This window comes from Gordionus sp. m RMFG-2023, chromosome 5 (genome assembly GCF_954871325.1).
Source record: "Gordionus sp. m RMFG-2023 chromosome 5, tfGorSpeb1-WG-v2, whole genome shotgun sequence".
In the NCBI taxonomy this organism is placed as follows: Eukaryota; Metazoa; Nematomorpha; class Gordioida; order Chordodea; family Parachordodidae; genus Gordionus; species Gordionus sp. m RMFG-2023.
In genome coordinates this window covers 22,859,904-23,004,082 of record NC_088779.1, presented here as the reverse complement: position 1 = coordinate 23,004,082, position 144,179 = coordinate 22,859,904, and the positions used below count along the sequence as shown (strand labels likewise).

Here is a 144,179-nt window from a genome sequence, read left to right as displayed (position 1 = left end):
TTCTACTATTAAAATTTAACATTTATTATAATAATTTAATGATATATTTTGTTTACTACAGTGACTATTTATCATTTTATATATTTTGTTCACTACGATGATTATTTATCATTTAATTAAATATTTTATTTACTACAATGATTATTTTGATTTTATACTTCTTTTTTTTTTATATGATAATCATTTTTATTTAAAATTATTATGTTGTTTAATTATATTAAAAAATATATTAGTTATATTATCATACTACATCTCTTCTTTTGAAAATTTGCCAAGAGAGAATTTCTCATTCATATGAATACCTATAGAGCTTTTAAGGAGCATGATGCTTTAGGAATATTTAAGGTGAGGTTTAAACGAAATATTTTTAAAATAAATTTTTTAAGTATTTTAATCAATGATAATAATCCAACCAAACTAGTAATTATTTTTTGCAGAATATTATTAAAACAATAATTCACCGGATTTATTTTATATAATTTGAAATTATGAAATACCGCTTATTCCGAGCCCGATAAAAAACTTTACTGATTTCCCAGCCGGTCCGATAATATCTTACAAAATGTCAGTTCCAGCCTTAATTCTTTATAAAAATTACGGCACGGTGTGTCAAATATTTTTGTCTGCCATTAATGTCTATCACGGCTTATATCTCTATGGTTATCTATTTCTATAACATCTTAAAATACAAAGAAATATGAATGTTATAATTTATTTTAAAATAGTATATTAATCAAAATATTTTATCTTTAGGTTATTTCTTGCGTTTCCCAGTAATTATATTACTTACTTAATTGCCTTATCTGATTGCTCTGGAATATAAACAGATACTCTTCTTACATATCCGAGAAATCATTATCCAAAATCTTTAACATAAAAATTTTCAAATATCACCCATGTTTTAATCTATAAAACCAAATCTTTTAGTAAATAATCTTATAAAAGCAAATTTTTAAGATATTTCTAAATCAAAAAGGTACCGATTAAATTTAAATATTTCATAATGCATAATATTCATTATTATAACTTTTAAAATTATTTATAAAATGTGAAATAAATAGATAAAATATACACTATTTATAAGAAGTCGTGATGGCATAGTGGTGGCTAAACGGATACTACAAATGTTCAAATATTGTACTTCGTTGCATGTTGCACAATTTCACAAAACGTGACAATTTTTCTGGATTATATATTTATCTTTTACTTATTAAATTTTTTTGGCAAAGATTATTGGTGTAATAGAAACAATTGGATTGCAATTTAAATTCTCATCTACTTATGAAACAAAGAAAATGACTTTGAACAGGATTTTAATAAATAAATTTATTCTTTAATACATTTATCTAAAAAAATGAATAATAGCGATTCCTGTTAATTAATTTATAAAATTTTAATTAATTCATAAAATGTACAGGGCCATTGCAAACACAACTTTTTTTTCAAAGGGAGAAAAAAAATACAGCCTAATAGATGGTCTTTCCACAACATTTTTTTATTATATGCGATTTTTTTTAATAGATGTGAGTATATGATAAAAATATTTTAAAATCTTTATCAGAATCTTATAATCTATGATTAATAATGTTTCTTGAAAACAAAAATATATCATTTTTAAGTTTATATTCATTTTATTTAATGACCGCCACATACATAGAAAATATTTTTTTTTTATTCAAATTATTAATATAGCTTTCATAATAAATGAATGTTTAGAATGAAAGCAGGCAAAAAAGGATAAGATATGATTTACAAATATAATGGAAAGTATAAAAATATTAGGGAAAACCGGAATAAAGCGATTGACGGGCTAGCAATGTAACGCAATAATTTTAACTGAGCCTATCCATAAATTTAGTGTGTAGATGTATTTTTATATCTAATTTCTTATATAAGTTCATCTTTTAAAAATTCATTTTATATAATTTGTCAAAATATTTCTTTTAGCAAAATATATTTTTTCTAATAACCTAGAGCGGGCTACCCCACCTCCTCCCCGATCTAGCCCTGTTAAAAAAATTTGAAATGGTATTCAATTCTGCACAAATTTAAGACATTTAAAATTGTGGTCATCCATATTATAACTCAATTTTTTTAAAAAATTATATTGGAAGGATTTAAGTTCAATTTTTGCAGACTTTTGGCCTGATTATATTTTTCCTAAAAATATTTCTAATTAGATAACCCCTTTTTAATTGCTATTTTTCCCTAAAACATTTCATTCATTGTCATAGTTTTAAAAAATTGCGAACTTGTATAGGGGAGAATTGTTAAAAAATTAATCAAAGATGTATGTATTATTTGTAAACAGGATTATAAAAATTTCCATAATTTTGAAGATTGGTTTCAATGTAGAGTATGTAAAGGTTGGGCGCAAGGATCCTGTGCCAAAAAAGATTGTTATTTTATTTGTTATAATTGTAAATAGAACATTATATAAATAAAGAATTATAGTTATATATTAAAATCTGAAAAAATTTTTTTTTGTCTCATAGGAAGCCTAATAAACCCCTTGATTCGACTAGCCCCATCGATGAACCACTAACCACGGGTTTGGGGCTACTAGGTTCAAAAAATTACTTTTACTAAAACTTTTTTAGAGAAAAAAATATTAGATATTTAAAAAATATAACAGCATATATTTATAGATAGATGTTTAAGGTATCGATTGGTATTTTGTAAGATTCTATATGATAATTATTTTCGGAGCTATGATGATTTTGACAAAAATTGCGCCGACTAGCCCTGGTCTCCCCTCCAAGTTTTTTTCGTTTACGATAAAATTTTAATTTTTTATTTTAGAGGATAAAACTAATTGTATCAATTATGTATAGCCACCTCATTGACCTAAAAATAACTAGGGATTTCGTAGTGATCTTTTACAATTTACCGGCGACCATGGATAAAATGGCAAGATCCTTGAGATATTATGGCAATAATAAAATCTAACCTATAAAACACAATATTGGACATATGATATATTTAAAAAGAATTATTCCTCACAATAAGAATGCACAGCATAATGGATCATTTCTGGCACAACTCAAATGTGCCCATTCGGGACATTTGGTACACTTTATTCAGTCTTCGCCTTTTTTTTATTGTAATTAATTTTGCCATACATTACACAATTTTACTTTTTCTTATTTATTTTTATCGTTTTTAGATTTTAATAATTTTTTCCAATGCAATTTAATCCTCTTTTATTTGTCATGTTACCCTTTGACTTTTAGGCTCGGGGATAGAGAATTCGCCTAAATAGCTATAAAAACCATTCTAGATAACCTAGAAATTTTCTACGTATTGGTAAATGTGGCATATAAGTTTTATAAAATTAGAAATAGTATTTATACTTCTAGAGGCAAATAAATACTTTTAAAAAAGGTTGTTGAAAAAGGGCTAAAAAGAATTTTGATCGATATTTTATGAATAAGAAGCCCCCATTACTAAATAAACTAGTAGCATGTAAAGAAATATACCTTTTGACTAAATTTGAAATTAGTCTTAAAAATGAAAAACAGATCGTTTGCCATGTTACCCAAACGGCCGGATAGCCCTGGTCTCACCTACTCATTTTTTTAAAATTTATTGTTTATAGATTGATAGATAACGGAAAGAGTTTAGTAGGATACTTTCCAAAATTGGGGGTCCCCCATGCACATCAGATTACTGTGCTAAGAATCCAAATTAGTAATGATCTAAAAAACGTGGTTTTGATCTATAAATAAAATATTATATCTCAATGTTATCATTAATCAAATCTTTTTTTACAACTTTTAATGAATTAAAAAAAGTTGATTCCTTTCTAATACATTTTTATTAAATTTTACATTATATTTAAAGATGCAAGAATCTTCGGACAAAAGAGAAACCACATACATCAAATGAAGATTCCGACTGGTAGCTGGCGACGGTGGAATCTGGTTGCGGAGATGGTGGAAGATTACTGCTACTTAGCCGTCGGAACCTTGATCGTCCTCTGGAGAAAAGATCTGGCGCCTCAATTCTCTTATATATGCATTTATCGTTTTTAACCAGCCTGGGAAGTGAGCAGTTCTCTCTTCCGGTTTGGTGGTCCATGCGCCGAGGCTTGAATATCTCCATTACTCAAGGTAAGAAGCCTTGAAGAGGGCTGTTGGGTTATAGTTGGCTCTGAAAAAGGTCTTTAAGTATTGGTAGCAATTTTTATATAAATATATAATATACATTATTTTTACTTCTTTCTGTAATTTGTTTTATACATTATTTCGCCATTTTATTATTTTCACCTTTTTTTGATTCATATTATATCAAATTTTTCAGTTTATCAATTACTAATAAATCATCGAGTTCATAACCCATAATGACCAATAGAGAACTGCACGGGCTGTCCGTAGCCCGACCCGACCCGGCCCGACCCGACCTGAAAATAAATAATAATATTAATATCTTAAATAGTCAGTATAATTTATAATATTAATTATAAAATCATATTATTTAATATTTATCACATTTTAGGATTAAAATGTCAATCATATTAACATGTCATGTCATTATTAATTATTATTTTATAAACCTAACAACCGGATACCAAACTATTTTATCACTAAATTGTGTGTTTCCCGTGAATTACAAGATAAGACATATTTTATGTGCTAAAGATAAATTTTATTCATTATTTATTATTTATCTAGCCTATACATTGTCTTTTTTAACATTTGTTTTAAAAAATTTCCATATAAAATTTAAGATTGGGATTTGATTGAACTTATTTCTATAATTTAAATTTCACTACCATAAATGTTAATCATCCTAGAAATTAAAAAATATTATATAAAATTGGTAATGATATTCTAAGTTACATTTATATATAAAATATAATCTTTACTTATTTCGTTTTGGTATTATTATTTTTTTATCTATCTACCTTAATATGAGTTGTAAATTTTCCAGCTAATTTTGGTTGTCAATATTTTAAAATATGGCAGAAAAACAAGATTCTCAAAGAAAATAAGATGTATACTGTGATATGTAAAATTTAAAACATGAATATTAAAAAGAATCTGTATCTGTATCTTTTGTCAAGAAAATGAAAAAGATACAAGATTCTTTTCAGAATTAAGGATCTTAGATACAGATATTAGTATCTTATTAAAAATGTCAAAATATACTGAGTACAAGATATAAAGGGATCTTGTATCATGTATCTTAGATACAAGTATTCGCAGTACTGCCCAACTCTGTTTATTTTAATCTAATTGATTAAAGTCATTTTAAATATTTTTTTTAGATTTTAGACACAGCCATATTAAAAAAATTATCTCAATGGATACAAAATTTAAAAGAATTGGTGAAAAGATTAAGACAAAAGAGTATGAAGTAAGGGAGAATCTTAATGGAAAATCCGATGTATGGAAGAAATTTTAATTTATATATAAAATAAAGAAAAGCTTAATTATGTCATTTGTATTATATGCAAATTTATTTATGTATATAATTCAATAACAACAGATTAGATATTTATACATAAAATATGATCTTATTAAATTATTTTAGGTACAAATCAACTTAAAAGACATAAATGTGTATATACAAATACAAGTACAACAGCAGAGAGTAAAAAGGCACAATTAACAATTGATAGTCTTTTTGGTACTGATCCGAAAAAACTCAAAAGTTGTACAAAATTGAAAAAAGAGTGCCCAAAGGTGCTTACTATTTGTGGACGTGATTTGAGATCATTCGATACAATTCATGGGGAAGGCTTTGTTGATATCGTTTTATAATATTTTTTACAAATTTAATAAAATGCAACTTAATATATATCTTGAATAGATTATGGCGGTCAAATAATCTTTTATTTAAGGTGGCTGAACTGAATAAATACACATAAATTTTTTTTTGATTATTATAATATTAAAACTTAAATTGCAAAATTTTATTCGGGTCGGGCTCGGGTCGGGTTGGACTAAAAAATGTGTGCTCGGGCTCGGGTCGGGCTCGGGTTGCGAAAAAATTACTTTGCAGTTCTCTAATGACCAATGCACCCGGCTAAATTTTGTCATGTACATTTAAAACCTACAAAATTTAGTTGCATAGCATTTTACAAAATATTATAAAATCCCTATTTCGTTATATCATAATATATATATATAATTTAAATAATAGAATGTAAGCTGAAATATGAAAATGTATTTTTATATTGTTAATTTATTAACAAGTAAAGGTGACAAACGCAATATATAATTAGTATAGAACTGATACATGAGGAATATCGTAAAAATAATTATTACAAATATTTTTATGACTGATTTATATAATGTAAATATCATAATATGTATATCTAATTTATAAATGTGTTTAATTTTGGAGAAATATAGAATTACTAGTTAATAATATATATTAGCAAATTCTCTAATTTAAAATATTGGAATGAAATTTATAGTTAAATAAATCTTAATTTCTATTGCAAGTCTTTTTACAAATTTTCAAGGAAGTGAAATTATTTGAGTTCCCTTTGCAACCCCCGTAGATAAATTCTAAACACTTTCTCTTCATAGAGTTGTAATACCACCTTTTAAAAGCAGCTTTACATGGTCCAACATCCTTTGGCAATAGACATATGTCTGTAATTAACAATTTTAAATATAATATAAATAATAAAATCAACAATTTTATATATAATATACATAATATGTAAAACTATATTTTAACACTTCATTTCTTGCTTAGCAAACTTAAATTCCAGGGCTCACAGTGTTGAAGCGTCAAGTTTACTACTAGGGAATCAATCAAAATTTTTTTATTTATTTTTATTTAATCAAACCATAAAAATAATTAAAATATATAAATAAATAGAATTCGTCTTTGTTTTTGAGTAGAATGATCAATTACTGAATTATAGTTATAGCTAGATTTTAATATTAAGTTTTTTTTCAATCAAAATCAAAAATTGATTTACAATTTAAAAAAAATTTTTTTTAATTAAATTTATAATATATTCATTAAAAATGAGTGGAATATCTATAAAATTATGTTATAAATTTCTAAATAAATTTATTCGCTTAAAATAATTTTGTGTATCATATTTATAATTAATGGGCGTCATGGCTAAGCAAGGATTTATAAATTCCTTTGCATGCTAAAAATATTCAATCTTAAACTGATTTCTCTAGATATAAATTGGAAAAAAAATATTATTATATATTTTTTTTTTATTATATTAGTTAATAATTGATAATATATTTATTTATTTATATGCTCATACATACGAGATATTTACAATATTTTTATTTCATAGATAAAAAAGCTTTAAATAAAAGTATATCAAAATGAGTCTTTCCAAAAACATATACAGATACCTCTGAAATAGCATAAAGATATAGATACTTTTTATACAACTCTGATAATCTTAATAAATTTTAAATAATATAATTTTATTAAACATTAATTATTGCTTTTAAAAAAGAAAACATTTTTTATTTTAAAAAAAAGGTATATTAAAAAAATAAGCATTTTTTTTTTATTTACTACCCCAATGCTTATTTTTTAAACGTACAATTACACAATACATTTAAGAATTTTATAGGAAAAATTTCAAGGAAAGCAATACTTCCTTTGCTTCTATGGAAGCTTCGTCACCGCTTCATTGTCATTATATTAATATTTTGTTTAAAACGCCTTCCATATTTTTTTATGCAAGCATTCTAAAATTAGAATAATATTATTAGGCTAATAACCATAAAATCTTACTCTATTAATCGCGAGATTTTTATATTAAAAAATAAAATTAAAAAGGAGGCTAAATAAACTCTTAAGGCTTTCCAAACCACTTAATCTCATTTTAAAATTAAATACACAAGAATATTTAAGTTTTGTCATAAATATAACTTTATTATGCACATCTAAACAAAAAATGTTTTGATATAATTTACTATTAATAAAAATTTATAATAAGAAATAAAATTTTGATGTTAAATTCAAATTGTTTGACAGAATTTTAATTTTTCTTAAAATGCATAAAATTTATACATAAATTAAGTTTTAACTCCTTTTATAAGTAATGTGGTTAAACGGCTCATTTTGAGTCGATTTTTAAAAACGGCTAACTCAATATTTTTATAGGAAAATTATTATGCAAGCCTTAAGATTTGGCTCATGGATGGCACAAATTTTGAACATCTATTAACGAAATCTCGAGGCTTAGACAACATTTTTCTGGATAAAATGCTGAGTTAGCAGTTTCTAAAAATCGGCTCAAATCGAGCCGTTTAACAACACTATTTATAAGTTGAGAAAGTTTTATAAGTAAGAGGGCTAAATATTATTTTGATCATGATGAAAAGAATTAAAAGGGTTAGCTAAATTATATGTTTTTTAAAAAAAATATAATCTAATATTAAATAAATTCCAAATCCCAAACTATAATATAAACAAGGGAAGGAAATTATGGCCCTGCTGATCATTATCACACAAAATATAATATAAATGAAACAATATTATTTTTGATTATGAAAATACAAAAACAATTTATCTTGCAGAGTTGTTATATAGCCGCTACTTTTTTAAAATTATTTAATTTTTTAGCGCGCTACTTTTTTTAAAAGTAGCTAAGTAGCGCGCTACTTCGCTACTTTTAAAAATATAATGAATGTAAGTATAAACATGAAAATTTAAATATAATATCATAATTAATTATAATTTTTATAATTTATTATTTAATTTTGAAATTTAAATATGTTTTCAATTTTTAATTTATATTTTCAATCTGTGTTAATAATCTAAAATGGCATCGTCCATGGATATCCAAATCCTTGAAAGTGATTCAGATATGGAAGATTCAATGGAAGAAAATGTACTTAATAGCTCTAATAACGTTTTTCCATTCCCTAAATTTGAAAAATTTTTTAAAATAAATATTAAAACAAAATCTGGATTCAAATTCATGTGCTTAAAATGTAAAAAAAATATATCATCAAATAAATCGAGTAGCTATAACCTGAAGAAACACCTAAAGGTAAATTGTTATTTTTACATTATAATATTATTTATTTTATTAGACTGTTCACGCCAATTGCTATAAGGAAATAGAGAAACATATAAAAAATTTTGGTATAGGAGAATCTTCATTCAAAAAGACAAATACTATCCAAACCAAATTAACTGATAATAAACATGCCAATATTTCACAAAAATTGGCTGATAAAGTTATTGTTGATTTTATTATTGACACAGTTCAGCCAGTGTCTTTGGTTGATAATCCATCATTTACTCTGATGATTAAAACTTTATCCCCTGGCACAACAGTTTTATGTCGCCAGACACTTATGAATAAAATAGCCGACAACTTCAAAGTGATGAAAGATGCTCTAATAATAGAGTTATCAGATATATCTTATGTATGTACCACGGCAGATAGTTGAACACATAACAGAAGGTAAAAACTTATTTATATTTATAAATTGATCTGATTAAATATTTTTAGAGCTTATTTGGGAATCACAGGCCATTGGTTAGACCCTAGGACTTTAAAAAGAAGATCTGTAGCCTTAGCCCTTAAAAGGATTATAGGATGCCAGACATATGACGTACTTGCAAATAAAATTGACATCCACAAGTCTTTTAGGATTCATAATAAAGTTTGCAAGATGGTTACTGATAATGGGTCTAACTACCTGAAGGCATTTAGGTTATATCACAAATTTATTTATAATATTTATTTTAAGTTATGATTTTTATCAGAATGGAATGGTTATTATTTAATCTATAAAATATTTCGTATTTTAATATTTCACATTATTTACAGAATTTTTATTAACTAAATACACACATATTTTAGTAATATTATGATTATCATAATTTATATCAAATTATAAATAAAATTAGTGAAATTAATTAATAAAATATAAAACAGAGGTGGATTATTTCATTAATTTTTATTGTAAAGTGTCATTTAGCTAATCTAACATTTAATAAGATATGGTGACAGAGTTGGGTAGGTCCTCCAGAAAAAGAATCTAGATACAGATACAGATTCTTTTAAAAAAAATGAATCTTAGATACGATACTAGTATCTTTTTCAAATAATCAAAAAGACAAGATAAAAGATTCTTGTATCTTTTACTAAATTAGAGTAACTTAAATACAAGATACTTTTAAATTATCATTACCAATTAAATTAGAATAGTTTATAAAATACAGTTTTTATTATTTATTTGTGAAGAACATAGCATACACATATAAGAATGAATATTTGCAATAATTAATAAAATATTTATTGATGAATTAATCATAATAACCAGGGATTAATAATACTAATTTTTGCCCTTTAATAGCTTAAACAGGGAAGGGAGAGTAGTATATTTAATTGAAGTTAAAAATGTGCAAATAAGAAAAAAAATTAAATCAAATGATTTATTAGAATTTGCAGGTTATTTTCTGTGTTGTTTTAAATATAGCTTATATTAGGAGTATATGGAAAACATCAACGCGATAGGCTAATGGCTAAGGCTAAGCTGAATAATCTTACTCCAACAAATATAGATTGCCGAGTATCTACCACGAAGACATCCTCAAATAATTTTTTTGAAATTAAAGATGATTTAATAGAAAATCCAATTGATCTTTTTTTTCAATCAAAAAATATTGAAATGAATATTTTTGATAATTTTTAATATATTAAAAATTTATATATAAAATTTAATACCCCCTTGCCCTCAAGTGCTAGTGTCGAGAGATTATTTAGTAAAGCAAAGCTTATACTTTCTGATCGTCGTTCTAGACTTGGGGATGATAATATTGAAATGATATTATTATTAAAATGCAACAAATTAAAATAAATATTTATTTATAATGCTTATTTTTTTATAATCTAAACTAACTATATTTTTATATTTATAAATGTTGATTTTTATATATTATTTATTATACATTTACATTATAAGCAAAAAAAAATAAAAAAAATTTATTTCATTTGTTTCTAAATTTTTTTTTATAAAAAGTAGCTTAAAAGTAGCTAAAGCTACTTTTGAAAAAAGTAGCTAATAGCGCTCTACTTTTTTTCACAAATAGCGAAAGCGGTAGCGCGCTACTTTTTTTGACAAATAGCTATTACGGTAGCGCGCTACTTTTAAAATAGCGTTTAACAACTCTGTTATCTTGGCATTAATACAAAGGTTCAACTTTGCATATCGAACACTGTTTTTAAATTTCATTTATTTTAGTTCTAGGATAGTGGCACAAATAAAAATAATATCATTTAATGATTTAGGCTATGACATGGTATAAAATAAGAACTGTTTCTTTATAGTGGTCAAAAAATCCAACACTCATACCAAATTGATATAGAATAAAAAATAGTTATAGGAATAATGTGAAATCGAATATGGGACCCATTGAATCAGCTAATATTCTAAGCTATTTATGCGTGATTGGTAGACTAGAAAATATTTATTCTGGAACTACAATTTCTTAAATCTCCAATAAAATTTAAAATATTTAATATATAAAGATATTTACTTTTAAAAAAAGAGATATTCTAAGGTTCAATTAAAATAAAGTTGTGATTTAACAAAAAAAAACACCAGATGAGATATAATTACTAGAGGAAGAAAAACCATCAACTATATAAAAAAAATGAATTTACCTTCAACAGGAGGAGATGCCGAACTGCACGCTATCGAGGATACTGAGAAATAGTTATAACCTAAATTTTTATAATATATTTATTTTTAAATATTCTATTATACATATTACCTCCTAGTATAATCAGACAAGCAATAAAATATGTCACAAACTTCATGTTTGATTTTTATTTTAAATAAAAATATATAAAAAATTTTAATCTTTAATTTAATGTTTATATATGATGATTTTAATTATATCTTACTGAATTTTTGGCAAGAATTTTTTTATTACCTTTTTTTAGATCCGGAGTTTTTAAATATATAGGATGTTTTATTTAATACTAACGGCAATATTAAATACATATTTTTTTAAAAAATTTAAAAAAATTGGACACAACTCAATCATTTATAATAAGAGAATCACTTAAAGAGAACAAATTTCTTCTATAATTAATGTAAAAATTTGGCTTCTAAATAATAATAACAATATGAAATCAATAGAAAGGACAGAAAAATTATTCGAGCTATTATAAAATTTATCTATATTTGGTAATTATTATCCCAATCTAAACTAACTAATATCTCAAAAGATAATCGTTTTTTTTTTAAAAAAATAATTTTTTATTACTTATTAATAATATTAGTCAGAAAATATAATTAAATATTCAGAAGAATGCTCTGTCAATTTAAAAATGTTAATTTAAATTTTTAAAATTGCTCAATAGCTTATTATGGATAATCATAAAATAAAATGAAAAGCTAGAATAAGTTATAAAGTTTTCAGATTATTAGATAAAATATAGCCTAAAAAATTCGTACTTTTTTTCTAAAATAAAAGAACATATAAAATCTTATAAATATCGTTCAGCAGGTAGTTACAGTTTTTGAAAGATAATGACAAAAGCAAGTAGTTAATTTTCAAACTATTTTTTAAATTAAGTTGAATTATTTTATATATTTTGGTCATTATCATTATATGAAGATTTTCCAAATTTAAAATTACTAATATAATGTCTCATTTACACTAATCCTGCATGTTTAACGTTTGTTTAGTCTAGAAAGCTTATTTTTGATGAAAAATACCTTTTAGCCATGAAATATATTATTTCTACACAATATTTCTTCGCTTATAAGTCAAATTTTATTTTTATAAGTACGAGAACTTATACCCTTTTGCTCGATTTAATTTGGTGCAAAAATTGGTTCAATTAATTATTGATAGCTTTTGCATTATAAAATTATAGTTGGAATTAGGTTAGCATATTGTAAATTAATATATGTAAAAATTTTTAATGATTTATACATTAGAAAGATGAATATATTTTTAGTTTTAATAAAATGGGAAAGACGGGAAAATTTATTGGAGTTAATGAAAGAATATGATATGATGGTGGAAGATGCAGTAATGTTCATGGTGAAAGTATTTGAAAGGTGTATATTAAAAATTTAATAAATTAATAATATCTATTTTAAAAGGCATTTATTTTCAACCAAGAGAAAGCTTGTTAAAACGAACCTAATTTTTATTTGTGCAATATCATAATATGCCAAGCTACTTTCTTTAATCTAATCATATGATCTTTCTATACTTTCTCTATATCCGTAGATGTTAGATAGTTAATCGTTACATCTCTCCCCCACCTCCTTTGCCCAATCCAAAACATCCTCGTGCAATCGCAAACCTTGAATGGACTCAAATGGCATTAAACGTTGACCGGTCCTCGAGGATCTTTATATTTCTTTGACAGACACACGATTATCATACCCATTCTACACCTATTTGGCACCAATACATGTGGACAGTCCAAGAGACAAAAAACGCTGAATGTTCTAGAACAATCCGCTATCGCTTCAACTAACATGGGGTCAATGTAATCACCACCAATTTACTTTGATCCTAAATACTCCTCCTTATTATCATTAACTGAGTAGTCATCATCACGTGTCCATATCGATGGGCATCATCGATAGACTTTCCTCTTTTTAATTTGAATCTGCTGGACACCTACCTTAGAGTATTTTTAATGGCATCGAATCTAATTTTTATACTAGTAGCCCAATCTTTAATCTAGGCAACTATCCTAGGACATCTTTGATGGACCACATCGAATCCAATTTTTCTCATTGAGAGTGGTAACATTATGGTCTAACCCATAGCTCTACTCATCCTCTAATACCTAAATCTTACCATGGTGATTATGGTTTCTAGCCCAAAGCCTCATCGTAATTATATTTATTTTTTTCTCTTTAGCTTTCACCTTTTTTGGTGGTAAGCTACTTCAACATCTCTCTCCACTTTATGTTATTCATACAATCTCTTTTATCTAATTTATACTTATTCATATTGGCTCTAACTTTATGGCCCCATTGAAGTTTTGGCCTTCCTCTTTTACGTTTGCCCATCACTTCCAAACTCTCAACCTTATTTCCTATGTAGTTCATAGGCCTTCTCATTGTGTGCCCATACCACCTAAGTCTGTTTACCATTAACTTAGTCTTAATGGGCATTACCTTTAAACTACTTAGTATTCTTGTACTGTGCACTTTATCCTTTCTTGTTACCGCAGAATCATCCTCAGCATTCTCATCTCCATAGTTTGTGGACTTCTCTCGTCTGATTCTTTGGTTGGCCATGTTTCCGAACTATATAGAATAGTTGATTGTACTATGGAACTGTAAATTTTTCCCTTTAATTTGTGTGGGATTCTTTTGTCAAATAGCACTCCAGATAAAGTTCTCCACTTTAACCACCCTTGATTAATTTTACTCTTTATCTCTTTTTCTATTGTGCCGTTTGTTTGTATAGTAGAGCCCAAATATTTGCAGCTTTCAATTGCCGATATCTGCCATTCATTTATATCAATACTCTTTGTTTCATCTCCTCCCATCACCATATACTCCGTCTTTTCTCTAATTACTTTTAGTCCGTGCTTTTCTAGAATATTTATTCAACTCACTAATCTTTCTTCCATTTCATCCTTGGATTTGGCAAGTATCACAATATCATCTGCAAATATCATATTCCACGGGACTGTTTAAAGTATAAACTGTGCTAATACATCTATTACTGTAGTGAAGAGAAGTGGGATGAGAGCCGACCCTTGATGAACTCCTTCAGCTATTGAAGTACCTTGTGCTACGTACCATTGTTGTATGGCCCATATACATATCCTGTATTATTCTTATATATTTTTCAGGAATCCTTTTGTGGCATAGCACCCACCAGATAAGTTTTCTTGGGATTCTACTGAAGGCTTTTTCTAGATCGAGAAAGATCATGTGTAGCTTTTTGTTCTTTTCCCTGTATTTTTCACTCATTTGCCTAATTGCGTGGACAGCATCAGTTGTTGATCTTCCAGGCATAAAGCCAAACTGAGTCTCTCCTATTTGAATTATGTCTCTTAATCTTTTTTCTATTATTTTTTAGTATAGTTTTAGACAGTGTGACATTAGTTTTATGCCACTGTAATTTTGAAAATTGTGTGGATCCCCTTTATTTTTGAAGATAGGAACTAAATAGCTCTGCCTCCATTTTTGGGTAACCTTTTCATTTCCAAGTATTTTATTGTACAGATTTGTGAGGAGATGTATTCCACCATCTCCTCCTAGTGCTTTAGCTTTCTATTGGAATATCGTCTGGACCCCTAGCATTGTTGTTTTTCATATATGAGGAATCTATTGTTTCAATGTTTGCATTGATTGCAAAGGCATCTGTCATTGTTTTTAATTTGCCCCATTTGATGCATGGTTCCAGTTTTATCTTGTTTTGAATGGATTTATTTGAGATGTGTAAATCCATGACTAGTAGCTTGTGTTGCGCGATGATATCTTCTCCTGGGATGACTTTGCAGTCTATTACATCTTTTAATCTTCTGCGAGAGATTAGCATGTAATCTATCTGTGTTTTCCTTGTATCACTTTCATATGTTATTAGATGACTGTCTTTTTTCCTATAGTAGGTGTTGGTTAAGGCAAGGTAGAAGGCTTGCGCAATTTTCAGTACATGCTCTCCTTCATCATTTCTTACTCCATATCCAAAACCACCATGATGCCTTTTATAGCTATCTCTTGCTTTCCCCACATGCGCATTTAAGTCACCACCAATTATGACTAGTCCTTAGGGAGTTCCATTACAGCTTCATCAAGCATAGCTCTAAAGTCATCTTTCTCTTCTTCCTTGAACCCGTTTGAGGAGCATATACTGAAAGGATGTGTAGTATTGATTGACCAATGCAGAGTTTTATCTTCATTAGTCTATCAGAGATCCTGTTGACTTCTACTACTGAGGAGGTTAGATCTTGACTGAGGATGATGCCGACACCGTTCCTATTGCTAACAATTCCATTATAGTACAATTTATACCCATATCCAATCATCAAAGTCTTCTGTCCCTTCCATTTCGTTTCTTGTATGCACGCTATATCAACTTTTATCTTGTTCAACATTGATGCCAATACTCTCGTCTTACCTTTAAGCGTCCCAATATTCAAACTTGCAAATCTTGTCTTCTTTGCTTTGACCTTTACTTTACTTTTCACAGGATGGAGGTCTACACCCTGCGCGTCACTTGGAGGGAACGCCCTAGCTTTCATATTCATGTTTCCATTTGTTTCCTTCATTTTGTTTATTGGACAGGTATCCTTAGCACCCGGCTGTTCAGACCTGTCGGTGACCGGGGTGTCATCTCTAAGCTCCGAAATTTATCTTACCATATGTCTTTACACATCAGTCATCGAAGAAAAACTTGAAAGTTTTTATGCTCCTTACCAGGATTGAACCTGCGTCCTTCTTCGCCTTCTGTTTTTAAGCATACATCTAACCCATTAGGCCACCCCAGCGATCCTCATCGTAATTATATAATTATGTCTAAATTAGCCAGGTTCTTTTATCAGCATCCATTTTGACAATATCTTTTTTATTTACCATCGATCATTAATCATATTACATAAACCAATCTCCATGTAATTGTGATTCTAAATATAGCAGAATGTTAGCTAAAAATGTATTTTTATTTTGCTAATATGTGAATATTAAGAAATAATGAGTGCAATACAGATATTTGTATTTTTTTTATAATTAGTCTGGTAATGTAATTGTAATAATCATATTTCATTTAATATATGAGTTTACATTAAGGAAAAATAACTAATTATATATTAATAATAAAACTGCATATATCAAGTGAATGGTGCAACATTGATAGCAGCCATTTACAAGATAGAACACATATACTAAGATGTTTACGTAAAAAAATTATGCCATAGATTGCAATAAAAATGATTAATCACATTGAGAAACAAATCAAGATAATATTGAATACTGCATATTATCTTGCAAAATCAAATCTTTGGTGACCAGTATTCTTATTTAATATGATTTATATCATCTCAAGGAAATTCTCATGATTTAAATTATCAATTTCAAAATTGATAAGTTCATTGTAATCTGATCCTCTGTAGGGTTGCAACTGTATTCTCTTAAATATTATTGCATTTATTATTTTAAAGTTAATTGAATTTTATTTAAATAATAAATTATAAAATAAATTTTTTAGCTTTCAGAAAGTATTAAAAAAATATACTTCAGAATTTCGAAAATGTCTAAGATATGGTTATCTGGTCAAATATCTATCACATTGAAAGTAATACTAAAAAGAAAGAATTTGTATTAGCGTGAGCATTTAAATCTAGATTATGATGCCTAATAGAAATGGATCATTTTTTGAATTTTTTCTCTATTATATTTGATTTTTTATTTTAGTCTATAAATTTTCAAGAAATCTTACATCCACGATACAAATAGGTTGATTTACACACTTAGCTCCATTATATTAAACTTTGGATATAATCGGAGTCAGCGTGCCCCTCCCCACAATTTGGCAAGTCAAAATATTTAAAATATTTTTGACCCGGCACAATTTTTGAACATTGTCGTCATCCATTTAGGTCAGATTTTTGCAGGTCTTTGGTTGGAATATATTTTTCTTAAATATAATTTTGATTATATATATTTCTTTTCAAATTCTTTTATTTAGAAAAATTTTCTAACTTATAAACTCTTCATATTTTTTAAATTAATTGTTTATAATGAGGTGAGATGGTTTAAAGAGTGTAGTATAGTGTAGTTAAGTGGCTCCATTTCTTCAATTTTAATTAAGATTTTTGCTAAAATATTATTATACAAGCCTAGATGTTTCCTTAATATATGTCCCATCCTTTTTGTCATCTACGAGAAAATTTTTCACTCTTGCGTAATATTTTTTAACAAAGATATTGAGTTATCCGTTTTTAAAAATAGAGTCGTTTAACAACACTAGTGTAGTAGTCTAATTCTTAAAATTAGGGAATTTCCCTCCCCCTTAGTTTTGCTTTAAATAAATCAAATTACTGTGCTTAACTATAAGTATCCTAAATATTTATGTTGTAAAAAAACGAGGTCTTACCTAAAGTAAATAAAATATAGACCTCATGTTAATCGGCTCGATTTGAGCCAATTTTTAAAAATGGTAGGTTAAAAAATATGTCCTAAGACTCGAGATTTCGCTAATAGATGTCGACATCAATGTGCCTTCTTGAGAAAAATCTTCAGGTTTGTGAAATATTTTTCTGGGTAAGATGTTGAGTTAACTGTTTTTAAAATGCCTTTTAACAACACACTAACTGATGGTTTTGCCGGCAAACCAAGATGAATTAATTGATAATCAAATCTCTTTTTATTAATTTTTAAATGAATAAAAAACAAGCTGCCCCTTTCCATATAAATTTTTTTAATGCAAATGTATTTTAAGTAAAAATGATTCCAGCAATAACTAATAATTATTTTAAAAAATATTGTACCATTTTTATTTTGTTATATCATAATATAGATACTTTAAAAGTCTAAATATACTAGATTGTTAGCACAAAATTTGAAATGTATTTTTTAAAAAAATTGTTTATTTATTATCAAGTAAGTTAGTTGATTAAGTTTAACACATGACACAATCTCTCAGAGGCTTAACTTAAAAGAAAAAAATTTTCAGAAAATTCCTTAAAAATTTTTTTTGAGAAGTATTTTTAAAATTCTTTTAATTATGTATTTTCTAAAAAAAAAAAAACTTCAGAGGTCTCTTCAAATTTTTCAGGGAGTTTTAGCTCCTGCAATCCCCCCCCACCCTAGTGTTCTACTGGAACTTTAAAAAAATGACTGCAAATATTTGTATTTATTTTTAACTGATTTAAATGATGTAAATATAATAATTGTATATCATATAAATAAACTTCATTTTGGAGAAATATAGAATTATTAGTTAATAATATAATATAGAATTATTTGTTGATAAAGAATTATTAGTTAATAATATAAAATAGATTATTAAATTTTGCAATATAAGTATAATATAGTTAATTAAATTTTTAGTTAGAGATTAAAGCTTTAATTTTCTTGCACAAAACTTTTGACAACTTTTTATGGAGCCGAAATTATTTAAATTTCCCTTGCAACCCCCATAGGTAAAACCCAAACATTTTCTTTTTTTAGGGTTGTAATACCAACTTTTAATAGCAGCCCTGCATGGTCCAACAACCTTTGGTAAATGACATATTTCTGTTATAAAATAATATAATTAATTAACAATTTAAATATTATATTTTATATATAAATTTATCTTGTAAAACTATTTTTAACTAAATCTAGCATTTCTCGTTTACCGAAATTCAAATTATATGTCTGCAATGAGCAAGTATTTAAGCCGAATGTCCGCCCATAATGATGCAAAATCGTTCCATTTTAGTCGATTTTTAAAAATAACTCAATATTTTTGCCAATAATATATTGCCACTCGAGATTTCCCTAAAAGATGTCTAAACCTTTGTGCCACCTGAGAGCATAGGCGCGTAATATTTTTTGGAATAAAATACCGAGTCAGCCATTTTTAAAAATCCACTCAAATGAACGATTCATCACTACGCCCAGTGTATAAAAATTTATTTTTGGTTAGCAACCCGATTAAGATTTTAGCCAAAATAATATTATGTAACTGGAGATTTTTTTCATAGGTACCAAAAAAGTTTGAACCTTTATTTGCCAAATCTCGAGGCTCATCTAATATTATTTTGGCTAAAATCTTTAGAGACTTTTTTAAAAAATCGACACAAATCTCTCCGTTTAACAACACTAGTTTGATTTATTTCATTTTATTTTAATGTATTTTTACTTATACAAATAAAATATGCAATATTGAAATAAATTTTTTTTAAAAAAATAAACATAAGTTCGCTTTGATCGTTCTGCCCCAAAATATTTTAAATTCCCCTGCCCATTGTTTTTAGAAATCTTTCCAACCTGCACAATCACTAAACTAAAGTTAAAAAAATTTTAACTATAGTATATCTCTACTTTAAATTCTGGTTTCCTTATCATTATATTAAAAGATGATCATTTTTAAAATAAAATATAAGCGAAATTAGTCACTATAAAATAAAATTTATCTGGGATTCATGAATATCATAATTTTATTTTATTTGTTTTTACCTATGTAAAACCCTAATATATAAAGTTCAAAAAAAATTAATTTAAGATTGGGCTTGCTTATTTGGGTCGTATTCTATATTTTTATACAAGCATTAAATTATATTACATTTTTGAAAAAGCTTCTAGTAATCGCCTATAAAATTAAAATGTTAAGGGGAGACAGGGGATATGTAAATCCTAGTGTGCCAAACAACTTAGTCTTATTTTAAAATTATATTCGCTAGAATTTAGTCTTAATATAGCTTTTATTAATATGCATACTCCTCTCCAATTTATAATTTTTTCCTTAGAACACAAACAAATTTACATAATGTGTCCACCCCATACCTCTTTCTCATCCCTAATTATTTTAAAATAATTTTGCTTTTTTATTCAAAATTGATTATTTTGTAAATGATAAAAATAATAAAATTTAATGAAAAATTATAAAAATTCAAGCCAAAATCTTGAAGTTTAAAAATGAATAAAAGTTATAGCTCTAAAAGCATAACCATCCATGGCCTAAGGCAGATATTTTTGTTTGGATTTTTAAAATTGTTTATATTTATTAAAAAATATGTTTTAAAGACACATAAATTCAAGAAAAGCAATATTTCAATAATTAGAATCTGTCAGCGAAATAATTGGAGACACCACACCTAAATATACCACCCAATCATTCTTTTTAATCTTTACTAGGAGTCTATTACTACCTACAACCTGTAAAATATCTTGAGGCAAATGGCAGCACCCCTCCCCCAGGCCATGGAAACAGTGCAATCTGAATAATTGAGAAATACATTTAATAAGGTTTATTGATAAAAGATAAAATACACGATTTTCAATGATGTTAAGAGCGAAGCAGTGACACAATACCAGAGGGAACGCAAAGTAATATTTATATGATTTTAACTTTATTTAAGTTATAAAGTGTTTATGTTGCATTAGGTCTGCGTCTGATTAAATTATTTGACACTGCGCTTAAAAGCTTGTAATGTTAATTTAAACAAACCCAAGCCTTAGATTAGGTAGCCATGCAACTATCAGAACCTTTAAGTGTTATGACTCAAATATAATGTTTTATTTGTTTGCTAATATATGTCAAAACCTCTGTGCCATCTTTGAACAAAATCTTTAGACTAGCGTGATATTTTTTGTCATACAAATATTGAACCAGCCGTTTTTAAACAATCGGCTCAAATCGAGTCGTTTAACAACCCTAATATCGATATTAGAATAATTTTTGTTTAAATATCAGTTCAAGCCTTAGAATATCAGCTTAACAACGGATATACAATATGAAGAAGAATATAAAAAAATCCGCAACTATAAAAATATTGAATTTACTTTTAACGGAAAGGGTGGCTGCATTGTAAAATAACGGGGATACTGAGAAATAATCGTAGCCTAAATTTTTATATTTTTTTTACAGTATCTATTATTTATATTATACCTAGAATAATCAGGCAAGCAATAAAATATGTTAAAAACTTCATAGATTTTAATGTTTAAGATATAAAAATTATAATTATAATAGTGATTTTTTTTGGCAAGGATTTCTACTAATACTTTTTTTTAAATAGCAACATTTCAAACCGTATATTTTTAAAATAATAAAGGATGACTAATTTAATGCTTTTATGGCAATATTAATTTTTATTTTAATATTAAAAAAAATTGGACCCAACGATCAAAACTATAATATATAATATTTAAAAAAATGCGTAATTGGCAAAGAGAACAAATGTCTTGGTTATATTTAAGTAAAAATATTGGCCGCTATTAAATTACTAGCAATATACAACTCTAAGACAATGATGGAAAGAAATCACGCGATTGTAAAAATTAACACTTTTGGTATTTTATTATCTCTCTATCCCAGCTAACTGATTATATTTCAAATGATATTGCTGCTTTTTTAAAAAAATATATATATATTTGTTGTTTCTTATTTAATCGTTCAGTGAGAAGAGTAATTAAATATTCAGAAGAATTAATCAATGCTCACAGTCAAAATAAAAATGTTATTTTAAAGTGAAAAATGGCTCAAGATTTAATTATATAATATAAACACAAATAAAAGAGTTTCAAATTTTTTAATAGCTGATAAATGGTAATTCATATATTTATTTTAACATAAATACATGCTATCGGGAATACTTAGAATTAATCATAACTAAACTAATGTTTAATTATGATAATTTAATTATATCTTGTTGATTTTTCGGTATAAAGATTTTTACTTTTTTTAGTTAACAATATTTTAAACCGGATTTATTTTAATATTTATAAATGATAATTAATTTCATAATTTTTTGGCAATATCGAATATTTTTCTAATACTAAAAAATTGGACAAAATTCTCAAATATAACTCATAAAAACGCATATTTGGCAAAAAAAACAATTTCTTTGTTTAAGTTAGGTGAAAAAATTGACATCTACTAAATTATTAACAATAATAAAACTTAATAAAAATGACGGAAAAATCTCGTGATTATGAGTTAACATTTTTATAAAATGATATTTGTTTTTTTAAAAAGATGAATTTTTCGTTGTTTTTTATATAATTGTTTAATTCAGGAAAATATTTAAATATGAGGAAGAATTAATAAATGCTCAGTCAAGATAAAAATGTTAATTTAAATTTTTAAAAATGACTGAAGGTTTGAATGTAGAATAAACCATATAAAAATAAATAAATAAAAAACTGAAATAAGTTATAAATAACCCATATTAAATAAAATATCCTAAAGAATTCCCTTCTAAAATCCATTTTATTATTTTTTATGAATGGACACGTGAAATTTATTATAAAATATAGGGTGCATTGCCTGCTAAAAGAATTAGGAGAGCGAAAGATTCTCCTCCATACCTATCTATAGTGGGAGAATTGGGAGTTAAGGGTTTAAGTAATGATAGGGTAATTTACTGGTGAGTTGCATAACAACGATGCTGTAAATGGAGGCCCTTGACTACTATTGGCATCTTTGATTTTGATGGAGCGCCAGGGTTGTAATGCACCTTAATAGATTGGCTTATTAAAATCAGCGTCATATCCGCCACCAGGCGCGTAACCAATGGAGGGAAAGGGGGAAATTCCCCCCCCATCACAAATTCAACTGTTTTCTTAAATATCATTTTAAGCTAATAAAAATTTTACCCTCCACCCCTCCCCCCCCCCAATCAAAATTTTACAAATATTTGAATAACAATTTTCCAACATAAATCTTATTTTTTATAAATACATTTTATTAAAATTTCCTTTCCTTGTGAGTACATTAACATTATTCAAAAATATTAATAAAATGGAAAAATTTTAAGTCAAAGAGATTGAAATCAAATGGTAATTTAGTTTATTATTATATATAATTATTTTATTAAATTCAAAATTATTAGTAAGTTAGAATTAATAAGTATTTTTAATATTAATTATTAATAAATATCTATAATTTTTTAAATATTTTATTTTTATTTCGATTTTGTAGAACAGAAGAAATAGAAATACAAAAGTTAAATAAGGCTGAGCATGAAAAAATGTAATGTGTCGTCAGAAGCGATATCATTATTGAATTCAATTGATCAATCAGAGTTTATCATTGCTGCTAGTTGCATCAATAAATTATTTTCCTATAGCTCACTACTTTGTAGAAATTTACAAAAACCAAATTTAGATTTGGTTCAGGTTATTGATTTGGGGGAAAATATATATGAACAGGTTGATACAATAAGAATGAATGTAAATGAATATTTTCATAATATTTATATAGACGTTGAATCGAAGGCTAAATTTTATGATATAACACTAATTAAACCTCGTCTAGCACCTGGGCAATTATTGAGATGTAAAATAAATATTGGCTCAACTGAAGAATATTATAAAATATCTACTTTCATCCCATTCTTAGATACTTTTTGCAAATAAAAGTACGGTTTTTAGATAAAAAACAAGTCTTTAGCAATCTTCAAGTTTTAATACCCAAAGATCCATCTTGGTTTTCTAATGCCACTATTGGTAAAATTAAATATTTAGCAAAATTTTATTCCTATGATATTGATACTGAAATAAATTTAATTAGTGAATTCGAATTGTGGTATAAATATTTACTACGTTTAGCTATTTTACCTGAGCATGCTATTGATGCGCTCAATCGGTGTAGAGAAACCTTGGCTCAAATTCCTAATATTTTGAAGTTGTTTTATATTCTACCATGTTTGCCTATTATAACAGGTACGAATGTAAGGACTTTCCAACTTAAGAAGGTTGAAAACATATTTATGAAGTACTACTTCCGAATCTCGGCTAAATGGGTTAACTCTGTTAAATATCCACAGAGATTTGGTTCCAACGACAAACAAAATTCTTGATGGATTGGCAACATTCTCACGAAAATTAAAAATCACATTATAATTATAGTATTTAATAGAAAACTTTGTATAATACTGTATTTGATAAGAAGTTTAAAAAAACTTGTTTTTTTAATTATTTTCTAGTCAATATTTTATAGTTTTGTTAAACGCCTCGTTTTGAACCGATTTTTAAAAACGGCTAACTCAATTATTTATCCAGGAAAATATTATGCAAGCCTGAAAATTTTGCTCATAGAAGAAGCAAAGGTCTAGACATATAGTATAGAAATTTCGAGGCTTAGTTAATATTTTTCTGACGAAAATATTGAGTTAGCCGTTTTTAAAAATCGGCTCAAAACGAGCCGTTTAACAACATTAATATTTTATACACACTACTATTAATATTTTCAATAAAAAAATTATATTATACTAATATTGTATGAGAATTTAAGTTAAGGGTAGCTTTAAAGCAAATTTTATAAAAAAAATGACATTAAAATTTATTTCAACTTTACATTTAAAATACTTTATTAAATATAATATACCTAACTAAAAATAATAAAAAAAATAGGCTTGTAATATCCATTAGCACGAATTAGTAAATAATAGTTACAAATATAAATATAATTATTATTAAATTATGAATAATTTAATGGAATAGCTAAAACATAAGACCCGGCCGAAGGCTGGGGAAAGCTGGCCGAAGGCCAGATAAAGGGGTTTTGGGGACGAAGCCCCCAAAAAAATTTTCCCACCCCATAAGAAAATCCTGGATACGCCACTGTCCGCCACAATAACATAAATTATTTTAAATATTTTATTATTGGAGGGAAATATTGTAAAAATATTGGAACTCATTATGGGCTTGGGGTAGACTTTGTATTTTTTTTAAATATTAATAGACTGGTCCTAGACTTAAAAATTGTTTTACTGCTAGCCTGGGCCAAACTTGATCAAAAATTTAATGCACGTGAAGGTCTCTAGTTTAGATACACAATTTAGATATATTTTGATAGTAATTTACATTTTTTTAAATTATAGCAAAATATTTAAAAATAATCCTACCTCACTTTTATATTTATATTTTTATATAAAATTTTACTAAATTATTGTTTAATTTTAATCCATTTATATTTTTTATAATACAAAAAAATATTTAACTTTATGAGCAATTATATAAATTTAACTATTAATTTATTTTTTAAATTGCTGTAAACATTATTTTAAGATTAATAATACAAATAGTAATTGTTATGAATATTATCAAAATATACATCATCTTTCTTTCTTTTGAGAAAACTATTAATACAAAATTGAATACGATTAGAGGATGAATATTTGATAAATTAAGTAAATAGGAAATGGCTGATTTAAAATCCTGCACTTTACAAATAATTCTTGAAAAATATTGCGTAGGTTTAATTATTTTTAAAAACAGGACTCGAACAAACCTCAGAACCTTGCAAATTCAATTATTTTTTTGAAAAGTCCTTCAAACTAATTTGCATGCCACGGGTTTTTAAAATATTAAAAGAAAATATCTTAGTCTTTATATTGAAATAATTAATAAATGAAACTTAGACATAAAATAAACATTGATAATGACAGGTTAGGCTAGGCTTAAAAAAAAATTTGGGCGAGATTGAATAAAGAGTTAGTTTGAAGGGCTCTGCTGAATATATGAAATATTAAAAATAAATAATTTGAATGGAAAATTGAATAGAAAATTGAAAGGATAATTTATGAATGAGAAAGTTTTGCATACAATCGTTTCTAGCTTAATATATTATATAAATATTATTATATTACAATTAAAACCTATCATTATATTGATCATCTATATTATTGTTATGCGGAAATACTAAATAAACATCTTTAAAAAAAATATTTATAAATATTTTTATATTTTTAATAAGGCTACCTAAAAATCTAATAAAATAATCAAATTTTGCACAGTAATATACTTTAAGTAAAAATTATGATACTTATATCCATTATTTAATTAGTAAAATTTTTCTCAAACAATTTGTAAAGCTAGAATAAATAACTCACACATTAACCATTAAAAATTCAAGTTTACTGTATTTATAATAACTAAAAGACATTCATTTTAATAGTTCTTGAATTCTTTCAAATAAGAAATTTTTGAATTCAAGCTATAGTATAATAATATCTTAAGAAAGATATTTAAGAACATCTTATAAATTGTATTCAAATATGTATACAGTACATTGGCATAGCCAAGGAATGAGGGTGCTAATTTTGGTTCTCATAAATATTATTTTAGGCTAATAAAAAAATTCCCCTTACACCCCCATCCCCCAACTCTTATCTTCCAAAAAAATATATACAATCACCATAAAGAAGAATTTGAAAGAAAAATTAGTAAAAGTAAATAACTTTTAAAAATAACGAATAAGGAAAAATAAGCGATAACCCAAGATTTTATAAAAATCTAGCATTCCTAAGGCCCACAATGAGTAAATCTAAAAGTTGCATTAAAATTTATGGGGCGGGGGGGGGGGGCACCTGATAGTGTTCTCCCCCTCTCACAAAATTAAGGCAGGCTTATAGTATATAGCAAGTTATGATAAGATCTCGCAGAGGGAGGGAATATTTGTATTTGATAAGCATGCAGAATAACTCCTATTAGATTTGAATGATTAACTAAATGAAAAGAATTAAATAAGTTTCAAACTTCACTTATTTTAAGAATGAACATTTTAAAGAGAGCAAAGTAAAAGTATCAAGAATTATTTATCTTAATATAAGAAAATAATGCTTTAGAAATTAATAACAATTAGTGTTAAGTGATGACCGATAATTAATCCGGGTCCGATGTATTTTATATATTTTAAAATGATATATTAAATTTAAAGAACATAAACATAGCAAAGAGAATTTATTTAATTGGGGCGGGGAGGGGGGACACCTGATAGTGTTCTCCCCCTCTCACAAAATTAAGGCAGGCTTATAGTATATAGCAAGTTATGATAAGATCTCGCAGAGGGAGGGAATATTTGTATTTGATAAGCATGCAGAATAACTCCTATTAGATTTGAATGATTAACTAAATGAAAAGAATTAAATAAGTTTCTTCACTTATTTTAAGAATGAACATTTTAAAGAGAGCAAAGTAAAAGTATCAAGAATTATTGATCTTAATATAAGAAAATAATGCTTTAGAAATTAATAACAATTAGTGTTAAGTGATGACCGATAATTAATCCGGGTCCGATGTATTTTATATATTTTAAAATGATATATTAAATTTAAAGAACATAAACATAGCAAAGAGAATTTATTTAATATTATGATCAAATGCCAATCTCCTGACATGCTAAATGTTATACCAGTAACTGCCTTAAAAAATGCTTCTAATTTTAATAGAGCGAAATGTGGAAGGATCATTTTAAATAAGATAATTGCGCGAATTTGACTTTAACAAATTTTATATTACAAATATTATAGTATTAATGTTTAAGTCATTTATTTAAAAAAATTTATAAATGTATTTTTTTATAAAAGCGTCTGCTCTCTTTATTAGCACATTGGGCGTCTGCTATAATAATCATAAATGGTTTGTTCATTAATATTCATTCATTTAATTAAGCATGCAACAAATTTTAGAATTTTTATTTTGTATATCTATCTTGCTTCCAAATTTTACTCTACAGCAACAATGTTATTCAGAAAAATTTAGAAAGAAGTTTTATAAAAAAAAATTTTAATATTTTAAATTGAATTTGAAGCAAAGGAAAGATAAAATTTTTACTGTATGATGTTAATTTAAATGAGGGATTTAATTTAAGGTGTGATGTTTTTATAAGACTTGCACAGTTAATTAAAATATTAAATACATATGAAGACACCTGGTTTCTTATATTAACACCCTGGAACAAGTTGTATCACTGGAAATCATACAATTATGAGGCATTAAATTGGGAAACATTTTTTAATATGGTTCAAATTAAATCTGAGACACCTGTAATTGAACTTGAGTATTTTATTAGAGGTAATTTTTTTACATAAAACTTAAATGGATATTGTTATATTTAAAAAAGTTATTAATTGCTATTGCTTATCTTTATACAAAAATTTACTTAATTTAGACAAAAAAACTAAAAAATTTATTTAAAACTTCTTAAAATAAATATGAATTTTTTTTTATATCTCTTATAAATTTTTAACAGATTTTGGAAACCATGTTGACAATATTTTATATTTACAATATGATTATACTAAAATGGGACATCAAAATTTGGATTATATTAAAGAGGAAAAATGTCTTATTAATACCCCTTTTCTAAAGAGTTTCAAAGATTTACAGAATTTTTATTTGGGTATTATTTGAAACTTAATAATAACCGTGTCAATTTATATTTACATAAAAAAATTATTAACAAATTTAATTTTCAAAAATATATTTTTTTACTATCAGTGGAAACAGGAAGATCTAGTCAAAAATTGTATGCCAAGAATTTATCTTGTATCTCGATATTAGCAACTGCTAGCTCTGTAGCTAAATATCTCATAAGTTCTTACAAAGAAAAAAGGTAAATTATTAAATATACACAAATATATTTTTTTAGAGTGTTAATGTTGGCTAAAGCTGAACATATTTTACATGAAAATTATGGAGATAAGATCTTTTGGAAGGTTTAATTAATATGTAATAAATACATATATAATTTGGGCTGTGATAATGTTAAATAACTGATAAGATATAAGCTGATCCATACCATTTTCAAGTAAGATCACACAGGGCTGATATGTACAAAAAACCTTGATCCTATCCAATACTATCTATCTTTGCTTATTCGCAGAAAATGCACCAATACTTTGGTGTTGGCTGATACTCACATCTTTGGCATGTCTAGAATTTTATTTCCAAAGAATAGGGAGAGGAAACAGAATTCATACAAAATAAAATCATTCTCAGCATTTTTTTAAATTTAGTTTTATAGTTCTTATAACATATTTAATCATCGATCATATTATAAATAAAAATCCCCCCCCTATCTGCTAAGAGTATAAGAAGTGTAATGGGGGTGGGGGAAGGGGGTCTTAAATATCACTTTAAACTAATAAAACTCCCCCCCCCCCACACGCCTCCATCCCCCTATCTCCCAAAAATATATACAATATATCAAAGAATTTGGAAGCAAAATTTAATAAATTTTTATTACTATAATTTATTAGAAAAATACCGTTTTTTAAAAATAATATAGCCAAAGGTAGGGTTGTTATAAAGCCCGTTTTGTGTCGATTTTTTAAAAGGATCCGATTAAGATTGTAGCCAGAATAATATTAAGTAAGCCTGGAGATTTTGCTAAAGAACGATTTGTTGCCAAATCTCTAGGTTTGCATAATATTATTTTGGCTAAAATCTTAATCCGGTCGTTTTTAAAGATCGACACGAATCTGGCTTTTCAACAACCGTGGCCAAAGGCCTAAAATAAGTGGATCTAAAGACTTCTAATAAATTTAAAATAGAAAAACCTGCCTAATAATTGCCCCCCCCCTCTTATAATAAAATTCTGGATATGCCTATGCACTATCAACAATCAATATATTAATGAATTTTCATAAATATGATAATGGATCCTCATAAATATTAGCCTGACATTAATTCAGGAATTGTAGAAAAATATAATTCATCTACAAATTTTAAAACACATGGGAAATAAGGCTTTGTAATTTTTTTTCTATTTATTTTTACCAATTTAAATTTATTACTAATAAATTATTAAACATACCATAAAATAAATTATGATTACAAGTTTCACTAATATATTGAAAGAAGGATTCCAGAACAATGGCATTTCTTCATTCCTGTTCTGTTATCGTTTCAGCCAAAAAAATATTTGGTTCCATTCAATATTTTTTAACTTTTAGGAATGTATTACTTAAAAAATTTCTAATTTTATTAATATATCGTTTTATTTTATTACAAAGTTTTAATTAAGAAATTCTATAAAGGATTACTATTTGTATTTGCATATTGGCCTTAATATAGATTCTAGCTTAGTAACAAATTTTCCCAATTTAAAACTTAATAATTTTTTAAAATTTGATTTATTTTATAATCCAAGATTACATCATTAAATTTAAATAATGAGTATAAACATAAATATGGTTTTATGCAAATTAAATAGTGCTGTAAACATTTTCTCATTGAGAAAAATCTAATGCGTTCGCATTCATTTACTTTCAAAAATATAACGCGTTCACATTCGTTCAAAATTATAAGATAAATTTTTAAAAACATTTAATACAATAATGTAAAATGTATTTATACACACACAATATGTTTAGCCATGTTATAAATTAATAGTTTTATTTTAATAAATTTACAATATTAATATTATTTGTAAAACATTTCCATATATTTCTAACAACTTTCTTAAAAAAATATTAACTTGCTATTTTTAAAAAAAAAATGTTATTAATATGTTATCTTTGCAATAATTATAGCAAGCCAAACAATTTTATATGAAAGTTGTTGCAAAATATTTTTATTTTAAAAAATTACTATTAATTTTTAATATATAAAAACTTTTACACATATAAAAATTAATTATTTATAAATTTATATTATTGTAAATTGTGTTCAAGTTCAACAGTAAAACCCTTGATAAAACTTAAAAATAATAGCGATTGGATTAAATTATAATTTCAAAGAATACTAAAAATAAATAAATTCTATTAACTATTTATATATTAATATAAAACATTTAATGATTTTTACTCAATGTATCTATTATAATAATTTAATAACCCTATAAAATACAACAATCTAAAATAAATGTTTAATAGTTATATTATATAATTAATATTACAAATCAAATGGCTTTTTAAATTAGGACTTGGAGATTTTGAAAACGGACAATATACTTCTGGACACATTACAGCATTAGAATTAAAGAGAAAAAAACTAATATTTATTGTAAATATTATATTTATGATTAGGTAATAAGATCGTTCCTGTCCGTTCGTATTTCATTATTTTCCTCAATTTCTGGTCCATGTACTTGATTGAAAGTCATTTTATAAACATGTCCAAAACATAATTTTTAGAAAATTTTATAAATTTCAAAAATTTAAAATGCGATTTTAAATAAAAATTTTCGTATAACTTTACCAATTTTCTTTTAAATGGTTTTGGACATAGCCTAAAAGAAAAACGCACGAAAAATATTATCTAACTTTTTTTATTTGTAATATATATAAATAAAAGATTAGAAAGAGCATGCAATTCGCCTCGAAATTATTAGACTTGAGTCATAATTTTATCAAGCAGAATTTATACTCTCAAGAAATGGATTATGATACATTAAAAGTAAACAAATAAAAAAAATTTCTTTTATTTATATTTGATCTTTAGTCTAGAGAGGTAGGTTTATTTTGTCATGGGATGGGATTTCAGGGGAAAAAAAATTCGGGGCCTGTATCTTAAGAAATTAAATTTTTTAATTTTTCTCGGCATACCATCAGTTAATCACACCCAAAAATTGTAATCACTTACAAATATTTAGTTTAACTAGTGTTGTTAAAGGGCCCGATTAAGTAGCCAAAATATTATGCAAGCACAGAGATTTTGCTCATTGATGGCAGAAAGGTTTGGATTTTAGACGTCTATTTGTCAAATCGATGCTTTAATATTATTTTTAAAATCTTAATCGGATCGTTTTTAAAAATGGACCCAAAACCACGCTAGATTTAACCATTATAGACAATATATACAAATCTCAGGTTGAGTATTGTAATGTTCTATATCCATTAAAAATCTTGTACAGGATAGCGTCTGAAAAAAGTGTTTCTTGTATTTTAAATAGTATATCTTATACAAATAAAGCATAACCCTAATATATATATTTTAACATTTTTATTGTGGATATATATAAAAACTGAAGTTGCGGGGCTTCAATTACTGGTAAAATAGAAGGTGGCACCTCGCCATGTGATCTAGTATGTGTCATTTTAGATTATTAAAAGAAAATACAACACTTGTATTTTGAATTAATTAATTATAATAACCAAAATTATTGTAAGTAAAAAAAAATATATTTTCAAAAATAATATTTTTCAAAAAATAAGTATGTCTCAAAATATAAAAATTAGTCCCTTTTATAGAGAAAATAAAACGCGCAATTATAATTTAAAATAAAATTGACGCAAAAAGAAAAAAAAAATAACGTTTTTGCGAAAAGGAGTTGTTAGTTTTAACTTACATAATTGGAGATAAAACCTACCCCCTATACATTTCGGAACTCTAATTTTACCTCTGGATGCAGGGTAACCTTTATATTTAACTTATATTTGCTGCACACCTCACGATAAGAAAAACCCCTGTAAAAAAAACACAAAAACCATATGTTTTAATTTTACAATGTACTTAACTAAAAACAAAAGAGAGACCTTAAAAAAAACTTTATTTAATTTTTATGTACTAACAAAACAAAAGAGGGGTAAATAAAACTATTTTTAAATGGCTAAACAAAATAGGGATAACCAAAAATGAAATATGGAATACAATATTTAACAAAAACATAATATTGAAGAATTCATTTATCGAAAAAACACAAATTCTGCAAAAAAGAGTGGATATAGAATATTATAATACTCAGTCTACGAAATTCAAGAAATCTCAGCTTAGAATAGAATTCGTTTACAATTTAAAATGAGGTGCAGAAAAAAATATAGCTCTTTGATTTTTTTAAGAAAATATTATGTCTTATCTTTCTATCATGATCATTTTTATCTTTCAGATTTGTCAAGTTATTATTAAAATTTTGATCAAAAACCATTTCTGAATAAGTTAAATAATGGGATTTTTTATATTTAAATTTGTATTGATATTTTATATAACTTTAATTAGTATTATTTGAAAATATAACCTTACTTAATATGTTGATGAAAACTTACGATTATTTAAGCATGTAACCTTTCTTTTGTTTAAAATATTTTTGTAATATATTTTGATACTTTTTATTTTTGTTTAATCAAATTTGTATTTAATATGAAAGATATATATATATCTTATTTTTTGATAATAGTTTTTAGTTTTTTTAGATTAATGTAATAATATAATAAACGCAATTTCTTACTTTTCTTTTGTTAACTTTCGGCACCATATTAACAGAATATATCTTAACTCTGACGCATATCCAAACCAGACGCGTAAACAAAGGGGGAATTCCACCCCCCCCCCTTTCCCACAATGCAATAATAACTTTTAAAATATCGACTATAATTCAAAATTTTTATTTTAAAAAAAGTGAAAACCTAAAATTATTTTTATAAAAATCTGATATAGCCAAAAAAAATACCTCCAATAAAATTTATAGAGAAGGCCCACCTAATAGTGTCACCACCCCCTTAGTAAAATCCTGGAAAACGCCTATGCCCAAAACCTTTAATTAACCCATATATATAAATAATCCTACTCTTTAATTCAGATACTTGTTTAATTATAAATATATTTTATCCAATCAAAAAATTTCCTTTAATTGAACATTCTTTGAGTTGAGTTAATATCTACATTTTTATTTGTAAGTCAACCATGTTTTTCGAATAAGATGTTTTCGATTTCATTCTGCAACAAAAAGATTATTTAAACAAGCTAATTATCCATTTTTAGTAAATTAGTGTTAATTAAAGTCCGAACAGACATTTTTTAGGAACTTTTATCTGACCGGACCTTGATTTTCAGCTTCTATTCGAATTAGAACTCGGACCACGACAAAATTATTAAATTATTTTTCTAGAGCATTTATATATAAATCTTCTTTCCAAATAGAACGCGATTTTTTTTAAAAAAAAAATTTCCTCAATGACATGTCTTTTGAGCCCAAAGTGATTTTTTTGCGGTCCGGGCTCGTAAAAAATTTTATGTCCGAGTTTGGCCCTAACCCAAATACACTGTTCCAGCCCGATTTAAAAAAATGGAATTTAGTTTAATTGTTTAAATATTAAGAAATGTTAAAAATGATTTGTATTTATTCACATATTGCCAACTTAAATAAAAAGTATATTTTTACTCCTATAAATAAACTATTATCAATGCTCATCTAAAGTTGCAAAACCTAGTATGACATTTTATTTAACCTGATAGAATATGATGTAAGTAATCGTTTTCTATCATATTCACCGGAAATTATTAATATGGGAAATGGTAATTACGTAAATGATTCTAATATTTAATTTCCCGGAAAAAGTCTTTAGGGCCGGGCTTCGGGCGGCTCATCAGATGCTCTACATACTTTACTCAGGGGATCCGAACCTAAAACAAATATCAGTTCGGTTCAGACAAAAATGACGATTTCAGGTTCGGTTCCAAAAAAATATTAGCTAAGTTTGAACCTTTTTTTGCAAACAAACATTAGAATGATGTAAGGAGAATTATTAGTCATACTATAGGTATCAAATAATAATCGAATTTAGCTGTTAGAAATCGTTTCTTTGAAAATTATTAAATTTAACCTTTTGTTTTCGTATTTTAAATTAAGGTAAAGAATATAAAAATGATTGGAAGAGATTATATGGGAGTTCATTGGCGCAGAATGGATTTTATAACTGGGAAAGATCCCTCAAAGGTTATTAGCATCGAAAAGGCAACCTCGCAGATAATTGACATTATGACACAGTTAAATATTCGAACACTATTCTTAGCGACCGATACGGTTGAAAAAGGTTATACCATTTTTTTAAAAAAATAAAATATATAATAAAAAACATTATCCCTACCTTTTGAAATTTGCTGATAAATATATCAACTTTCTACTTGTATTGCGAAAGGCAAAATAGTATAAAGAAGGCGACATTTATGTTTGTTTATTATATTTTCATAATATAAAATATTTGAAATGCGAATTATTTGAATAATTTTTTTTGGAAACATTGTAAAATTCGTTCTAAAATATTGTAAATTTTTTTATTTTAAATTGAATTAAAACTCACAACGTCCTTTATAATATCTTTCAGATCGAAAAATAGAATATTCGCATTCAACTAATAACGAGTAAAATATAATATCGGTATTTATTTACAGGAATATTTAAAAATTCCTATCTACTTATTTATGAGGTTAGAAGGCAATAATAAATGGTCATAATTTAAGGGCATCTTATTATAATTTAAATAGCGCATAATTAAACCACCCATTTTGGGGATAAAGCAAGTCCCGAAGTTAAAATGTTACTTATTAAATAATTTTATTCTATAGTATGTTATGTATATTAGAGTATAATTTTATTTAAAATAAACGTTTGCTGTTGTTTTCGAATAGAAACTCATATTATGAGAGCATAAAATACGTAAACAAATTTTTTTTAAAAATTTTTTTATTATTCAATTCGAACATCATAGAAAAAAAAAATCTTTAAAAAAATGTCATACCTAACATTCTTTTAAACAAATTCTCAAACGAGCATCTAATTATGATATTTTACACTAAACTTATCATTTATTCAATAAAAATCAGATGAGTATCTATAAAATTGGTTTAGAAAATTATTAAATTAATATATTTGCTTTAAATAATTTTGTACATCAATAATATTGAATAAAAATATTATAAAATAATCTATTTTTTTAATAAAAAACTTATTTTTTAATTAAAAAAAGGTTGTGATTTATAGAAAAGAATACTTATATCCTAATTTTTAGGAGGAAAATTTTGCCTTATAAGATTGAAGAGTAATAAGAATCAAATTCTTCTTTTCTAAAAAGACCATCTTATCATCTTGAAAACACTAAAAGGAAATTTGTTCATTATAAAAACTAGAGGTCTGCAATGGGCGGGTTTTTAGTTAAGACCGCTCACTCGTTGTTTGAAATTTTTTAAAATTTACAAGGTCGCCTGACCATTTATCTATAAATTTTGTTTAACCAGATAAGGCATGCAAATCAGAACTTGATTTATAATTCGAAATATATAACAGGAAAATAGATTTCTGTAACATGGAATTCATATAATGGGGTATTCGTTTTCTATTTGTCATTTTTGCACCATCTAGTCTATATAAAGGAACATTAAGAACGGTTCAAAAATAAAGTTTAAATGAAGATGGGCCCTTAAATACAATAAAGCCTTTCATAATTATTGTTTAAAATAAAGTGTTAAATATTATATAGAGCACTATATTGAGGATTTTTGAGTTCTAAATATGTTGGAAGTCTATACTTTATTAACGGTATAAACTTTAAAATATTGAGAATATTATATCAACACCTTCACTCAATACACTCATCCCATCTTTTCTGATGGCAAGAATATATTTCATTTTATCAAATAATGTAGTTCATTTTTTTAACTATTACATCTCTCTTAAAATGAATCGATAGAGAATCTTAATTTTGCATTTGCCAAATTTTTCTTCCATAATCATCCATGTGTACTATATCTTGATCTAGACAAAAATAATTCATGCAAACTTGATATGTAATTGTGTTTTGTGATGATATAATATAAACTACACTTTCTTCTATTATATTAAGAATACTAAGATGATTTTCAATCTACTACAAATTAAAAAAATAGCATAGATCAAAATATGCCACACAAAACAAAAAATCTTATAACATCATTGAAAGAAATGAAAACATCTATATTTTTGCATTTTGGGAAGGAAAAAAATTAAGCAACCTGAAGTCTGTATTAGCCATGTCTGTGCCAACTATACAGGTTTAGGTTGAAAGAACATTAAAGATTGAAATATATTCTATCATCATAGAGAACAAGATTGGAGAAAAATATAGGTACACAAATTCATGGTGTGAATCCTTTACAAGAAATGGAAGCTTAGATGGTTGTGAATCTATCAGATACAAAATTTACAAAACTTTTAATGGAAAATTTAGAACACAATTCTATAAAGCTTAAAGGTTTTGAAATTAAAGCCAAAAGAAGATTTGAGAATAACAGGATATTTATCAAATTTTATCTATTCCAATTTTCTTTTGTAAAAATACTAGTATATAGTTTGTGATTTTTATGCATAAAAAATCTTTTATGTTTGAAATCCCAAATTTTTTGATCTTCAAAAAAATTTTAAGGATATTTTGGGCAAATAAAAGATTTTTGTTAGACCCTCAATTTAAGCAAACATAAATTGTAAAATAATTAGGAAATCAAAGTAAATGAAATAATTAGGGGGAGGCCGATCCGATCCGATATTTCAGATATTTAATTGATATCGGCCGATAACCGATCCGATATCATATCTAATTTTGTATTCTGTAAAGATACCGGTTTTAATTTTTAATATTCTTTTTGTTAGTACAACATCTATAATTTTACTATACCATAACATATGTCATTTAAATATATTATAATGATCAGTTATAGTTTCTATTCAATTCAATTGCAATTATTTATATAATAAGTAATAACATTAATCTATTTACATAATTAGTAATAAACAAATATATTGAAATTTGAAATTAATATATAAAATTAATTTATCGAAGATTTCTTTTTAGAAATACCAAAATTTCCAATTTATCAGAGATCGGTCTGCGGTGATGGGGACTGTTAATATCACTAGTATCACTAAAAACAGATTCTAAAGAGATTAATGAACACTTTTTTAAACAGAATGCGAAAAAAAATAACTATATTGCAGAATGTTTATTAACTAATTATTACTATTAAAATAATTAAGCATAAAAATATATTCCGATTTTATTTATAAAAATAAATGGATTTTTAGATATAACTTTTTTTAAATTTTGTTAAAAGCGCCATTTTATATCGGATCGGAAAATTTTATAATATTTGCCGATAACCGATATTTTAAAATGGGCGAAATATCGGCCCGATCCAATCCGATATAAAATATCGGTACATCCCTAGAAATAATAGTACTCTACTACATCTCATGCATGGCTTTTTTTATAGGCATAAATATGATTACAAATAATACCTTTATAAGAATTTGATAACTTTAGGCCCAAATAAATATTTTTTTAAAATTTATTTAGCATATCTTACATATGATTATGAATTAAAATTTCTGATTTTTTTTGTGTTTTATACTAAATAAAATATCTGCATGAATATAAAATTATTTTGGTATTAATGAAAATTATTTGATTCCAAATTTACATATAAAATATTTTGTTTCTGGAAGGCTATGATAACATCATTAGTTTGCATATATAATAATGTAAAACATTTCATTTTATAAGTAACATATAAAATTTATTAACATTTATTTAGAAATTGAAGATATAACTAAAATTATGAATAATCACAATAAAAGAATTTTAATATTCAGAAATAATATGACACCTGGAGAATTGGCAATTGTGGATCAGATTATATGCAGTTTATCTAGGTTTGAAATTTATTTTATATAAGTAAATCTAATTAGTTTATATTTCAGGTATTTCATAGGAACAAAAGACTCTACTTTTACATTTCGAATTCAAGAGGAGAGAGAGATCATGGGATTTGAGTCAAACACAACTTATAATGTATTTTGTGATGGAATAACAGATTGTCATGATATATCTAAGTGGAAATACATAGAATAAAAATACTCTCAATTCAAAATTTGATACACAAATGTCTATTAAATTTGCTTAGCACTATTTAAATCTTCCAGATATTCTAAACATTTTGATCGAGTCCAGAGAGGTGTGTCGGGTATGGATATTTCACAAAATGAATAAGCTTTTTGAAGGCAATCTAGTCTACAAAATTTGCTAATTTCTGAATTATCATATATTTTTTGTTTAGGCATATCAATGCTGTATTTTGATTTAAATTTATATACCTAAAATAGAGAAATGTAGCAATAAATTTTGAAAAATTCTATTAATTATTTTAAAGTTTATATTTGTATATCATAATATGTAAAACACATAGCATAATATTAATTTTTTACTTTTGGATTGCCACACATTGGATTTCCACATAAATTATTTAGTGATCTTTCAACAATTAGATCTATAAAATCTTGTTTTTCTATATATTCAGCCTAAAAAAAATTTTAAGGATTAAAAAATAGTTTAATTACATATTCAGTTAATTCCACATAATTTACACATCTTGATAACAATATTTCAACTACTGCTAAGGCGTGTTTTCTCAAAATGCGATTTTTCACAAAATCGTCCATTGTTAATGGGAGTGAATGAATATTTTTCTATTCCATATTTTTTTGAAATGGAGAGAAGATGAAATCGAAATTTATTATTTGTGTTAATTATTTAAAAAAAATTTTACATATGATATTATAATATATTAATTATACTAATATAATAATAGAATGTTATTATAAAACATGGAAAATTGTAATATTATTAATAATACAAATCTAAAGTTTCTAAGCTTTATTATTGGCAACTAAAAATAAATATACGAAAATCTATAAATAATTTATTTTAAAATTTATTAATTAATAATAAGTAAATCATGATTATAACGGGTATGCTACCATACAACAACCGAATAGCGAGGATAGCAAGAAACTTCTATGTAGGGATTATTCAAAAAAATATTTTAAATTCATTCAATGACATCAATACTGATTTTAATAATTTTTTAGAAAATTTGGTGTGTTGGAAGCAAGAAAAGTCTAGATAGTAAAAAAAATGATTTTTAATTATATTGGAATCCCAATTATATGTAAAGTAAGATAAATATTAAAAATTGTACTTTAATAGAAATTTGCGATTCAGAAAAAAATGGTAGGAAATATTTTCTATATTAGAGTGTAAACGAGCTTTTAAAAAATTAGGAGAAAATGTAATTAGTTGCAAAGAGTAAATTCAATTACAAATCACGAATTGGGACTACCATGAATTATCATAGCAATAAATTTTAACTTATGCTCATGTCATTGAAAAGGCCAACGTAGATAGAGAAAAATGATAATTCGTTTATTAAATTTAGTAAATAAATTATAAAGAAATCAAGAACTATAATAATTAGACTAGACAATTTTGTTTATATTTTCAAGTCCACAAGGATGTGAATTTGGTTAATCCTGTAAATTTAAATATAATAATTTGAATATTTCCAATAGAAGCTTGAAATGCACGCCTTTCAGATTCCCGATACCCATTTTATGGTAACGTTCATCGTATTTAACACGTTAAATCATTCCTAAATTTAAAAATAATTAAGAGGACCATCCCATTTTTTGGGCAGGCCGCAGTTACCTGTTACGCGCACGGTACAAAACCACTTGCTTAAACGCTTATGGCCAAAAAGAGGAGAGGATAAAGGTCTATTCCCGATTAAATAAAAAAATTTGATTATGTAAGGGCTATATTGGCTCTTAATTATACTTTAATTCATTGTGAGAGCTTAGAAATAAACATTGATGATTAAATAAAATAAATACCAGTACAATCATTTATCGATGATACTAGTTCTTTATACTACTTTGAAGATAATCCACCATCATCACGGAAATTGAAGGAAATACAAAAAAAAAAAATTTATATATATTTTTTTTTTTGACGGGTAAATTCTCTCTTTATTTCAATAGTTGCTGATATAATATGTTATCAAAAGTTTATAGCAAATAATAAATTTTTTTATATTGTAAAATTAATAAAGGTAAAAAAATATAAAAATATAATTTGCGAAAGGGTAAGGGATAAAAGAATGGAAACTAGGAAAGAGAAGGGAGAGAGAGAGCATAGACATAGGAGATTATTCAATGGAAGAGATTAAACTTAGGTAGTTAGAGCGAATGATGGCGGTAGCAAGTCTTTGTCGTAAAAAAAGGGACTCTTTAGGCTGATCGGTTTTTTCCCGAATCCGTTTGCCTAATTCTTTAAAAAAACTTAGAGCTTCGCTACCGAAGGTGGTAAGAGTAGAGCAGGCGACAGGTATGAATAAGAAAGAGGGGTCTATGGAACTATATTTGATAGTTTTACGAGTTTCTGCTAGAGCGAGGGCATCGACGTTGTGGTTGGATGGTGCATTTGGGTCAATGCAGGTGAAGTCCCAGACTAGTAGCTGGCCCCTTGACCAAGGAATCAAGGACATTCCATCAGGACGTTTTCCGTCGGATCTAAAAATGCCGGTCGGTTCAAGTCTTGATGGAAGGCAGGAGGAGAGGTATAAAACATAAAAGAAATATTATATTAATAAAATTGAAAAACATCTGGGCTTTTAATAAAGGGGTAAAAAAATAAATATCATGAAGATCTTTGAAGATCGCTACAAAATTTTTAAAAAATAAAAGATCTTCTTTTTATTTTGAGCAAATGTACAACTCTGCCTTCAAGTTCTCTTATCCAAGCGCTTGCTAGTTCAATTCTCTTATGTTTAGTAAATTCCATTCTGTAAAATTAATCAAGCTCTATTCTTTTCATTAAATATTCTTAAACTAATTTAATCCTATTGATAAATTTATAACCAAGAGTTTGGCTTATACTAAGACAATTTTGTAAATATCAAATTTAAAACAATTGAATCAAATTAAATTCACAATTTTATCATACATAAGAGGTAGAGTGGACCTGATTGACTGAATAACACATCATGTAGGCGAAATTATTTTTAATCTATTTAGAAAAATAGTTTCTACGTATAAATTTATGAAGTATCTTTGAATATAAGTATCCATAGAGTATTTTTGAAGATTAGTTTATATAAAAAAATCGTTTATTTAAACTATTTATATTTTACATTCTCTTTTAAACTAAAGACTTTGAAAAGGTTGCAGAAATCAAAAGCAGAACATAATGGTGTAAACGTATATTACGTGAATTTATTGATATTTAAATTAAAAAAATATAATGATCACATATTCAAAAATAGTTTGCTATATATATTGACAATGTAATTTATCATAAATTGATCTTTTTTTTAAAAAGTTAAAATAAAAAATTGAACATTAGTTTGTTAAGTAAATTGATTTATAAAATATAAAATTTAATATTAGTTTATAAACAAATTGATTTAAAATAAAAAAAGTTGTTTTTAACAAAAAGAAAGAAACAATTTTTATTACATTTGAAATATTTAAGTTACGCCATAAATGACTTAAGGATAAAAAAAAAATAATTTTTTAAAGTTAATATTATTTAACATTTCACACTTTTTTTTTTTATTTGCCCTCTGTCTATAATTTAGTTGTATGTCATTCTTGCTCGTTAACCCCTTCGTTGATCTTTTGTACGTTTTATCTATTTAGTTCCACACACAAAAAAACTAATTTTGTTTTAATATAAGGAAAAGAAAAAAAAAATTTTATTATCAAATTTAATTCATTATAAAATTTTCTAGGCAACACACTATTTCTAACTGGTCTTTGAACGTTGCGATTCTGATCATTTACTTGTACGTTTTGGTTTCTTGGTTCATCACCTCCCCTTCTAAAATTCAATGTATAAGGTGATGCATTATTATTAACATTCGCTTTAAAAACTGTTGCACCATTAGAAGAAAGTTCTACATTAGTTGATCTTCTTTTTATTTGGTCCAAGTGTCTTTTTATAATTTTGTTCCCAGTATCTATATCATACAACAAATTTCCGTTTTTGCGCATTATTGTACCTTTTTCCCAATTATTATCTTTAAAAGTTTTATACCATATGCTGTCTCCTATTTCTATATCCCTATCTATTGATATCTTGCGATTTAGTATATGATCTCTTTCATCTCTCGGTTTTATCAACTCCCATTTTGTCCTAATCATTCTGGAGAACATTACTTCGCTTGGTATTTTGTTGGTCGTTGCGTTGGGTGTATTACGATAATTAAAAAGAAACTTTTCTAGAGCTATGTCTACGTCTATTTTATTATTATTTTCCATATTCCTTTTCATATTCATTTTCATTGATCTAATCATACGCTCACATTGGCCATTGGACTGTTGGTGGTGAGGTGCGGTGAGCAAGTGTTCGATTTCGTGATCTTCACAAAATTTCTTAAATAATTTACTGGTAAAGTTAGTTCCATTATCACTGACTATTCTATTAGGTATACCAAATAAACTTATTATTTTCATCAATTCTTTAATCGTTGATTCCGTAGTTGTGTTTCTCATTCTCCTAATAATAGGAAATTTGCTGAAGGCGTCAACACATACCATAAAATTATTATCTTTGAACTCTGCAAAGTCTATGTGTACGCGTTCGAATACTTTCGTTGCTGTTTCCCATGGGTTTTGAATATTATGAGGATTGTCTGCGTATTTATTGCAAGCTTCGCAATTCTTTACCTCCTGATCTATGTCTGCATTTAAACCAGGCCACCACAGATACTCTCTCGCTAATGATTTTGTTTTTCCAGCACCGAGATGCCCATTATGCAACTCTTGCAAAATCTCTTTTCTCATACCTTTCGGTATTATGATCCTATTCTCTTTAAAAAGGCAACCTTTGATTAAACTCAATTCCAATACCATATTTTTATACGTTTTGTTCTTTATCTGCTCATGATTCCTTATATCATTAATTACTTCCATTAGTTCTTGATCAATATTAGTTTCTTTAACTATTCTTTTAAAATTTATTGGTGTGTCCCAAAAATTGTCATCAATTATTTCGTCATCTAACTTTTGTACCATCTCTTCTGTATTCATTAGTGGTAATCTGGACAAACAGTCTGGTACAATATTTCGTTTCCCGGGTCTGTGAACTATCGTAAAGTCATGCGCTCCCATAGCCAAGTTCCATTTTTGGAGTCGCATTGATATGGAAGAATTGTCCTTGAGTCCCTTCGTAAATATATACACGAGTGGCTTGTGGTCGGTAATTATTACAAATCTTGTGCCTATTAAATACTCCTGGAATTTTTTAACCGCGTAAATTACCGACAAAGCTTCTCTTTCGATATTGGTATAATTTAACTCTGATTTCAATAGTGCTCTTGACGCGAAAGCGATGGGTTTTTCTTTGCCATCACCCTCAATATGAAATAAGACTGCGCCTAAACCTTTCTTTGAAGCATCAGTTGCAATGCCCACTGGTAGATCCGGGTTATAAAAATTTAACGTAGGCGGAGTGCTTATGAGTTTTTTTAGGTAATCAAAGCTTTCTTGATGTGTATTATCCCATGACCACTTGTCTTTATTTACTATTTTGTATAAGGGATCGGCGATGTCAGCAAAATTGCACAGAAATTTTCGATAATAACTCGCCATCCCCAAAAAAGTTGCCAACTCTTCTTTTGTCTTAGGTTCCGGCATATTAGAAATAGCCTTTATTTTATCTGCGTTCGGATGGATTCCATTGTCGTCTATATCGTGACCTAGAAACCGTAGTTTTTTTTTAAAAAATATACTCTTTGTGAAGTTTGGTGTAAGCCCACACTTTGATATTTTGTCAAATACCATTTTTATGTTGTTCACGTGAGCTTCATCATCCTCCCCAGTAATCAATAAGTCATCAATATAAAACACGACGTCTTTCATGTTCCCGAAAATATTATCCATGGTTTGTTGGAATATTGCTGACGAAGTTTTTAATCCAAACGGAAGTCTTGTAAACCTGAAATAGCCTTTATGAGTTGAAATAGTGAGAAAGTCTCTTGATTCTTTGTGTATTGGAACTTGAAGAAATGCATTTTTAAAGTCGATCTTTGTAAATTTCTTGCCTTTCGATAACTTTGCCATAAGGTCATTAATGCGTGGAATTGGGTACTTGAAATCCTCTAACGCAGGATTAATAGTATTCTTGAAGTCAACACATAGCCGAATTGAACCATCGCTCTTGACAACAGGAGTGAGAGGACTGGCCCATCTTACCTCTTCAACAGGTTCGATTATTTTGTCGCTTATCCACTTCTGTAGTTCTTTTGTAACCAATTCCATTCTAGAATAAGGTACACGCCTGGGAGGTATGATTTTAGGTGTAGCAGTTTTAGATGTAGTTTGACATAATTGCGTAATATTGGTTTCTTGCTAAGTTTTGACTCGCATTGTTTGATCAGTTCTTGAATAGTATTGTCATAATCTTCTTCGACTAAGTTTACAAATCTATCTAGTATATTTCTAAAGACTGCTATCCAGGTCCTTCCTAACAGTGCAATCTTATCACTCTGGACTACATAAGCAGTTAAGATTTGACTTTTGTCTTCGAATTTTGCCTTGACTTTGGTAGTTCCTAAAACATTTATTGTGTTTCCATCATAACCAGTTAATTTAATATCTTATTTATTTAAGATTTTTACTCCAATCTTTTTCGCGATATGAATCGGTAGAATACTATACTTTGACCCGGTGTCGATCTGCATCAAAATAGGCATGTCATTCAAATATACCGTGACCTTGTAAGCATCGTTAGCTGTGTAATTATTATCGGTATCCATATTGTTTATGTCTAAATTGTCTAAATTGTATAAATTATATTATTTTCTTTCTAGTTTGTCATTATCATCTTCTTTTATCTCTTCTATATTTACAGTGTTTACTTTATTTGTATATCGTGATTGATTATTGTCGTTGTTATGATATTTATAATTGCATACTTGATTAGTTCCTCGATTCCCAATATTATGATTATCATTATATCTTTGAATACATCTTGAATCGTTATAATGTCTGTTATATCTGTAATTATAATCATTATTAAATCTATTATTATTATAGTCATTTTTAATATAATTAGCTCTATTATCAAATCTCGAAGAATTATTGTACGATCCTGGATAGTTTGCTCTGACGTTGTAATAATTCGCGTTATAATTCTGATATCTAGGGTTGTAATTATTTCCTTGGTAACTGGGGTTATAATTATTTCCTTGATAAATATTTCTTTGAAAGTCATGGCCTCTTGCTGTCCATCGTTGTCTGTTATCGTAATTAGATTGTAAATTTTGTCGTTCATCATGGTCTCCATATCTCACCAATTGTTTATTTTCTTCTGTTTTCCTGCCTCTTAGCCTTTCTACATGTTTCACGGTTGTATCATTTTCTGTTTTTTCGTTTAAAGAAATATTTTCAACTTTAGCAATTATATTTTCTTTCAATTCTAACTCTTCAAAATCATCTCTTAAAGTAAGAACTTCTTCTAATGTAATGTTTTCTTTTAATGTAATTTTCTGCCTAATATTTTTGCTGATTGACAAAATTTTTACTTTTTCAATAACTCTACTATCACTTAGCAAACATTCATTTTTTAAAATGCATAATCTACTTACCCAATCGATGTAACTTTCGTTTTTACCTTGTAAAGCTGCATTAAATAATAATAAGTTGGAACTTGTAGATTTCCTCGGGTGTAATAACCTGAATTTTTCAATCAATATCGATGGATTGATGAAGTCGGTAGGTGAACATATCGATTTAAGCTTGATGTATACCTCATCTGGTAATCTTCTTGTAAAGGAACCTGCTTTTTCGATGTCCGATATCTGATTGTCCTTGAAGATGTCTTCAAATCTACTCAAAAAAAGATCGCCATTGCCTGCGTATATTGGAAATTCAATATTTATATTAACATTATTATTGGGAATCTGTTTCATATTTATTTATTTATTTACGACTTCCTCGAATATGTAGCGGAACTGCCACCATGAAGTATCTTTGAATATAAGTATCCATAGAGTATTTTTGAAGATTAGTTTATATAAAAAAATCGTTTATTTAAACTATTTATATTTTACATTCTCTTTTAAACTAAAGACTTTGAAAAGGTTGCAGAAATCAAAAGCAGAACATAATGGTGTAAACGTATATTACGTGAATTTATTGATATTTAAATTAAAAAAATATAATGATCACATATTCAAAAATAGTTTGCTATATATATTGACAATGTAATTTATCATAAATTGATCTTTTTTTTAAAAAGTTAAAATAAAAAATTGAACATTAGTTTGTTAAGTAAATTGATTTATAAAATATAAAATTTAATATTAGTTTATAAACAAATTGATTTAAAATAAAAAAAGTTGTTTTTAACAAAAAGAAAGAAACAATTTTTATTACATTTGAAATATTTAAGTTACGCCATAAATGACTTAAGGATAAAAAAAAATAATTTTTTAAAGTTAATATTATTTAACAATTTAAGTATGATCCGCTTCTTTAAAAAACATTATAATAATATGATTTATATTTTATGATATTTATTTTATCTTAAGAGGTATAATTAGTTATTAGTATTTTACATAGTTATTGCTATAAAAAATTTGTAGAAATCTTCACCTAATTATTTCCAAATAATGTTATTATAATATTTATAAGAGCTTAAAAATTGGTTTAGGCTCAAGTCGGCTCAGGAGTTGGCTCGAGTCTAATTTTGAGCCAAAATTTATCTATTTAAATATTTTAAAAAATATAATAAACATCTAGAATCGGTGTACCATGCCAAGTTCCCTCATAAATTTTTTAATATTTTTATTTTTTTGTTTTTAAATTTTTTTTAAACATAATAATTATATTATATTATGAAAATAGATTTATTTATTTGATATTTTTTAATGAAAAAAAAATGTAAGCTGCTCTTATAATATTATTTTTGTTACAATTTATTTGTGATTTTTATATGCACATAATTTTTGAAGTCAAAAAGATGTTTGAAAATATTTTGATTTGATAAGAATTTTAAATTTTATTGGTAAATAAATCATTTTTGAGGAATTCTTTTGAGAATTTTATTATAAATGAAAAATCTTTTAGGTGAAATCTTTTATAGTTATTTTTGTCGTCTTCTTAATACTTATTAGACTAGTTAATGATTATAGATTCGGTTAACTCCATTATATACTACTGACAATTTTATTTATATAATCTATATTTCATAAAAAAGATTATTTTATATAAAAAAATTCCTCTTATAAAAAAAATCCTCAAACATTTCTTTCTTTTTTAAATAAAAATAAATTACAACTTTCACATTATCTCTTTTTCATATATAAAAATACAATATATCTTTGACCTCATGTCTTTTTCATATAAAAATACAATATAACTTTTACATCATTTCTTTTTCATATAAAAATTCAATATATCTTTGACATCATTGTAATAAAAATTTAAATACACATAATACTACAACAGTTACAATAATTCGTAAAAATTTTTTAAGTATATCAAGAGAGGTGGGTTTTCTAAATATTTTTGTTTAAAATTTTTAAATTAAACTTTTTTAATGTTATTTTCTATGATCTTTTTAAAGAAAATATTTTAATGTGAGAATTCTCATATTCGCTATTTTTAAACATGTTTGAAATTTTTTGACACAAAAGGGTAAAAATGATATTTATATTGTAAAAATGTTAAATTATATATTCAATGAAAAGGTTCTTTGGAAAAATGACAGTATCATTATCCGTATTTTTAAACATATTAAATTCTTTTTGACCATAATGGGCAAAAATATCTATTTTTAACATGTTAAATAAAATTTCAATTAAGATGTAACATATAGAAGTGACAATTGTCATAATCGTTATTTTTAAAGTTTTTTGAATTTTTTTGATGCAAATGTGCAAAAATAAGTATTGCTAACATGTTAAATTAAGAATTTAGTAAAGATGTACCATAGATAGATCACAATTATCATAATCGTTATTTTTAAATTTTTTTGAATTTGTTGCAAATGTGCAAAAATAAGTATTTTGTTAAATTAAGAATTTAGTGAAGATGCACCATAGATAGGCGACAATTGTCATAATAGTTATTTTTGACGCAAGTGGGCTAAAATAAGTATTCCTAACATGTAAATAATAAGTGAAGATGCACCCTAGATAAGTGACAATTGTCATAATTGTTATTTTTAAAGTTTATAAAATTTTTTTGACGTAAATGGGTATAAATACTGGTTGTAAACATGTTAAATTAAAATTTCGGGGAAGATTTACTAAAGATAAGTGACAATTGTCATAATCGTTATTTTTAAAATTTTTTTGACCCAAATGGGTAAAAATATAGATTGTAAAAATGTTAAATTACAATGTATGAAGTTGTGTTATAGAAAGTGACAATTGCTATAATCGTTATTTTAAGTTTTTTTTGACGAAATTGGACTAAAATAAGTATTGCTGACATGTTTATAATTAAACTTAAGTGAAGATGTACCAAGTGACAATTGTCATAATCGTTATATTAAAGTTTATTTTTTTTGACGCAAATGGGTTTACAATAAGGTTGTAAACATATTAAATTAAAATTTCGGTGAAGATGTACTATAGATAAGTGACAATTGTCATAGTCATAATCGTTATTTTAAAAGTTACGCAAATGGGTAAAAATATAGATTGTAAACATGTTAAATTACAATTTCATGAAGATGTACCATAGGAAAGTGATAATTCTCATAATCGTTATTTTAAAGATTTTAATTTTATTGAAATAATTCAGAAAAATTACAATCCTTGTTTTTTAACTTTATTATTTTTTTATGAGATATGTGTTGGTACCATTTGGCGAAACAAAAAAAACAAATGGGTATTTTTATGCTCATAATCTGTGTCCCTTTTATCCTGCCTAAAATTTGATAAAAATATGCAAAGCGATTACTAAAGAGAGTTGTAATCAGTGCAACATGAACGGGGGGAGGGGGGTAGGAGCCTATTTTTTTGAGCGGGGTATGGGGTAGACAGCTATAATGGGGTAGGATAAAATTTTTGGGTGGTTATCTATTAAATTTTGAAATCAAATAGGACAAAATTTACTGTAAATTTATTTATTATAAACCTATTATAATACAATTTATCAACCAAATCTATATATTGCAAAAAATCATAGACATTTTTTTCCAAATGTAACTTCAATACTAATTTCAAATAAATAAATTTCGGTTCAAAAATCGGCTTGAGCCAGTCGGCTTGATCTGAGCCAAATTTTGGCTCAAAAACTGGTTGAATTTATGGAACTGGCTTGGCTCAGCCGTTTAATTACACTAACACTAATCACAATAAATTTCGCCTCAATAATCGGCTTGAGCCAACGGCTAAGCCAGCAGGCTCAATGAACCGACTTGAGCCTGAGCTGAATTTTTGGCTCAAAAACTGGCCGAGTTTTCGGCTAAGCCAGCTTTGCTCCGCCGTTTAATAACACTAGGTAGATACGATATGTACTTTACATATCAAACATTCATATTAGCCGAAATATGGGTTTGGACATATGTCACAAAAAAAGTATTTAATTCAGTTTTGTTATAAAGTATTTTTTTTTTTTCAAGAGAATTGAAAAAGTTAAGTGAAGATAATTTAGCCAAGCAACCTGATGAGGTCTTTGATATTTTGTGTAAGTTAGGAAGAGGGTAATTATAATTCATTTATAAATAATTTTTAAAATTTGTGCAGTTCATATGGATGTGTATATAAAGCTTTGCATAAAGATTCATCTCAAATTTTAGCCATTAAAAAGGTTCCTGTGGATACCGATCTGCAAGAAATTATAAAAGAAATATCAATTATGCAACAGTGTAATAGTCCATATGTGGTTAAATATTATGGGAGTTACTTTAAAAACACAGATTTATGGGTATTAAGAATATTATATGTTGAAAACATTATAATATATACATTAATATTACTTCTTACATTATAAATTAATAAATAAGATTCATATTAAACTTAAAATAATTGTTACCATTTTTTTTTATTCTTTTAGGTGATCTTGTATATGTTTATTGCACATTTTAATTTTAAACGTTTTTTACTTATTAGATTGTTATGGAATATTGTGGTGCTGGATCTGTTTCAGATATCATTAAGCTTAGGAAAAAAACAGTATAATATCTGATATTTTAATGTGACTAATTTTAAATACAAACATTGAAATATAAAGAATAATATTTTCCAATATGAAATAATTCTAATGAATATCAATTTAGCAGAATAAAATAATAAAGATAATCTGATGCTAGACTAAAATACATATCCCCATATACTAATGAAAGTTAATGGTCTTAGACAAAGACCAGACTGTACAGACCAATTTTTTTGAGGCCCACAGTTTATATAAATCAAATTTTCAGTTCATGGTCCAGATCGATCTTTTATTAATATTTAAATTTTCCTTACTATTCAATTTATATAATTTTTTTGAAAATTTTTATTTTGCAATATGCTACAACAAAAAAAAGTTTGTCAAAAAAAACCTTTTTCTTTTAAATTAACCATTTGTATTATTTTTTATATTATTTTTACATTTGGTATTATTAAAATAACTTTATAAGTTTGTCAAAAAACTCTTTTACTTTTATTAAATTAAATTTTTGTACTATTTATTATATTATTTGTATATTTGATATTATTATAATAAAATTCTTTTATAATTAATAAAATGATAATGCAAGAATTAATTAGGTAAATGTCAAATTAGTTGTATTTTATTTTTTGTTGATTATTTATGTTTGAATAATTATTTTCAAATAATTAAAGTTTAAAGAAAAGAGAAAATATATTTTGAAAATCATTATTATTTGTTATATAATTTTTTTTTAAAGTTTTGTATTATATTCTTATTTATTGTGGAAATTTTAATAAATAAAAGGTGAAGTGTTCATTCCTTTTTGGTTCATCTATATAATTTGTCACAGGTTGTGTAACAGTCAATTGTCATTTTAAGCACCCTTTCAATATTTTTATTGTTGCTCTCTTTACAAAAGTTAATTGTTTATATTTTGGAAATATAGTATTGAAAGAGAATGAAAAGAGAGAGAAAGTGAAAATGTGTTATCTAATATATGGGACTGATAACTAGAATAATGTATTGTTCCACTCATCAGCAGGATATTACATTGATTGTCAAACAATATTATTACCAATTGTCAAGTTAATTATAACAACATATTTGACTATCAAATGATATTATTACCAACTGTCAAGTTAGCAATTATAACAACATATTCGACTATCAAGTCTAAATGCAACCAACAATTTTATTTGCTGATTGAGCACATGTTTATTTAGCAAATATATTACAGCTTATCAACTTCAAAGTGCGCGTACGATAATTTACAAGATTTTACGAGGGAAATGGCTAATGGCACAACCTATATAATCTTCTTCCAAATACGCTGTTTTCGGCTAACAGTTAAGAAAAGGTTCGAAGTTCAAATGTGACAGCTTTCTTATGAGTAAGATAGTGCTGTTAAACGGCTCGTTTTGAGCTATTTTTAGAAACGACTAACTATATTGCTTAAGTCTCGAAATTTTGCTTAGAGGTGTCTATGCCTTTGTGTCATCTATGAGCGAACTCTTCAGGCTTGTGAAATATAATTCTAGACAAAATATTGAGTTAGCTGTTTTTAAAAATCGACTCAAATCGAGCCGTCTAACTACGCTATAGGAAGATATAGGGAGCAGCCTGGAAAAGAACCGAATGAATTTTACAAAAAAATTGCATATTGTTATATTTATTTGAGTCTTAGTAGACATTTATTTGAATAGCATATATATACATATATATCGATGCGTAAATTGTATATCTTTGCCCCAGTTTGCTTTTATAAGGGGGGGGGGACTTTTATGGTATCCCTTGTCAATTCAACGATTTTAAACTTTTGTAGATCACTGAAGATTCTTTGATTTTATTATTACATAAACGAAATAAAAACATTCTTCAAAAAATACCCGTATATCTATTTCTCTTATTGTTTTAAACATTAACATAAATACAGTGAAAAAATTAACCCCAAAAAAACTAAGATAATTTTTAAATAAATATATATAATACAACAATATAAACGAAAATATTTTTAAAATAACAAAAAATATTAAAAACTGCCCTCCTGGCATTCCTGTTAATCCTAAAAAAATGGACTGGTGTTTTTATTTGATGAACAAATTCTGTCTGTGTTTATCGGACCGTTACCCTAAACTACGAATCAATAAATTATTATCTTTAGATTTCTAAGATGTTTCAGGAAATTTTAATTTAAAATGACAAGTTTATTAAAAATATCGAAAAAACACCTATTTTTTTGGAGAAACTACGAATGATCGCGAATTATGTCCTGTTTAAAAAAAACCTAAAGTCTATGATTAGATCTTCTAGATGATTCAGAAGATTTAATATTAATTAGAATAAATTTGTCAAATTAGTGAGATCTCGGAAAAATACTTCTTTTTTATTTTCTTAAGCATCTCGAAGAACTAAACATGATTATTTATTTATTAAATTCAAACATAATTAATAAGGGGTTCGTAGTCTGCGGGTGATTTGTACTATCACCCCCCCCCCCTAAAAGTAATAAACATAGCGAAGAAATTCAAAATTTAAGATAAATCAATTATATAAGTCCATGATAATTGATAATAATCTAAAGATCCCAAATATTATAAAATGAAATTTTTTAAAAAAGCCATAAATTAAATTTATTTAGAAATTATTAATATATATATATAACTAAATTATAATATATGAAACAATATAATTTTCTTTACAACTTCTATATTTAAAAAAGTGTGCCGAGGCAGAAATAGCTACTATATTTGCCGATACCCTCAAAGGTTTGGAATATCTGCACCTTAGGCGTAAGATTCACAGGGACATAAAAGCTGGAAATATATTGCTCAACAATGAAGGAAGAGCCAAGCTAGCAGATTTTGGAGTGGCCGGTCAATTAACGGTATAAAAATTCTAAAATTAATATTTAAAAGCAATATAGGACTAAGAATAGGTAATAACTTATCATTTTTAAAAACTTTTCTATATCCATAACCTAAACACATTGATCCATGTCAATGAACTCAAATTGGGCTTCAGAAATTAAAAATTGTTAGGATGTACATTTTGTGATGGCTGATCAGTTTATGAACAACCCATCTAACCTGGGGTATTATCGATCCGGGGCGGGTAGGGACCTATTTCAGAAAACCACTGTGATTAAGTTACTACTAACAAATATTTGGCTAAATATAATTTAAAATTCTTCTTGAACCCTTTGGCTCCATCTTACAATTAGTTGCTTGAACCAAATTAGTCTATTTTCGCTGAATATCCAATTATACTCCCCATGCAAATATGCCCTAAGAAATAAATAAAAACTACGCAAAAAAATGTTTACGAAAGAGAAAGTATTTTAAGTTATTTACATAATCATTGATGACTATCAAAAATATAATATTGTCTATGTATATAATAATCAAGGACACGATGGCCAAACGCAATACAGTCATAGGAACTCCATTTTGGATGGCTCCCGAGGTCATACAAGAGATAGGATACGATTGTGGGGCCGATATATGGAGTCTGGGTATTACGGCCCTTGAAATGGGAGAGGGAAAACCTCCCTATTCTGACATTCATCCTATGCGAGTATTTGACCATTTATAAAAAAATTATTTATGAGATACATATCTTATTTTTTTAAATATACTATATATTTAAATATCTTTTACTTCACACCTTACTATGTTCCCTTCAAGCAATTTCAATTGTATAAAAAATCAGGGCTGTGCCGATACACATATTTTTCACCTATCCGATCCGATATTGGTTCAAAACTGATCCGATATTTATATTGATTTTTCGCCCCCCCCCTTCCCCTTTGAACCAAATGTAGTTAAGAAATCAATATTTTTTATGCAAAAAATCTAATTATGCATTTAATTTAATTTTTTTATTTCTACAATAATTAAAAAAAGTTTCCGCAGATAACGCATTATGCAAAATTATCTTTGTCTTTTGTAAAATATTTCCATAATTCAGATACCATATTTTAAATAATTCTTTTATTTAAAGTATAAATAATAAAATTGGTGTTATTATTTTAAAAAATTTAAAATAAATAAAACTTTGGGTGTTCCTTTCAATTTTTATAAAAAAAACTTTTTAAAATACTATAAATCTATTTAAAATAATAAATAAAATTTAAAGATGTTGTGCATTTGCATTCTTTAAAAAAAAATATTTAGAAATATTATTAATGTAAAAAATAAATCATAAAATAACAAAAAAAAGAAAAGTAAAAAGATCGTATTAGAGCGGGTTTTCTACAGGAATCTGCCCGATCCGATAATTTTGGAAAACGCTAAATATCGGTGCCGATCCGATCCCATATTTAATACGGCACATTCCTAATAAAAATATTATTAGTATAAGTAGTAATATACAAATTTTAAAATTGTTCAACAAAAACATCTAATTTTATATAATTCATTCTATGAAGGTTTAAACTTCAGAGTCAGTAATTATTTGATTGCTTTTTTTTATCGACAAAATAAACCTCATTTTAGCATTACTCTCATTATACATATATATGTTTTATTATTTTTCTTTTACATCAAATTCATTACAAGAAATTGGATTCAAAATAACTTAATCCATTTTCACCCTATACCCCCAATTATAAATAAAAGGCAATATTTATGATACCAACGAAACCACCTCCTTTCTTCAAAAACCCCGAATCCTGGACGCCTATGTTTAAACACTTTGTATCCCAATGTCTAGTCAAGGATCCGCTGCAAAGATATTCTGCCACCGAATTGTTGCAAGTTTTTATTATTAAGTTCTTTAATGATGATGTCATTCTAAATAATCTTTTACAAACATAATTTTTTCTAGACCCATATTAGTAGGAGTTGATTTGAAAGTTTGTGAAATTGGGCTCTTGGTATCCATTATAAAAATAAATTTATAAATTAATTGGAGTAACATTGTGCGCTTGACCGTGGTCTGTTAAGTTAGTGGAAAAATATGAGGAACAACTTTTTAAACTTATTTTAGTATTTATGCCTTAATTGTGTCTTATTGTTCTTCAGCCCCTACAGCTGCTGAATAAACCGTTAGTGAGTTATAAGAAAATAGTAAATATGCAATATTTGTAAGATTTATTTTTCTCATATTCGCCCCTAGCACATTTATCCACGTCATCTTAGGCCTTTCTCGAGGTCTTTACCCATCTGCTTCTATCAGTGTGTAAAAATGACTAATTATATGCAAATGACAAAAAATAATCATTATTTAGTCATGTCTTTGAATTGTATCATTCGCTTTAACGAAATATAGTTTCTCAGCTTCGTCATGCTTTATTACAAATTTCAAGATCGACTACTAAGTTCTTCATTAAAATATATATAATATACCATTTTGAAAATTAGCATTTGAATTATTCAATATTTATATTTTAACAATGATTCCAAATATATTTTTATATTATCCTTAGGAAATATACATTATAAAGTATAAGTCTTTTTTTATTCAATTGATTATTACGAAGAGACGGTCGAAATGCCACAGATGATATTTGATATTACACTGACAAGCGTTCATTCATCTAATATATCCAAATCTTAACCTTTTTAGTTAAAACGAGAGGTGGACTCATGTGATAATAAAGATCATTCTATGATAAATTTTTTATACATTACTGGCTACCGGAACAAATGCTAACTTTTAATAAATATCACCAAGACTAAATCTACTACACATAGATGCCTCAGAGACCTTGGTAAAAAAATTATGCTTACCGTATGATCAAGCGTCTGGGCAAATACCTATTTTCATATTGGCTGAACGTATGCATACATAGAAGAGCTAAAATGACTTAAATTTGCCATTGAGTATTTCTGCTTCATCATTTTGGATATTTTCATATGCCAAAACTTTTTTAGCTTTTAACTAACAAACGGAGCATTCGTGCCATTGTCATATCAGAACTAACTTGCCCCTCTTTTGGCATGTACATAAGAATTTTTTTTTATTTTCTTATAACTTACTAACTTCAACGATTAATTAGACCCAATTAAAGCACTAAATATTGACATAAGTTTCGGAATTTGATCTTCAAGTCATTCCGTCAACTTCACGAACCTTCTAGAACGCTCTTATGAGGTCTTATCCGAAATAAATTTTAGACAAAATTTACTAAATTTCTTATTATGACGTTTATCATCTGATTTTTTTTTTTAGATTATCTTTAAAAATCGTTCATTTATTTATAATGCATATTTTTCAACAAGCACGAATTTATCAAAACTGCTCCTCCAGCGACTTCTCTACTTTACATGATTAACGACTCCATTAAAATTAAGGAAACGAAACAGTCTCAAACCTTTATTAACACAAATTTCGAAGAAATGGTAAGCCTTTACTTTTATATTTATAAATAGGCTAAAAAAGGGAAAGAAGTCAATGGCGTTTAGACCTCCTCTCTAATCAGATAGTTTAGTATTTGATTCGTTTTAAAGATGGATATTACGAATAAAATATTATTCATCTCGATTTTCGAATTATCCAAAAAATGATAATTAATTTTAATGTCAATATTTAAATCACCAAATATTTGGTTTTTAAATGGTGATATATTAGGTTTAGAAGTCACAAATATTCTTTTTTTTATAATTGCGACGACTACAATGGACTTTATTACAAAAATCGCTATTTACTATGAGAATGACTAAGTTATAAATTTGATTTTTAAAATGATTGATTAGCTTAGATTTCTGTGAAATATTTTATACAAATATATCAAAAAACAACCATTTAACTCATTAAATGAGTTTTCATTTAATTTTAAAATGGCAAATTACATGTTTTTTCTTTGTATATGTGTATTATATATTTAAAATCTAGAAAAAAAATAGAAGAATATATATATAATCATTAGAAATTGTATTATTCGTATTCCATATAAAAACCTATTGTAGGTCTTAAAATTTTTTTATCTTATTTTGACCTACGCAACAAATTTTTTTCTTCTCAAATTGATATTATTTTCGATCCTTTTGACGACATTTTTTGATATGTATATAGTATATATGTTAGAGTCAATGTGTTTATTTCGGCAATGTACACATTGCCTGATTATTTTAGGCAATTTGTTACGGTGGTAGGCAGGGTGAATTAGTTATTTAGGCAATGTATTATTTTTGTAATATTATATTATTAATAATATTTTATTTATTATTAAAATTTTTTAAGATTATTATTATACTTAATTTATAATTTTTTTTAGATAATATAATTTGTTTTAAATATAATATTTTTATAAAATAATTTTTGATCGCTAATTTTTAATATTATTTTTTATGTATTTTTTTCTGATATATCTTTTGATTAATAATATTTAATATTTTTTTAAATATTTTATAAAATTATTTTTAAATATTTTCTAAAATTATTTTTTACGTATTTTTTCCTGATATATTTTTTGATCGCTAATTTTTTAGGTAAAAATATAAACATGTTAAATTAAAATTTCAGTGAAGATGTACCATAAAAAGTGACAATTGTCATAATCGTTATTTTTGCACTTTTTTGAATTTTTTTAAAGCAAATGGGTAAAAATATATATTGTAAACATGTTAAATTAAAATTTCATTGAAGATGTACCATAGAAAAGTGACAATTGTCATAATCTAATTTTTAAATTTTTTGAGTTTTTTAAAATTAAATAGATAAAAATATATATTGTAAAGATCTTAAATTAAAATTTCAGTAATTTTGCACTTTTTTGATTTTTTTTAAGCAAATGGGTAAAAATATATATTGTAAACATGTTAAATTAAAATTTCCGTGAAGATGTACCATAGAAAAGTGACAATTGTCATAATCTATATTTTGAACTTTTTTGAGTTTTTTAAAATTAAATAGGTAAAAATATATATTGTAAAGATGTTAAATTAAAATTTCAAAAGTGACAATTGTTATAATCGATATTTTTGAACTTTTTTGAGTTCTTTTTAAGTAAATAGATAAAAATATATATTATAAATATGTTAAATTAAAATTTCAGTCAAGATGTACCATAAAAAAGTGACAATTGTCATAATCGTTATTTATGAGCTTTTTTGAATTTTTTCAAAACAGTTAGGTAAAAATATGTTCTGTAAACCTGTTATATTAAAATATTAGTGAGGATGTAATATAGAAAAGTGACAATTGTCATAATCTAAATTTTTGAACTTTTTGAGTTTTTTAGTAAATAGGTAAAAATATATATTGTAAACATGTTAAATTTAAAGAAAATTCCTAAATTTCCTTTTAATTATTATAATCAAAATTAATGATGAGTTATTTTCCTGCAAATCGTTAATGCCTTGATTTTATAAAAACGAGAGATAAAAAAATTTCGGTGAGATTTATGATTGTATTAATGACTTAAAATTATAAAAAATTCCACTATTATAATTAAACTTTACTCTTAACACCAGTCGGAAATGTTTTTTAACATAATGTATAATAGCTCGCAGATGTATAATTAAAGCATTTATTAAATTAATTTACTTTTTCTAAAATGTTTACTGCTAAATATATTGAAATAAAGAATCTTGCATCGGTTATTTTGTATTTTAACTGACTATAATATCTTTGACATTTTGTTTCAAATCTAAAAGTAAATATATTTTAGATATCTATTCACTTTAATGAACGATCTAAAATTACAAGTTTATTGGAATATTCTAAACAATAACTAAGATTATATGCCAAACACTATAAGTGTATCTTAGATTTTTGCGAGAGGTTAAAACCTTTGGGTAATTTTTTTACAATTTATTTGAATAATGTTAGACTCTTTTTTCGAAGGCCTTCGGTTTATATTTTAAATTATATTTGGGTTTATACTCATTTTTTTATAATTTCTCAAAAATTTTATAAGGTCGTTATTTTTTATATTTTTTTATTATTTTTATGACATCATATACACATTTTTAGTTTATTGATAGGTGTAAATACTTTATAATTTTTAAATAATATTTAACAAATTAGATTTAGTAAAAGTGGGGATTTTTACCCCCCCCCCCGTTTATACGCAAGGAAATTTTACGTCAAAATACATTTTTACGCCATATTCTTACCAGAAATCTGGTAGCAAGTCTTCCCTATAAGATCTTGCAAGATTTTATTTCTTGACAATATAAAAAACAACATTTTCAAATCATTTTTTATTTTCACAATATAAATATAAAATAATCACTTATTTTTGCATATATTATTTATAGAATGACACTGAGAATTGCAAGACACATTAGAGGCCTTGCATTTACATCTATTTGTCATGCAATTTTGTTTACAATGACAGATTGTATTCATTACTCCTGATTCTGAGTCTATTTCATCGATGGCACCTAAAAAATAAAAAATATCATAAAAACATTTTTACAAAATGAATTATGTAATAATCGCCTGAATATTTATTTTTTATAAGTAAGTTATAATTTATTAATTTAAAAAGGATGATAACATATATTATTTATAGAATGACACTGAGAATTGCAAGACACATTAGAGGCCTTGCGTCTTGCATTTACATCTATTTGTCATGCAATTTTGTTTACAATGACAGATTGTATTCATTACTTCTGATCCTGATTCTGAGTCTATTTCATCGATGGCACCTAAAAAATAAAAAATATCATAAAAACATTTTTACAAAATGAATTATGTAATAATCGCCTGAATATTTATTTGTAAGTTATAATTTATTAATTTAAAAAGGATGATAACTTAAATGACGGAAGTTGAATTTCAGCGCTGGGCCGATTGGATAACCTAAAGAAAAATATTCATGAAATTTTATATATTTTTCTAGATACCGTCATTATCAAATTCATTCAAATATATTAAACGTTTCGCGCGCTTTCTATGAATTAAGAATTAATTTTTGCAATATTGAATATAAATACCTAATAAATTGGGAAAATGACTATGAGCACCCTTAGTTGATCTCCTATAATTAAGGGGTTTACCTCTTGATCACCCAAATTATTTCATAAAATAAGGTATTAATAAAAGGCATTGTATATACCTAGATCCATTGATTGATAATATTCTTGAATTGAATTAGAAGAATTTTCATTGTCATCTGTAAAATATTATATGTTAAAACATTTTATCAAACCAAAATATATACCAAAGGTGATGAGTAATATTCTTGGATGGAGTTATTGTTTTCAATTTCCACTATAAAATATCATATGTTAATTTATACATCTTGCCAAACAAAAATATTACCAAGATTAGGTGATGGGTAATATTCATGAAGTAAACTAGTAACTGTAAAATATTATGTTAATTTATACATCTTGCCAAACAAAAATATTACCAAGATTAGGTGATGGGTAATATCTATGTAGTAAACTATTAGCTGTAAAATATTATATGTTAACTAATGCATCTTAAAAACTCGGATTAAATGGTATTGTTTTCAAAATCCTATCCAAAATATTATATTTTTATTAATTTATATCTGTATAATCTACCAGATTTTGGAAAAAGCTCATATCATCATCCAAATAAGCTATAAAATATTATAACGAATTCATCATATAATAATAATAAAAGAATATACCAGTATCTTCTCTCCTGGATCCTCAGATTTTTCTGGTTTAAGTAAATTTTTAATTGCATAGATATAATTCAATTATCTTGGCATATAGGAATCCCAGGTGTTAGGTTTGTGTCCAAACATAACCTCATAGGCTGAGGCCTTGATTCCTCTATGATACGATATATTTTTTTGGAACTGTATCGTTCCCAAAGTGTCAGCCCAACACGTTGTTTTCTTATCATGAAGAAAACAACGTAATTTAATCTAAAAAATAAAACTAAATTTATTTATTTTGAATTAAAATAAATACCATAATATCCTTATTAGCACGCTCGACAGATCTCTGAGATTTGGAGTGCCTCGGCCTTCCATGCACCAATTTACATCCTGGCCACATGTCCACGATCTTTTGGATGGTCTAAAAAAATGTTGAGGTACTTGTATAGTAATTACAATGGTATCAATTGGAGAGTCCAAACCATAGGATAACTATCCCCGTATATTTTAAACATTAAAAAATAACCCGAAATCTTTGAAAATATTTGTCTCCCAAATTAAAATTATCATTTAAAATGATGTTACATTTAGCAAAAATACCATATAAGATAATGAATTTTATTTTGCATGTTTAAATATTTTTATGTTTTAAAAATTAAAAATATTTATAAAATTTAAATTCTACTTCATTTTTAAATTCCCGCCCATTGTTTGTGTGGAGAATTGTAAGCGCGCCAAACAAATTGAATATAGATATCAAATGTTCGGCCATATCTTGAGCAGTTTTATTTTTCATAGGTCTCAATATAACAAACTTTGTAATATGATCTTGGTATACAAAAATATATTTATTTTCTCCATCTGACTGTGATTGTATATCAATCAGATCCATCTAACAATATGAAAATTAATATTTTTAGACATCCAAAAGATGGTGGACATGTGGCCATTATGTAAAATGGTGAGGTGCAATTAGCGATACTTATGCCAATGTGTCGTCCTTTAATTGAACATCACTCTCACTACAAATATTGCATAGAAATCCTTATTTCCCAACCTCATAGGATTTTCCAACCTATGTTTATCATTCTTTTCACTTGATGTTCAATTAAAGAGCTACATATAGGTATAAGTATCGCTAATTGCACATCACATTTACAAATAATCCGCCTACTTCACGCTTCCCAAATAAATGAATATAATTCGCTTGCGGTTAATGATAAGAATATCGGGTTTTGAGAATATTATGGTACAAATTGACTAAATAATTGCCAAGTTTCAGAAAATAATTTTATTTATTTTCGGTTTTGGCAAAGTGCCAAAACTTTCTTATTTTACTAATAACTCACGAGCGGTTCAATCTGCTGATATGCGGTATAAATATTCTTGATGTTCAATTAAAGGTGCTACACATTGGCATAAGTATCGCTAATTGCACCTCACCATTTTACATCCTGGCCACATGTCCACCATCTTTTGGATGTCTAAAAATATTAATTTTCATATTGTTAGATGGATCTGATTGATATGCAATCACAGCCAGATGGAGAAAATAAATATATTTTTGTATACCAAGATCATTTTACAAAGTTTGTTATATTGAGACCTATGAAAAATAAAACTGCTCAAGATGTGGCCGAACAATTGATATCTATATTCAATTTGTTTGACGCGCCCACAATTCTCCACACAGACAATGGGCGGGAATTTAAAAACGAAGTAGAATTTAAATTTTATAAATATTTTTAATTTTAACATAAAAATATTTAAACATGCAAAATAAAATTCATTATCTTATAATATGGTATTTTTGCTAAATGTAACATCATTTTTAATGATAATTTTAATTTGGGAGACAAATATTTTCTAAGATTTCGGGTTATTTTTTAATGTTTAAAATATACTGGGATAGTTATCCTATGGTTTGGACTCTCCAATTGATACCATTGTAATTACTATACAAGTACCTCAATATTTTTTTAGACCATCCAAAAGATCGTGGACATGTGGCCAGGATGTAAATTGGTGCATGGAAGGCCGAGGCACTCCAAATCTCAGAGATCTGTCGAGCTGTTAATAATGATATGGTATTTATCTTAATTCAAAATAAATAAATTTAGTTTTATTTTTTAGATTAAATTACGTTGTTTTCTTCATGATAAGAAAACAACGTGTTGGGCTGACGCTTTGGGAACGATACAATTCCAAAAAAATATATCGTATCATAGAGGAATCAAGGCCTCAGCCTATGAGGTTATGTTTGGACACAAACCTAACACCTGGGATTCCTCTATGCCAAGATAATTGAATTATATCTATGCAATTATAAATTTACTTAAACCAGAAAAATCTGAAGATCCAGGAGAAGATACTCGTATATTCTTTTATTATTATTATACGATGAATTTGTTATAATATTTTATAGCTTATTTGGATGATGATATGAGCTTTTGCCAAAATCTGGTAGATTATACAGATTCGGATGCTCCTGGTAAATATTTTTATATAATTATACAAATTAATAAAAATATAATATTTTGGAGATGATTTTGAAAACAATAATATTTCAATATGAGAATATCACCGAATCCTGGTATATATTTTTAAGATGCATTAGTTAACATATAATATTTTACAGCTACTACTAGTTTACTACATAAATATTACCCATCACCTAATCTTGGTAATATTTTTGTTTGGCAAGATGTATAAATTAACATAATATTTTACAGTTACTAGTTTACTTTATGAATATTACCCATCACCTAATCTGGGTAATATTTTTGTTTGGCAAGATGTATAAATTAACATATAATATTTTATAGTGGAAATTGAAAACAATTTAAACTCCAAAGAATATTACTCATTACCTGATGTTGGTATATATTTTGGTTTGATAAGATGTTTTAACATATAATATTTTACAGATAACAATGAAAATTCTTCTAATTCAATTCAAGAATATTATCCATCAATGGATCTAGGTATATACAATGCCTTTTAATAATACCTTATTTTGTGAAATAATTTGTTTAATTTATAGATAATTTGGGTGATCAAGAGGTAAACCCCTTAATTATAGGAAATCAACTAAAGGGTGCTCATAGTTATTTTCCCAATTTATCAGGTATTTATATTCAATATTGCAAAAATTAATTCTTAATTTATAGAAAGCGCGCGAAAACGTTTAATATATTTGAATGAATTTGTTAATGACGGTATCTAGAAAAATATATAAAATTTCATGAATATTTTTCTTTAGGTTATCCAATCGGCCTATCGCTGAAATTCAACTTCCGTCAATGTTATCATCCTTTTTAAATTAATAAATTATAACTTACTTATAAAAAATAAATATTCAGGCGATTATTACAGAATTCATTTTGTAAAAATGTTTTTATGATATTTTTATTTTTTAGGTGCCATCGATGAAATAGACTCAGATAGTGTTGTTAAATGGCTCGTTTTGAGCCGATTTTTAAAAACGGCTAACTCAATATTTCGTCCAGAAAAATATTACGCAAGTCTCAAGATTTTGCTCATAGAAGGAACAAAGGTCTAGGCATATATTATCGAAATCTCGAGGCTTAGGCAATATTTTTCTGGCTAAAATATTGAGTTAGCCGTTTTAAAAAATCGGCTTTGTAAACAAAATTGCATGACAAATAGATGTAAATGCAAAGCCTCTAATGTGTCTTGCAATTCTCAGTGTCATTCTATAAATAATAAATACAAAAATAAATGATTATTTTATATTTATGTTGAATTATATTGAAAATATAAAATGATTTGAAAATGTTGTTTTTTATATTGTCAAGAGATAAAATCTTGCAAGATCTTAAAGGGAAGGCTTGCTACCAGATTTCTGGTAAGAATATGGCGTAAAATTGTATTTTGACGTAAAATTTCCTAGCGTATAAACGGGGGGGGGGGGTAAAAATCCCCACTCCTTTTACTAAATCTAATTTGTTAAATATTATTTAAAAATTATAAAGTATTATCACCTATCAATAAACTAAAAATGTGTATATGATGTCATAAAAATAATAAAAAAATATAAAAAATAACGACCTTATAAAATTTTTGAGAAATTATAAAAAAATGAGTATAAACCCAAATATAATTTAAAATATAAACCGGCCTAAGGCCTTCGAAAAAAGAGTCTAACATTATTCATAAAAAAATTACCCAAAGGTTTTCACCTCTCGCAAAAATCTAAGATACACTTATAGTGTTTGGCATATAATCTTAGTTATTGTTTAGAATATTCCAATAAACTTGTAATTTTAGATCGTTCATTAAAGTGAATAGATATCTAAAATATATTTACTTTTAGATTTGAAACAAAATGTCAAAGATATTATAGTCAGTTGATATACAAAATAACCTATGCAAGATTCTTTATTTCAATATATTTAGCAGTAAACATTTTAGAAAAAGTAAATTAATTTAATAAATGCTTTAATTATACATCTGCGATCTATTATACATTATGTTAAAAAACATTTCCGACTGGTGTTAAGAGTAAAGTTTAATTATAATAGTGGAATTTTTTATTATTTTAAGTCATTAATACAATCATAAATCTCACCGAAATTTTTTTATCTCTCGTTTTTATAAAATCAAGGCATTAACGATTTGCAGGAAAATAACTCATCATTAATTTTGATTATAATAATTAAAAGGAAATTTAGGAATTTTCTTTAAGTTTAACATGTTTACAATATATATTTTTACCTATTTACTAAAAAATTCAAAAAAGCTCAAAAATAACGATTATGACAATTGTTTATTTTCTATGGTATATCTTGACTGAAATTTAATTTAACATATTATATTTTAACACCCATTTGCTTTAAAAAATTCAAAAAAGTGCAAAACTAACGATTATGACAATTGTCACTTTTTATGGTACATCTTCACTGAAATTTTAATTTAACATGTTTACAATATATATTTTTACCTATTTGCTTTAAAAAAATTCAAAAAAGTTCCAAAATAACGCATATGACAATTGTCACTTTTCTATGGTACATCTTCACTGAAATTTTAATTCAACATGTTTACAATATAAATTTTTACCTATTTACTTTAAAAAAACTCAAAAAAGTTTAAAAATATAAATTATGACAATTGTCACTATTGTATAGTACATCTTCACTGAAATTTTATATTAACTGTATATTTTAAAAAAGTTCAAAAGTAGCGATTATGACAATTGTCACTTTTCTATGGTACACCTTCACTGAAATTTTAATTTATACAATATATATTTTTACATTTTTATTTAAAAAGTTCAAAAATAACGATTATGACAATTGTCACTTTTCTATGGAATATCTTCGTTTACAAAACATATTCTTATTTAAAAATAGCAATCAAAAGATATATCAGAATAAAGTACATATATAATAAATATATTAAAAATCCTTTAAAAAAATATATACTCAAAGATATTTACGATCAAAATATGTACCAGAAAAAAACGTAAAAAATTAATATATAAAAATATTTACGATCAAAGATGTATCAGATAAAAAGTACCTAAAAAAATAATATATAAAAAATCATTTAAAAGATTTGTGTTTAAAACTATTATCAATCAAAAAATATATTTAAAAAAATAATATAACAAATTAAAATAAATTATCTCAAATAAATATATTAACACATCAAAATAAATCTCAAAAAATATATAAAAAACATTGACAATCTTAAAAATATTATTTAAAAAATATATCTAATAAAATCCGGTGGGTCTATTTATCGCTCGGCTAACCACATAATAAATCATTTATTACTAAATATCGCTCGGCTAGTAAATGTCGCTCGACAAACCACATGATAAATTATTTATTACTAAATATCGCTCGACTGGGAAATATCGCTCGGCTAACCACATAATAAATCATTTATTACTAAATATCGCTCGATTGGGAAATGTGGCTCGGTTAACCACATAATAAATCATTTATTATTTAAATTACGCTCGGCCGAATTACATAATAAATTTTTTATTACTAAATATCGCTCGGCTTTTATTTATGAATTAAATTTCCAAACATTTTCCAGTGGGTTTTCACTTTCCTAATATTAATTGAGAATTAATTAGTTTATAAATAAGATAAAGGTTTGGACAGGTGTAAAAAATTATCTATTAGATATTTTAGCTTCAATACTTTTATAAAATTAAAATTGCTCATAACATTTTTTATTTATTAAGGTAAAAGAAATAATATTCTATCCGCTAGATGGCGTCTTTAAATTTTTTATTATAAAATTTAAAAATAATATTTTTGAATTTTAAAAATAATATTTTTGAATGTGTTTAATAAATTTCGCCATATTCTATCATGATGACTAAAATATTTATGATTTTTTTTATAGAATTATCTATATTTTGGTAAAAAATTAGTAGTCTTTTTTAAATTTTGCAATTTTTATTAATCAGATAAATTAATAACGATGGTAATTCATTTTATTCATTCATATATAAATCATAATTATTTTTACCAAATTGATATATAATGTTATTATAATATAATTATTGCGTTCATAAAATATAATTTGTTCGGCAGAGAAGATTTAAATATACATTTAGGATAATAAAATTATATATATTGATGAAATAGATTATGAGCAGGGGAAAATTGGGGAAAAATAAGGAATTAAAATTTATAAAAAATATTTTATCGAGTCCTTTCTGCTTTAATTCTACGTCGCTGATGTGGTTTTTTTGAGCCTTTTGGTTTTAAAACAGTTAAAGTTTTATCTAATGAATGTAATTTATCTTTGCTTTGACTATTAAGTAAATTATTTAATGTATCATGACAATCTATCGATTCGGATATTAAATAATTGCGATATTCATTATTTAAAAAATATTCTCCTTTTCCTGAGAAGGATCTTTTAAATTCTTTTTCTTGTAACATTGTGATATCCTTAAATTTTTCGATTAATTCTTTTAAAGGACGTTGTTTCCAGTTTGTATATGATTTAAAAACATGGTTCATAGATTCGCAGTTGTTATTTGTCCATAAACAATTTATTATTTTATTTTTTAGGGGAATGTAAACATGTTCATAAATTACTTTTTGAAATTTATTTTTTATATATAGCAAAAAAACTGCTATGTTTAAATACTATAGCAGTTAGGTATATCACCCAAATTAAATGTTTTATCAACGCCTAATATACAGAAGTCAGATTGGTTTGACAAAAACTTAATAGTTTTAATAATAAAATGAGTATAACAAATTATCGATGGTGTTTTCTCTTTGATGTGAATTATTGATTGGATAAATGGCGAAATATTTAGATCATTAGTAATTTGTAAAATATTAATCGCAAAATTTAGAGGTACTTTTGTATCTTTTTTAAGTTTATAAATTTGTTTTAAATTTTTTGGTTTAATTGGGTCTTTTTGAAATATATAATTATTATAAATATTGCGACATGTTTGATTTCTAATGTTTAATAATAACTGATTTGAAGTCCGTACATAAGGATTTACAATCTTTTTGGAATTCCCATGGCAAGCGGGACCTGGCCATTGTCCTATATATTCAACTAAATATATATCTTTGAAATCGTAATTAGGCTTTTCAATAAAATTAATTTTTAAAATTCGGCGTTTATACTCTTTACTTCTCTTTAAAATACTATAGTATTTATAAAGAACAATTATATTTTTGGTTAAAGGTTGAGGTTCTATTTTTTTAAAAATTCTAGAACCACCTAGATGAGTGTCCTGCCTAAATAGGCCATCTTTAAAAATATACGGACCTTGAACAATATCATTATATATATTATAATATAATTTTCTTGAGCTTGATTTTGAGCCTGTCCATGGCCCACAATCATCTATATATAAATTTTTATTCTTATAATTTGTAAAATTATTATTAGAAATTAAAAAATACATATTATATTTTATACCTAAAGGTATTTCGTGCAATATATTATTGGGAGAAAGCAAAATTTTTATGGATTTTACAATGTTTAAAAAAAACCCATAGTTTGGATGACCTCCTTCGGCTATAATATTGTTTAAAAAAAATGGTAAAGATTTTAATCGGATATCTTCGCTACATGGTTTTTTTTAGAATATTTTCTATCGAAAATGATATATCTTTTATGATATTGTTGGACAGTTGGGGTTTTTTTGTTAATGTATTAATATAATTATTTGGTATGAGAGATACAAAGTGATTGATTCTAATATTAAATATATCATTTGGACATATGGTAGATGTCCACATGATTAAAATATGAGGCTTTAAACTCTGGCTTACACCCCTGCCATAAAGGATATCGGTAAAGGCCTTTAATGAATTTGATGGGCATTGGTTTGCCAAGAGCAGCACTTAATGCGCATATATGAATTTGCTCAGCCCAAACATTTATATTTAGAGCCGAATCGAGTATCTCATAATACTCATTCACCCATATATTTGGATTAATTTTATAGTTTTGGAAAAAATCAGGATGGTTTTTATCATAATATTGAGGATTTATAATTATTTCTATTGCCGTTATCAGTCTTAAAAAAATATGAAGTGTTTGTGGTTTATATAACGACATTGAAACCGCCCGGTAAAAGCAATTACCATCAGATTCAATTTCCTGCGGAATATAATTTTCTAAGATTGGAGATTGCGCCATTTGTATAATTTTTTCACTTATAGAATCTTTTGATATTTTCTTTAACGTTATTGGTTGTGGCTCTCTTAATTTATTTTTTTCTATTAAGGCCATAGCTCGATCTCTTTTTAATCTGCAAAAATAGAAAAAATTAATTTTTTTTCAAGTGATGAATCTTGAGTAAATAAAAAGAACGAAGATAACCCTAAATCAAATAAGATTTTTATAAAATGTAACCATATCAAGGTTTTATTAAAATTGACTAAATAAAATTTCTTGATATCAAATAAAATTGCCAAAATCTTTGATTTCCAATTTGGATGTATGAAAATGTGAGTGCTGTCTGAACCCTTGCGCGAATATTCAGAGTCGGCACACAACATTGGGTAAAATTAATATTTATATTAATATTTTTTAAAACAATTCAAAAACTACCCTACCAGTCTAATTTCCTAATAAAAACAGCGATTTGTCAAATTTTATTAAATTATGGCCCTAGAATGATATTATATAGTTCCATATTGTTTTTTTAAATGATGGTCACCAGAACTCCAAATGATAAATATTTTTACGGTGAATTCTTAAACTAAATATAAGATTAATTTTAATAAAAAATTTGTATCTGTTATTTTAACTAAATTAAGTTTTTTCTGGGCACCGAACCTGAATCCCAACCTGGTTCAGATATTTTTTGCAAATAAACTCGAACCCTTTTTTAATAGGGTCACAGCATGTAACAACCTATGTATCTTTATTTGAATAAAAAGTAAAAACCATAATAAAATAATTGACTATATTTTGTGAATCATTTCATAGGTAAAGAAAATATGAAGAGTAAATGAATATTAACCTTAATATAGCATCCTCCATTGTGAATATGAATTCGAAAAAAAATTGATGATATGTAATAAATAAATGATTATATTTTGAAGTGAATTGTGATTGTGAATATGAATTCGAAAAAAAAATTTATGATGTGTAATAAATGATTATTTTGAAGTGAATTGTGATTGATATTATGTTATTTTAATTTTTAACTATTAATACTTTTTGAATCCTTTTGCCGCCTGGCTGGCATCTTAAAATTTGAGTTTTATTTTTTTTAATATTAATAACTTCCGTTTTTTACATATTTTTTTTTCTCATAATAGCATAACTTTCAATTGTATTTCCCTCCCTTTCCTTTTTTTCCCCAAAAGAAATTAAATAATAAAAATATTATTTGTTTCCATCTTTTTTTTCAAAAGTTGAAATCATAATTTTCATCTATTTCTATAAAAATCTATCATGTTTTCTTTCCAAGATGTCACAAATCTATACTTTTTATGTTATCTACTAAATTATAAAGTATCAAAGCTACCAACCGATTTCTCAATTCTCATATTTTGAGATTGCCCTATATCGCTTAGAATTAAAACAGAAATAATGCTAAAAAAATCCTCAAACGTCGAGAATAAATACTCAACTTTCAGAAAATACTGAATATAATTTTTTAGAAATATTTCCGTTATTTTAGCGGCAGAATTATTTTTGAAAATTTAAACAAAAATTATTTGGGAATTTTTTTCCGGTTTTTTTTCAAGGATTTATTTTCCCCTATATTTAATTTAAAACTTAAAAAATGGGTGTATTTTCATCTAGATCCATTTAAAAAGTGTATTTTAACAACTCTGGGGATCATATATATAAAATAATAGTTTGTATAATTCTTTATAAATTTGATAATATATAAAATATTTTTAAATATAGAATCGGCTCAAACGGCTTATTGAGCCGCACTAGTCTGAGCCGTTTTTTACGACTACGGCTCGAGTTCAGGGTCAATAAAACTTGACTAATTAACTATACTACCCTGAACCGGATTCAGAGATTTTTCACTGAACTCTCACCCGAACCCATTTTTTAGAAGGGGGGTTTACAACTCTGATATATATTGATGAAATATATTCGATATTCTAGAAATATTGGATAATTATGATTATCCTATATAAATTCTTAATACAATAAGGCAAAATTAATTAAACGCATTCAAAAATATTATTTTTATATTTTATAATAAAAAAATTAAAAATATTTAATAGAATATGGCGAAATTTATTAAACACATTCAAAAATAATTTTTTATATTTTATAATAAAAAAATTAAAAATATTTAATAGAATATGGCGAAATTTATTAAACACATTCAAAAATAATTTTTTATATTTTATAATAAAAAAATTAAAAATATTTAATAGAATATGGCGAAATTTATTAAACACATTCAAAAATATTATTTAATTATTATAATTAAAAATTTAAAGACGCCATCTAGCGGATAGAATATTATTTCTTTTACCTTAATAAATAAAAAATGTTATGAGCAATTTTAATTTTATAAAAGTATTGAAGCTAAAATATCTAATAGATAATTTTTTACACCTGTCCAAACCTTTATCTTATTTATAAACTAATTAATTCTTAATTAATATTAGGAAAGTGAAAACCGACTGGAAAATGTTTGGAAATTTAATACATAAATATAAGCCGAGCGATATTTAGTAATAAAAAATTTATTATGTAATTAGCCGAGCGTAATTTAAATAATAAATGATTTATTATGTGGTTAACCGAGCCACATTTCCCAATCGAGCGATATTTACTAGCCGAGCGATATTTAGTAATAAATGATTTATTATGTGGTTAGCCGAGCGATATTTCCCAGTCGAGCGATATTAAATAATTTATCATGTGGTTTGTCGAGCGACATTTACTAGCCGAGCGATATTTAGTAATAAATGATTTATTATGTGGTTAGCCGAGCGATAAACAGACCCACCCAATAAAATCTATAAATTATAAAAATAATAAATTTATAAATAATAAATTTCTCTCAAATAAATATTAAATTAATATCAAATAAATAATAAATTAATCTCTCAGATAAATAATAAATTTATTAATTTGTAAAATAAAATATATTGCCTAAAAAAACCAGGCAATGTGTGCATTGCCTAAATAACTAATTCACCCTCCCTACCACCTTAACACATTGCCCTAAAATAATCAGGCAATGTGTACATTGCCGAAACTAACACATTGACGCTAACATATACATAAGTTATAGTTTAGTTTTTTGATATAACTTCATCTTTAACATGTATTTTGAAAAAAACATTTACGGAAAAAAAGAATGTAAGGGATTATGGGACAGTCACCAAATTAGCCCTCAACGATTCTATTAGATCGAACCACGATGAACCTGATCAAACTTTGAAAATTTTGCCTAAAGATGATCGATTGCTGTCCAGGGAAAACGGAATATTGGGATCACATTTGATCGACGGTATATATATAAATATATATTACGCCGGAACTAATGTGCAATCATTAAAGAAGAGGGCCAGAAATTCTCCCCTTAGCAAATATGCCTGTTTTGAAAAATATCTTTTTATTAATCAAATAGGTATCCCAAAACAGGTCCATGACGATGACGGAACGACTTGAGGATCAATTACCGAAACCTAAGCCATTGTGTAGCACATTAATTGATCTTCAATCCGGACAACAACGGAATGACACCTTACTGAGTTATAAGCAAAATAAAAAGTGGCTATTTGCCAAAACCGAAAATAAAAAAGATCATATTTTGAAAGCTCCGTGAAGTTGGTCGAACGATTGAAAATATTGACGATGATTAATATGCCATTTTTTTGTTCGTTAGTGCTTCAATCCATATAGCAGGCGATGTTAATTCTAAAAAACTTTGACCAACTTTACGCTAAGTCGATTGAAAACACTAATGATGAAACTTACATCATGCTTTAGTGGTTCATTAGCAGAGGTTAGTGCTTCAATTTCAATCACTTTGTAGCTTAAATTAAGAAAAAAAAGTTATTAACAAAAAATGGTGGCTTACCAATAACAAAAACTAGAGCAGCTGCAATCATCCTTATTTTTACTATTATTTAGTGATTTTATTTATTTAAATTTCGTAATTGATTTGGTTAACCGCCTTATAAATTTTTTTTATAAGCTATATAAATGTTTCAAGGTCAAATTTTGACATGAGAAATTATAGATGCATTAACGTTGAAACATATATCATTCTTTGGTGCTCCGTTGGTAAAGGTAAGTGTTTTAACAGTTTAATAGCGGAATTAAAATAAAAAGTAATTAACGAAATAAAAAAATGGCGGAAAAAAACTAAGCAGTGACAATAATTAGTTAATATTAATATAGATTTCGTTTGATTTGGTTAACCGCTTTATAAATTTTTTTATAGGTCATAATTGCTCCCGGGCTGGCCTATTACAATTTTACGAAAGATCATGGATTTGCGAGGCCAATAATAAAGCTCAAAGGTTATTATTTATGTTTCTGTTATAAAAGTGTAAAATATCAAAAATCACTTTTTGGATAACTAAAAATATATTTCGACAAAGTTCGTCATGAATTCGTGCTAACTGCGAATACAGGGTAATCACTCATTAACCGTTAGCGCAAATTGTATTTTGTATTGTATAATTCACTCTCGAATTCACGCAAACTATGAATGAGGGTATTGGAACGATGGGCTTTCCTTACTGCAAGATTTAGATAAATAATTGAGAAAATAAATTTAAATTTATTAGTTGATTAAATTATAAAGGTTTTAATCTTTGACAATATTACTGAATATAAGTGGATAAAGAATTGAGACTTGAAATTTAGCAAATTTTATAAAAACTTAACATATAATAAACTATAATATAATTTTAATATTATTTTTGGGTAGTCCGAAGCAATTTTACATCTTTTTTTAATTTTCCCAAGTTTCGTTACATGTATTCCATTTCCCTGATTATAGTAATCGTTATGTTATTCTATAATATATCTTAAACGTTATAAAGCGGCACCGGGGAGAACGCAAGCCATACCAATTCCAATATTGAGAGCAGTTTTAACAAAAATAAATTTGAAATAAAAAAATATTAAAAAATCATCCGCATAAATCGGGAAAATTCTATAAGCATATGATTAATGAGTTTAATGAACCCCAAATTACTATACAACTATACTTCTCAAAACAGAAACTATTGTTTCTATGTTTGGGAAATACAAAAAGAAGTAAATTATATCGATAACTTCCGAGGAAAGTCAAATAAGGTGAATTTTGTGATTTCACGTTGTCTACTTTGATTTTAATATGTAATGATTTTCTACTCCTACTGCATATAATGAAGATGCCTAAAAAGTTTATGTTTTGAGAAGCATGGTTGTATAGTAGTTTTGGACTCATCAGACTCATTTTTTCAATTTCTAATTTATTTCTAGAAAAAGGAGCTCTCAATGGCTGTCTCCCCGACGCTGCCATTATAAACTTGAAGATATATTGTTAAAAATAATTACAGAATAACATAACGCTATTTATATTTTTATAGTTTTAATACTGGATATAAACATCACATGTTGGTAATTAATTAAGAAAAAAATACAGAATATTCAACAACATATCATATTATTGATGATAAATAGATCTCTGATTATATTATGTGAAGATGGGAGGGGGGGGGCATTTTTTAAAATAATTTTTTTGGAATGAATTAATCATCATATCAAATTGGTTACCAATCAAATTTAAATATAGAATCACACATAATGATTTATAAGATTAATCTCAAAGATAAAAAGTAAATCTTCTTTTCGATTGAACTTGCAATAACTTGTCTATATTGGGAATTAATTCTCATGTCCATTATGTAATAACTAGTCCATTCAATTGATTTAAGATCATACTTTTAAGACAAAATTTAATTCTCCATATAAACGACTTTTCATTTGTGGTAATATTTGTTATTGTTGCCATAATATACAGTAATTTTTAAAGTACATTTATATGCTCTTCGATTTTTAAAAACAGCCCGATTAAAAGCTTAACTAAAATTATGTTAGTCTCGAAATTTGGCAGAGGTTAAAACTTTTCTGCCATCTATGAGCAAAATCTTCAGGCTTACATTATTTTGGCATTAATCGTAAAATCAACCCAAATCGGGTATAAATTAGTATTTAATTATTTCAATAAGAGTTGATATAACCTCCATATGATTTACAGATCATTCGATTTTAATAAAAAATGTAAACAAAAGTAGAATAAAAAAGTTATTTTTTAGTTATCCTCAATTGAAACCACGTTGGAGAAATAATTTAATATAGGTAAAAGTCGAGACTTCATATTAAATCTAATAATAAATTAGCTTTATTTCTAAAAAATATTAATTCTTTTATTTTTAATAATAATATTAAAAACAATAGACAATTTAAAAAAAAATCAATTATCAATAAATAATTTTTGGTGGAAAAAAATCAAATTTTTAACTTAACTTTTAAATAAGAGTAACCCCCACGCATCTACTTATCAATATATTAAAATATATTATAGTAACAAATATAAGAAAAAATTAATATTTATAGTAAAATGAATAGTTTGCATGAAAATCATTTTTGACCATAGAATTATAATAGCAAAAGAACAACATTATTATCCATAAATAACAAACGGATAGATACAATATTTTTTGTACTTTTATGACAGAAACATAACTTTCGAGCTTTATTATTGGCCTCACAAATTCATGATTTTAATAGGCCAGCCCGGGAGCAATTATAACCTTGAAACATTTATATAGCTCATAAAAAAATTTATAAGGCGGTTAATCAAATCAATTACGAAATTTATATTAACTAATTAATCACTAAATAATGGCAAAAATAGGATGTTTGTCGTTGCCCTAGTTTTTGTTTTGGTGAGCCACCATTTTTTTGTTAATAACTTTTTTTCTTAATTTTGGCCAGGGATGCGAACCCGACAAAATTTTTGCCCGGGTTCGGTTCGGGGTATAAAAAAAAGGTGGGTTCGGGTTCGGTTCAGGGAAATATTTTTGAACCCGGGTTTGGTTCGGTTCGGGTTCAAGAATTTTTGAGTTGATAAAAAAAATTCTATATTTAAATCATAATAAAAAACTAGACATAAATTTGATATAAAAAATAAATTTTTTATTTTATTTATAGGCAAATATAGTTAAAAATACAAAGCATATAGTCATGTATCAATTTTAAAAATTTTATTTAGACGTATTAGCATAATATCTTCCAAGAGTTGTTCACTCATCCTCGATCTATGTGGTGAAAGAATGAATTTCAAATGTGAAAAAGATCTTTCAACGCTAACCTATGTTAAATGTATTTATATGTGAAAATATGAAAAATTAACTTGGGTTGCAGGAACAGCAAATAAGATTTTAGATAAAATATATAATTCAGGGTGTTCCAGCTTAGCAGACTCCCAAAAATGCAAAATATTTTCCTTCTTATCTAATCTTTTATAATCGCTAAATCCAGTAATTATTGTTCCAATATTTTTCTCAGCAATCGTTGGCCCTCTTTTAAGTATTTTCTCCTGCCTTTCTTTAAGTTGTATCAATTTCTCTAAATCATCTTCTTGTTCAATAACTTCATCGGAACTAATATCATCAGATAAAATCGGCGTTGTTAAGCTTTTAATTTGTCTCCATAAATTGACAAGATGTTTTTTCGCACAAATCTTATCATCATCATTAAGTAATACCTGTAATATTTAAGGATTTATATTGTTTATATTTAAATATTTAATAAATAACAATTTTAATATAAATCTAAAATAATTAATTTACTAAGCTTTTAATTAACCTTGTATCTTGGGTCCAGGTATATGGCAGCTAAGAGAATTTCGTTCTTTATAAACCTTTCTTCTCTGTTCTTAAGACAAGAATATAGTAATTGAGCAAAATGGTTTGGATTTTTTTCCAGTTCGATGCAGCATCTTAACCATGCTGCATAAAAATCTGTCAGTGTTAACTGTTCAGATTGGAATTGTTTGGTTGCGATTTTTAGCGGTTTTAAAATTTCAACAATCGTTATTATCTCTTTCCAATCTTCAGTCAATAAATAATCAGATTGCTCTGTAAAAAAATCTTCGATATTGGGTTTTAGTAAAATCAGCCTTTCTAACATATCATGGGTTGAATGCCATCTGTGGCAATCTAACACAGGCTTAGGGAGTTTCATATTTTTTAATAACTTTTGGTAAGTGGGATGTCTTAATTTTAAATTTAGGTTCCTAGCTTTTGCAATGGTTTCCACAATAGGTGATAATTTTATAGCATCTTGAAGTGCCAGCTGAAGTGTGTGAGCTGCACACCGTACACTATAAATCGGATAGGATATAATAGTTGATAAAAAAGTATGTTGTATATCATCAATATCATATTTATATACATTTACATCCATATTTTCCTCATCTGCTGATTCACTCCTTATATCAGAATCAGTTTCAGGTTGCAGGAGCTTTATAGCTCTTAAAAAATTACAACCATTATCAGAAGTAATTGTGTATATTTGTTGAATATTAATTTTAAATTTTAGTAAAGTTTTAAATATATTCTCCTGTACATCTCTCTTTCAGCTCTACAATTCCAAGAGTCCTCAAATTTATAATGGACTTTGATATAAATTGAATATTTACACCAAGAATTGACCTATCTAGTCGTTGAACTGCATCAACTTTTAAACTTATTAATTTTCCTTCTACCTCTCTCGATATTTTGTCTCTAATTGATTGGGCTGTTTTATTAATAGTTCTGGATAAATTTTCTTTGTTTATAACTAAATTGAGCCCAGATAGGAGTGGATTTATAATTCTTTGAAATCCCGAATCTTTAATAATTGATAAAGGCCGGCCATTTACAGTAACAAGTTCTAGTATAGAACTCATCAAATCATTAGATGATATATTTATACTTATATGCTTTTTTGGAAAAAAGGTTTCTATATTAATTTTAGGTTTTTTGCCAATAACAATTCCTGATATTTGGTTTTTTCATTTAAATAATTTAAATATTCATTGTGATTTCTTTCCAAGTGTCTTTCTAAATTTGACAAGTGATTACCAGACATTTTACTTTGCAATATGAACATATTGATTTTTTTTCTATTGTATTAAGGGTAAAATGCTTATCAAATATGACTTTATCTTTAATCTTAAATCTATAAAAAGAGAACAATTTTTTTAAATAGCAATGATTTCAGAATTAAAAAAGAGATATTTATAAATTTAATTTCATTTATAATATGCACTTCATTAATATCTTGTAAAAATTAAACTGAACCAAAAATAAATGATTAGCATATATGTTCACAAAAACTGCCCTACATTTAACAATTTTTAAGTTAGATGTTTAGAATTTTTTAAATTAACAATATAATAATTTTTACTTTGATTTGTTAACCATTTTCTTCTAATTAATAATCTTTAAGAATAATAAGATAAAAATTTAAAAATAAATGGCGTAAATTAATTCAATTGTTTAAAATTTTTTAACACTCCAATAGGAATCGAGAATAAATTTAAAAATGGCATAAATGAATTAAGTTGTTTAAAATTTATTAAGACTTCATTTAATTGGAAATTTGAAAATATAATATTTGTATTTACATATATTATAATATGATTTTAAATAATACACTGAACCCGATTGAACCCGGGTTCAAATAAAATTCTTGGGTTCGGTTCGGGGTTTTGAAAATTTTATAAATGGGATCCAGGTTCGGTTCGGGTTCAGAGTTTTTTTCTAAAAACCCGGGTTCACTTCTCCGGGTTCGGTTCGAATCCCTGAATTTGGCTATAAAAGTGTAAAGCACTAACCTATTACGAACCACTAAAGAATGATGTAAGTTTCATCATTAGTGCTTCCAATCGACTTTTAAGCGTAAAGTTGACCAAAGTTTTTATTTTTGCTTTTAACATTTTTCCCTTAACTTTGCCTACTATACAGATTGAAGCACTAAATGATAAAATATTATTCATCGTCAGGCTTTGGCAAAGGGCCAATTTTTATTTTGCTTGTTCTACGGATTGAAGGTCAATTAACGGGCTACACAATGGCATAGGTTTCGGTTAAAAATTCACACTTTCTTTATTTTGTTTATAGCTCACTTCCGTTTAATTTTTTGACATTCCGTTAGAAGAATACGGAGGATCAATTAAGGCACTAAATATTGACTTTAACAAAAAAATGATTGCTCTAATTTTAAATTTTTGCAAAATGCCAAAACTTTTCTATTTTGCCTATAATTCACAAACGCTTCATTCCACTGGTATACGGTTTGAAGATTCTGGAGGATCAATTAACTGGCTACACATTGCATGTACTAAATAATTGCCAAGTTTTATAACATGTTCTTTCCTTTTCGGTTTTGGCAAAGTGCCAAAACTTTCTTATTTTGCTTGTAACTCAGTAACGTTTTACTTTTGAAAAGCAATTAGTTACAATTTATACTCTTAAAAAATTACGAGTTACATTTTTTAAAGCAACCAGCTTAGAGTACTCTATAAATTATATATATAACTTATCGTATTTTTAATATAATTTTTTTTTATAAAAATAACTTTATGATTTACAAATTTTAATCAAAGAATTTAAATGAAATACAATTTAAATAAAGAATTGCACTGAAAAAAATATAAAATATTTATTTGCACTGAAAAAATATATAAATAATACAATATATTCAAAATTGGCGCCTAAAGGTGTGCTGTAAAAAATAAGCTACTATACAAACGTCTACAACATTACTAGGTGTAAGTGAGACATAAGCGGTAATTTTAAATTTGAAAAATCATCATATAAAGATAAATAATGAAATATGTATATATATATTTTAAAATTAACTAGTTATTTTAATAACATAATAGCTATTAATATGCTTTCCAATTTTTAAAACCAATATTCTTTCGTTTTTTTAAACATATTTCGTTATATTTTTTTAAAATCTAAACAAAATATTTTATACAAATTTTACTCTAAAAATATATCAGAGATCATATTTGCGAAAGTCAGAATTTTGAGCCAGGTAATATATTCCATTTTTACCCTGTTTTTTTTTAAAAAAATTTTACCAGTCCAAATCTTTTAAAATGGTTTTAGAGGGATTCAAACGATGAGCAGTAAATAAATGTTATTGGTCTATTTTAATCGATATTTTTTTACGTTTTATCCTTATAATGCATTTAGAAACAACTATAAAAACTCATAAAACTGTCAGTTCTATAATGGATGAATCGTTGAAAACTATGATCATTAATGAGAGCAGTAGCGGGGAGGATGAAAATTCTCTGAATAACCACAACGAAGAAATTTTTAATACTATCAAAAGTAAGTCTTATACGGCATTTTAGATTTTTGAATTTTATTACATACAATTTTTGTCTAAATAGAGAAAATACTTAACATTAGTTACAATAATAAATATAAAGATAATCTGTTTAATTTGATTCGCCGATAAGTATTTTTTTTATTCTGCCCTAAGATCCGTACATGAATTTGTATCTTTAAATTATATTGATCTCATTACAAGATTATATAAACTCAAATTAATTGAATAGCGTTGCAGCAAACTTGTGCAAAATTCAACCTTATTTATATATAATAAAAATGTTATTTTTCAATTTTTAATAAATTTCACGAAACTCAGAAACAACCAAAAACCCTACTGAAATACCGTTGTTTCTCGAGCGTATAAATGACAAGGAAAAGACTGAAAAAAATTTCAAATACAAAAATTTCGAAAAAATAAACGAAAATACTAAAATTATCCCGAATAGTAACAATCATTACCAATTAGATGTACCATATAATTCCGACCCTTACCTCGATAATAACAAAATTAGTTATGATAATAGCGGAATTGTCACAACCGACACTGTTAGCTCTTCCGAAAATTCTATTTCATATAAAAATGACGATTATTCTTCAGATCATTTAGTAAAAAAATGAAAGAAATTTTAAAAAAATAAATATTAACAATGGAAATATCTCAACTATTCGGAAACAGTTTTTTAGTTGAGATTTACTTAGTTTAAAAATGACAATTATTACAGGGAAAACTTTTTATAAACCGTAATATAATGTACCAAAATTGGAGTTAGAACTTTATAATATTATAACTATTAATTTGTTTCGAAATTTGTCCTTTATATATATATTTTTTTAAATTAAAAAACAGTTTTATCATGATGTGATGAATAACGAATTTTTAGCGCAATGCAACAATCTTTCATATTGCGAATTAAAACTCAAAATGGATCTACTTGATCCCGAGATGGAAAAGGAAATCGAGGAACTGCGGTCCAGGTACCAGAGCAAAAGAAAACCCATACTCGATGCCATCGACGCTAAAAAACGACTGCAACAAAATTTTTGATATTCTTTTTTGTTTCTTCTTTTTAATTTATTTTAAAAGATAGTATATAACATGGATGAATACTGAAGAGAAGCCTTTTCATCTCACCTAAAGATACGATCAAAGGAATTTTTAGAAATGTTTTTATTTTTATATTTAAAAAAAGCTTATTTATTCTCTTTCGATGGTTTTAAAAGTGTGCTAATCGAATTTTTTGATATTTTGGACACAGCCGGCACTTTTTATATATTATATTTGTAACTTACATTTATTCATAAGTTAGTATAAAAATATCTTATAAATACAATAACAAAAGTAAAACTATTTGTTAAAAACTTATATAATAATTATATTTTTGTAAATTTATTTTATATACTTTTATTTATAAACATGACCATTAGATTTATTATTGACCACATGATTTATATAAAAATATATTTTTTTATAAAATCAAATATACAAGATCCTGGGCATGATTATAATGTCGAAATTAATTCCTAAAATTTTTTTTTACTATATATTGATATTTTTTATAAAAATTTGCATTATATAACACATCTTACAAGATGATTACAAAGTAATATGATAATTTCACAAAACTGACTAAAAAAAATTATATAGATCTTAATTACTTTTTAAAAAAAAAGTATAAATGGGGAAATTTGGGAGATTCATCACAATTAAATACAATATTCAAAATATCATTGAAAAATGGTAATTCATCACAACGCAATGATGATGATCCATTAAGACTGCCATGCATTTTGGGAATATCTAAATCCAATCTAAAAATGATTTTTTTAAACTTTTCACCGATCGAGCACTTTTAAGCGGTCCGGCGCTAATGTTTGAGTCTTTAGGTTGAATAATGACAACGTTATTGCTTCCATCATTAATTATATCGATCCTGGGATCAGATTTCGAATATTTCCTATGTTAAATTATTTTGTAGTCCTTTAGGAAAAAAATGATAATAAATAAAATGGTAGAAATAATAAAAACAGACGATATTAGAAGAAAGTAAGGCTACTTAAAAAGAATTATCGTCTGCATTGGGGAAGGGGAAAGTCAATCTTAACTTTAATAAATTGAAATTTAAAACCTATCTTGTAAAAAAAATAAACAATCGGTAAGATGGAATATTGTTAGTAGGATAGATTGTGGGCCGTAATATTTTCAAGTAAAAACTTGTTCAATTTGAACAGTATTCTTTCATCTCTTCCTACCTCACGGACTAAATATGGGCTAAGGCCTGATCTGGTTGATCCCAGTAAGTGGAACCCATATAAATTAATATCTAATTTTATCAATTAATGGCTTATCTTCTTTTATCAAAATAAAATTAGAATTTCTTTCATGTTAGGACATAGCAATGAGCGGATTTTTTAAAGATTTTAAGGCAGGGATTGTGAAAAATTGGACCCAGGTCAAAAAAATTAAATCTGGAGGGCAAGCCAAATTTAAAAATAGCGGTCTAGGCTCGAATTTTGTTTTCAAATAAAACCGGACCTTAAATGAGTATCCTTGCAGGTTTGGAAATATATTTTAGTTTTTGATTAAAAAGATGATTATGGGTTATTAATTTTTATTTAAATATAATATCTGAAAACTTTTTTATTTCTGTCTGCGATGGATGAACTGATTCCTTGTCACTTTTAAAATCAATCAAACCGAGTGTTGCTTTCTTCCCTACAACTTCAGAATTTTCGACATTAGAAGTAATTTGTTCAGTTTTTGCTAAATTATCTTGCATAGTACCGTCGTCCGTTACAGGTTTATCAGTAGCCTAATAAAATCAATATTTGCAAAAAAAAGATATAACTCAGAATTTTGTTGAGAGGAATAAGATAAATATGCAATCAATAAATGCACTAGACCTGTAGAGAGTTGCTAGATGTGGAGGTAGTAGATGAAGAAGATGCAGAATTAATATTACTCTCCGGATTGTCAGAATTTAGGATAGGTTGAATGGCCGGAATATTTTCAGAATTTAAAGCTTGATATATTTTTTATGGTACGCAGTATAATTTCATTTAAAATTTTGGGCCCTAAAATAGTAATGCTCAAAAATTATTTTTAAGGATAAGTTATGAATTTTTGGTGCATTTCAAGGATTCACTAGACGCGCTTTTTTTCATAAAGTCAATAAAAGAGTGTAAAATTTATTTATATAATATTTAAAACCCAAACTGTTTTTCCTATACTGCAACCGCTCCAAGTTGTCCTTGACTTTAGATTCCTTCCTCGTGAGGTGCATAACGGTCTGTGGGCAATAATCGAGACTGGCAAATGCTGGATCTTCCTCGTGGGTTTTAATCTTTTTTTTAAGTCTCTCGCCTTTCCCTATCAAATTTAATTCCTCTTCCTTCATGGAAGCTTTTCTCATAGAGAGCCGGTCTGATGACCTTTTTTCATTTTCGGATTCTTTCTGAGCTATTTTAGAATAGCGATATTTATAAAAACTTTATTGTTAAAACGAATATTTACTTTAGCATTTGAAGGACTTTTTACTTTCTTATTATAGAATTAAGATTTTTTAAAATAAATGATCAAACGCGCCTCATAAATTCGGTGATTATAGCTAAGAGTTGATCAAACGAAGAGTCACTTTAATAAAGATTTGAATATACTTGTTTCGAGGTCGGGAGAATGGATGGTAGTCGTTTCACTAGAGGTATCAGGCCTTTGTTCGTATTTTAGAAGCGGGAAATTTTCGGAATGATTGTTAGAGGGAAAGTTAAAATCGCGGGGTTCAAGCCTTAAACATATTATATGGTGAAAAAAAATTTATTTTATAAGATTTTGAGGGACATTTAGACATTCTAAAAAAATATGATGTTTGAATCGATAGTTTCTAATATTAATTAGTGAGATTTTTTTTAAAAAAATCGCATAATAAACAAACTAATGTAAATAAAACCTTTTTTTATTCAGCTCCCTTTTGGTATTTTCGGTTCTAGAATCATCGATGGATTCATTGAGAGTATTTGTTGAAGGGATAGATAAGCTAAATTTTTTGGGATTCTTAAAATTTTTGAAATAGGGCAAATTGATGGAATTTCTAAAATAATGGGTGGGAGCAGAAGATTGAATAGGAGATATCTCCTTAGAAACGGCTGAAGTATTTATTTCATCTAAAAATTAATACAGTTTATTATATAATATATTCTTTTCTAGCGAATAAAAACCATTTTGGTTTTCATAATCTTCTTCGGCGTCCGAATCTAACATGTTGATATCATTTTCTTCGAATTTTGAAATAGCAGCACTTAATAGCTCCTGTTCTTGTTCGACCTTTTTTTAAATATAGGCGATTATAAAGATATGAATAATACTCAAATAATATAAATACAAAGTTTTAACTTCTCGTTCGATATGAGACATGGATGTTTTGGAGAGATCGTTATGAAGCCTACCAGGAATATGGCTCTCAGAACTCTGAATCATATGATCTCCTCTCTTTAATTTATTAAAAAACATTGAAATTGAATCGAGATGAAAAATCTTATAATCAATATCCTCCCTCATTAATTCACATTGAAAAAAAACTTCAAAATTTTTATCGAATATGTTTTTATTAGATAAAAAAATATCAAACTTTAAAATTTTTAGGTATAATAATCACCGGTTCCTTTTAATTTTATAAAATAATATTTTATAATAGTGAGCACAAATTGAGTGTTTCAAACGTAAATAATGCATTTTAAATGGTATAGGGCAAATTAGTCAAATCACCGTATAACTTAGAAACCATTTTGAGAAAAACTGGTTTGCTTTTTTTCAATACTTTCATACTTGGTACATTTCTATATGAAACGTTCCTTAATGACTCGTTTGGCAAAGAGGCCGACAAAACCTTGTTACCGAGATAAGAATAATAAGGGAGGGGGTCATAAAATTCATTTCGTAGTTGTTTAATTATATATAAATTAAATATTATATAAAATATACAAAATATAAAAACTTATCTTTTAGAATGGAATAGTTCTATGAAATAAAAAGACAGACGATAATATAATTTACAAAAACCAATTCTTTTTTATAATAATTCTAAAATATAAGGGCAACTTCAATTTTAACATTATTAAAAAAGTATGGTTAAAACGCACAATTTATGCACACTACAAAAATTTTTTAATATAACAAAATTTTAAAAAGTTTGCGAACAAGGTCCATCTAACCTGGCTAATTTAAACAATATGTATTTTTTTAAAAACTAAAAATAATATAGTAAATTATTTTAGGCTACGTTCAAAGCTGATTTTTCGTAAGCGATAAAGTAATATGATATAAGTGTCTAACAAAAAACTTTGAACAGTTGTGTTTTATTACATTTATTCTATAAAAAAAGTAAATAAGCTTTGAACGCAGGGGTAAAATATCAATTTTACTACCAATCGTTCTATATTCGCAGCATCGTAAAGAAATCTATTGTTCTCGATCAAACTACCTGTCATATATAAATGTGTATTTTTTTAAAGCTATATTTATTAATAAGATTCATTCCTATCCCCTCCCCCCTCATTTTTTCTTTCTCTATTCTCCTTTTTTTTTTTACTTCTCAGATAAAATTTAATAAAATTCAATTAAAACGCATTTTGTTTTAAATAATAAGTTCAATCATTCCAATAGGTTGGTTCTAAAAAATAAATGGCGCTTAAAACAGCTTTGTAACCTATTATTATGTGTGGGATGAAACAATCCACAATTGTGTTCATCAAACAATCAATTGTGAATCCCCAAGAAACATAATTAGGTAATGACTAAAAATCATTTAATAAAAAAATTAGCCAAGGATTGATTCGAAAATTAATATAATTATGCTATATTTTCAAAAAAATTTAGTATGATAGTTGTTAAAAGGCTTGGTTTCTAAAAATGGCTGAATCAATATTTTAGCCTTTAAATTTTACACAAACCTGGAGATTTTGCCCATATATAGAAAGGTTCTAACATCTTTTAGTGAAATTTCGAGGCTTGCGCAATATTATTTTGGTTAAAGACGTTATTTTAAATCGGCTAAATCGAGCCGTTTAACAATACTAGCTATGGTGTAATAGTTATTGGCTAAAAACTAAGTTTCGCTGTTTTTTAGAGGACTAAAAAGATGGCATTCTTAACCTTTAAAATAAAAACTATAGATAGTTTTAATAGGATTTTTTCAAAAAAAACCCCAAAGTTTTGAGCAAAGAAATCTTTGAAGATAACAAAATGAAGATTTTTTATTAAGAACATCAAAATCTTTCATTAAAAAAAGTTGTGAATTTATCATGAAAGATTTTTTGTCCATAAAAATCACAAAACATTTAATTATGCGATATTATATGATCCCTTTCATTTCTAGTTTATATTTTACTAAGATTTTTTTTATACCACTGATGAATGAAAATTAATAAATTAAAAATTAATAATACTTTTGTTAGGTAAATTTGCAGGCTGTGGCAAGGTGGAATTAGCGAGGTAACGCAAATATAATATGAATCCCATAAAGATGTGCCAATCCCCAAAATTCATAGGTAAAATCTGTGGTGAATCAAAACAAAGATAAAATAAAATAAATTTAGGCCCCCTTTTTGAATTTTTTAAGAAAATAAAATAAAAATGTTAAAAACTAAGAAATGAATAGTCTTCTTATAAACATACGTCCTTATCTTATCAATTGGGAACAATGGACCTATTTGCAATATTTAATTACTTAAACTTTCAAGTTTTTTTTGTTTATACCAAAAAATAACTGTATAAAATTTTATCTAAAAATTCCAATGGGAACATGATCAAAATGATTCCCATTAGAGGTCTACTGGGCGTTTTATTGTTTTATTTATTTTAAACCGCCTGTCAACCCAATAAAAAATCTTTAAATGGATAGTTTTATTTTAAGATTTTCTAATTAATAGAAGTCTGTTCTAGTCATTTAAAAATTCACCACTCATTACCACCCATCACTTAAAAAATATTTTTTAACCCGCCCACCCCTTGCCCAATGTTTAAAATATTTTAGAAAACCAGCCAATGCCCGTCTATTTTCCGAGCGGGTGTGGGCAAGTTGGCTAAAACTTCGCCCATTGCAGACCTCTAATTTACGCTTAATGTAGAAAGTTTACTATATTTATATAAAAGGTAACCAAGGAAAAATATTATCTAAAAATATATTGGAATTTATAAATAAAATAAATAATTAGATTTGAATCAGTTAATATTGTATTTTCAGAATTAATAAGCCTCATACCAAAAAAAACTCATAGAAGAATTTTTTATAATAAAAGAAAAAAGGCTCAAATTTTTTTTAAAAAATTATTACTTTTTGTAATTCATGTTTATCACAGGTCAGAAGAACGAATCCATTTATATTATTTTTTTTGACGATATTTTGATAGTTCTTTAAATCCTGCGCATCATTCAAATCCGGTATTTGGGCCATGAGATCCGAGATATCCGTAGAAGTTAGTTGAGCCGGTTTTTTGGAGATTTTTAAGTTCTGAAATAAAATAAATATAAGAATTTCATCCTCTTTCTCGGGAAATATTCGGAGTTGTGAAAAGTAGCCAGATACACGATATGTTAAGGGGGGGGGGGCTACTGTTCAACCCAGGTAATATGTAAACGGTTAAAATGAAGGGAGTAGAGGAGAGCAAATAAATAAAAGGAACATTGTATTTTATTATATTTTAAATATATAAAATTAAAATCAGCCATTTAAATATGATCGATTATTTTGGTTCGTTATTTTTCTTATTGACTTTTTTTACTTTTCAATTTACGGGGAGAAGTCACCAAAACTCACCTTCCCTCTGCCTTTGGAAAAAAATAATGGCTAACTTAATTTTTATAATTATGAATTTAAAATTATTTTATCAATTTATTTTAGATTTTAGTAAAATTAGACATAATTATTATATATATTTTATTTACTTCGAACAAGGAAGATATAATAACTCTCTGTTCGGTGTTCAGATTTTGGATGTGAGATACATTTTCAACTTGAACTATAAAAAAATGTTTTTTTTTAAAAAAAAATACATTTTTAATTTAAAAGTCAACAAACTATATTTTAAAGAAAGTAATAAAAAAATTTTAACTTAAATTTTCTCTTTCCAAAGAATCCATTTCGTTATCCGATGGTAGTAGCTCAGGATAAAACTAGAAAAATAAATTTTAAAAAAAAATAATTTTACGATTTCTGTCAACTACAATAAAAATAAAATATTTTGATTTGTCATATCAAAAAAAAATATAAATTCACGCTAGTTCAATCGATGATAATGATAAAAAATTTGTCAATTATACTCTATGAAATAAAATTTAAATTAAATATAAAGTATTTATCTTTCAAAAATAAATTAAGACTTACTTTATTACTCTTAGGAATGCGAGTATGATCACTGATATGAGAGGAATTGATTATGGCCTTTTGTATTTCACTAGGATCCAATTCTTTGATACTACCACTAGCAATTGGTTTATGTTTAAGAATGTCTCCTATGTGCTCTGTATAACAAATTTATTTATATAAGATGTTAATTTAAAATACCGATCAAATAAAATCACCCTCCTCCCCCTTTTTCCCGTAATTTGTTTTTACAAAAATTATCAGTAAAAAAATTTATTTTATAAAATAAATTATTCAATTCGTATGTATTCTTTAGAAATATGATCAAAGAAAAATTTAATTTAAAAAAAAATTTTTTTTCCATAGCATATTAAACTATTCATTGATTTACTTTAGATATTTAATCAATAAAAAAAAAAATTTTTGGGTCAAGTTTTTTAAAAAAAAATTTAATTTAATTTTTCTTTTTTAAAATTTATAATAAAATCTGGACGATTGATTATTTATATATATATAAATTTTAAAAACGAAATAATTTAATTAATTATAATACCTCTAATGACTTTCTTAATGTAGGGATCAAGGTTAACACTGAAGGGTAGAAATAGTTTCATATCAGCGACCAATAATTTAACGTTAGAGCCTGAGAGCATATAGACAAGCTTGACGTCGTTTTTGTCGTATTCTAAAAAAGGTTCTATCTCCCGCGAGGAAGGTATGAATGGGGAAACACTTTTGTAGTATTTTTTTAAAAAAAATTATAAATATAAAAAAATTATTTTTAATTTATTTTCACCCTAAGGCCATTTCCAAATTACAAATTGGTTTGTTTGTTTAATTTTTTATCAACGATTAAATGGCGTCTAAAATAAGGATCCATTACGTTTTTTTAAAAAATATTACATTATATATAAAAAAAGCATTAATACGAAAAATTATTATTCTATGTTTGGAAATAAAAAAGAAATTACTGTAAATATGCCCCAAAACCGCTTTGAAAAATTTTCTATTCAGAAATGACCTAAAAGAAATTAATATGAAGGGGGAAATGATGTAAATGATAATGAAAGTTATAATGAGCGAAGTTATCTTAAAAAAAAGACTTGTCCTCTATCTTTAAGTTTAGCTTAAATCAGAGGTTTATGTAGTCTAAAGACTGACGTATTAGAGTTAGCTAAAGGTAGGCGATTTAACAACATGAATTGGGAGCAGAGAGGAATGTTAAAAAACTAATATTTGAGCTCTGTGATGTATCTCTTCTTTGTGAGTTTATTCCGGCTAAGAAAATATTTTTTGTCAATCAACCTCAAATGTTCTAAAAGATATTCAAGTCCCATTTAAAAATTAGTACCTGTCCGAGTTAAGTTTTCTAATACTTATTATAATTACCCTTAATATATTTGTTAAATATGCAAATAATTGATATATTACATTTTATTTTTGTAGTTTAATTTCTTTCGTATTCGCATTATTGAAATATCGCGTTTTTTTAAAAAAAATCTAATTTCTTATGTCATTTAAACTTCATTTTCGCTTTTTTCAGCGTAAAGTTATATGTTAATTGTAATATTTAGATAATTCCTTACCAAAATGATATTCAAAATTGGTTAAATAAAAAGAACTATATATAGGCCAGTACCTGGTGTTGTCTAGTAGGGTTGGTATTTATTAGTCTATAAAAACACATATATGGGGTAGGGTTAGTTTCAAAATAAAAAAATAATAGTGTATATTTAATATTGTATAAAATAGATTTTTAGTAATGGGGTATTTAAAAACAACTGCATTAAGAAACAATAGTTTTGTCAAATAATTAATTATATAAATTAAATATAATAAAAATAATTTTCACATCACACTACCCCCATAATAGAATACTTAAAATAAACATTAAGCATATTATTTAGGTTTTCATTGTTGTGTTATAAATTGTGTCACGTTAGATAAAGTTTTATTTTATGTTAATTGTTTGTATGAAATAAAATATTTATATAATTTTTTACTTATTTTCTTTAAATATTAATTGATTATATAGTAGATAATTGTAATTAGGATACAATAAAATATTCTAATTTCAAAAATTTATTTTGCTCCTCTTTTAATAAATATTTCATTCATTACGATAGAATGGTAGCAACAACTTTCATTCTCATGCCAATGGCAAAAAGTAAAATGGAATAAAGAGCATGGAAGCAAAATACTAAAATATTTGAAGGCAAATGCTGGAAAAGGTAAAGATTGGAGGCTAATCAATAGAAAATATTGTTTAAAAAACAGTAGATCCAGCAGAGCAGAGTATGGGCCAACGGGTTGGTAGGAGTAACTCCCTTGTATCATATATCGAAAATGAGTTCACATAAGATGGTGGTTGAAATGAGAGGAATCGCTCACAGGATGTTTCTTGTAAAAAGTGTGAGAGAAGAGCAGAATAACTGCCTTTGATATTGGTAATGGAATTTTTCAGATAAAAGTTGCGATGGAAAGGATAAAATGTGTGATTAGTTAGCAGCCCCGTTTTAATCAATTAAGAGATCTATCTCGCTTTGAAAGGAAAAGTCTTGGAAAGTTCAGTGAAAAGTTATATTGGAATAAGGATGATTAAGGTGGTAATCTAACGGAAACTGGAAAAAACGGTGACGAGAATGATCAGATATATGATAGTTCAGATTGAGAAACGGACCAGTATAGGATTGAATGGAAAAAAGATAGGTGTAGAGGCAATACGATGGATATTATAATTTGAAATAACTGTGGTATTTCAAACATGATATGAAATTCTGGTTGGAAGAAAGGTAGAGAAAAGAAATGCAATATGATTGAGGTGATAGGGATAAGGACCATGGAAAAGTGCGGGAGATGTAGATAGCAAGGATAACGAATGAGTTGGGAAATTGGGTCTTTTTAGTTCTTACCTCAATAATTCCCAAATTAAACAAAGCAAAGTATTGGAGGGTGGGGGCAGCAAACCAATCTGGTTCTACCTAGATAATGATCGTGTTTATTAGTGTTGTTAAACGGCTAACTCAATATTTTAGCCAGAAAAATATTACACAATACTGAAGATTTTGGTCTTAGATAGAATAAAGATTTATACATCTATTAGCGAAGTCTCCAGGCTTAGGCAATACTTTTCTGGCTAAATATTAAGTTAGCTGTTTTTAAAAATCGGCTCAAATCGAGCCGTTTAACAACACTAGTGTTTATTAAACCGTTTGTTGAAGCTGTAATGTAATTAACAAAACAAAAAAAAAGGTATTTAAAGAAAAAATTTTTTTTAATAAAAATAAATAACCAATCATAAATTTGTTTGAGAGTGATTTGATTATCCAAATAATGTTCATTCTCTTCGAAATACAGTATGATCCAAGAGGATCGGTATGGCCATTGTTCGATCATGTTAACCCAAGTGGCGAGTCTAACCCATTGAAAATCTATGCTGAATGCTTTCATCAAGCGACCTAAAACAAATTTTAATTTTATTTTGTGCATTTTTTCCATTTCTGTTGATATGTCACGTTTTTAACAATAAAAATAAATAAATAAAATAATAATTTAAATTTTTTATACCATAAAGTAACCTTTGATTGTTTAATTTAATAGTTTGTTATATAATTTTATTAACACTGCGAACGACTGTTAAGATATTAACACTTTAAAATGATTGCTTCTTATTTCATGTTAAATTAATATCATATACAAAGGACGATGAATAGTTGATAAGGACAGCATAAAATGTAATTCATATTTTAACTCCGGAATATTATGCTATAAAAAATGTTATGATATTATGAAATTAATGATGAAACTAATCAAACATATTTATATCCAGATGTTCAATATAATTATTATGTAAGGAATCAAATGATGAATCTAATAAAAGATACTCACTAATTCTTCTTTTCGTTTATCTTTCTATAAGGTCATATCTTAAAACTGTTTCAAAGAAGATCAAAAATAATTATTCAGAAATTTTTTTTAAAAAATAACTAACAAACCAGAAACGTAAACTATATTGGTCAACCGTCTTAGACTCCTGGGATTGACATCGCTAAAATAATGGTCATTCGTAAAAATTTTCTTCAAATCTTCGGGCGCTGTCGATGAAAGGACTAAGAGAGAAGATCCTTTGTAACCTTGCGAGCAACTTATGACACTTCCTGTTTTAAAAAAAAGAATCGATTTTTGATTATTAGAATAAGGAGAAAACTATCAATTACTATTAAAAAAACATTCTAGAACAATTTTTATTTATTATAGGCCGCTTCAAGCTAAGGCAAGTTTCCCTTAAATTTTTTTTTAAAAAATTCCGAAAAAAATATAATAGTTTGTCGACTTTCGCGTAATATATACAACCAATTTAATCGTTAATAATAATAAAAAAAACAAGATTTGTTTTTCTTAAGGATTTTGTTTTATTAAAGATTAAATGGCGTGTGAGATGCGACAACTGACAAGTTTTGTTTAAAAAAATATTTTATTATGTAAAAATATTATTAATTTCCACAAATAAAGTGTCCTTACTTGGAAATAAAAATTATGGAAAGTGTGTAAGAAACCGTTCTATATTAAAAAAATGATAGATTAACATAGAATTGAGAAAAATATTAAATTATATTGAGTTGCAAGGTGGCAGAAATAACTGAGATCATGTGATGTGACCTTCCGTTTATTTTATTACGACTACCTCGATAGACATTGTCTATGGTTAAGGCCTGTCGTCCGAATTTGAGTCACGCATAGTTCGAAAATCTAAACCAGAACCTCATTCTTAAAATTTATTTATATCGGAACCCACATATTAAAAAATATGATTTAAAAATGTTGCGCGATTCATTTTAAGAGGGTGGATTTTGTTTCATTGCACCTGGAAACCAGTTCTGACTTTTCAAAGGGACCGTTTTTTTTAAATTTCTTAACAATCGGAAATTACTTTTTTTAAATATACTGAACTGTAACCGGAAACCATTCAGTCCAAACTCCGCTTATCTCTACGAGATGCGCTGGGGTTAAAAGTTAGATAATATGCGAGCAGCTGTTTTATTCAAAAGTAACAAAAAAAAATTTTGGGCTACGTCGCAATTCAACTACGAATAGTGTTGTTTAAATCACCTAATTTTTACAAACTCCAAACGGGGTTAGTTAAGTTTTAACCTTAAAATATTTGTCTGGATCTTTAAATTTAAGTGAGGAAAAACTTGGACGTTTAAATCCGGCCGTAATAAAGCTATTTAACAATACTAGCCACGGGTATATTATTATAATTTATATTATAGCAAATTTAATAAGGAAGTCTTTTTTAATAAAAAGTGTATAATATAAATATGGTTCTTTTTTTTAAGAAATGTGATTAATTTCGTACAAATTTTAGGCAGGTCTAAGATCAGAAAGATATAATAAGGAACGGTAGGCTTTAAAAAACCTGTAAAGCTAGAACGAGGTCCCTTGAGTTGATTGAAAGGTAGCTGGAATTTTGACGAAATTTGATTGATAGGCTTAGATTTAAGACTGGCTGTGTGAGGTCCTGCTAATGTTGAAGAAGAGTAAACAGGGCTAAGGCCTGATTTCTTGAGGAATAAATATTATTTTAAAATATAAAATGTTTATTAATTTCAAAATAAAAAAAATATCAACAAAGATTTTTGAGAATTGCCAATAGTCATAATTTTTAAGAGGGGCGACTAATAGCACTTATTTAATATCATTTTCCATTTTTAGAATATGAATTAAAGAATTCAACACACCCCATAATCGTAAGAAAAACTTCCAGATAAAAAAAGAATACCGGAAAAAAAAATTTCTTTTGGGAAACAAACCTTCAAGCTAAATATTTGCCTTTTTACAAGCATCATTAAAAAAATAGTGCCATATAGATTATATATATAATTATTAGGTTGAGAGAATCAGAATAGGATCTCACATTTTTTTTTCATTTAGGATTCAACAATATTTTTAATAAAAAAATATTAAGTGTATTGGTGGGACATTTTCTTTCTTTTTTTCATAATCAGATACGGTGAAGAGTATCTTCTTAAAGTTAATCGTCGTCAAGCGGTTTAGCGATGGGGCGAACATTTTTATTCGGCTTATGAAGAGCGATGAGCTTTGCTTTATAATAGTGAAACAATGACGGGTGGTATGCCTCCAAAAAGCATATAGTTGACGAGTTGGGTATTTCTTCCCAGAACGTCACTTTGTTGCGTGATATAGGGCACAATTAGATCCTGCAAAAATATTGGTAAAAATCCATCAAATCCAGGTGAGGTATCACGTTTGAAGGAAAGAATTGCCTTTCTAATAGCTTGTGAGTGGTGGCAATTAGAAGAGCTGCAAGCATTTATTCCTCGATCTCACGTGATTTTAAAAAGGGGCCTAATAAGTGGCCTGATATAAGGAGCTAACATATTGTCGAAAGTCGCATGACATTTGGTAGATTTAATATTGAGGTTACGTTTCTTCGATATTAGTTGGCCTTCATTAGGAGGTTCTTTGTGATCCTTACCTTTACCATGCCATAACTCTATGATGCTACAAAAAATTTAGAAATAAGGGGTAAAAGTAGATTCCTTAATTGGTTGGGTTATTGACCTTTTGCTAGCATTATCAGGGATTTAGAGTCTTTATATGCAATGAAAAAGAAATGACCGTGGTTCACTGGGTAATTATTTAGTATGGATATAAAATTTTTGGATATAGGTCTTGCACCCTTTGGTATACGGGATATAACAAATGGTTTCGGGGTCGTTAGAAATATTTCTACGAATATGACTCAGCTCTAATCAGGTCTGTGCCTATGTAGGTTTTGGCTGGGGGTAGTTTGCACGTCAATGATGAGGGTAGGAATGGTAGGTAGAGAATGAGTGACTCCACAGAGCGGAGAGCATTGAGGAAAAATTTCTGACGATTCCAAAACATTTTTATAACCCGGATGCCATATCCTTTAAGAATAGTGACATGATTAAAGGTAAGGATAATAAAAATGCCCTCCTCATCAAGGCTAAACATCAAAGAAACTCGATAACCTCAATATTAAAGCCATAAGTCTCGCGACTACCGATAATAAGCTAGCTCCTTACGATCAGACACTTCTTCTAAAACACCAATCAAGTGATATTAAGGGCGAAATGTCTGCATAACTTGTGAGGCTCCACTAATTACAGACACCTTGAGTACAAGTGATGTTAGAGACTATTTTCTCCTTCGTGCGTGATTTCTTATCTGAATTTTAAAGATTTCGCCTAATGTTTTTGCAGTATCTAACTGCACCATATAATATATAACACAATAATGTGAAGGTCTAGAAAGAATCATCTAACTGTCAACCGTATGCTTCTTAGAGGGCAAACCACCCGTCATTGCTCCGTTACTATAGCTAAACATATCGTTCTTCATAAACCAAATAAAGATGTACGGCCATTAGCTATTGCTCAGAACATTTTTAATATTTTTATTGGATAAAAAGAAATTCCTCATTAATGAAATATCTAATTTTGTATCCTAAATTTTACAAATTAAAAGGTATAAGCGAATATTGGCCGTTTATGAGGATGACTATTGGAGTAAATATAAGAGATCTATGTATTTTTAAATCTATTCTGTTTCAGCTTTGGTTAAGAAATTTATAATAAAGGGTGAATAACGATATTAATAAGTAATAGCATCTTACTTTGTAAAAATTTTTGTAACGAGTATCGGAGTTTACTCCCTTACCGATGCAGAATTGCAATAGCCCCTGTCTTTGCAAGAAGATAGGCAAGCTCACAGCATTCCTCAAATAATCGTAACCCTTTATGGATGATTTTTGAAATGCCGAATTTAGATTAGATTCTATGGCTCTTATGATTATGTGAGGATCTAAAAAAAAGGAGGGTAAAAATTATCAATAATTTTTGGAATAAAGTAGGGGGGGGGGGTTGAAGAATTATCATTTGTTACCTATAGCCAAAATGGTGATAAAAGGAGCCTTAGTATCCGAAAATAGAGTTTTAACCGCTTCCAAAACTTGCAATATTTTGTCTTGTTCGCAACTATCGAGTCCATCTATGACGACGACCAGGCGAGTATGGCGATTCGTGAATAAATCTATGGTTTGAACTAGATCTACTAGGTGGTTAACCTAAGTGAAAAAATAAAATAACGAGTGATTTTAAATTTATTATTTTTCTATCTTTTAAGGGCCCTAATGTATAAGCCCATTTTTTTCAGAGTTTGGGAAAAAAATCTTCAAAATAGTTATTGAGCAAAAATCTTTGAAGTATTTTTTATCAAATTTAACTAAAAATGCAAGAATATTTTTTAAAAATCCTTTATAATTTTCATGCATAAAAAAGTATATATTTTAGATTTTTTTTTCAAACTGGTTTTTTTACACTTGAAATTAATATTATGGATAATAATAATAATTATTAAAAGTTATCTAAAAATTCCCGCAATATATTGATTTTTTAAATGTATCGAATCATAAAGATTGTCCATTTTCTAAATTTAAATTACATATATTTTTTTAAAAGTTAGTAATGGAAATATTCATTCTTTAAATTAATAAAGGTTTATTTAACCTCCATTTTGACTTTTTGCATAAAGCCCTCTAATTTGTTCGGATCTAAGTCGGCGGATTTCATGACCCTCTTGGCTTGAGAATAAAAGGAAAATTGAAAAAGTCTCTTCCAAACTGGGATATTGGCTTAACAACAGGAGATAAAAAAGGAGATAAAACAAATTAATGATTATTTATTTTTTACTGTATGTTTCCATATTTTAAACCATCTATAAGGAAAGTATTTGCTACTTATAGCAACAAAATGTAATCATATTATTTTTTTTTATAAAAATAGGAATAAAAACTGGAAATTATTATTAAAAATAAAATTACTAGAGTTGTTAAAAGTTACTTTTGAAAGGAACTCGCTACATAGATCGTTACTTATAAATAATACATATATCTAATCATTTTTAGTATACAAAATTATTACAAAATATCTAATCATTTTTAGTACACAAAATTATTACAAATTTTAATCAAAGGGATTTTAAATGAAAGTATGATTTAACTAAAGAAATAACTGCACTGAAAAATTATGCCAAATAACTATAGGTAAAGAAAATATATCATATAGTATATATTTGCAAAATAAAATATAAATAACATTTTCGAATATATTCGCACCCCCAAAAGTATGCAAATAACACAATAAAATATTTATTTCTCATAAACATTTAAGCTTAACAAATTTTTATTTGACCTTAACAAGTGAGCTATTTTAAAAATTTATGTCTAAGAGGTGTGCTAGTTTTTCTCTAAATTATACCCTTTCAAAAACAAAATTCAAATTCGATTTTTTTAAACGAATCGATTAATTTACTATTTGTATTCTTCGAATAATTGGTTTTTTCAAATTATTATAAAATAACGAATATTGACAGGATATTTTAATTGCACCGCTAATTTTAAACAGAAAAAATTATTATAATAATGAAAGAATATATCAAGTTGTTAACTAACATTAAAATGCATATTAATTAAGTTTATAAAGCCAAACCAATTTTTAAGGCAAAGTATTTTTTCTTATTGTTTTTTTTATCTATAATATTCATATTTTAAAGTATTAAGTACATTTAATCATTTTAAAATTTTTATAACGACTAGCTAAACTCTAAATTTCTTAACCCTTACCGTAACCTATTCCTCTTTATTTTGTTTAAAGGAAGCTAATATAGACGGCTAAACGGATTTCTGTTTAGAAATAAGACGAATCAGGGCACGGCCTTATAATTTTTCCGTTTTCTTTAAAATCTCGTTTAAATTTTTTTTTTTAGCAAACTTCCGATATTTTAAAAAATACATATATCCGATGCAAGTGTTCTAAATTACCTATAAAAGCAATGACGACAATGCAGCTAAGTCCCAAGATGGCTCTAAAGGCGTTTGAATCTATATCCGCAATCCGTTGTCCCAACCACAAGCATCTAAAAGCCAGGGCAATTAAAGAGACCAATGAGAGGGCAACGATCATAGCGACGATGTATTTTGGAATAAAGAAGCATGTTTTAGTACGCAACTTGTCGTTAACTTTATACGGAAAATTTATAAGTGAAAAAAAAGAAGATAAAGAATAACTTTTAATTATCAAATAAAAGGATTAAATGACGAATATATATTGTTTTCAAAATTCTGTGATGTTTAGTTGTCATTAGGTGTACATTCCATTAAATTAAGTGGACTTTAGTTCAGATCCATATGATGAAGGTCAACTAGGACCGATTCCGGACAGAACTCATTGGCCGACAAAATAATTAGATTTTAGTTGTTAAATAGTGGAATTCGTTATACTCCGACTCAGAGTGGGTAGTCATAAGTCAGTTTTTTTTATTTTACCCTACCCAATTACCTAACCCTACAATTGTAAGTAAATGGCTCTCACCCTCTCTGTAGCCCCTATACTTTATGAGGGAAGGAAGCAGAATACCCCCCTTGTAAAGTACCCCCCCCTCCAAACAGTGATTTGTTTTTTTACACCCTTTCGGCAGTACATGAGATAGTAGGAATGGTTAATAAATATTTATATTAAAGGCAGAAAATTTAAAGTAAACGATAAGGTAAAATAAACGAATTCCCCATGATACGTAAATCTCATCATCATCAGAGGAGAAGTCTAGAGATTTTGCCAAAGTTGAATTTGGCAAATCTCGTTGCTTACATAATATTCTTTTGGCTAAAATTTTAATCCAGTCGTTTTTAAAAATCGACCCAAATCGGCCCATTTAATAACACTACACATGATTGATTAAAACTTTACAAAATGGAGAAAAAAAATAATAATTGTAAAATGACAATTAAAATTATTTCGCGAAAAAGTTTACGATACCATCAATTTAGAATATGAATTTATGATATATACATTTATTTATTTTACTTTTTGGGTGAAAAACTCTAAAAAATCGAACGGTCAGTAGCCCAAATTCTTTTTCAGCAACGTGGCATAAAGTAGCAACCATTCCAGCGAGCGATTTCTCGCCTCCCATAGTGGTAAGCTTAGCGTAATCGGTGAATAAGAACCTTTTATTTTTTATTTAAAAAATAATAATTTTAGACCCCCCGAACCCTAAAGCTCAAATGTGGGAGATTGTGAGTTAGACTAGGGGATGTTCCAATCTAAGCAACTATTTAGTTATTGAACTGGAAAGCCGGGTCAGCGCAGACTAATTAAATCATGAGGGATCCCCCATATTTTTTAAAGAGAGAGAAGTAAGCGTTGTATAATTATATTATAATTATCGGTTTTTGTTTTTCATATAAATATTTGTGCACAGAAATAAATTAACTAACTAGAGTTCTAAACAAAAAAAATAAATAAATAGCATGTTTTTAGTTTATATATTTTTAAAAAAAAACCCGAATCCTAGCAATCATTAACTATCGGGCCTATTTTATTTATAGGTTCCGGCATTTTTTTCGGGATCCAAGTAATAATCCGGCCCAAAAGAAGATGCTATAATAAAAGCCAGGTCCAGTTCTCGAAAAAGTCTAAGTTTCGAGTGATCTGAGTTAGGTTGGACCTGCTTTAGTATATCTATATAAGTAAGCAGATGCGCAAGAAACAGTCCTCCACAACCCACTTGGCGCAAGAGGGTCCCGGAGGTCTAAAATTACAAGAATGGACATAAGAATTTCATAGGAAGGTGGAAAGAAATTTTAGAGTTTCCTTTCTGTAATAAATTCGATAATGGCTATTTTTTCTCTAGCTAAACATGGGCCTCCTACTCTTACGCTTTTTATATGAAATATTTGTTCAAACTCCAAAAAAATAAGTATTTTTAATTTTTTTAAAAGTAAAATATCGTCCTATCGTATAATACCTGATTCCCTGAGGTATGCTTTCTTCCAGATTTTCGGTGGAGGGATTGCAATATATAATCTGAAAAAACAGCTTGAGTTTTTCAAATTTTATTGCCAACATTAAATTGAGTTTAGTTATTCGTTCCCAACCAAAATACTTGGAAATCAAAATAAAGCCTGTATCAAAAGAGTATATTTGATATTAATGTTAAAATAAAAAAAAATAAGGTTCCTCCTTACCCTGCATTCACAATTAGCGCGAATTCACGGCGAAGTATAAAAAATGATATAAGTATAATAATTTTACATTCATTTTTGTAAACTTATCGGCAAATGAGCACTAACCATGAATGCGGGTTAGCTAAGGTCTATGGTCTGGATAACCACGATCTGGCATGTTATACGAAATCAGAACCGCGGTGACGGTGAACCGTCTAATGAACTGGATGGGGAGACAGGTCTCGTGACCTTTACTACATTATAAAACTACTCGTGTATTTATTTTCAATTATTCTTGCGCAATATTAATTAGAATCAAAATAATTAACGGTTTCATCTTAATCTTTTCATTTAAAAAATACTCTATTTCTTACTTTCTTTCCTTCTTTCTTTCTTTTAACAAAGGTATATTACTAATATAAACTATATTTTATTTTGAATATGCATATAATCAATCAATTTCTAACCGTAAAAGGTGAAAATAAGAATCAGCAGTGCTATGAACAAGATAAATCCGTATACCCAGGATATTATGACCCCAAGGAAAAGGGAAGGTACCATACAGATGAAGACCGATATCAGGCTAATAAAATTTGTCAGATGAAAGGTAGGTTGAAGAATGTTGTCGGTGAATGTTATCATTTCCTCTATCATTTGCAACCGAATACAAAAAGTATAAAAAATATATGTATTATTTTTATATATTTTTGCATGGAAAATATTTTCGCGATTACTTATAAAACATCTTTCAATTGATGTCTAATAAAAATAATCACCCCCCCCCCCTCCTAATTAGATTGTGTCTTATATAATGTATATATATATTAAGCGATGCATAAAAATAAAAATGAGCTCAATAAATAGCTCCGTGGAAGGGTATACAGTGAGATTTTTTTTTGACGTAGGGAAAACCCCACTTGAAGGTTTCTTGAGATATATCTCTTTGGTCCAAAGTTTTTATAAAGAATATTAAAGGTTTTGAACTAAACCCATCAATGGTATCTAAGAATTAATGTGATGTTAGCCAAATTATATTTGTTAATTCTACATTGCCGACCGAGCATGCCGCTAAATAAAGGAAGGAGTAAATCAATAATTACACGAATAATCTCAGCTTAGAGTGAATCCATTATTCCAAAATATATGAGTCATGACGTGGGGTCTGGCATTATTTTCGATGCCTAAAGGCCAGATGGTTAGCTGAGAGAAGAGACCTGACAACCATTAAGTTTACTGCGAGTACCAAGGCAGTGAAGTGAGTGCTGGTCGAGGCTGTCAATGAGGCAGTCATAGAGTTTACATGTATTAGGCTTGATAATGTAGCAGCCAAATCGAATAATCAAAGGCCTACCGCTATTCGGTTTTTTTATTGGAACTAAAGATGGCTTTGTGCTATTCGTATCCTGAACAGTAATGATGATTAGCAGCGTTTGCCTGAATATTCTTAAGTCTGCCTAAATGGTTTATTTTTTTAGATTGGTCAACAGTAAATACTGAAAGGGGCATACTTTTGTCCATTAAGTGTAATAATAAAAAAAAGTATCCTTTTACAATGGAATTCGAGTAAATATTAGATGTGAGTATCACTCATTGTTTAGGTGAGCTCGGATTAGGAGAGTTAGATGCAATTAATTACTAAAGATTTAAAACGGCAACATAATGTGGATCAAAGAGAGTTAAACATTTTATAATCTCATGACACACCGATTCAGATAAGGGAAATGTGGCAGTACTACAATGACGGAGAACGTATTTCTGGCCTCCGAATTTTGATAAGAAAACTTGTATCCATTAAATAAACGAAAATGAAAATAAAGATAATTTCCAAAGATCTTTTAATGAATCTCAAATCTAGAGAAGAGGAGCAGTTCAAAGGGAGTGTAATATTTTAGAAATATAAAAAAAATTTTGAAGGAAGAAGGATTGATGCAAAGGTATATTTTGAGGTGGGTCAAAATGATTGAATAAAAATTTTTAAAAAAATGTGTTAATTGCCCCTTTATAATCCTATCAACAAGTGAATTGAAATGAGAAAAATTGTCTTTAATCAATTCATTTTAAGAAAATTTAGGTGAATAAAATTTGCAATTATTTTAAATTTAATTTTAAATCCAGTAGCAGCATTGGGGTTATGCATGATTGATGAGGTTTTCAATAGTTGATTGTATGTAAGGCCCTCCTATTGTTTCATCGTTAAGATACAATTAGTTAAGTTATCTGACAGAAGATGGCAAGGCTTAATCAGCAGCTCATGAAAAAATCTGCCGAGATTCAATGGTTGTTTTCGACCAACTTTTAGATACGATGGTTGACTTTTAACAGGCAGATATATGTGGTAAATACCAGGAAATGGAAATATTTAGCAAAGTGAATGAATAACGAGTTCCTTTTTGCATTGTGTTAAATGCAGTGTTAAAATCCAATTTTAGGAAACAGGTATTATCGCAAGTTTGTAGAAGTAGAAAACTTGTGGTATGTGAGGCAGTTTTGCATAAAACTAATATGTCTAAGCCCAGATAGTTCGATGAAAAATAATAGATACAATTTAAAGTTACAGATTGGTGAGTCACTAGTTAAAAAACTGAACCAATTGCTTTTGAATGGACTTTTCCGTCTCTCTTGATAAGAACGACAATTGCATGAATAGAGGAATATTATTATTGAACATATTAAGAAGATTTAAATTCGCAACAAGATTTTGATTACTAGGAATAGACAACTTGATTAAGTCTTGATCTTAAAGAAATATCGCAAGACACCTATCTAAGCCTCCAATTGAATCTTAATTAAATAAATTAATTGCTGTTATAACCTCCATAAGTTTTATTAAAATGCGGGTGGTTGAAATAAGAATTGGTGAACTGCGACCTGCTAATAAAAATGACATTGTGGTTTCATTACCTGTATATACGTAGTTAATAGTTGCAATTGATATTGCAGGAATTGAATTTAATTAAAGTAAGCTTTAATCTGATTTAAAGGAAAAACATTATTATAAAACACAATAAGCTTCATTGCATGAGGAGTTATGACGTGTGAGATATAAAAATAGTATAAGGATTTTTCAGTGTAAGGAAAAGTGAATATTACCAATTTTCAATATTCTAGTGTTGTGAGAATGAAATCCCTCTAGCTTAGAACTATATATGGATTATGGTGTTGTGCCTTCCTAGCACTGTCTCCGTGGCCTGGTGGCCAGAATGAATAAAATTAATATATATAAATTTGGACTAAAATTAATATCAAATTGCATCCTGTAGTATCAGATACCGGTGATGGGTTTAGTTTAAAAACTATATTCTTTAAAACTTTAGGCCAAAAAACTTTGATGTATCTTAGGCAGGCGACTCAATAAGGGTTTCACTAAAGCCAAATAATATTGATTGAGATCTGCAGGCCTTATTGAACATATTTTTTATATTTACGTATCTCTGAATACTATACAATAAAGATTGAAATATAACTAAGGATTGCTGTTCCCGAAGAACAGCGAAGGAACTGAGGATTAATGAACTACACATTCGAATGAACGAGTTGTAAGGGTGTTTCTGTTTAATTCATATTCTTTTTAAAAGTTGATAACTGCGATGATTGATGTTTAAGTTTTAAAAATAAATATTTAGTGAAGAAAAAAAACCAGTCATATATATTACTCAGAACAGATCGTGTCAATAATTCAGCGGAAGAATTTTTTTTTAAAAAAACAGCCTTCAAATATTAACTTTATGGAAATATTACGTTACTCCGAATAGAGGTAGAAGCAACTCGGTCCGGAAGGCCTGTGCCAGCCCGAATTGCGAAAAATATATTTACGAGCTAGGTGGGATCGAAGTATTAAAAATATTTTAAGCTTATAATTAGGCAAGTTAATGTCATTTTCTTTCATAAAAAATTATTTATGAGGTTAAGATATAAAATAATTGCCAAGGTCAAAATACCCGATTAAAATTTCTATTGGCCGGTTTGGGCCCGCTTATGCCGATCTCTTATTCAGAAGCCTTGTTAGTTGTTAATATTTAAAAAATGGACTATCAATCATTGTTATTAATTATAAACCTTGCAGTTTTTTGAGTAGAAATGATTTTCCGCTTCCCCATTTGGCGTAGAGGCCAACAGTTAGAGGCAAGCCAAGCATGGGATCACACAACACATCTGAGAGCGCGCTGCTATATAAATCGTATCCGAGCATATTTTCGGTATAATCGAACGTTTTAAGGTGTTCTAGGTAATTTGGTTTTTATTTTATTTTTTTTTAATTTTGTAGTGAAACAATTGTCTAATTCGAGCATCATTGGGAGGTTAAAAAATTTTTTCACTCGTTATAACAAAGTGAGCCGAGTTTATTATAATAAAACAAAGAAATGGCGTCTAACGTCAAATTTAGGGAAAAGGATCTTTGCCTTAAATAAAGCTCACAACAATCTCACATTTTTCCACTAATAATCACCATTGCGCCACATGATAAAATTAGAATTTTGTCAAATTTAATTCTAAAGTTTAATTATAAAATATAACTTACGAGCCCCAAATAGGTAAGGAAGGAATGCGTTTGCCGATTGGGCGTCTATATTGTAAGCCGTCTGACCCGCATTGTTTGGTACGTAAAGAAGTTTGCTGTTTTTAGGGTTTCTGAGTAACATTTCGGTCAGGTGCTTGCTTCTCATCCTCACGGCGATGTGGAGGGCCGTGTCCCCTTTCTAGATATTTTAGATAAATTATTTGATGCTATTTTTTTAAAAAAATATATATTATAAGAAAAAGTTATTTTTTGATTTTTTTGGAAAGTCTTAAATGAAAAATTGATTGGATATTTGTGTTCGAATAAATTTTGTTTCAAAAACTTCTTTAAAAAAATGTGGCTTTACCAAGTATAAATTAGTAAAGATGATTAAATGTTTTATAAATCTTTGATTTTTCGTTCTTTCTTTTTGATATTTAGAAAAATATCGATATCAATATTATGAGAGAAATTACTGTTTGAAAGATTATTAGGCATATAAATTGGCCCTTTATCGATTATTAATAAATAAGCAAATATATATAATTTGTTTAAAAGCTAGCTTCTCATCACAAATAAAAATATTTTAAAAAAATTGCGAAATTCCCTAATGATTTTATTCTAATTTTTAAATAATTATATTAAAAATCAGTTTCATGGGTTAACTTAATTAATTATATGGTGGGCCATAATATTAAACAACCTGGTCGGACCAGCCTTAAAAAAAAATTTTTTATAATCTGAGACAAGCCTAAAATTCCGACTTCTGCGGATCTATGCTTAAATATCATAATTAGACCAAATGTTATTATTTTTTTAATTTGTGATTTCATCTTGAAATATTTTTTGTACGCATGTATATTATAAAGATTTTGACATTTTTAGGTAAAATTTGATCAAAAATCTCTCTTTATGAAAAAAAAAAATTTTAGACAGATTTTTTTTAAACTCTGAAATAAAGTAAGTTCTCTTTCTTTTAAATTTAAAGGATTGGAAGATGAAATGGGAGAGAAATTATTATTTTTATAGGCGAGGGAATAACTCATTTATTATTTATTTTTTTGGTTAATATTTGTTTTTGAAACAGAAATTTTGAAAAGAAAAGAAGAAGAAAAATAAATAATAAGAATAAATTTTTTTTTTCAATTAAAAAATTAAACTTTATCAGGTTTGCCAACGTCGGCACCAGCATCTATAAGCATCTGAACGGCGACAGAGTTTCTATTGTGAATGGCCCTGAGTAACGCCGTTTCGCCATTCTTAAAATTCGAATTGCGGATTTATCATGAATCGAGTGAAAGATAATAATTATAAATTTAAAAAATTTAACAACCAGTTTCATCAAATATTGCTGATAGGGATAATTATGGATTTCTTTTCATAATTTAAAATATTTGTTTCTTTTACTTCGTTAACGATTTCCATATCGCATTTATTCCTTAGGAGCAGCATGATTATATCGTTGTAATTCTTCTCGGCGGCCCAATATAAAGCAGTTTTACCATTGTATCCCTAAGGATGATTAACAGTTAAAAATTAGTAATAATCTCAAAATCCATTAATGCCCAGAAAATTTTTGTTTCCTTTTTTAAATGCACTTTTAGCACGTAAAAAAAACCTTTGATAATCTTGGCAAAATATCCAAAATAACTTATATAAAAAAATTGCGAAATTCCACAAGTGCTATCGACTTCTTTATTAAAACATGATATCGAATGAATAAATGAGTGAGTTTTGTTAAATCCCGATTGACGTATTCATTCCCTTACCAACCTCTTATATTAGAATTAGTCGATTCAATGTTTTTCAAAAATCCGATCTGTCGGTTATCAAATCGGTTTTGGATAATATCGAAAATCATCGGATCGGAGGGATCGACATAGCCATATTTTTAATATAAAAAAAACAGTTTCGTCTCTTCCGTTCGCCATTTTTATTTTATACACAGGTTTTAACAATGGAAGAAGTAAAAACTTGAGCGTCGGTGCCTAAATTATGGGCTAAAAGCGTATTGGCAACGGGGTAATGTCCATTTTTGCACGCTAAGATAAGGCAGGTATCGTTATGGAAATTCGAAAGGGCCCCGTGGGCACCGCGGGCTAAAAGCATATCCACTATCTCAACGAATCCGTAATTGGAAGCTAATGCCATTGCCGTCATACCATCCTTACGTTTTGAATTTTTTTTTTATTTTATTTTTTGTAAATGTTAAAACTACATTTCACATTTAGTCCTGTTAAACTAAAAGTGGCTTACTCAATATTTTATTCAGGAATATATGCAAACCTGAAGATTTTGGTCATAGTTGGCACAAAGGTTTGTACATCTATTACCGAAATCTATAGGTTTAGGATATATTTTTTTTTAAATAGGCTCAAATCGAGCCGTTTAACACAACTAATCATATTGGTTAATTTGATGAATGAATATGTCATGATTGACCAGTTAATGCGAATTTGCGACGAAATACAAAATATGTTATAAATATAATATTTTTACATTATTTTTGTACACTTCGCCGCGAATTCGCGCGAACTGTCAGGGTTAGATTGCGTGAAAATTAAGGCAAATTAATGAAAAATTAAGAAAATTTAAAATGAGGAATTGAAAAAGTTATATAAAACATAGGATTGAGAAAATATATGTAATTTGAAAATTTCAGTGAGGAATTATGTTAAAAAAAAAATATTCTGTGATCTGCATCGGGCCTAATTTTTCAAGCCCGGCCCGAAATTGTTTTAAAAAAGTTTTGCCGGCCCGGCCCGAACCCAAAATTTTTTAAAAAAGTTTTGCCGGCCCAATCCGAACCCGAATTTATTTTAAAAAAATTTTCCGACCCGGCCCGGCTCGTATTTATTTAAATATAGAAATTATTTTTTATAATTACTCAAAATAAAAGACATATGTTATATGTCGTTTAGTTTCAATAAATAAAATCAAATATTTTTATTTTACATTAAAAAATTTAATATAAAATTGATAAATTTAAGATATATTTAAAAAAAATTCCAAGGTCCGACCCGACCCGGCCCGATTTTTCTTAAAATATTAGGCCCGGCCCGAACCCGATTATTTTAAATAGATTGGGCTTCGGGCCGGGTACAGGCAGAGCCTAATTTTGCAGATCTCTATAGTATCATAATTATTTTATTTTTAGGCAATAAATTGGTAATCCAAGTTAAGCAAAATCCCGAATGAGTTTATATCAAATTCTTATTAAATTTGTTCCATCAAATGTATACAGATAAAATAAGGTTTATATTTGATAGAAACGATTTTTTAAACTATTATTAATGCGTAAGTGTTAGGCACAAATCAGATTTATATAATGCTAAATTATAACCAAAAAAATAATATATATTAATAAAACCATAGTTCATAATATAATATATGATTTATAAATTATATTCCTCTCACTACGATTGCTTCTTCTTTCCTCATCAATTTAAATATTTCTGTAAATTTTTTTTGGCGAAATAAAATCCTAATAAGTGTATCTAGCGTCAGTTATTGGAGCATCTTAATTTGTATTAGCAAGTTACATTTTAATTATTTTTATTGAAGATATGGAGTATGAACTATTATAATCGGAATATACTCTTGAACTGATTGATATAAAAAAAACTAATTATGTTGGATGATTTTTATTTAATAACAGACCTATTTAGCTATGATTATGAGAATAAAATATATATAATCGCTGATTTTATTTTCCAAAAAAAAACGTGGACTCTGATTCTGTACCAAGTGAGTTTTATTTAGTTAATTATTAAGCAGCTAACAAATTTCCAGTGTAACATAGTATTAGATACTTCAAGACCTAATATAAGTAATTCCATAAAATGGGTTGTTATACGTGTGATATAAATTTTTTATATTATTCTAAAATTGACATATAGAAAACTAACTTAGATTTGATTAACTATTATATTCATAAATTTGGGTTATAAAATAAATACAAAGTAATAAAACAATTATATAAAATCCAGCCTATCATCTGGTCGAAGAACCTCAACCTTATGGATTGGAAATCGGATAGGGCCATTGGAAAGTCTGATGCCAAGTAGAGAGAAAAAAAATTCTTATTCTAAATGGATTATGATACATAACTCTGCATTGTATAATTCACCACGAATAATAAATTAAAGATTCGTGAAATTGATAAAACTGAGTTCTCAGTACTGAAATTGGCAGAAAAACATAATTGAAGAATTTTTTTTTAAAAATAAAAAAAATTTTAAATAATTAAGGCCGTATTTATAATAAACGCGTTTTGTTCAAGCGTTGCGTACAAAATAAAGCCAATAATGGAGCGTTATGATGATAATGCGATACGATTTATAAAAATAATAGCGAATTCGATAAAAAGTTATAAGATTTTGTTTAAATATTACATAAAATAATTATCGCCTTTAAGCTTTATCTTAAATTAGCTTTTAAAACTTGAATCAGCTGTAATAATACTGCTATAAATAACGAAACACTTAAAGATAACGCGTTTAATAAAAATGCAGCATAAGGATTAGGTTAAAAATATTTTATTTTTTTAAATCAAAGGTTATTAAAATATGCTAATGTCATGAAATTTATATATAAAAAATATATAATTGGCCCCATATTTTTTTAAATTTTTTTTTAAGAAATGATAAAAGTTAACTTCGTTTTTTTTAAAAAATATTAAAATTTTAAGATATAACTGGTAAAAAAAAAATACCATAAAATATTTTAAAATTACTGATGTCGCAAATATCTACAAAAAAATGGGGATATAGTAACTCGTCAATTAAATTAATATAATGTAAATTTTTATTATTAAATTAATCGTGATTTTACTTTCCTATAAAAAAAAGAAGTAAATGTATATTATATTTATTATTATCAGTCCAGAAATGACATATTATTTAACACTTAAAAAAAATATAAAGTTATTAAAAACTATTATATAAAAATCTAGCCTACTCGACTGAGCATGCTCTTACATGGGATGGGACAAACAATATGCTATATTTTTTTAAAAAAATTTATAATTTATTAATTGCATCTTAAGGTCAATCATTATTTAATTTGTATTTAAAATTAGTTGTAATATTATACTAATCGTAATTTAAGAAATATATTTTAATTTTTATTTATTTTCTTTTGAAACAAAAACCAAATACCAATTATACATAATAAATAAACAATCAATCATATAATAAATATTATTGTTGTTAAACGGCTCGTTTTGAGCCGATTAATAAAAACGGCTATCTCAATATTTCATCCAGAAAAATATTACGCAAGCCTAAAGATTTTGCTCGGAGAAGGAACAATAGTCTAGACAATATTATCGAAATCTCGAGGCTTAGGCGAGATTTTTCTGGCTAAAATATTGTGTTAGCCGTTTTAAAAAATGGGATCAAAACGAGCTGTTTTACAACACTAATAAATATCTTCGCGTAAATCGACCTAATTTTTCTATCATTAAACAAAGACTGAGCTAATCCTATTTCAATTATGTAAAATATTATTGGTGGGTAATGGAAATCTGATCCTGAACCGGAATAAAATAAGAAATAAAGAATTTTATTATAAGATCAGATATCCTGGCCAGGAATTTACTAACCACTAAAAAAATTGGATTTAGTCCTGAGAAGTTACCAGCGATACAACTTATCCAATATTAAATTAAAGAGTGATATTGTTATAATAGTATATTGCTGTATACCTTGTCACGGTGATTTAGGTTGAGGTTATGTTCTAGCAATAGTTTTACAAGATTAACGTAGTTTCCTTTAGTTGCTGCTAAGATAGGGGTCCACCCATTCATTCCGACAGTGTCAAGGTCAGCTCCTGCATCTATGAGAAGTTTTGCACAATCCTTGTAACCCTTACGACAAGCCCATAGTAAGGCACTTGAATTGAACTGAAATTTTGTTATATACAAATAAAGTTATAATATATTATATCGATTAAAGTTTAAAAACAATAATGAATTTTATTTTTAATTCTTTTGCATATATATACTTTTATATAATTATCAAATTTAACTTCTAATAATATGCAATTTGACTAATCTTGATAATATAATATTAAATGTAAGAAAGTTATCATATTCTATTACAAATATAATATTCAAATTATAACCTTTTAAAATATATAAGATATTAAGATATAACATATTATAAGTGAGCTTGTTGGGCTTACACCCAGAATAGGGTATTCAAATAGAACAGTTACATACTCAAGCCTATATTTTTGTGAATTGTAATTAGAGATTATATTATTACAAGATCACCTATTAAAAAAATAAGCATTGTATTCTTAAATTTTATAACAAACCCAATAAAATGCTTAATAAGATACAATAAGTTTAAATATAAATATTACTAAATAGGTTTATGCTTGAATTTTTATATAAATACAAAAATAATAAACAATTAAATTTTTAATAGGAAAGAAAATTGGATGCCCTGGGATAGATAGTAATTTCCTTTTGATTTTCAAATTCATAATATACTCTTTAAGATTTGAAAATATAAACCCAAAATTTATTTTAAGATGTATAAATGCAGTGGTGATTATAGATTTTTAAACTTAAGAGCCAGCTTTTTAATGCCATATTCTAGCTCTACTAAATTAGTTACAAAGGCTTGATACAATAGTTTTTTTAAAAAAAATTATGTTTAAATGTAAGTGAACAATATTTTTTTATAATTATGAGACAAATGATTTTTAAATCAAGTCAACGATAATGATTTACTATTTGTAGTAAGGTACCTATACATTTGATAACATAACATTATAACGAAATTTGTTGCCTTTCTAATTAATTTAGTCAAGCCTATAATTTACAAAAAAAATCCCTATTTTTTAGAGAAAAAATAAATTTTTCCCAAAGTTTTCAAGAGGCATAATGGTTCCAAGAATATTTTACCAAAAATTGTCCTTATTTTTTTTTAAACAAATTTGATACATCTTAAAAAATTTTTATATAAAAATAATTTGTACAACTTTTTACATTAAAAATTTATACATTCAAATCATTTAATATTCAATATTGATTCTATAACAAATTAATCTCTATTTTCAGTATTTTTAAAATATTTTTTCATAATAATTAAAACATTTAAATAATACTTTATCAACTGATTGAGCTTTGGCACCAGATTTTAATAAGCTTTCCACTATATCAGAATAACCTCTTCCTGAAGCCCACATTATTGGAGACATTCCATGCTATGTTAAATAATTGTTTATAAAGAATATATAATTAATTATTTTTAAACTTCTTCACGTATCTTCATATCTGCCTGATATTTGAGTAAAACATTTACCACTTCAAATCTACCTTTATAACATGCCCACATCAAAGATGTCCAACCACCCTAATATATTTTATATATAAAAAAAACTTATAAAATAAATATACTAGATCTCTATGATCAACATCAGCCCCATGTTTTAATAGTATGTTACATATATCTGCATGGCCAGCTTTTGAAGCTAGCATTAATGGAGTCCATTGATCATGATCAACTAACAGTTTGATAATTATTAATCATTATAGTAAAAAATATATATACACACCTGCATCTGGGTAACTATTTCTATTTAATAACTCTTCTACAATTTCATAACTTGATAATGCAGCATAATGAAGTAAAGATTGTCCATTCTTAGATATTTTTATATTAATATAAATGAAAAGAAATATACTGGGTCTACAATAACATTAATATGTGAGTTAAAATTTGCCAATAATTCTCCAAATTTTATAATATCCTTATCCTCAATGACTTTAAGTATTTCATTTATATTAACACAATCATTTGATTTCATTCTTGCCTAAATTATGACAAATTTTATGTATGAATGCCAAATATTTAAAAACATATGTATGTTCTTCAATGATATTTAAAAATCTTATTTTTAAGTTTCAATCTTGTGTATTTCCTATGGCAAAAAATTTTACTTTATAATTGGAAAATAATGTATACAAATAAAAACTAATAATAGTATATAAATAAAAACTAATAATAGTATATAAATAAAAACTAATAATAGTATATAAATAAAAACTAATAACTATATATTTCTAAATGTTATACACATAACATACAAAATAAATTTTAATTAAAATAGTATTAGTTTTCATATATTTTAATATTTTTTATGATTTAATTTAATACATTTTGATATTAATTATTTTACCAACTCTTAAGCATTGTATCTTGTTAATATATAACCTGTTTATGATGAAAACTGACTTTTATTTTTATACGCTAGCTGTATTTTATTTCCTTTCAAATTTTAAATCTTTTTCCATTATAATGTCTGTCAACTCGGTTTCCAAGTGTGCACAGATATATGGAGATCAAACTATAAAAGCGGTGGCGGGTTTGCCATATAAACACTAATTGAAGTCCTATGAAGAATATTCAAAGTTATGGAATTATTTTCAAGAATCTTTACACTCATCAGAAGATCCTCATAATAAAAATTTTTGTTAATTATGTACTTCCAGCTTATACAATTTATAATTATAACATTAATTTTCTTATCTTATATACATTTGAATCATGGTCAGTACATAGATAGTTACACCTAAACAAAGGTTTTGGTACTTGTGGAACCCTAATTATGGACATATATAGAACTGTAATGATCTTGCATTTGTAAATCCCTTAGTTGCACCTAAAGAAAGGTTTTGGTACCTGTGGAACCCTAATTATTGACATGTTTTTAGAACTCTGAAATGGTTACATTAAATTGAACATAGACTATGATTACTGTATTGTATGGGTTGAATCATTAATAAAAAAATAACACTATATCTACTGTTCAGGCAAATTTTTTATATTTTAATCATATTTATTTACATATTCTATGAACATTAAATCTCAATAGTGATAGTAATCATCAAAACCTACACTAAAAATCAGCCATCACCCACCTTTAAAGTAATTAAATTATACTGTAGTTCTCGGGTATAGGCTCTTTTTTTTACCCCACTCCTTTTAAGCCTATAGAGGTTTAAGCAACTTTTTTCGAAATGTTGCGCCTACAAGTACGTGCGGCTTCCCTTAAACGTGTGAAGGGCTCCTCATTTTTCTTCCCCTAATTAACTATCCAGTTTGATGGATTTTGAGGAAAACCTAGCGTAGCTCTGTTGTACCCACAACCAAAAAGGCGAAAACGCTTTTATCACGTACGTAAAATCTTATTCTTATATATTGTAGTTTAGCAAGAAGAGTTAAACAGTTCCTTAAAAGGATAGGACCAATAATTTTATAAAAAATACATCTTAAATACAGTTACAAGTATCTTATTAAAAGCATGCAACAAGTGATACAAAATACCTCTTAGACAAATTTATCTGGCCACTATATTAAATAAATTAATACTATGTAATTAATTTACCATTTTTGATATTGAATACTTTTGTAATTTTATATTTTATTATATGAATATTTTGTTCGTTAACAGGTTGATCTTTTTATTTAACAATTTATGATTTTATGTAACTTAAATGAATAACTAATGTTTTTGATGTAACTTCGTTTTAAAATAAATCGTGAGTTTAAGTTTAAGAAAGAAAAATAAATGACTTCTATTATTAAGCCTATAATGCTGAAATGAGTGTCTCACCATGCAAGTGATTTATTAATGTGCCTGATGAAAATTATAAGAAGATCTAATCAATTTTAATAATCAATCAGTTTGGATATAATTATTGTTCTTCCAAATCCGAAACCACAAATAATAATAAAACTTACAGCAGGAGCGTCACTATCACTACTCTATACAATCTCAGTGGGTTCAAAAAAAATTTTTTTAATTATTTTTAAAATTTTTGCTAACATTTTTATAAATTACCTTTTCCAAGCTAACTATTGTATCTGATGATATATAATTATCATTTATAGACGTTTTTCAATTGATTTTGAATAAGAGAGATATAACATTTTTTTATCTATGTTTTTTGTAAATCATGTGACATTATTATATAGGGATATATTTGTGAAATAAAAGAAATCGTGGAATTATCATAATAGAATCATTTTTTTTTGAAAACTAACATTATCCATACTTTTTTAACAAACATTATGCAAAATATAAAAAAAAATTTTTAATTTTCAGGAGGCTCTTCAAATTCTTTAGGTGCTCCAGTTCCTGCGCCCCTCTCCCTCCTAGTAACGCTACTGCTTGACAGACTCGTCTGAGGAGTTAAAATTTCTAATCAAGTATAAAATGATTAACATAAACATGGACAAAATCTTAAGGTTGTATGTCTATTGCATTAACAATAAAGTTAGAATCTCAAAATATACTGAATGGCTTAAATAAAACATTGTAAATTTAAATCTTCACAACTCTAGCATCATTTTTTTTTATAAAATTTCATATTTTATTAAAGAACATATGAAACTTAATGTCTTCAAATAATTTTAGAAGGTTTTTATAATATTTAAATATAAAATGCTAAAATTTGACAAAATTTAATACCCTCGATCATTTTAAAGATAACTGGTTAGTTTCCCATTATATTACAATCGCTGGATTCTCGCTTTTTTACAAAAAATTTGTTTTAATCATAAATCAGCTAAGAAGGGACTTCGAAATATGGGAATGAATTATCAAGTTAACAAATCAAAGACCTCTGTTTTAAAAATTGGCTTTAACTTTTAGGAGTTAGACCCTGCTGGAATAATTAAGCTATCATTATATCAGTGAAGGATGAAATTGTCGGGGTTGTTATACAATAAGAGAAAGAGCCGGTCCTACATTCGATAATTGTATTTCTGTATTTATATAATTCAATATTTGTGTATTGGCATCCAGTATATGAATGGGGAAAATTTTTGGAAAATGAGAAGGTACAGTAATAATCCAACATAGAGTCCATATCACCGGAGTTTTAAAAAATTACATCATTAAATGTCTCGAGTTATTTTTATCAAATATTAGTATTTGATCTCAATTTTTTAAAACACTGCCTTAATCCAATCCTTAAAATAAATTGATATTTTTATTTTTTTATTTAATAAATAATATTTTATTTAAAAAAACAAATGGCAAGTTTTAGAGTTAAACAGATTTTAAAAAGCCGTGTTTTTTAAGCCACTCTGTATTATCAATGAATATTAATTTAATTAGAAAAAGATCGGAGAGAAAGAAAAAAAGAAAAATTAATGCAAAAATCAACAAAAATTAGGTTTAGGAGAATATTGAATTTGAACAAAAAATATTTGTATTTTCTGTCAATAAACTGAACTGAAAAAAATACAGGATTATTTTTAAAGTAAAACATATGGTTTTTGTGTTTTCTTTTACTTAGGGGTTTTTCTTACATTTGGAGCCTTAGTAAGGTGTTCAGCTAATGTAAGTTAAAGATTTAGGTTTGGGAGATCACCCTGCATCTAGAGGTATAATTAGAATTCCAGAAAGTATAGGGGGAGGGGTATGTTATATCTCTAATTATGTAAGATAAAACTAACAACTCTTTTGCAAAAACGTTCTTTTTTCACTTTGCGCGAATTTTATTTTAATTTATAATTGCGCGCTTTAAATTTTCTATAATATGGACATATCTTTAAAGATAAACTTTTTATTTTAGTTTAAAATTAATTTTTAGTATAATAATATACTTTTTTTGTATTAAATAAATTAGATACTTTCTTTTGGTAAATAATTTTGAAGAATAAATTTTAAAGTTAATATATTTTTGACTTGTATAATTTTTTATATTTGATTAATATTAATAAAATTTAAGAGTAATTTATTTATAATAACCTAAATGACACTTACGAGATCCCATCAAGTCGAAAACCCCCTACCAGTCTAACCTTAACTGAAGCCTCGCTACTTCATACTACAAAATACTTTGATGAATTTATTTTAAATAAAATGCGATGTGTTTTACTAAATTTAGAGTTGCAAAATACTCAATAAATAACAATAAATATTTAAATTAGACTGAAATGTAAATAGATATTTGACAAATTATTTATTTATTTTAATTATATAAATAATAATCATATAAAAACCACAAAATTTACTTTTTTTAATGCAAACATTGTATGTGAGTGAACCCGATTTGGGTCAATTTTTAAAAAGGTCCTATTAAGAACTTAGCCAAAATAATATTATGTGAGCCTGGAGATTTTGTTCTGGGGGCCGATAACCCTTTTAAAAATAGACCCAAATTGTGTCGTTTAACGCTAGTATTACCCAATCCTGCCTATAAAAATATACCTTCTATTGCTGCAGAAGAAAAGAAAATAATGCTATATTTTTATTCATTGTACTGTCTAACTGTTTGGACCTTACGATATAAATATTTTTTTTATACATCCCAACTCTGTAGCAATGTCTCTGTAGGAAAGGAGATATTGAGAGTATCTAAAACTTAATGCGCCCCATTTTTTTAAAATAATTCTATTGACAATTTTATTAGTTTAAGCAAAAAAAAAGTATTTTAAAAAAATTTACCTTAAGATATCATACTTGTATAACAATTTTTTTACAAATTTACCAGATCAAAAATTATATAATATTTTCTTTCGGACATCTAATTTAGGCTCAAAACCCACTTTTGATCTTTTTCCAAACTCCAATATTTGGGGACATTATCTCCATTACTCTTTCAACTTTAAAAAAAATACATATACCTTTTTTAAAAAATAAACCAAATATACGAAATTGGTTTGAGTACTTTTACGTAATAACATTTACACTATATATGACAATTCTATTTAATCATCATATTTTAAATCTACTATTATTTTTGTATTTATAAATTTATATATTTTTAAACATTTAACACCCCTCCTTTTCACAGATTTACCTTCTGTAGAAAAAAGGAATGTGGAATATGAGATAAGAGATAATATATTTCAAAAAATGGTTTTGCTTATTATGTTCTCCTAATTTTAAATTTAGTATAAAGGAGAAAATGATCTATCAGTTCTAACATAGGCGCCAATTTTTTGGAGGCAGCGGGGCTCTCGCCCTCATTGACAATTTTTTAGGGAGCTGTGCTTCCCTTAAAAGCATAGACAAATTATTATTAGATATCATTTTAAATGAAATAACGGAGAAAATAATATTAATTATTATATTATTTCTATATTGGTACACTTATCGTCTCTCCTCTCTTCCTGGGACCCTATAAAAAAAATAGATTGATTATTATAGCTCATCTCAAAATAAAATAAAGAGGGAAAAAATATTAATTATAATATTATTTCTATATTGCTATGCTCTTTCGTCTCTTCTCACTTTTTGGGCCTCCATAAAATGGAACAAAAAATATTAATTATTTTATTATTTCTATATTGCTATTCCCTTTATGCTCTCCTAGCTCTATCCAAGATACAATAGATAATTTAACTTCTTTAACGTCATTATGCCCTACACGCTGGTGTATTCGAATAATATCGTCAAAATCAATAGACCGGAATTATGTATTATCAGAAATACATTTTGCAGTGGTTGCTACAAGAGAAAATATTTTTACACCAAATAAAACTTTTTGAAATATTTTTATTATTTAAGAGAATGAAATCTTCATTACATTTTTAAAATTAATATAGAATATAAATCTAGATCAAAATTCTAGACACAATACGCAAAATGATAGTTTCAATAAGTTTTGGAGAGAAGTTTTTAACCCAATTTAAAGCGCCGAAAAAAACGCCCTTAAGAATCGAAGAAGAGTATAATTTATTATACCGGTCAGTTTATATTATAGGCAAATTTATAATGAAGTTTTGGATCATATAATCATGAATATTAAAAATCGTTTCGACATACCAGTAATAGATCATTTAACTAATTGGAGCAATTTATTATTCAAAAAATTGATCGAAAATCATTTAAGTATTCTATGAAGATTATTTTTGCTGTATATTTAGATGAAAACGAAAATGTCGCATTCAAATTAGAAGAATTATTACGATATTATTTAATATTCTATGTAAATAATTATTGAAAAGATATATACTTGAAATTATGTGAATATTATACCACTTTCCAATTTTTGGGAAAGAATTCTATTTAATTATTACTTCGCTTTAACCCTTTGCTTTTAATTTCTATCTTATTATTTTATAATTATACTGGATCATGTAATAAAATTATAAAATTATCTAATTCACATGTTAATATATATTCTGAGTATTATTTTCCAGTTCTTTCTATTTCAATCTATTCTCCAATTGTTACCTCAATCATGCTTATTATAATTTTGAACAAGATAACGGAAAGAGCTCAGAACCAAATGGCAATTAAGAAATTATTAGTTTTTTTTTTTTTTTTTAAATGATATATACTTTATTAATAAAAATATTTAATACATTGAACGTTAAAAGTGAAACATATATACGTAATTTTAAAAAAAATATATATATATTAAAAATGTCATGTAAACTAAAAAATCTATATAAAAAACTGTATAATAAAAAAAATAAAATAATTAGAATAGTGAATTGTATGTTGGGTGGGAGGAGGTCAAGAAAGAGAGCCATGGATGGCAATGCAGTTAGATCTGCATATATCAATAGATATGCGCTGTCTGAGATAGAAGCCTTCCTGAGGATCACCAGTGATGGCGCGGATTTTTTTACCGAGGGTTTTGAAGAAGGTTAGGGCATGATTTCCAAAAGACCCGGTTGAGTCGGATACGATTGGTATGAGATTGCAATTTGTTAGGGAAGTGTATTTATTAATTTTCGAGTTTTCAGCTCGCATGAATGAGTTCTTATTAAAGGAGGGAGCAAATCGGTCGATGCAGGTATAGTCCCATGCTAATGGAATTCCATTACTCCATGGTATTAATGTCAGCCCATCTGGACGTATATTATTCTCGGTTGAGAGGCAACAGGGTTCGAGGGTTGCTGGAATTTGAGCTGAGCGTAGAGCACGGAGAATGGTGCCATTAACTGCACTGTGTCGAGAATGTCTACCTTTAGAGAATCGACAATGAAGAGGATGGTGTCCAAAACAATCAACGGGTTGGGAACATAATGTACATGTGGAGTTGGCCAGTATATTACAACCAAGACGGAGACCTATTGCTATGCGTAATTCTTCGTTTGTTAAGAGAAGTCCTAAGTTTGAGCTGGGCAAAGCTTCTAACCATTCATAGCCCGATAAGGAAGGCAAAAGTTGTGGAACTTGCAGTTGTGGGAGAGAGAGATGATCAACTGTTAAGGATTCATCAACTGTAATGGGAGATAAGAAAGGATTGATGGGGATCCCTTAGAAGCAGCACTCGATATTAAATATTCAACGGAGTGGCGTATTAAGGAAAGATCCCAGTCATGTTGCTTTCGTGATGTGGGGATTGGAGCGCAGAAGGAATTCTCTTTCCAGATTGCTAGGGCGTGGAGAAAGTGGGGGTCTGTGCGATTATTGTTAAGTGATAGCATAATTAAGCGGGAGCTTGATTCTGAGGCTAAAAAAGCAGCAAGGCTGAGTGACACGGGTGATCTTAAGCCAAGACCCCCAAATTTCGAGGGTAAGGAGGCCTGCATCCAAGAATTAGGGCTGAATTTTATATTAAGGATGCCTTCTAAAGAGTCTTTGATTGTTGATTCAATTTGGGTGAGAATTTCCGGGTATAAGAAAAGTGGGGCAGAGCGGAAGGCGTGTTGGATTTTTGGGATAAAGAAAAAGTTTTTGAGAAGGAAGAAAGCTTGATGGGAGGGAAGTACTTGAAGGATTTTATGTAAAAGGTAGAAATTACGGAGAAATTTTGTTTTGAAATGTTCGATTGCTTTATTGCCGCCTATTGAAGATCCAAGATGTGTGAACCCGGATAAATTAATGGGTGTGAAGTTATGAGGAACGAGTTATTATAATAAAGTCGAATGATATACCTCTGTTTGGATTGCTATTGATTTAAGCATTTTGGTTTGTATTACCAAGACAGGTAAGCATACAATAGGTTATCAAAAAATTTGGGCTCCCGCGGGCCATTCAACAATGGTATCAAGTCCGATGCCCCGATTGGCCGTTTAAATGTAATCGGTACCCACGAGGCCCGTGAGATGTCATTAGGAAAATTCAATGGGACCGTTGTTAGCTAAACAGTTCAAAGCCCTTTTTGACGATAAGCCGGGGTTAATGCCTAATTTTGCGGCGAGACTTCAGTTAAAAGATACAGTTGTTCCAAAATTGCTTTCAGCTCGTTCGAGTGCCATTTCCGCTATTCTGATTAGTGAACTAGAACTAGATCTCCTTGTTGCTGCGGAGATTTTGAAGTCAATCGATTCCCCTACAGCTAGGATGCCATGGGCAACCCCAACGGTAAATGTCAAAAAGAATAATGATCTCAAGGTTTGTTTAAATTCCCATCTATTATATGATCATTATGCTATTTAAATGTTGGATGACTCACTGGTAAAAATTTAAAGGGGAGATAGATTTAAAGGAAGCATTATTAACAAATGGTCGTGGAGCCAAGGGTCCCAAGAATATTTGGTCATCTCGACGCATAAAGTATATTTTCGATACCGAAGAATGTACCTTTAGGGCTTTGTGCGTTAACTATTTTCCATTTATCTCGGGTAAATATGCTGCCAACATCTGGTTAATCTAAAATTAATTCTCGATTGGCTGTAGAAGGTCTCGAAGTCAAATTTAAAAAGTCAAATTTTAAGGGAATTCTGTTTCATTTTTATGAGTTCAAGATAGGAAGGGATTATATCATATGTAATAGACACCAGATCGCATTTTTCACAAACACGCTGACCAGTTAAGAGACCGTGTGGTAGCAGATATTATTGAACGGGTGATGGCGGGCAGTTATCAGAGGGAGTGGGACGAGACACCGAGGCGAGGGCAGACACACAAACCACCAAAATGAATGAAGAGATGCAGGCGTTCCTCTCAATTAATAAAGAGGAAATGTCAATTAGATAAGGTTATTATTAAAGATCGAATTATAAAGCTTGAATATTTAATGCAGAATGATTATTAGAATGTTCGCACAGGATGTAATATAGGCTAATGAAAGCGAATTTAGAAGGTTTGAATATTTAATCTAGAATGGTTGTTATAGTAAATTGGTATTTTATTTATATAATTTAAAAAGAAAGAAAAAATACAAGTTATTATCATATGAGAAAAACAAGTGATTATTGTGAAAGAAAAAGAAGTAATCGCAAAATGAAAATATATATTATTTTATATATATATTATGTTGCCTTGAGATATATATATAAATTATTTAAGAATTTAATAATATAATAGCGCACATGCAACATGCACTCCCTCCAAAAAAAACAATATAAAAAAATGAATATTGAAATAAAAAATAAAAGAAACTACAATTTATAGGGAATAAACTCTCGCTTGGCATGCGGAAAATATTTTTGGTTAATATTTAATGTTACAATGATATCATTATTAAAATAAAACCCAATACTTACATTAAGTATATAACAAATAATATATATATAATTTTAAATCTTGAAAACACAACATGGTACAAAAAAATGGGGAAGGAAAGAACTCTTTTGGCATACGAGAGGTAATTTAGATTTATTTTTTAAGAATAAAAAAAAATATATGTATAAAGGGGAAATGACACCATAGTTGTACATGATAGTTTTTTATGTAATTACCCTTACAAAAGGTATAGATTACACTATCAATAGGTACAATTCACACTATAGGTGGCCAATAAACAATAAATATATTTGGAATAAAATTTATATAATGAAGAAAATTATTTAATCAAAAAAAAAATAATCATTAAAATATATGATAAAATTTGGAGATGGTGATAAAAAAAAATATAAGAAAAGCGTATTATCATATAAAACAATTATAATTAAAGAACCATTATGATCTAAATGAATAATTTCATGCACTTCCTCCAAAAAAAAATATATATATATAAAAAAAAAAATTTAAAACTTGAAAACACAATTGTACAAAAATATGGGGAAGGAAAGAACTCGTTTGACATGCGAGAGGTAATTTATATTTATTAAATATAAGTATAAAGAGGAATTGGCACCATAGTTGTACATGATAGTTTTTTATGTAATTACCCATACAAAAAATATAAATTACACTATCAATAGGTACAATTCACACTATAGGTGGCCAATAAACAATAAATATATTTGGAATAAAATTTATATGATGAAGAAAATTATTTAATCAAAAAAAACAAAACAATCATTAAAATATATGAAAAAAAATTTGGAGATGGTGATAAAAAAAAATATGAAAAGCGTATTATCATAGAAAACAATTATAATTAAAGAACCATTATAATCTAAATGAATAATTTTGACCTTAGAAAATTTGAATTTCAAATGACATTACTGATTCTCTCAGTGACAATACCCCCACGCCATAAATGATTGATGCTCACTTTGAAAAAAAAAACGGAGTTGCGTAAAGTTAATTCTCAAAATTTAATTCTTTTAAAATTAAGGTAGTAAATCAAAGTCATTGTCATTGAACAATCAACCGATTCCTATTCGAAGCGATAACGGATTATAAAAAGTTAAAAAATTAACCCTATCTACTATCTCTTTAGTATTAACAACTTCATCCTTCGTAAGCTTTTCAAACTCTTTCATGGGCAAGGATGACACCGGAGAACCAGTATCTATCATAAAAGAAAAATCATAATTATTAACTTGAAGGTCAATCATAATATCATTAATAAAATTAATTTTATTTATTGGCCTTAAATTATAAGAGGTTTGTATCATCTCCGTCTTTTTGAAATTGTTGTAATTGCTGTTGTTGTTGTTGCTGCCGTTGTTGTTGTTGCTGCTGTTGTTGTAATTGTTGGTGTTGGCCTTAAAAGTCTGCTTGTTCTCTTTCCAAGACGAATAGCTTTGCCAATCGGTTCTATCCTCTCTTCTCCAAGAATCTTTCTCTACATATGTTTTATTATTATTGATCTCCAACGATTGAAATTTGACAACAATGTCCTCTATAATATTAATCTCTGTAGTATTTTCTTCAATCAACCTTGTTTTTAGCTTTTCATTACGACAATTCAACATAAAATGCATCGACAAAAATTCAGGATTGAGCCCCGAACCATACCCTTTCAGTCTATCGAAATACTCTCTGGAAGACTCAAGTGTGTCCGGTTTTGTATTGAACAACTCCAAAATACGCGTGATCTTTACATCATTCCTATCCTCCACCATAATGAGAAAGATAGTTATAAGGCTTGAATATTTAAAGTAGAATAGTTATTATAGTAAATTGGTATTTTATTTATATAATTTAAAAAGAAAGAAAAAATACAAGTTATTATCATATGAGAAAAACAAGTGATTATTGTGAAAGAAAAAGAAGTAATCGCAAAATGAAAATATATATTATTTTATATATATATTATGTTGCCTTGAGATATATATATAAATTATTTAAGCATTTAATAATATAATAGCGCACATGCGCACATGCAACAGTTATAATAATTATATATATATTTATGATTAATATAATATTGGGTAGGTTAGTTATCTAACACTCATAGCATCAATTATAATTATAATTTTCGCAATCAATTCCATAAGATAAACAACTTTGTGATGGCAAATTAAAGATTGAATACACCTGTGCATGTATAGTTTAATTTAAGAGGATTAGTTTGTAGCTTCCTTTATTATGCTAAATAAAGTTTATGTAAAGTAAAATTTCATCGATTTTTATTTAATATTTTTAAAGATATAAATATTATTTGAAAGAGAAACACATTCCAACTCTTATAAATTTTTTATAGAGGTACAATATAATTTGCAAAAGTTGATATATTAATTAAATAAATTATTATTTTATAGTAAAAATATGAATTAAAGTATTAAATCAATTATACTTTAATTTCGATTAAAAATAAAATATTAAATATCAAATCTTTAAAATTTTTTATATTTACAATTTATTTAAGATTAGCTAAATGTCAAAAATATCAAAGCTCAACATATTATAGCGAGATAACAGTTTATAAAGGTGAGCTGCTCTACCTGACCAAGAGAAGAGAAGAGAAGAGAGAGAAGAGAAGAGAAGAGAAGAAGAGACAGAGAGAAGAGAAGAGAAGAGAAGAAGAAGATAGAAGAGAAGAGAGAGAAGGCGTAAATTATTTCCATTTTGCCACTCAAGGTAATATATATAAATAATATTTTTTACTTTTTTAATCATTTAATTTTATTGGCCACTTTAAATGTTAGTGGTATAATGTAAAATCAATAATCACCTTATAATATTTTAATAAGAAACATTTCGAGAAAAAAATAAATATAATTAGCATTCAATTGCGCACAAATTAAACATTATAGTATCTATGAAGTATATGGTATAGATTCTATACCAATTTCATGCACATGTTCTTATGCTGAAGGTAAATAAGGGAAAATTCTAAAGTGTCCCATATATTTGATTTGATCTTTTGAAATCTTAGACACTTCGAGATCTATATTTGATCTATTGTTTATTAAGGAAGCCATTAGATAGCTCTTTTTGGCCCAGCCCTGCTTAGTAGCAGGTAGCATGGGTTTGTTAAACATCAAATCATCATGTTTAGCTCCCATTAAATGTCCCATTTGATGGAACATGTTTAAGACCATCCACGTTCTCCTAGACACCCCCTTGAGATTTTTAATCGCATGATTGTTGATCACCGCAAAGCTACTGTATATAATAGATTTTGAGATGGACTGTTTACCGTGTTTTAACTTGTTTGAAATATTTGAATTTAAAATAATCAAAGGTTTGTAATAAATTCCACCTCTTATGGAAAACCCTTTAGCCTGAGAATTTGCCATCGAAGATATTATTAATGTAGCACAATGAGGGCTAAAATCTTTATTTCGCTTGATCTCGGAATCGTAATTTTTTTTCAAAATTTGGCATTTGCTTATATTTTTGGATTTCAGTTTACTAGTGGATGATGTGTAAATAGTAATTTGAGACAAAGGAACCATTGTTTTAACAAAATAAGGTTTCAAAAATCTTCCTATATTTAAAAGTGATATGTATAATATTATGTCCTTGATAGTGTGGGAAATATCGCGATTCATGAGCTTCTTTTTTGAAATGAGTGGGTACATAACCACATGTATATCGCACAGAAATGGGAAAAGCTCATTTACTTTCCCTCTTTTTAAATTCCCTTTTCCTATGTGCAAATTACTGTAACATTGATCCAAGAATTGTTCAAAGTCTATATTATCTTTTTCAAAGTTTATTTCCCTGTTGAAATCCCTATATATTACGCTAAAATTATTATAGCTTTCAAGCGAATACAAATGATTATTTCGAACAATAAAGGCATCCAGTTTATTCTTTTTAAGATATGCTCCGACAAAAGAATTGTTTACTTTGTTATCATAACCTATGTAACAATCATCTATGTATGACCGATTCAGCGAATATAATTTTGGCAAATCGTGCCCTTTCATGTGGTCAAAATATTCTCGAATATATACCTGTGTCACATTAGAAATGAATGCGCATATATTTATTAAGATTAAAGCAAAACTTTGGTTAAAGGCATTGAACGTAACCAATTTTGATTTAGCTCCTTGAAATTTTGCAGCATTCTCAATAAAAATTTGAGAATTATTTAAGGATTGACTAAAATGAGGTGTTAGGTATTCATGCGAAATCATAGTAAATTTATGATTGGAAAACTTTTAGCTAATTTTTAAAAAAAATCTTCCGTGTATAAACTATTTAATTTGATTGTTATAAAAATGCAGCTAGTATATTCTATTTGATTCAACATATAAGATTTAAAATAAAATTTATACATAACATTCTTAATTTCTATCATATTAACTAATAGTAATTAGCGTGGCCATTATTTTGTAAGGGGTGGGGGTGGGGGGGGGGCAATTAGTTTTCATAGATTTTATTGGAGGGCTTTAGGTCAACTTATTGTAGACCTTTGACCATGTTATATTTTTATAAAAATAATTGGTTTTCACTTTTTTTATAAGAATGTTTTTTTCTAAAATTTTAAACCTAGTTGCTGAAAAATTATTAAATTTTCTTATTTTTCAATCAAATTCTAGTTTATAGTGATATATATTTTTTAGGGAATATCGGGTGAAGGATGTGTAGGGAAAAACTTTATTCACTTAAAAGAATATTTACGAGAACAGATAAATTTCTGAAAGGGGCGAATTTGCTAATAGTAATTTGAAGTGGTTATGCTTGAATGACCACTTCATTTTCTATTTGGGTGGCAGGAATTTTTTTTAAATAAAAATCCTTTATGACTTGACATATGGGCCAATCCACAAATGCAGCGATTTGCTAGTTTCTTTAAGAAACTCAAAACAAAAGTCTCCTCGAAAATATATTAAATATAAAATTTTCTTACTCATCCAGATTTCAACACTTCCTATCAAGAAATGGCATAGATACGAGGTGGTTTTAAGGTTTAGGCCTCTCCCAGAGCAAAAAAAATGCCAATGGGTTTTATTGAATTCTTGTCAATCTTTCTATAATTCTAATAATAATTCTGGTTTATAATTTGTTATCTTATATCATTTGTAATAATTACATAAATATTAGTATTATAACTATATCAAATATGTCTAAAATATAAGTGCAGCAATAAAATTTCATAATGTTTGCATATATGCACTATATATAGATTTACTGTTATGATATTGATATTTATTTAATATGCCAATATTTAACATAACATAAATTATTGTGCAACACGTAAAATCATGATTAAAATAAATTTGTCTTACAAAGATATTCGGTTTATATTTTGTTACATTTTTGTCAATCAAAACGATAAGGAGGAATATAAATCATATTGTAATAATATTAATAATCACATATTTTATTATAAATTATGACTATCATCAGGTAAAAATAAAGTTCTGCCGTATTTAAATTTGAAATTACAGATTACATTTTATAAAATTATATGTCAACTAGTGTTGTTAAAAGTTACTTTTGAAGCGTAACTAGTTACATTTACTGGTTTAATTCGTAAGAATATAAGAAGTTACTAGTTACAGTTAAATTTCAAAATTAACTATTTACACTAAGGCTTCTATTTCCTTAAATTGAATCAAATTGATACGTATTGTCGGATTCAAAACCCTGCTATCTTGGACTGAAATCAAAAACTTTTGAACCTGGAGCTATGAAGTATTTTTTAATAATCTCTTTAAGTAATCAAAAAGAATTTTGTAAAAAATATGAGATCACTACAAATTCGGAGGTGTTTTTTCTTAATTTGTTTTTTTAGCAAATTTAAAAAAAATAATATATTATGTTTCAAAAAAATTAATTATTCAAAATACTTTGTATATAATGTAAATTCTAATAATAGGCCAGACAAAAATTCAAAATTGTTGATTGATCATATATAAATTTAAAGAATTAATCTTAAATTTGAATAGTTAATCTTATATTATAAATTGATGTGTTTGATATAATTTAACTATTCACAAAAACGTGATATTATATATTTTTCAATTAACTTTTTTTATATATATATACTATGTTTTTAGATATAGTAAAAAAAAGAATAAAAAAGAAAATATTTTAAAAAATAATTAATTTGAATAGATTATTTTATGGTGCCCCGGTTACGGTGGTACGTTTTTCGTTTTTCTTTCTTTTTTAAAAAATAAAATAAAGTTAAATAATAAAAGTTTTAAAAAAAATTAAAAAATATCCTTACCTTGATTTCTTTTGTAAAAATAAAAAGCAAATTCGTCGTTAGATATTGGAGATGATAAAAGGACATATAAAATTTTTTTGACTTTTCTTTTCGATAGTCAAAATTTTATCCAAATTTACAAAATTATAAAAGGTAAGAAAAAAAAAGTAAAAAAAAAATTAATTTAGAATAAATATAACTTGTTAACTTCTTGTTTCTTTTATGGCGCCCTGTTACGTTTTTGTAAAAAAAAAAGAAGAAAAAGAAGAAAATATATAAAATTTGCCTAAAATTAAAATAAAAAAGTAAAAATTAAATTAAATTCGAAATTGTGATGACTACCTTATTTATTAATATGACTACCTATTGTGACGATTGTTTAATCCATTGAGATGACTCGATTTATATGACGACCTATTGTGACGATTGTTTAATCCATTGAGATGACTCTATTTATATGACTACCTATTAACTACCTATTGTGTTGATTGCTTAATCTATGGAGATGACCAAGAATCAAACCTTAGCACGTTCTTTCATGCAAAAAGCTTCTTTCTTCATGGTGTCCCGGCTCTGGATGTTGGACTGGAATATGATAACCAGCACCTAACCTAATGTGACAACCTAGGAAGAACTGATATGGAAGTTGAACGATAGGTTATGAATTCTATTTTGTGAGACCAATGATGATTACTTATTATTCTAATCCACGTAAGAAGAAAATAAAAATTAAAATTTTATGCCAGGATAAAGGCATGCTATAAATTTTTAAAATCACTAAAATGTAAAATCATAATGGATATATTTGAACACACAAAAAGCCTTTAAAAAATTATTTACTTAAATTCTTAGTGAAATATTATTTTTGATTTCTTGAATGATGACCAATTGTTGTAAATTAACAACTAATCCTAAAAATGAATTCTTAGATATAATTAAATATAAACCATTATAAATCCTAAACAAGAAGATAAAACTTTAATTTTAAATATATTAAAGTGTAATTAAAACATATGAATTAAAAGGGATTGATTTAAATAACCCTTATAAGTAATACTTAATATGATAAAAATGTTTTTGAAATAAAGCTTTTGAAGACAAAAGGTTATGTAAAAATTAAACATCATTATTTTAGAAAAATATTGTGTGAAATTTTAAATTTTTTTAAGAGAGGGAAATGTGCATAATATTTGCATATTTTAACCTCGAGATTGACAATAAATAAAAATAAATTAAATATTAAAACGCTACTAATTAAATATTAAAACTCTACTAATAAAAAAATGTAAAACACAAAAAATATAAAACGCAAAAAATATAAAACGCAAAAAATATAAAACGCTAAAAATATAAAACGCTAAAAATATAAAACGCTAAAAATATAAAACGCTAAAAATATAAAACGCTATGATTAATAAAAAATAATATAATAATTGTAGAGTAACATGAATTATGTGCCGGTGAATAATAAATATGTTATATTAACTTTATTAAATAAAAAATATATTTTATTAACTCCTTTCTTTTTCTTTTCTAAAGGTATATATACATTTTCTAAAATACAAAAAAGTAAAATAATATATAAAAAAGTAAGGTTACGCCGTTTATAAAATAAAATTAGATTATAACAAATAACAAAAAATTAGATTATAAAAATATATAATAAGATTAAGAAATTAGAATAACGCAACATTCTCCCTCTTCTGATAATTTCATCGGAGAAGACACAGAGAGTTTGTTGTCCAAGTGGTTAACCATTTTGGTAATCAAGTTGTATCATAAATCATCATAACGTTGGCTTGTCCCAATCGTTGGTTTGATCAATTCGATTTTGCACGTTGGTTTGTTTAATCACAAGCTTGATATCTATATCGTAAATTGTCTCCATAAATCATAGCTTGTTTGATAGTACTCAATTGTTAATTATCATTTTTCCGAAATTGTTATTATCATAAATAAGTTGCGAATAAGAAATAATAGTTCATCATAAGAATAAATGAAGAATGATAAATCAATAAGATTGTTATATTTTTAGCGTTTTAATTTTTTGCGTTTTAATATAAGCGTTTTAATATTTAATTTAGTTTATGCAATTAAACATTTATTTTATATTTTAAGTTACATAGTCTTTTAAATTAGCAGGTTTTTTTTTTATTCGCACAGGTCTAGAGATAGGTGTTATATCGTTATTATCAGTAATTTTTATATTTTTATCCATACTTCCCTCCTTAAAAGAATCCTTAGAGTCATTTAATAATTGTGTTAAAACAGTTTCTAATTCTTATTTGATCTAAATGTCTCCTCAAAATACCTTTCTCAGTCTTAATTTGGAACATCATATCACTTTCTTTATGTGTGATAATACCTTTGCACCATTTATCATCCCCTTGTATTTTATACCAAACAAAATCTCCTACATAAAAAGTTCTATTTCGTGGTAAAGTAACGTTTATTTTATTCTCCTTCTCCTCCATCGGTTTTAATAAGTCCCATTTAATTCTAATATCTCGATTAAACATTCTCTGTGATGGTGTAACTCCTGTAGTATCATTACGCGTATTTCTGTAATTAAGTAAAAATTTGCTAAGTGCGATATCTGGGTCTATTTTAATATTCCTTTTCATATGTGTTTTGAACGTTCTAACCATGCGTTCAACCTGGCCATTGGATTGCTGGTGATAAGCAGATGTAAGCACATGTTTAATACCAAAATTGTTGCAAAATTTTTCAAAATCGTTACTCGTAAAGTTAGTGCCGTTATCAGTAACTATAGTTTCAGGTATTCCGTATAGCGAAATAGTTTTAAAGATTTCTTTTAAAGTAACATCAGTCGTAATATTTTTAACAGGAATAATAATTGGAAATTTGCTGTAGGCATCGACTATTATCAACCAATTTTTTGTGAAAAACGGACCCGCATAATCTATATGTATCCTTTCAAACGGTTTGGTTGCCGAAACCCATGGTTTTTGTATCTTTATATGATTATCGTGATATATATTACAATCGTCACAACTTTTCACTTCCATAACGATATCATTATTTATACCAGGCCACCACATGTAATCTTTGGCTAAGGATTTGATTTTTCCTGCTCCCAAGTGACCTTCATGTAATGACTGTAGTATAGTTTTTCTCATGTTAGACGGAATTATGATTTTATTGCTTTTGTAAAGACAATCTTTAATTATACTTAATTCCAATTCAATGTTTTTATAAATATTATTCATTTTAGGTCTGTTGTTATTAATATCATTTATGACTTGTTTTAATTCCGTATCTTTCAAAGTTTCATCACGGATTTGATCAAAGTTAATAGGTAAGTCCTCATATTCATTTATAATGGTTACATTTTCAATAGTTTCATCACGACATTCTTGTGGTAATCTTGAAAGGCAATCAGGAACAACATTATATTTACCGGCTTTATACTTTATATTAAAATCATATCCTCCTAATGTAATATTCCACTTCTGGAGTCTTAACGACATGGTGCTATTATCCTTAAGACCCTTGGTGAAGATGTGAACTAGAGGCTTATGGTCAGTAATAATTGTAAATTTTGTGCCGATTAAATATTCCTGAAATCTCTTTATGGCGAACATTATAGCGAGAGCCGCACGCTCAATATTGGTATAGTTCATTTCAGATTTTAATAAAGTTCTCGACGCGAAAGCTATAGGTTTTTCTTTACCATCTTTTTCAATATGAAATAGTACAGCTCCTAAACCACATTTAGATGCGTCAGTGGCTATCCCTATAGGTAATTCAGGGTTAAAATATGTCAAAGCAGGTGGAAGACTAATTAACTTCTTTAGATCATTAAAACTTTTAGAGTGTTCTAGGTTCCAAGCCCATTTTTCTTTGTTGACAATCTTATAAAGAGGATCGGCAATTTCCGCAAAATTGTTCAAAAATTTTCTATAGTAGCCAGCCATTCCCAGAAATGTTGATAATTCAGCAGCTGATTTTGGTTCTGGCATATTAATTATTGCTTCAATTTTGTCGTGATTAGCATGAATCCCCTTAGCGTCAATATCATGACCCAGGAACCTCACTTTGTTTTTAAAGAACACACTTTTATTAAAGTTAGGTATTAGCCCATACGATGATATCCTATCAAATACTTTTTTTATGTTGTTTAGGTGGGCTTCATCGTTTTTTCCAGTTATAAGTAAATCATCAATATAAAATATAACGTCATCCATGTCACCGAAGATTTGATCCATAATCTGTTGAAAAATTGCAGATGAGGTCTTAAGCCCAAAAGGAAGTCTAGTAAATTGGTAATATCCCTTATGCGTAGATATGGTTAAAATATTTCTGCAACTTTTATCAATTGGAATCTGTAAGAAAGCATTTTTAAAGTCAATCTTCGTAAATTTCTTTCCTTCCGAAAGTTTAGCAATTAGATCATTAATTCGTGGTAGAGGGTATCTAAAGTCTTCTAGAGCTGGGTTTACAGTATCCTTAAAATCAGCGCAAAGCCTAATGCTCCCATCATCTTTGTAGACAGCGGTAACAGGACTTGCCCATCGGACATCATTCACCGGCTCAATAATTTTATCATGTATCCATTTTTTAAGTTCATTACTAACAAGATTAATTTTTGAATAAGGAATACGTCTAGGCGGTATAATTTTAGGTTGGGCATCACTTCTTAAATGTAACTTGACACTTGCTTTGTTGATTGGCCCATTAATTAATTTCGATTCACACTCTTTAATCAATTTTTTTATTTCATCTTCGTAATTAGTGTCAATATTTGCTATAAATTTTTTAAAATATTTTTGAAAGCATTGATCCACGTACGTCCCAACAAGGCATTTTTACTTGATTCAACCACTACCGCTTGTAAATGTTTGGAAATACCATCATAAGTCACTTTAACTTGAGTAGTTCCTATGATTTTGATTAAATTCCCGTCATAAGCAGTGAGTTGTAGCTCGGATTTCTTAAGATCTCTAATACCAATTTTTTTAGCCAGACCATGAGGTATAATAGTGTATTTGGATCCAGTGTCCACTTGCATACAAGTAACAACATCGTTCACTTTTACAGTAGTTATAAATGCGTTATCTTTGTCATTAATCACGTCACCAGATAAATTGTTGACATTAAAATCATTATCATCTTTGTTCTTTGTAGAATCAACTTTCTCTTCAATAATTTCCTCAATATTCATGTTGTAATCATTATTGTATTGTATTTGCTTTCTATTATTTTCGTCGCCACTTCTATAATTATTTGAGTTGTTATTATATTGTATTTGCTTTCTCTGATTATTATCATTACCTCTATAATTATTTGAGTTGTTGTTATATTGTATATGCTTTCTCTGATTATTATCATTACCTCTATAATTATTTGAGTTGTTGTAATAAGATTGGTAATTGTTACGATTTCCGTCACCGTATTGGATTTGTTTTCTTTGATTATTATCATACCATGTATTATTTCTACCATAATTCGATTGATTATTATTATTATAGCGATAATTGTTATAGTTATAATTGTTATAATTATCGTGGTATCGCGAATTATTATTACCATAATTGTATCTAAAATTATTATTGTAATTCCCATTTCTATATCTATTATCATAATTATTTCTAAAATTATTTCTAAAATTATTATCATTTCTACTGCAAAAATTTTTATCTTTATCGGACTTTTTGACATTATTTATATAACTTATATCATTATCCTCAGACTTAATATTACTAGAGTCCAGTTTCACCCCTAATTCCACCATCTGATTCAATGTAAGGTCAAAATTTTTGGAGAATTTGTTTTTAATTTTATCGTTTAAAGTAGATGTCCGTAACTTCTCTTTTAATCTACTATCGTCCAAAAAATTACATTTCTTATGAAGTTTCGATACTCTAATGTACCACAGCATAAAACTCTCTGATGAGTTTTGTTGAAGAAGATTAAATTTATTAATTAAAGTATTTAAATTTAGCGCTGGTAAAAGATAGGTTAACTTTTTAATCACAATTTTAAGATCTAAAATATCGGTATCAGAACAAATTGCCTTAATGTCGTCAAAAACTTCTTCTGATAAATTATTAAGCAAAGTATTAATTTTAATAGAGTCCGATAATGTACTGGTCGAAAAGTAATTTAATATTCTGTCTAAATAAATTTCAGTAAGAGGACCCACTAACTTAGGGATCTTATGTGTAAATTCTTGTTTAATTTCCATATTTAATTAATAAGACACATAAATAAGCAATTATAACATTTATTATTTTATTAAATCAAGTTTTGGTATAACTATTTATGTTTTAACGAATATACAAATTAATTCAATGAAATCACTATCGCCGTAAATATAGTGTTTCCCGTTTAATAATTCAAAGCAATTTATCATGTCTCTTAAATTCATAAATTCAAACAGCACATCCTCCGTACCGTTTATCCTAGAAAAGTTGACATCGCAATTATAGGTTAAATCAAATAAAATATCGTAGATGGAGATTTGATGGGGTACATTTAGTAGTTTGAAGGCGAACATAATTGATGAAAATAATTTTGAAATGACTTACCCTTTTTTTTATCCATCTTATATTGAATTGTTTGTACCATTTTATAATTTTTTTTATTAAATTTACAAAGGGAAAAAAAAAATTTTATTTTTAAAAAAAAATTTCCATAAGGCGAGTTTCTTTTGCCAAAACTGGAGGCACCATGTAGAGTAACATGAATATGTGCCGGTGAATAATAAATATGTTATATTAACTTTATTAAATAAAAAATATATTTTATTAACTCCTTTCTTTTTCTTTTCTAAAGGTATATATACATTTTCTAAAATACAAAAAAGTAAAATAATATATAAAAAAGTAAGGTTACGCCGTTTATAAAATAAAATTAGATTATAACAAATAACAAAAAATTAGATTATAAAAATATATAATAAGATTAAGAAATTAGAATAACGCAACAATAATCATTATGATTTATCATTCCTTATTTTATTCCTTATTCCATAAATTATCATTCCTTATTACATATTTTATTGTTCCGAAATTCAAAATTTTATTCGTGCATATTATTCATATATTTGATTTGATCAACTATTCCAAATTACATATTCCGATTTATTCCAAATTCCAATATTCAACTGGATTAATGATAATAACAATTTTGAGAAATGTGAACAACATACGATAAGGATATCAAGCCTACAAAAAACGTACAAACTCACGCAACTCTAATAAACGATTTTATCAAACCTACGTGATAGAATCAAGCCTACGAGAACATTTGAGACTTATGCGCTAGCCAAGATAAAACCGAGTACAATCGAAACGGGAAAAAACTTCTGGGACAACAAGCTCTCGATGACTGCTGAGAAGAAGCTTCGTTCTTTGTAGAAGAGGGGGAATGTTGATTGATCATATATAAATTTAAAGAATTAATCTTAAATTTGAATAGTTAATCTTATATTATAAATTGATGTGTTTGATATAATTTAACTATTCACAAAAACGTGATATTATATATTTTTCAATTAACTTTTTTTATATATATATACTATGTTTTTAGATATAGTAAAAAAAAGAATAAAAAAGAAAATATTTTAAAAAATAATTAATTTGAATAGATTATTTTAAAAATGAGCATCATAAATATCTATTCTTGGATTTTTTGACAAAATTAAGATTAAATTGAGAAAAATAATGTAATATGAATAAAATAACAAATATTTTATCTTGACTCTTGAAAAGGAAATCTTTACTATAATTTCTAATTTTTTTTTTGAAGAATAAAGATCTTCGATCAAATACCTAAAAATGCTAAAATCTTTTATAAGTAATTTTTTTCAATTTTCATGCATAGAATATCTATCAATAAATATTTGAAAATATTTTTCAAACTCTGTTTTAACCAATTTCTTTTTCTAATAAGATTTTTTTTCATGCACATTATAAAATTATGGGCTCTGAAAAATCGGAAATTTTCAATTTTATAAAATTGTTACTTCTTATCCTAAGCGATATGTCCTGTATAGGATATTATAATTTACATTGGTGCATCCAGTTTTTTAAATTTTTACGCAAAATCATGAATGTTAAATATTGAAATCAAGATAAATTAATATTTATGTTATTATAATATGCAAGCTAAAATTCAAATTTAAAGCATAGCCAATTAAGTCAATTAAATTTATAATATAAATGTAAATATTGGGATTTCAAAATTGATAATTTATGTCCCAGCAGTAAAGATTTATTGAAAGAAACATTTAACTCAATTAAAAATATTAGTATCAGAAGAACAAGTTATATCTTACTTATATCATAATTTTTCCCCTATTTTAATTTTTTTTATTGTATTTTGTGAAAATGTTATTACTCGTATAAATTTAAACTCTCCTGACCAAATTTTTGCAGGCAAAATGATATGAGTAATTTACAATATTGCATAAATATTATTGTAAGCTAATAAAGAAGCTTAATTGACTTTTATTATTTAAATTATTATATAAACCTAATTAAATAAATATAATCATTTATTAATTTTAAATTATCAAATTTAATATTGTAATTAGCCGAGTTCAAAATCACTAGTCAACTATAATATTCATTTTTAAATTTAATTAATTACCATGTCTTTTCTAAAAATATTTTAAATATAGTAGATTTCTTTATAAAAAAGTACACATATATATAATTCCCTATAATAATATATAATTGGTTATAAAATATTAGGTAAAATGCCACTTTTACAGACGTATTTGAGAGTTATATAATATATTACAATAATAAATTTTACTAACAAATGCTTTTGATAATAAATATAAGTAACAATTTGCATTCAATTCTTTAACGCCATCTATTTATATGTGAAAATATTATTAAAGGTTAAACATTTTATTATTCATCCCACAATGGATATAATAAATTAGATATCTTTTCTGCTCTTTTTGTGTTTTAAGGAAAGCTATTTTTTTCTTATTTGAAAAAACAGTTTCGAGTTAAATTTTTAATACGAGTATATTTCTGATATTATTACAAACTACTATTATTTTAAGATATAATATATTAAATGGAGGTGGTGAGACAATAATATATAAAATCCTGATTGCTTTCATCATATCACTCTGGTTAAAATGTTTCATTTCTAATATGGCATCCTTGCCGTGTAAATAACTTAAGACTTCAATATATTTATATAATTTCTTATAAAGATTTTTAGTGTTTTTGTTTTATCAGTTTATCTAACATAATAAATACTATGAGTTAACATCGTGAGGTATCATGGTTATGATTGCAAATTAACCAGCATCTATTATTTGTGTGGCAATGTAAATTAAGATTATTAATACCGCTGAGAACATATGATTGCATATTTTAGATAAGCAATAATGGTCAACTGTGTAGTCGTTTATATATTATTAAAAATGGAAGATAATCTTTTAGAAATTTTATATCTCACAATAATTTTCTCGATTACTTATCTAGCTTCCAGAGTGTTAAAGTATCTAGATATAAAAATGTGGTATCTGTATCTAGATAGATTTTTGATTAAAGTATCTGTATCTGTATTTAGATATTATTTTAGAGGTATCTGTATCTGTTTTTAGATACTTTTTAAGATACATTTTGATATACTTCTATTTAACGCTTTTTTATATTATAAATAAAAATACTTGAATGTAAAATTTATTTTATTTCATATGAGCATATAACTTAATATTAATATATATATTAAAAAATTATATATATATATATATGTAAAATATTAAAATTTATATATATATATATATATATATGTAAAATATTAAAACTTATATAGAATATATAAATATTAATTAAATATTATATCCGAGTTATTAATAACAAGCAAATTCTGATATTACAATCCATCTCAAGGAATTTGCCTTTTTTAATTGTAATGGAATTGGTATTTTATTTTATTTTATTTTATTCTATTATATTAATTATTATAATGATTTTTAAGATTAATATTGATGACGAAAATGACGACATTTTTCCATAGCCAATTTATAGATTATATTTTAAAATCATATCTTAAAATAAAGAAAACAAATCTCTGTTAGTAAAATGTTTGCCATGTCTACCATAAATATGCAAATTTCAGTTAGCATTACTTCAACTTGCAACATTGTAAAACATTTAAGAGTATAGATACTAAATAAATGTTTACAATTTAAATTTTAAGAGAAAACATCAAACACTCTTAATCCAAATAAAAAAGGGGAAGGAGAAAAAATCTAAAAGAAAATATTCTGCTGAAATTATCAGCAAATAAGATTTGCAATCTAATTTTTAAATAGTTTAACTTTTTAAAAGGGGGTATATCATTAAATTATTTTTCTTGCATCCCCTTCCTTTAAGGCCTAGCGTAATTGCCTTCCAAAAATTAAAAATATCATCGTCCATTGATTTTTTTCCAAGAGACCTCAGACTTTAACCCAAACCACTTTAGATGATTTAATAACTGATTTTATTATAGATCGCATTCAGCCATTTAAAAACTAGTAGAAATCCCGTCAAAAATGACGGGGAATGAGATTTTTATTCATTTTTTACGATAGATGTCATGCCAGGTTCAAGTTCACAATATTAGGAAGCATCCAAGATCTTATAATTTTAAAAAGGTTTATCAAGCACAGCTCAACCCTTAATAATTTGTAAAAGATATTTCCAAGTCAGGTGCAAGCTATTATTAATTTTGAGGTTCCAAGCCCATTCCTACCCATTATAATTTTGAAAATTTTTTCCCGCCTCGGAGATAGTTAAATTTTTAATATCATCACATGAACGGGAAATATCTGATTTACCAATTAGTCTAATATGGAAAATAAACATGTAAATTCCGTATTAAGGGAAACTGAGAAGGCCTGGGCAACCACTTATTAGAGAATCATGACAAATAAAATAAAAATAACCGACTCTTATGCTTTTTGTAATATGATCAATTAAAATTATATCTAAAAAATATGTTGTTTATTATATCAGATAAATTTAATGTATGTCTTGCACTTCTGAAATTATTTGTCAAAGAATTTGATAAGGGATATATATTTTTCTACGTTAAGTAAAAAAAAAATGCTGTCTATTTAAATTACAAAAATGCCATTAAACACTAATGAAACTTATATGCAAATTTTTTATATATTTTTTAAGATATTTTTTTTATTGACATATAAATTTAGGATAATTTTTTTAAAAAATAATGAGGATTATTTATTATGTATTTGATAAAATTAAGAGCAAATCATTGTTGACATTTTAATTTTTGATGGAAAAAGCGATAAAATAAATTTGGGCGGTCGTCTGGAGAGGAAATAATTAATGTATAATTTTATATCATTTAGGGTTGTAGATGAAAGTGATGACGGATTACCAAAGCAGTGTACAAAACACATTACGTCCTGATAAAGATGATATGTATATGCCTTGGGATACTGGTAAAAGAGGAGCACAACACGATTTCAGTCAATGTCAGCATTGGTATTCCTCTCTAAAATAGAATCATGAACGACAATGTTAACTCAACCATAAAACGGTCGTAAGTATTGTTATAAAGGCCACGACAGAACTATTGCATATATTTCCATTAATAAAGTTGATGAAATTGGCCGTACTGTACATTCAAGTTTGAACACGCAAAACGATATTTCTGTCAATGTCAGCATTGGTATCCCCTTCTAAAATAGAATCATGAACGACAATGTTAGCTCAACCATAAAACGGTCGTAAGTATTTTTATAAAGGCCACGACAGAACAACTGCATATATTTCCATTAATAAAGTTGATGAAATTGGCCATACTGTACATTCAAGTTTGAACACGCAAAACGATATTTCTGTCAATGTCAGCATTGGTATTCCCTTCTAAAATAGAATCATGAACGACAATGTTAACTCAACCATAAAACGGTCGTAAATATTGTTTTAAAGGCCACGACAGAACTACTGCATATTTTTCCATTAATAAAGTTGATGAAATTAACCGTACTGTACATTCAAGTTTGAACATTCCTCTAAAAATATTCATGAAAGTTTCTCAGAGAATCGGATAAAGTAATATATATATTAACTCCTAGTGATGTGAATGATAGTACAGAATTAAATGTTTATATTTGTTAAAAAATAGAAGGCATAGGGATTGTAATAGTGGTGATAGTATAATTTGGAAAACTAGGTGAAAATAAAATAAACATAGATATAAAACATAAGATAAAAAAAATAAACCTCCAGATGAGTTCATTTCAAGCGTAGTTCTTTATTATTTTGTCTACCAGTAACTCTAGAACGGGTAAGGCGTTTGTTTAATCGTTATTATTTTCTTTGCTTATCTTTAATAATAGATTCATCATGTTTTGTAGCAATGTGAGGGATTAGGGTTAGTCTAGACGAATAAAGAAATCAGGCAAAAATATAAATAAACTATTGTTGAAATTAAACAAACATTAAAATAATGAAAAACCGGTAGATGGGTCAATATTAGATGCATATTTCTAGTAGTTGGAGGGCTATCATCAAAAAAAATTTTGGGGGACTTATCAAGCCTATTATGATATTCTAAAAGTTAAAAAATAACATGATGAATGTAATGTTATTAAGATTAAGGTTAATTAATTGTAAGGTAATTAAAAAATAAGATTAAAAAAGGGGGGAAAAAAGAAGGTATATAAATTATTATATTATAAAAATAATAAAAATTAAATTAAAGGAATTGATAAGGTTTGGCTATCATCAAAAAAAAATTTGGGGTGACTTATCAAGCCTATTAATTATGATATTCTAAAAGTTAAAAAATAACATGATGAATGTAATGTTATTAAGATTAATTAATTGTAAGGTAATTAAAAAATAAGATTAAAAAGGGGGGGGGGGGAGAAAGAAGGTATAAATTATTATATTATAAAAATTAAATTAAAGGAATTGATAAGGTTTTGAGAAATAGTGGTTAATAGATAATAGAGATAGAAAGAAAAAAATGAAATAATAAAATTTAGTGATAAATAAATTCATTAAGGGAGTGGAAAAAAATAAAGAAAGAGTTATTTATAAGGATTGGAGATTATAAGTAGGTTAGGATAAGAATATTTAAATATTTGAATATACTTGGTTATCTTCTTAATTATTATTGGTTATGAAAGAAAAATATAAGTATAAAAAATTATAACGTAAGTACTGACAAAAATTGTGAGTATATAAATATACAAGTTGAGTATCTTGTAGAGATTTCATTAATGTGTAATTGATAATATGAGATGAAAATCGATAAGGTAATCTAAAAAATAAAGAAAAGATTAAGTGAAATAAAAAGTTTCATTCATATTTACAAAGTTGAGGGAATATTGTTTTTATCAATTCAAAGACGATTTTTCAAATCTCTCATTCCATTTTAAGTATGTGTACACCATCAATTCTCGAAATTCCATTCATCTGTTTGTATAAAATAAATAAATAAAATCACAAATAAAAAATCAAATAAAAAAACACGTACTGATGACATGACGTAGCTATGACATGATGTCACGATGATGTAGTGAGGACATCGGAAAATTATAATATAGATGATCAAAACATCAGCTCCACAAAAAAATATAATTTGCCGACAGACAGTGGTTGTTACTGAAATCTAATAATTATTTATAATCATTTAATCATATATTATATTATTTTATTAATGATATATAATAATTATTTATATTAATCATATATTATATTAATATCTAAAAATCATTAATGTGATATCGAGTCAATAAATTTTTTTGATCATTTCATTACATAGATTCATTTTAAATTGTATCAGTATCAAGATAATTATAGAAGCTGTGTATGTATCTAGATAAATTCTTAGACGATGTATCTGTATCTAGATCCATTTAAAAAGTATATTTTAACAACTCTGCTAGCTTCCATCATATGATCTAAGAGGATGCTCTAACCACCATATAGATTTATGATTTGGATTGGCCGTTTAAAATCTCTTCTTCAAGAATTATTGTTTTGTTTAAGCTTATAAATTTTTCCTTATTAGTCCATTTTATAAAACATTGTCTAAAAGGGTAGCGGAGAGTTATATTAGCTTCCATCATATGATCTAAGAGGATGCTCTAACCACCATATAGATTTATGATTTGGATTGGCCGTTTAAAATCTCTTCTTCAAGAATTATTGTTTT

The 144,179-nt window shown here is 26.8% G+C and overlaps 5 protein-coding genes and 1 long non-coding RNA gene across 6 annotated transcripts; 2 read left to right on the top strand and 4 right to left on the bottom strand.

The window, feature by feature from the left end:
• Nucleotides 1–6,171: 6,171 nt before the first annotated feature.
• Nucleotides 6,172–11,835, bottom strand: LOC135929570 (kappaPI-actitoxin-Avd3c-like). The gene is made up of 3 exons (XM_065466218.1): nucleotides 11,734–11,835; nucleotides 11,624–11,683; nucleotides 6,172–6,605 (listed from the first exon to the last, which is right to left on the bottom strand). The coding sequence occupies exons 1-3, from the start codon at nucleotides 11,777–11,779 to the stop codon at nucleotides 6,436–6,438; spliced, it is 276 nt and encodes a 91-aa protein (XP_065322290.1). The 5' UTR covers nucleotides 11,780–11,835; the 3' UTR covers nucleotides 6,172–6,435.
• Nucleotides 11,836–20,651: 8,816 nt separating this feature from the next.
• Nucleotides 20,652–39,264, top strand: LOC135929563 (GDP-fucose protein O-fucosyltransferase 2-like). Its single transcript, XM_065466208.1, has 7 exons — nucleotides 20,652–20,984; nucleotides 28,884–28,998; nucleotides 29,035–29,101; nucleotides 31,683–31,784; nucleotides 34,954–35,137; nucleotides 38,667–38,784; nucleotides 38,833–39,264. Coding segments are annotated over exons 1-7 (738 nt in total). The 5' UTR covers nucleotides 20,652–20,983; the 3' UTR covers nucleotides 38,984–39,264.
• LOC135929564 (uncharacterized) lies at nucleotides 38,577–39,567 on the bottom strand. The gene is made up of 3 exons (XR_010572613.1): nucleotides 39,469–39,567; nucleotides 39,337–39,429; nucleotides 38,577–39,225 (listed from the first exon to the last, which is right to left on the bottom strand). It is a non-coding gene; the product is annotated as an uncharacterized LOC135929564 (long non-coding RNA).
• Nucleotides 39,568–45,764: 6,197 nt separating this feature from the next.
• LOC135930257 (probable cyclin-dependent serine/threonine-protein kinase DDB_G0292550) lies at nucleotides 45,765–46,880 on the bottom strand. The gene has a single exon (XM_065467037.1). The coding sequence runs from the start codon at nucleotides 46,878–46,880 to the stop codon at nucleotides 45,765–45,767; it is 1,116 nt and encodes a 371-aa protein (XP_065323109.1).
• A 3,557-nt stretch (nucleotides 46,881–50,437) lies between these two features.
• Nucleotides 50,438–82,900, top strand: LOC135929873 (serine/threonine-protein kinase 3/4-like). The gene is made up of 12 exons (XM_065466609.1): nucleotides 50,438–50,501; nucleotides 50,546–50,626; nucleotides 50,670–50,850; nucleotides 51,036–51,098; nucleotides 53,780–53,944; nucleotides 54,466–54,633; nucleotides 55,677–55,814; nucleotides 57,282–57,401; nucleotides 73,403–73,556; nucleotides 81,301–81,441; nucleotides 81,761–82,050; nucleotides 82,292–82,900. The coding sequence occupies exons 1-12, from the start codon at nucleotides 50,488–50,490 to the stop codon at nucleotides 82,487–82,489; spliced, it is 1,713 nt and encodes a 570-aa protein (XP_065322681.1). The 5' UTR covers nucleotides 50,438–50,487; the 3' UTR covers nucleotides 82,490–82,900.
• A 26-nt stretch (nucleotides 82,901–82,926) lies between these two features.
• Nucleotides 82,927–114,169, bottom strand: LOC135930256 (kinase D-interacting substrate of 220 kDa-like). Its single transcript, XM_065467036.1, has 36 exons — nucleotides 114,047–114,169; nucleotides 113,918–114,005; nucleotides 113,760–113,866; nucleotides 113,617–113,715; nucleotides 113,468–113,566; nucleotides 112,056–112,253; nucleotides 108,323–108,514; nucleotides 107,756–107,860; nucleotides 107,509–107,607; nucleotides 106,370–106,547; nucleotides 105,907–106,071; nucleotides 102,318–102,497; nucleotides 101,652–101,808; nucleotides 100,709–100,851; nucleotides 99,667–99,864; nucleotides 98,354–98,478; nucleotides 97,731–97,911; nucleotides 97,462–97,649; nucleotides 95,218–95,362; nucleotides 93,794–93,955; nucleotides 93,091–93,256; nucleotides 90,352–90,530; nucleotides 89,820–89,956; nucleotides 89,548–89,608; nucleotides 89,381–89,454; nucleotides 88,770–88,946; nucleotides 87,883–87,991; nucleotides 86,863–86,918; nucleotides 85,832–85,927; nucleotides 85,657–85,762; nucleotides 85,389–85,602; nucleotides 85,099–85,226; nucleotides 84,653–84,901; nucleotides 84,346–84,464; nucleotides 84,079–84,254; nucleotides 82,927–83,399 (listed from the first exon to the last, which is right to left on the bottom strand). Exons 1-36 carry the CDS (start codon nucleotides 114,167–114,169, stop codon nucleotides 83,243–83,245), a joined length of 5,136 nt encoding a protein of 1,711 aa, XP_065323108.1. The 3' UTR covers nucleotides 82,927–83,242.
• Between the last annotated feature and the right edge of the window lie 30,010 nt (nucleotides 114,170–144,179).

Excerpts from the sequence above, each read along its gene's own strand:
- LOC135930256 (XM_065467036.1), bottom strand. The coding sequence starts at position 114,169 with ATGAAATCAAATGATTGTGTTAATATAAATGAAATACTTAAAGTCATT. Across the intron at positions 101,809-102,317 it reads TCTTATTTTCACCTTTTACG|GCTTTATTTTGATTTCCAAG; the intron begins GTTAGAAATTGA and ends CTTTTGATACAG. Across the intron at positions 89,455-89,547 it reads TTTGGAAAGAGAAAATTTAA|TTCAAGTTGAAAATGTATCT; the intron begins GTTAAAATTTTT and ends ATTTTTTTATAG.
- LOC135929873 (XM_065466609.1), top strand. Across the intron at positions 54,634-55,676 it reads CTGACATTCATCCTATGCGA|GCAATATTTATGATACCAAC; the intron begins GTATTTGACCAT and ends TATAAATAAAAG. Across the intron at positions 81,442-81,760 it reads AATTTTTAATACTATCAAAA|AAACAACCAAAAACCCTACT; the intron begins GTAAGTCTTATA and ends CACGAAACTCAG.
- LOC135930257 (XM_065467037.1), bottom strand. The coding sequence starts at position 46,880 with ATGAAACAGATTCCCAATAATAATGTTAATATAAATATTGAATTTCCA.
- LOC135929563 (XM_065466208.1), top strand. Across the intron at positions 28,999-29,034 it reads AGTTCTTACAAAGAAAAAAG|AGTGTTAATGTTGGCTAAAG; the intron begins GTAAATTATTAA and ends ATATTTTTTTAG. Across the intron at positions 29,102-31,682 it reads GAGATAAGATCTTTTGGAAG|ATTAGAAAGAGCATGCAATT; the intron begins GTTTAATTAATA and ends TATAAATAAAAG.
- LOC135929570 (XM_065466218.1), bottom strand. The coding sequence starts at position 11,779 with ATGAAGTTTGTGACATATTTTATTGCTTGTCTGATTATACTAGGAG. Across the intron at positions 11,684-11,733 it reads TTGTCTGATTATACTAGGAG|GTTATAACTATTTCTCAGTA; the intron begins GTAATATGTATA and ends ATAAAAATTTAG. Across the intron at positions 6,606-11,623 it reads GGCATCTCCTCCTGTTGAAG|ACATATGTCTATTGCCAAAG; the intron begins GTAAATTCATTT and ends TGTTAATTACAG.